Source organism: Odontesthes bonariensis, chromosome 21 (assembly GCF_027942865.1).
Source record: "Odontesthes bonariensis isolate fOdoBon6 chromosome 21, fOdoBon6.hap1, whole genome shotgun sequence".
Taxonomy (NCBI): Eukaryota; Metazoa; Chordata; class Actinopteri; order Atheriniformes; family Atherinopsidae; genus Odontesthes; species Odontesthes bonariensis.
In genome coordinates this window covers 8848944-8955283 of record NC_134526.1, presented here as the reverse complement: position 1 = coordinate 8955283, position 106340 = coordinate 8848944, and the positions used below count along the sequence as shown (strand labels likewise).

The 106340-nt window shown below is 40.5% G+C and overlaps 4 protein-coding genes and 1 pseudogene across 4 annotated transcripts; 1 reads left to right on the top strand and 4 right to left on the bottom strand.

The window, feature by feature from the left end:
- Positions 1–128: 128 nt before the first annotated feature.
- LOC142370912 (uncharacterized) lies at positions 129–3092 on the bottom strand. The gene is made up of 4 exons (XM_075453442.1): positions 3014–3092; positions 1697–2164; positions 1476–1595; positions 129–1328 (listed from the first exon to the last, which is right to left on the bottom strand). The coding sequence occupies exons 1-4, from the start codon at positions 3019–3021 to the stop codon at positions 389–391; spliced, it is 1536 nt and encodes a 511-aa protein (XP_075309557.1). The 5' UTR covers positions 3022–3092; the 3' UTR covers positions 129–388.
- An 826-nt stretch (positions 3093–3918) lies between these two features.
- LOC142371789 (uncharacterized) lies at positions 3919–9183 on the bottom strand. Its single transcript, XM_075454533.1, has 4 exons — positions 8925–9183; positions 6985–7575; positions 6782–6901; positions 3919–6060 (listed from the first exon to the last, which is right to left on the bottom strand). Exons 1-4 carry the CDS (start codon positions 8936–8938, stop codon positions 5112–5114), a joined length of 1674 nt encoding a protein of 557 aa, XP_075310648.1. The 5' UTR covers positions 8939–9183; the 3' UTR covers positions 3919–5111.
- An 8463-nt stretch (positions 9184–17646) lies between these two features.
- LOC142371170 (uncharacterized) lies at positions 17647–20605 on the bottom strand (annotated as a pseudogene).
- Positions 20606–26128: 5523 nt separating this feature from the next.
- Positions 26129–32688, bottom strand: apol (apolipoprotein L). Its single transcript, XM_075454438.1, has 4 exons — positions 32412–32688; positions 29606–30199; positions 29403–29522; positions 26129–27759 (listed from the first exon to the last, which is right to left on the bottom strand). The coding sequence occupies exons 1-4, from the start codon at positions 32423–32425 to the stop codon at positions 26811–26813; spliced, it is 1677 nt and encodes a 558-aa protein (XP_075310553.1). The 5' UTR covers positions 32426–32688; the 3' UTR covers positions 26129–26810.
- An 8290-nt stretch (positions 32689–40978) lies between these two features.
- Positions 40979–105975, top strand: cacng2a (calcium channel, voltage-dependent, gamma subunit 2a). The gene is made up of 4 exons (XM_075454587.1): positions 40979–42206; positions 80792–80869; positions 101690–101830; positions 103238–105975. Exons 1-4 carry the CDS (start codon positions 41981–41983, stop codon positions 103771–103773), a joined length of 981 nt encoding a protein of 326 aa, XP_075310702.1. The 5' UTR covers positions 40979–41980; the 3' UTR covers positions 103774–105975.
- Positions 105976–106340: the final 365 nt, after the last annotated feature.

The window sequence follows — 106340 nt, the reverse complement described above, 5'->3', positions numbered from 1 at the left end:
ACATAACAGTGTTACACCCCAATGAATGTCTCCATGTCGCTCCGCCATTTTAAAACTACGGGATTTGTAGAAGGACATGTCATCAGCTTCGCCCTTTCCGTATCGAAATGTAGAAACGGAAAGGGCGAAGCTGATGACATGTCCTTCTACAAATCCCATAGTTTTAAAATGATAGAACTGCATGTACTTGGTAATATGTTTAATCTTTATATGTGTATGTATGTATATATATATGTGTGTATAAAAATCAGGAGATTTACAGTCAATAGTTGAAAGCTACATTTTGATTCTCAAAGTTGAAGAGAAAGCACTAAACTGAGGCGAATTTGTATTTGTGGTTCAACCACTTAAAATGCATCTATTATCTGATTTCAGTGTGTTTTTCCATCTAACTATCCAGATAAAATGGTGTCTCCAGGACAGCTTCCCTTTTCTCTGATGTCTGCAGGCCTTTATTCAGAGAGTCACGGATCTTCCTCCACGAGTCGATCTCTGAGCTCCAGAGTGCAGCTCTGGCTCTGATGGACTGTGAGACCTCGGTCTCGCTTCCTTTGGCCAGACTGATGCTGTCTTTACAGATGGTGAAGATATCCATGCCGACGAAGAGAGCATTGAGGGCGATTAAACCAACTCTGGCTGACTTGGAGACAGACAGAGTCCCTTTAAATGCTGCTTGACCAACATCGGTCACATCTGTGGCCACCTCAGATACTGCGTGCAATGCTTTTCCTTCTTTTGCCACCACTTTTCCTGCACGTATGATCGTTTTCCCATTTTTGATCAACTTGACATCAGAAACATCTTTGGCAAGTGAACGGAAGTTCCATGCAACTGATAAAACATTTTTGACCCCCATGCACGTGGAAAAGAAATAACTCTCCTCTATCTGAGTAACTGGTTGACTGATCACCTGCTCCAGAGACTTTTGGAGATTCTGCATTTCATTCATTAAATTCTTGATGACTTTATTGACTTTGTTTTTGTATTTTCTATTAACCCCAATCTCTGTGAATGTGGTGACTGCACTGTTGACTCCGCTGGTGATTCCTGCCGCTGTACCACCTATTGTCAGACCCAAAGACAATCCTGCTGTGAATGGAATTAAGGCCAAACCAGCAATGGACAGAGCACCTCCAACTACTCCCACCGAGCTGCCTGTCACACTGGAAATCAGTGCCCCCTTTTTCATCTTGACTAGCTGAATGGCACACTCCTCCATCTCTTTCAGAAACTGAAGCATTTTGGGCTCTCGCTCCTTGAAGTCGTTGATAAAGCTTGAACAGGACACCTTTTGGAACAAGAACACCATCCGGAAGTGCTGGTTGTTCCTGATAATAAAGATGGCAGATTTAAAGATCAAATCTAAGCCAACTTCCATAGAACAGCCTCATATTTCAAAATATCTTTTAAAAAGAGCTTATCTGACAGCGTCCTGTTTGGGATGTTTTAATAATGACCCAAAAAGAGATTCCCACCTGATTTCATCAAGCTGCTGAAGGTGGCAAAGCATCTCTTGTACATCTCCTTCGGGTAAACTCATGTTTAGGTTTACCAGAACTTCTTTGTTCATCTTCTGGCATAAATCTCTGATTTTTCTGTTAATGACACGGATTGGACAATTTTTTTTACTGGAAATAAAAACAATAGTTTCTTTCGCATTTCAGTGAAAACAAAACATTTTGTTGGTCAGTTTTACCTTTTCTCAAACTTTTTAAAGATGTTCTTGGTGGTCTGTATATATCTGTCCAGCTGATGTGCCAGCACCTCCACATTCTGAGGTTTGGGAAGGAAGAAGGCTTTTGCATCTCTTTTAAACTCCAGGAGTAGAGGACAGAGTACTCGTGAAACAATTATGACAACCTGAACATGCTCAAGGTTGATTTCTTTGGACAGGTCTAACACCTGGTTCTCCTTGAATACGTGCAGTGAGGTGACCGCCAGTTTCTCCACTGCAGCCAGGAAGCAGTCGAGTTCCTCCAAACCTCCCAGAGTGCCCCTCAACACTTCAGCCAGCTTCTTCTCACACGGCCTTTTTTTGAGCTCTCCCAACTCCCTCTTCCTTTCCTTCTTCCACATAGGGAACATTTCACAGAATTCTCTCACCGTGTTGATGTGGCCAAAAGTCTCTGTAACGTATGTGCACATTGTCGTCCGAAACCTTTCTCTGTAACACAAATAAAATTGTCAAAATCTTTTTGTCCAGACAAATCAAGTTCTGCTCAATATCTTATCAGTTTCTGGGACTGGTGTCTTCTGGACAGAGACCTCAGATATTGTACTTGACATCGACTGAACTCACAGCCCCTTATTACCACTGGGACCACTTTGGATTTCAACTCCATGTCTGACTTGCTACATCTATCACAACTGCTGTTCTCTGTCTTTGTCTGTCACTACATCTGGTCAGCCGGCACCTGCTTGTTTACTGTTCAACTAATTAACTTTAGGATTTAGTTTTCGGTGCACATTAACATAAAGTTCTCTATGTGCTCCTCCTGAGCCAGTAAGCTTCTTAGACTGCTGTCTATCTAACAAGCAATTTAACAATTAGTACTTATTATATACCGATAACAAAATAAAGTCACAATGCAACATATTGAATTAATATAAAACTTATTTTTTTTTTTTTTTTAAAAAGCTACTTAGATCAGTACAAATTAAAGCTTCACGTTCGGTGCTCCTTTCTTCCTTCTGAAAAATAAAAAACATCTTACTTTCGTTTTCACATATTTGGGTACCCTCTACTTTCCAGCAACTTCCTCATACCGCTCAATTTCTCCCTTTCAAAATGCTTCAAATTGCCATGTAAATAGATTGTGTGAAGATGTGAGGCAGTAATTGGTGTTATGATAGTCAAGCCTTTCTCCTCTTGTGCTGTGTCGAGGTCTGTGTTCTGGTTATACATAATTGTGCCATTAAAACGCAAAATAAGTTCCATGTGTGCCAAAACTGATGTCCACGAGCAGTCTAGTTAGCCTTTAAAATTAATCTAAAACATAACAATTTCACTTACTTTGACATGCCTTTGCGGTTTCTGCCTCTAAGTAGTAGCAAGTTTAGAAATGTAAGTCTTTTGTCGAGACGCGTCCACGCGGCGGAAGATGCGCGCGCTCGCTGAAAAGTCGTTCCCGACGTACTGCGCCCGAACCACGGCCCGGGCTGCAAGCCAGGGCTGGTTTTCCCACAGCCTTTTCTTTTTAAGAACATGAAGCAGATCTAAAACGCTGTGATAACGTGACGTAGGTACACAACACTTTTAGAATAGATGAAGTAGTTTTCACTTTGAACGCAGACTTAATGGGGAAAAGTGTACTCTTCCAAATACATTTTGTCCTGGCTAAATATATCAGCCTTGTTCCTAATCATATGTCGTTTATTTCTTTTTCAGCTGATATGTTGTAAGAATTAGAATTTCAAGATAAAATCTTGAATTGTAGAGTGAGATCATTTTTACACAGGTTTTAAGGTATTATCTTGATTTTTGTCTTAAAACCACTTCTTCCCTCACAATAAATAAATTCTTCTTCTCGCCTGTTAATGCAGAGGGAACACATCCTGATGTAGGAAATGTGGTCAGTTTGAAAAGTTACAGTCTGACATCATTTATGTCCTTTCTCTATGATGTGCAATATTTTTTTCAAACATCACATGCTTTATTCTGCACATAATTCGGATAGATTCTTGTAAAAATGTTGAGGTTTTTGTCTTTCTTAACAAATTTTAAGCAGGGATACTAATTGAGTCTTTTTTGTTGGTATTCCATTACTTTAAAGCAGTGTTTTAAAAAAAAATCATGCATTATTTTACACATGTCAAATTATGCTTAATTACTCTTGTGAATATGGAGAGATTTGGTCTTACTGCCACAATCAAAGGCCTGAGGATTTAAAGAAATTGGACCCAAAAGTAGGACTAACATGAAGAAAACAGTGGATTTATTATAAATCAATCAAAAAGCAATGCCATGGCAGGAATAACAAAGCACTAAACTCAAAAGTAACAAGAAACAAACTCAGAAAGCAGAACACAAAGAGAGAACTCCCATATTGCAAAGGAACATGGAAACACCACACAGCAAGGCCCCAGCCAGGACTCAAACCAGCAACCTTCTTACCGCTGCGGCTGTATTTTCCCTTCGCCAGAGACAGAATTACCTCTCTATAAAGAGCTGTGTGTTAAAACATGATTTTGTTTTAGTTTACATGTCAGATCATATTTACTCTTGTAAATACGGGGAAGCTTCATATTTCTTTCGACATACTTTAGATCATCAAGTGTTTTCTTTCCTTAATAGAGTTGTAAGGGGGATCCAGATTCACCCATTTCTTACTCCTTTCTCGTAAGATAGGTTTATTTTATGTGGTTTGACATGTAATTATTTCGATATTTCAACTTTAAATGTAAATACTAAGCAGATAACAAAAGAATTTAAAGTTTGTTACTGAAGATGTCGTATAACCAAAAGTTTCCCGGTTCAGTGTGACGTTTGCTCCACAGATGCTTAAAACACCTACAGATCATTGCTGAAAAAAGAACTATTTTGTAAAAAGTTAAGTGTTGCCTCATCTTTAAAGTCTTTATTGATCCACATAGTACAAGAGCAGAGTACAGGTTTTTAGTGTTTGGCAAAAAAAGATCAAATGTATAAAACGTTACGACTAAAGTAAAAATTACGAATGTGCAGTACCTTGAAGATGTCAGTGATTTTGAATAGCAGCAAAATCAGAAGGAAAGCAATATGATACCAGCACATGATAGAACTGCATGTACTTGGTAATATGTTTAATCTTTGTACGATCATAGTGCAAAAGGGACAAATTCATATCAGATTCTGTAAAAAAAAAAAAAAAAACATGAAAGATTATGTTGCAGCATGATTTCTTTGTTATTTACATAAAGCAGTGATTCTATTTATCTTTCTTTTTCGTAAAGCATTATCAATTTTGAAATACTCAACATGTTAGTGATCAGTTACATTTTAAAATTGGCTTTGTTAAAAATATTTATTCATGAATATATACACACACACACACACATATATATATATATATATATATATATATATATATATAAATAAATGCATCTATTATCTGATTTCAGTGTGTTTCCATCTAACTATCCAGATAAAATGGTGTCTCCAGGACAGCTTCCCTTTTCTCTGATGTCTGCAGGCCTTCATTCAGAGAGTCACGGCTCTTCCTCCACGAGTCGATCTCTGAGCTCCAGAGTGCAGCTCTGGCTCTGATGAACTGTGAGACCTCAGTCTCGCTTCCTTTGGCCAGACTGATGCTGTCTTTGCAGATGAAGAAGATATCCATGCCGAGGAAGAGAGCATTGAGAGCGATAAAACCAGCTCTGGTTGACTTGGAGACGGACAGAGTCCCTTTAACTGCTGCTTGACCAACATCTGGGATATCCGAAGCCACCCTGGGTATGTTGCGTAAAGCTTTTCCTTCCTGAGCCATGACTTTGCCAGCACTTGCAACAACCTCTTTAGTTTTTAACAGCTTAGCAGCCGAAGGTAGACCAACAAGTGAATCAATGCGTTTTCCAACAGTGCCAACTTTACAAAGCGCCTTGCCTACTCCCACAGCCACACCTAGGTTATCATCTTCCATTCTGGCAACTGTTTGTCTGGTCACCTCCTCCAGACAATCCTGGAGTTTCGTCACGTCCTCCATGAAGCTTTGGAAGACTTCACTGGCTTTCTTTTGGTGTGTACGGTTGACCCCAACCTCTGTGGCAGTGGTGACGAGGCTGTTGACTCCGCTGGTAATTCCCAGCCCAACACCGGTCATCGTCAGAGCCAAAGACACTCCTGCTGTAAACGGAATTAGTGCCAAACCAACAATGGAGAGCACCCCTCCAACAGCCCCCACTGAGCTCCCAGCTACACTGGAGATCTTTGCCCCTTTATTCATCCTGTCCAGCTGAACTGCGTTCTCCTCCAGCTGGTTGAGAAACTCCAGCATCCTGGGTTGTCGCTCATCAAACTCTTTAATGAAATCAGAGCAGGATTCCTCCTGAAACAAGAACACCATCCGGAAGTGTGGGTCCGTCCTGAGAGGATAAAAGAGGACGTTTTTTTTCTATAGCTGCAATATTTCAATGATTATACGATGAGGCATTTCGCTTAAATCTCTAAATCCCATTGCCACAACTTGCCCCAATAGCTTTCCCCTCCATTTCCCATGGATATGTTGCCCCTTTTCTTTTAGGGATGAAGGAGCAGTGGTGAACTGCTCATTCAAACAGGGTGTTGGGCACCACATCCCTGCAAAACGGAGGGATACGGCCAAGGGGAAGGATTTGAATTGGGCCTAAATGTTGCTTCAAGAAAAGACAGGTGATCATCTGAGTCAGAAGTTTATCATCTGGTAACCACGCATATCTGTATCGAATGGAAATCCATCCAAGATTTGCTTTTTAAAACCAGCAGATGTCTGTAATTTGATGTGTCAGTCACTCAAAGACATATAGTCAAACACTTTCAGTACCACCACTCATTTCTTTAGATGTTGCCCGGAAAATACGGTTCTTTGCCGAGTAGTCTGTTGTGTGTAAACACATTGCTGGTTCATGCATTGAGTTCGGCGCCTTTTATATGCTTGAATGATTCATAAGTCAGTGTTAAGTGGGACTGAACTGAAAACCAGTGAGAAAGTAGCAAAGACCCTCAGGACTATTGCTCAAGACCACTTTTAAAGTCTGGCTCCATGGTAACAAAATCTAACAAAATGACTAAGACTTTCTCTCAGTCCCATACCTTGGTAAAACTCACCTGATTTCATCGAGCTGATTAATGTGATCAAACATTATTTGCATGTCATTTTCAGACAAATCCACACTGAGGTCTATCACAGCTTCACTGGTCATCTTCAGGCAAAAGTCACTGAAGCAGCTGTGAAAGACAGAATTCATTTTATAGGACATGCCATTTCTGCAACGACGCATGTTATTTCTTTAACCTAATATCAGTTTTACCTTTTCTCCATCTTTTCACAGATGTTCTTGGAGGTCTGAATGTATTTGTCCAGCTGATGTGCCAGCACCTCCACATTCTGAAGTTTGGAAAGGAAGAAGGCTTTCGCTTCCCTTTTAAACTCCAGGAGAAGTGGACAGATGTTTCGTGCAGCTGTGATGACAGCCTGAACGTAATCGTGGCTGATCTCTTCGGGCAGGGATAATACCTGGTTCTCAGTGAAGACATGCAGAGAGGTGACAGCCAGCTTCTCCACTGCATCCAGGAAGCAGTCAAGCTTCTCCAAACCTTCCAGAGTGCCATTTAACACCTCATCCAGCTCCTCCTCCAGCTCTGCTCGCCTGCTGTCTGCTTTTGGGTTGAATTTGTTCTTCACATATCTCCAAAAGGCTTTACCTTTGTTCTCTGACTTTGTAACCTTGCTGATGTTGAGGTTGAGTTGATCAATCCGGTCTTTGATGTCCCTCATCATGTTCAACTCGGTCTTCCTCCGGAGCATCCATTTAGAGAACATCTCACAGAAACCCCTCACAGTGTGGATGTAGGAGAGGGTATCTGAAGTGTAGCGGTGCAGGGTGTCCTGCAGTTCTGCTCTGTAAAACAAAGCATCACAAAGTGGTGAGACAAGAAAAAAAAAAAGGCAGAAAAACTTGTTCAGAACATACGATCTGGCATTCTTTGATGTCTCCTGTGAAGCTTTTGTATTGTGTTCTGTACTACTTGGCATAATGACTGTTAAGAGGAGAGATAGAGTAGTTCTGCTGTGGCAGGAAAACACTAAAAGCAATCACAAAGCCTCTCTTCATCTCCAGTGTGAGTTCAACACCAGTCACGACTAGAGGCAAACAAACGGAGAAAGACAACAGCTCACAACACACATACAATGACTTACTTACATAACAAAAACAACTTCTGACAAACAGCTAAAAAATGGAAACAAAAAGAACTAAACAAATGCCTTTCCAGTCGGAATGAACCATAAAGTCCAGAATCCACTGAGAGCAAAGGATTCAGCTACCTAGATAACCATGATGCTCTTCTTGATGCCGTCACACAAACAGATCCAGAGTGGACGCCACCTGCCTTTCTGACCATCCTTACCCACCTGACACAGGTAAACTGTGTCAGGTGTCAAGTTCCTGGATATTACAGACTGCCAACAGGAAGTTTGCTGGATAAAGTAAACCTCACCTGTTCAGCTATAAAACCAACTCAGTCCTGACACCATCCTTTCCAACAGATGGGGCCATGTAGTCATTGTTTCATATACAGAATCAACTTAAGATTTTTCATAGATATCTATATTGAATTCATTTTATGTAGCATGGTCCTGCACACTGACACATATGCATATATGTGTATATATGTGTGCATATGCAGATACAATAGCATTAAAGGCATTAGTCACACACCGCTTTGCTTTACAAATCATATCATCTCTTCAGAACAGATATCATAGAACTGCTTTTACCAGGTACACCCTGGACAGGTCGCCAGTCACAGAGACAACACGGAGACAAACACGCTCACACTCACCAGGGACAATTTAGAGACAACATGCATGAATTTGGATGAATTTGGACGGTGGGAGGAAGCTGGGGTACCCGGAGAGAACCCACGCGCACACGGAGAGAACACACAGAGAGGCACCGGCCGGGAATCGAACCCGAAACCCTGTGAGGCGACGGTGCTAACCACCCAACCACCAAATAAAAGTTCTGCCACACAAATCTGCATTCATTGCAATATACTCGACACATTTGGCCTTTTATGTTTCACGTCTGTTTGGCCTGGAATAACTACGAAGACAAAAGGATTAAAGACGGAAAAGCAGATGGAGAAAAGAGCTAAATCTGAAAGTCTGAAAGTATGTTATTTATTTAAGTTCAGGTCGTCAGGGCACCTTTCTTTCACTGAGCAGGTGAACGCGTTCAGGTTTTACCTTGTTGCAGGCATGTCTCTCCTCAGCTGCTGCGGACCACCTTTACCCGGAGAAGTTTCACAGAAAGGAGTAAAGAAGGAAACTTCGGTCTGAGTTTCCAGTGAGACAGTTTCTCAATCTATCCAAAGTATGTTCAGTTTCGTTTTTCCCTTTCCTTACGTCGAGCAGCTGCACCACACCCATTTTTCACAGTCATGCCTCCACAGTCAGTTAGGTTGTGTTTGTTTAGCAGTTTGGTGGCGCAGACCGGCTGCTGATAGATTCCATCAGCCAGCCCCGGCGCCACGGGGGGGCACTCGCGGGCATTGCCCCCCCATCCACGCCGGTGTGCCCCCCCTGGGTTCACTTTGACGTTTGACCGGAGATTGCCTCAAACACTGAGGGGACACGATCTAAAAGTCTTAAATAAAAAATACGTTTTTTAAGGTCTTAAAATGTCTTAAATTTCTCTGATTTTCGAAGAGTGGCGTTAAATTTCATCTGGGCGGAATGAAAGGAAGATATGTCTGGAGAGAGCTTTTGTGTGTGCGCCAGTACTTCCGGTGAAAACTTCCGGTGATTTGACAGCTAAGCTAACGCGTCAGGTTAGGGCCAGTGGCCGTAAACAAAGGTTATAGCCAAGAAGAAAGATAATAATATAACGTAGCTAAAAAGACTAGCTTTCTTCAGTAGCCTAATGCTTACCGATTTAGCAAGCCTAGCAGCCTCGTTGCTAATGCTAGCCGCAGTAACGTTACCAACCATACCCGACGTCAAGGAGTTGGCTGAGCAGGGGCAAGAGTATGGGGCTGGCAGAGTTAACTTCATAATGGATGGGTGCAGGTTTTATTCACTTATTTTCATTCTTTCACAGGATTGATTCACTTCATTGGTTTATCCGATTGCTGGCCGCCGAGCCATTATGTGTCTGGGTTTGTGTAGGTTACTGATCATGGCTGTTAGCCGATAGTCAGGTTGTGTGTTGGGTGTGTATTTTTTCTATGGGTACATGCCATTGACTGAGCGGTCTGTGCTCGTTTTTTATTTTTATTTAATTAGATTGGAGATACTAATTAATACTGAGGGGGGGGGGGGGGGAATTGCCAGGGCCGATTTTTTTTCCCAGTCCGACCCTGAACTACATGTTCAAATGCGTTTTGATGTCGGCTCAACGCCAGTCTGAATTCACTGTGGCCGTGCGTGGGCGTTGCTGTTGTTGTTGCGCTCCTGTTTGCTCGTTGTGTGTAGTAGTATTAATGGCGACTAGAAAGGGGCAAACGTGATCTGGCCTTTGCGTTCAATTTATGCACCGATGATTATACAGAGTGGATTAAACTGTGCAGGCTATTCGAGATGTCTCCGAATGCCTACTTTAAAGGAAGCGTGATGTGTCTGCCAGGGCTGCCTAAACGAGTTGCCAACCGTCCCTTGAAATAATGGAATCGTCACGTATTTAGTAACAAAAGGACAGTTCCTTATTGGGCTGAAACGGGGCCCACAATTCGGTTAAAATGCAGAAAATTGCATCTAAGAAATACCAAATTTTCTGGGGGAGGACCCCCAGACCCCCTGCTAGGGCCCCCCCCCCTACTCATTTAAATGCCCGTCCAATAGCTTGTCTCTGCCGCCGGGTCTGCCATCAGCTGTGCTGAACATCTCAACCAGAAGCCACAAACACCAATCAGCCGAGCTGCCACAGCTCAGACAGCCAATCACTGCACAGCTTCCTTCGTTCAACGGATCTATTATGACGTCAGCAGCAAAGCGCTGTCATTTTTTCAGTGCCCGTTTCCTGAAAATGCATTCAGGGGCTGTAGGAAATACTCACTTTGGTTATATTTCTGTAGGGATGCCTCCCCACTGAAATACAAGAAGCATATTTCCCCTTGTTGAATAGCGGAATAACAGCAAACACTGACCAACCAGATTTTTAACTGCTGACCTTCATACTAAATGATATGAAGTGTCTTGTTGCAACATGTTTTGAGATGGGTTTTTTTTGCATTTTTGCACTGAGGCGTCCCACTGCGTGCGAAAAGAAAAAACACCATCTGATGTCAGCACTGGTCGATCAGGGGGTCTAAACATCGTGGTCCCATGGAGGACAGGGGCCATATGTTCTGACCTGCCACTGCATGGGATTTATTGAATTAAACTGAGCGACTGTGATTAATTACTTCCGGTTCACTGTACATTTTACACTGTTTTATTTAAAAAAAATTCTTAACATAATTATGTACATTTTGTTTGAAAGCATTTCGTTTTATCTGTCAAACACTTCACACCTGTTTGATGTTGAAATAGCTGCAAAAATTAATTAGCCATGCCCAGCAAATGATATAAACTGATTATGCTAAATGATCAAAAAGCGATACAATAAGAGGAAGGTGTGAAGGGGTGTAAAATGACATCAGAAAGGATTAAAAGCTAAAAGCAAACATGAGAGGGAAAAGGACCTAAAAAAAGAAGAATATATACATAGCATGCAGCATGAGGACAGACTGACAGTCAGGGAAATAAAGCAAACAAAATAACAGTAAAGTACACAAAAGCAGTGTGACAGTGACATTAAAGTCAGCTGTGTGTGATGCTTTCAGTCACACGCACAGAAGGTACCTGTGAGGACAATGCAGCCGCCTCCTCAGCCTCTTCGTCATACTGCCTGTTCAGCACCTATAGCCTTCACTCTGGAACCCAAGCTAAGACTAAGACTAAGATTCCCCTCACAAACCAATTCCTTCTGTTGTCATCAAAAGTTTTTTTTTTTCAATGAGCTAATAGTCATGGAAGAAGAGTTCATGTTTTCTTCAGTGTGAACAAAACAGTGACCTACAATATGAGGCGGAAATGTAAATTCATTAAGACACCTGCTACCAGGGGCGTAGCACCAAATTTGGGGCCCCAGGAACAACCACTACCATGCATATTTGAACCAACATCAACCCTATGTTAGGCTTTTGGGACACTTGTATAGGCTAATAGTTATTATGAAAATAAATACATTTAAGACAAATATGGCTTCTATTTCACAATTATGTGGTAGCCAACAAAATGAGAGATTATTTTTTAATTATTTGACTTCGGCTGCTATCAGGGCCGTAGCCAGGATTTAGGAATAGGCGGGGTCCATGATGCGCGCACATAGCGCGCACTGAAATTTTTACTATATATATATATATATATATATATATATATATATATATATATTTTAATTATATAGTTTTTAATATATAGCAGTGTTGCACATTGAGGCTAGTAGCAAAATAAACCATTATAATGTAAGAAGAACCCATAGCTAAAAAGAACCTGATTATTTCCCAATGCAAGCCTATATTGTTTGGTACAAGCAAAGGCCATTTGGCCAGGCATAGAGTAAGGCTAACTAACCAATATAAAAAATAGAGTTAAATATAGATGGATAAATGCATATTGTAGGCTATAGCTGTTGCTAAACAACCTATAAAGATTTATGGGCTATATTGAATTCAGTACTAAATTAGATGTGAAAAATTGTCTCCAGCCTGCATAAATGTGCATTGCTATAACAAGGTGCTGTCTTCTTTATTCACGAACCATACATGACATCGATATAACAATCATATCATTATAAAAGAGCTCGAGCTGAGCTTTCCGTCAGTATATAGCAATCGCCGCTGCACTGCAGAGTGGCAGAGGAAATCGTTCGTCAAATTCTCTAATTTTTCTATTACTGATTACTGGTATGCAGCTACTATGTTGACGGTACTTCACCGACTACGGAGCGCACACACGTGTTATACACACCATTGGAAAGGGCAGAAACAGACCTTTCAAATGGTACCACGCAGTCACACATGCACGAAAGTGATGTAAACACAAACGTCAATTGAAACGTGTATGCGAAAACCGAGATTAAAAAAATAAATAAATAAAAAATCCCTGAAAACTACCGAGGTCCAGACCTCGCTTTCCTCATAGCTGGCTACGGCCATGGCTGGTATCACAGTGGTATGCAACGGAATGTGAATGGGATAATCAGTTACAGTAGGCTGTAATTTTGACATTTGGGCTCACCTTTCTTGGGAAAGAAATCAGTAAGCAGTTGCTTTCCTTCATTTTGTCTCTCTTGCCTTTCTTTTCTTTTCTGAGAGCCTGATTTTTTTTTTTTTTTTTGGATGACATCTTTCATGTGCCGGCTGCTGCGTTTAATGCCTAATAATGAAATGAGTGAAATTTATGGCGCTACATATATATACATATATATATATACATATATATATATATATGTATATATATGTATATGTATATGTATATATATATGTATATATATATGTATATATATATATACATATATATATATATATATATACATATATACATATATATATATATATACATATATATATAGTACTTCCTGTTATGCTTCATAGAAAAAGAATGTCAGCAATTTGGGGAACCTGGAAATCATTAAAACACTGCAGCACAACAACACAGCTGTCCTTGGAAATGGTCTGCTCTTAAATAAAGCTTTTCATTCTCAGGTGGCTCTACAAAGTGCTTAATTATATGCTTGTAGTTCACACACAAGTACGTCCACTACCTCTGTTGTGCTGTTGTAAATTCTGCAATAATTTTGTCAAAATCAATAAGGCATTGAGGGAATTTTATGATAATCCCTTTGCCAGATTAAATGTCAACTCTTCCTCGACATAAATATTCTGTACAACAACCAAAAAAAACTAAATAAAATAAAATTGGCTTTTCCCAAGCTGAACATTCATGCAAATAATTGCCCCCTCTTGTGGCCATATTAGGTCACTGCACTTCTAAACGCTAAAAGCTGAATGATGTGTTATCATTTTGATTTGATTTACTTGATAAAGTTTAACAAGTCAATATAATAAAAACAAAAACACATACCCAAGGTTAACATGTAGTTATAGTTATCTTTACATTCAAGTCACAACAAGAAACATACTGGGAAAATAAAGACTACAGTCCAAAGTGCTGCTGAGAGGCCACCACAGGAGGGCGCTGTTACCCTAACTCAGCACTGGAGGTACCTCAGAGCTCTCTGAGCGTGGAAGTTAAAGCTGCAGTCTGCAGGATTTGTTGTTGTCATACGTAAAGTCCTACGTTTTGGCAGTTTAAGAGTTTACATGATCTATCAGAACGCTTGAAGTTGAAAACGGTGACCTCCGTAGTCGCAAAATGCAAGAAATGCTTATTTTTTTAACCGAAAAATAAAAAGTTATTCAACTTCCTGTCCCGCCCCATCAAAACACATGAGAACTCGTGCACGTGGACGTGCACGCCAGATGCGCCTACACGACTCCTCTTTCATCAACTCACCTGTCATTTGCGATCATGGAAGACACAGTAAGTAGACAAGCCCGTAATGAAGTTCAATAGTCCAGATAAATAAGCGTGGGGACGAGCCTACCTTGTATCGCGCGTGCACAATCGGTGATTGACAGGCAGCAGAGCCCAGCTCGTAACCTGATTGGTTACCTTACACCGGTCCGGTCTGCAATTTTGTAAACAAACCTGCTGGCTTTGGAGGGACCTAGCGGGACATATAGGGGACCTAGAGAACTCTTTTTTTTTTTGTATTGGGGTATTTAATGTACTACTTTCAGAATCCCCGGACAGTTCCAGGCATTATGCTTGAAAAAGAGTTGCAGACTGCAGCTTTAACTTGGCTTGTGGTTTTCAGGCTGAACGTCTGGGGACTGAAGAGATCAGTTTATTTTGCTTAACTCAGCTAGATGCTTTGTTAACAGCATTCTACAAATCATGTAGAATGGGCTCATGTTTAAGCAAAATAGAACAAATATTTGAATTAAAACAGAACAATATATATATATATACACATACACAAAATCCAGGGGCAAAGAAAAAAAAACTTAACTTCTTAAATCAAGAGATTTAAAGCTTTTTAAAAAAACATTATGCTGCTTGTGACATTCGAGGACTACAAAACCCATAGTTGTATTCTTTATTTGTATTAACCAATTCGGTGCTCTTTTTTTCCTTCTGAAAAATAAAAAACATCTAACTTTTGTTTTCACATATTTGGTTGCCTTCTACTTTCCAACAACTTCCTCATACCACTCAATTTCTCCCTTTAAAAATGCTTCAAATTGCCATGTAAATAGATTGTGTGAAGGTGTGAGGCAGTAATTGGTGTTATGATAGTCAAGCCTTTCTCCTCTTGTTCTGGTTATACATAATTGTGCCATTAAAACACAAAATAAGTTCCATGACCCATGTGTGCCAAAACTGATGTCCACGAGCACGCTGTCCATGTTAGCCTTTAAAATTAATCTAAAACATAACAACTTTGACATGTCTTTGCGGTTTCTGCACTGTCACCTGTATTTTGATATGGCCTACATTACAAACATTATGTTTGTAGCCTACACTTAAAGACATGGTAGGTAATCCTGTTCAGAAACACATTTTGTAATACTGGGTGAAATGGTCCGTCTATCCTGAGAGAAATCTATACAACATGTATTTAGAAAAAGGGACGAAAATAATCAGACCTCTGTGGCAGCTGCAGGACTGAGAAAAAGCTGACCAATCCGAGATCAGCGTCCCGCTGATCTCGGATTGGACGCCTACAAAAAACCAATCAGATGCCTCTGCTTTCTGCCTACTCCCCCCTCTGCCGGCTCCCTGCTCCATGTGCGCATGCGGTTCCACCGGCTTTGGATGAAGCACTGACGGAATGGGGAGGGGGGGGGTGGAGCTTAGAGGAGTGGACACTTTCGAATCTTGCTAGCTCTCTTGCTAGCTCTCTAGGATTACCTACCATAGCTTTAAGCTCTGAATAAAGCAACTGTGATATTCTTTGCTATAGCTAAATACAATCCCATAGTGTAATGCAGTTGACAATTCATATTGTTTAGTTAAACCAACCTCTTTATTATAAAAAGACAGTCCAAAGTAAACAGAAAAAGTACTCCAGTTACTACTGGGGTGGTTGAGCTGCATTCCGGCCTGCGATTGCCTGTACAAGCTGGCCCAGCACTCCCAGAATGCCTTGGTTGAAGGCTGCGGCAGCAGCAGCAGCAGTAGCAGCAGCAGCATCAGCAGCTTCTTCCTGCCTTTCTTGCTTCCTTGCTTCCCGTTTTTGCCTCCTTGCTTCTCGTCTGTCCTCCAGAAACAACTGGAGGTGGCGTTCACGCTGGGCCAGCATCCTCTCCTGGTTCCTCTCGTCAGCTACCATCATGTCACGCAGGACATTTTCCTGAAACAGGCTCCTTTTTCTCTTGCCTAAACAAAATGAAGGAAAATATAAATGAGAGGTAGTTGACCAAAGTGGCGAAAATATAGTACAGAAAGACTTTTAGATAGAAGCCACATGGTGTGCCATATCTTTATTCTTACCAGAACGTGGAGTGGTAGCAGGAGATGCCTCAGCAACCGAACACTCATCGGTTGCACAATCCGAGTCTTGAGGGGGAAAAAACTAAAAAGTGTGAACATACGAAACGCATACACGTAAACCGCATAGGTGAGACACTGTGCTAGCCTCCCAAAACAGCGTTGTTTGCTAGCTCACTCAGAACAACTTACACAAGTTAAAGACTGAACATGTATTTGTTACGATATAAAACATGCATTTGTTAAGATATAAGCGTTGCACCAAGGGGATAAGAACAACACTTACCATTTTCCATCGCCTCCAACAAAGACGCCGCCGTATCCACGCCACTCCATCCACGGTTTGACCCACTTCGGCTGTTGTGGTCCTCCTGGAACGCCTTCTGATTTCGTGTCGCTCCGTCCAGTTTTCTTCTCTGGTCTTCCATCTTCGCAATTCTGTTTATTCTCTCAGGTAGTACTTATCTGTTGCTCTCGCAGGTGTGTTTTCATACATGGCGGGTGATTATTTAAAGCTCTCCGAGCTTCGTCGCGTGTATGACGTAATCTCACCTGACCAATCAGTGGACAGCACTGATCACGTGACGTTTTAGTGTCGGCTGGGCCCGACTAGACCCACCCAGAGAGACCCACCTCTGAAGCAGGTACTAGCAGGTACCCACACACCACAACTCCTGAACATTTCCATCTCCAAGTATCAAATTGGGGTGATAAGGTAACTGATTACAATATAAAGTGTTTGCACATTCAGCCTATTGTACTCTCTGATTATCATCCTTAAAGGTGTGTAGGTGAAGGTTGGGGGCTGCATGCATACCTTTAAGGATGGTAATCAGAGTACAATAGGGTGAATGTGCAAACACTATTTGAATCAATTTCCCTACCACCCCAACTTGCCCTGCAGGTGATCTACAACCAATTAAGAACATGAAGCAGATCTAAAACGCATTTTGTCCTGGCTAAATATATCAGCCTTGTTCCTAATCATATGTCGTTTATTTCTTTTTCAGCTGATATGTTGTAAGAATTAGAATTTCAAGATGAAATCTTGAATTGTAGAGTGAGATCATTTTTACACAGGTTTTAAAGCTATAATGTGTAATATTTCACGTTGTCTATTAACAAATTTGAGTCTTATCATTCACAAGTATTACCTCAATCGTTATTAATTACCTCCATCACAAAAGTGCAGTGTTCTTATATTCTTTATATTCAGCATGCGAATGTACATAACAGTGTTACACCCCAATGAATGTCTCCATGTCGCTCCGCCATTTTAAAACTACGGGATTTGTAGAAGGACATGTCATCAGCTTCGCCCTTTCCGTATCGAAATGTAGAAACGGAAAGGGCGAAGCTGATGACATGTCCTTCTACAAATCCCATAGTTTTAAAATGATAGAACTGCATGTACTTGGTAATATGTTTAATCTTTATATGTGTATGTATGTATATATATGTGTGTGTATAAAAATCAGGAGATTTACAGTCAATAGTTGAAAGCTACATTTTGATTCTCAAAGTTGAAGAGAAAGCACTAAACTGAGGCGAATTTGTATTTGTGGTTCAACCACTTAAAATGCATCTATTATCTGATTTCAGTGTGTTTTTCCATCTAACTATCCAGATAAAATGGTGTCTCCAGGACAGCTTCCCTTTTCTCTGATGTCTGCAGGCCTTCATTCAGAGTCACGGATCTTCCTCCACGAGTCGATCTCTGAGCTCCAGAGTGCAGCTCTGGCTCTGATGGACTGTGAGACCTCGGTCTCGCTTCCTTTGGCCAGACTGATGCTGTCTTTACAGATGGTGAAGATATCCATGCCGACGAAGAGAGCATTGAGGGCGATTAAACCAACTCTGGCTGACTTGGAGACGGACAGAGTCCCTTTAAATGCTGCTTGACCAACATCGGTCACATCTGTGGCCACCTCAGATACTGCGTGCAATGCTTTTCCTTCTTTTGCCACCACTTTTCCTGCACGTATGATCGTTTTCCCATTTTTGATCAACTTGACATCAGAAACATCTTTGGCAAGTGAACGGAAGTTCCATGCAACTGATAAAACATTTTTGACCCCCATGCACGTGGAAAAGAAATAACTCTCCTCTATCTGAGTAACTGGTTGACTGATCACCTGCTCCAGAGACTTTTGGAGATTCTGCATTTCATTCATTAAATTCTTGATGACTTTATTGACTTTGTTTTTTTATTTTCTATTAACCCCAATCTCTGTGAATGTGGTGACAGCACTGTTGACTCCGCTGGTGATTCCTGCCGCTGTACCACCTATTGTCAGACCCAAAGACAATCCTGCTGTGAATGGAATTAAGGCCAAACCAGCAATGGACAGAGCACCTCCAACTACTCCCACCGAGCTGCCTGTCACACTGGAAATCAGTGCCCCCTTTTTCATCTTGACTAGCTGAATGGCACACTCCTCCATCTCACTCAGAAACTGAAGCATTTTGGGCTCTCGCTCCTTGAAGTCGTTGATAAAGCTTGAACAGGACACCTTTTGGAACAAGAACACCATCCGGAAGTGCTGGTTGTTCCTGATAATAAAGATGGCAGATTTAAAGATCAAATCTAAGCCAACTTCCATAGAACAGCCTCATATTTCAAAATATCTTTTAAAAAGAGCTTATCTGACAGCGTCCTGTTTGGGATGTTTTAATAATGACCCAAAAAGAGATTCCCACCTGATTTCATCAAGCTGCTGAAGGTGGCAAAGCATCTTTTGTACATCTCCTTCGGGTAAACTCATGTTTAGGTTTACCAGAACTTCTTTGTTCATCTTCTGGCATAAATCTCGGATTTTTCTGTTAATGACACGGATTGGACAATTTTTTTTACTGGAAATAAAAACAATAGTTTCTTTCGCATTTCAGTGAAAACAAAACATTTTGTTGGTCAGTTTTACCTTTTCTCAAACTTTTTAAAGATGTTCTTGGTGGTCTGTATATATCTGTCCAGCTGATGTGCCAGCACCTCCACATTCTGAGGTTTGGGAAGGAAGAAGGCTTTTGCATCTCTTTTAAACTCCAGGAGGAGAGGACAGAGGACTTGTGAAACAATTATAACAACCTGAACATGCTCAAGGTTGATTTCTTTGGACAGGTCTAACACCTGGTTCTCCTTGAATACATGCAGTGAGGTGACCGCCAGTTTCTCCACTGCAGCCAGGAAGCAGTCGAGTTCCTCCAAACCTCCCAGAGTGCCCCTCAACACTTTAGCCAGCTTCTTCTCACGCGGCCTTTTTTTGAGCTCTCCCAACTCCCTCTTCCTTTCCTTCTTCCACGTAGGGAACATTTCACAGAATTCTCTCACCGTGTTGATGTGGCCAAAAGTCTCTGTAACGTATGTGCACATTGTCGTCCGAAACCTTTCTCTGTAACACAAATAAAATTGTCAAAATCTTTTTGTCCAGACAAATCAAGTTCTGCTCAATATCTTATCAGTTTCTGGGACTGGTGTCTTCTGGACAGAGACCTCAGATATTGTACTTGACATCGACTGAACTCACAGCCCCTTATTACCACTGGGACCACTTTGGATTTCAACTCCATGTCTGACTTGCTACATCTATCACAACTGCTGTTCTCTGTCTTTGCCTGTCACTACATCTGGTCAGTTGGCCGGCACCTGCTTGTTTACTGTTCAACTAATCAACTTTAGGATTTAGTTTTCGGTGCACATTAACATAATCTATGTGCTCCTCCTGAGCCAGCAAGCTTCTTAGACTGCCCTCTATCTAACAAGCAATTTAACAATTAGAACTTATTATATACCGATAACAAAATAAAGTCACAATGCAACATATTGAATTAATATAAAACTTAAAAAAAAAAAAAAAAAAACTAGTTAGATCAGTACAAATTAAAGCTTCACGTTCGGTGCTCCTTTCTTCCTTCTGAAAAATAAAAAAACATCTTACTTTCGTTTTCACATATTTGGTTGCCCTCTACTTTCCAACAACTTCCTCATACCGCTCAATTTCTCCCTTTCAAAATGCTTCAAAATGCCATGTAAATAGATTGTGTGAAGGTGTGGCAGTAATTGGTGTTATGATAGTCAAGCCTTTCTCCTCTTGTGCTGTGTCGAGGTCTGTGTTCTGGTTTTACATAATTGTGCCATTAAAACGCAAAATAAGTTCCATGTGTGCCAAAACTGATGTCCACGAGCAGTCTAGTTAGCCTTTAAAATTAATCTAAAACATAACAATTTCACTTACTTTGACATGTCTTTGCGGTTTCTGCCTCTAAGTAGTAGCAAGTTTAGAAATGTAAGTCTTTTGTCGAGACGCGTCAACGCGGCGGAAGATGCGCGCGCTCGCTGAAAAGTCGTTCCCGACATACTGCGCCCGAACCACGGCCCAACCTCGGGAAGTGTGCAAGCCAGGGCTGGTTTTCCACAGCGGCACAGCCTTTTCTTTTTAAGAACATGAAAGCAGATTTAAAACGCTGTGATAATGTGACGTAGGTACACAACACTTTTAGAATAGATGAAGTAGTTTTCACTTTGAACGCAGACTTAATGGGGAAAAGTGTTCTCATACAGATACATTTTGTCCTGGCTAAATATATCAGCCTTGTTCCTAATCATGTGTCGTTTATTTCTTTTTCAGCTGATATGTTGTAAGAATTAGAATTTCAAGATAAAATCTTGAATTGTAGAGTGAGATAATTTTTACACATGTTTTAAGGTATTATCTTGATTTTTGTCTTAAAACCACTTCTTCCCTCACAATAAATAAATTCTTCTTCTCGCCTGTTAATGCAGAGGGAACACATCCTGATGTAGGAAATGTGGTCAGTTTGAAAAGTTACAGTCTGACATCATTTATGTCCTTTCTCTATGATGTGCAATTTTATTTTTCAAACATCACATGCTTTATTCTGCACATAATTCGGATAGATTCTTGTAAAAATGTTGAGGTTTTTGTCTTTCTTAACAAATTTTAAGCAGGGATACTAATTGAGTCTGATTTTGTTGGTATTCCATTACTTTAAAGCAGTGTTTTAAAAAAAAAATCATGCTTTATTTTACACATATGTCAAATGATGCTTAATTACTCTTGTGAATATGGAGAGATTTGGTATTACTGCCACAATCAAAGGCCTGAGGATTTAAAGAAATTGGACCCAAAAGTAGGACTAACGTGAAGAAAACAGTGGATTTATTATAGTCAATCAAAAAGCAATGCCATGGCAGGAATAACAAAGCACTAAACTCAAAAGTAAACAAGAAACAAACTCAGAAAGCAGAACAAAGAGAGAACTCCCATATTGCAAAGGAACATGGAAACCCCACACAGGAAGGCCCCAGCCAGGACTCAAACCAGCAACCTTCTTACCGCTGCGGCTGTATTTTCCCTTCGCCAGAGACAGAATTACCTCTCTATAAAGAGCTGTGTGTTAAAACATGATTTTGTTTTAGTTTACACGTCAGATCATATTTACTCTTGTAAATACGCAACCCAGTCTCACAGAAAAACGTGTAATAGCTACGTTGGTCCACAAGGGAAAACGTGGTGTTGTCACAATTTGGCCCCCAAAATTGTGACAATACCATGTTTTATTTGGCCTATTCATTTACACTGCTTCGCAACCAGGTCACGTGACTATCAAATTTCCCTCAGCTAAAAAAGGAAAATGGCCGACTGTCAACCTTTTTTCTGTGAAAAACATAACATTTTAAGAAAGCATCTGCATTTGTATGCATTTCGATGGCATTTCTAGCGAGAACTATGCATCATATTTTCAGAATCTTCGTTCAGAGAATGTAGACGATCTTTCGTTTAGTAGTTTCGCCGAAGATTTTGGTATCTCCTTGAAAAAACGTAAGATAATCACGTTTTCTACCGTTGTTTTTTTATTACTTTGTTTATTGGTATAGTTGTACAACATATACAATTTCATCATCAACAAAATATATATATAATTATTTTTATTATTATTATTATTATTATTATTATTATTTTTTTTTTTTAATTATTTTATTTTATTTTTTTCTCCCCTTTCCTCTTTCTCCAGTTCACAGTGTATGTCCATACACGACTACAGTTATTTTCCCTTATATTTCAACATACCACCATATAAACTCTTTTTTTTTTTTTTTTTTTTTTTTTTCCACAAAGATACACAAATGACACTAGACAGTTGACGCATAGACAAACACATAAGCATACAAAAAATGGGGCAGAGAGAGAGAGAAAAAGTAAGAGATATATAGAGAGAAGGGGGGGGGGGGGGGGGGGGGGGGGACATGACATAAAAAAAAAAAAAAAAAAAAAAAAAAAGAAAAAAGAAAATATTTAGTGGCGTTCCCGTATGTGTGTATGTGTATAGTGTAGGTGTTGTATTGAATAATATGTATGTGCCAGTATAGTGAGTTGGTGTGGAAGGGTATACCTAAACTTTGTGGACATCTTCATAAAAGATTTGGTAGCTTATATTATTGTTCTGTTTTCAAAATATAAGCGCATTTTATTGCACATATTGTCTGGATACATTTCCTTCCATTTTTCTGAGCAATTTCTACAAATTAATATATTTTTTTCCATTTCCAGAACACTTTCTATTGTTTTATACCATAGCTGAACCTCTGGTTGTTTACTTTGTTTCCATAGTCTTGTAATTTGCTTTAGTGCAGTAAGTCTTAGGAGATGAAAAAATTTTCGGTATATTCTTTTTATCTTATTTGGTAAGTCGATGCCTAGTATGTTTACTGGTGTTAAAGGTTGTTTAAGATCAAAAATATATGTAATAGCTCGCCTTACCTCCTCCCAAAATGATTTTATTAAAGAGCATGTAAGGAGTATATGTGTATGCGTACCTTCTTCTCCACATCCTCGCCAACAATTTATGTCAGCTCCTGAGAAATGAGCACATTGTTTAGGCACCATAAAAAATCTTTGATTAATTTTCCAGCCAAACTCCTTCCAGCATTTTGACTGAGTTGTTTTGAAATTATCTTTCCATGACTCTCTCCAGGAACTATCTGTAATATTTATAAGTAATTCATTCTCCCATTTTTCTTTTGCATTGTACTTTATTTTTGTCATTCTTTGTATTATTTTGTAGGCCTTCGCTAGACCACCTCCCTTTCTGCTTTTGTTTCTATTTTCTAATAAAAAAATTAAAACATCATTTGTTTCCTTTTCAGCCTTTTGTTGAATATAGCTCCTAACCTGTAGATATTTGAAAAAGTGTTTTTGTGGTAAAGCATATTTCTCTGCAAGAGTTTGAAATGAAACTACTATGTTTTTATCAAAAACTTGTGCAAAAACGGTCAATCCTGTGTTTGCCCAAGCGTCTAAAATGCTATCATCTTTTTGTGCTTTAAAATCTGGGTCATATCTCATTTTTCTTAGCTTCACGCTTTCGCTATGAATTTTTAAATGATGGCATAATTGTCTCCAAGTCTTTATTGTGTTTCTAATACAAAATGTGAGTAGATATTGTTTTTGTGTCTCTTTTTTAAGGAAAGGTAAAGAGCCAAGTAACCCATTCGACAGTTCTTTCTCAATATTAATCCATTTTATTCCAGATTCTTCTCCCATCCAATTCATTATTACCTTAACAACGGTTTTCTACCGTTGTTAAGGTGGTTGCTAGGACGCTGCTATCTCAACGTCACCGACCTGCGCTGACATTCCCCGTAATTTCTGTTAAAAAAAAAATAAAAATGTGTATATATATATATATATATATATATATATATATATATAAAGATATAGCCACATAACAATAGTGACCTTATCATAGAAATGGTTGATAAAACATTATCAACCATTTCTATCAGTGGGCCATTATTTCAGTGAGCCAGTAGAGAGAAAAGGCCTGTTATCAGGCATGGGCTTTTTTTTTGTTTTTCAACTTTATTGACCAAACGTGTATCTCTCATAATATATTCATCATAAATATATTATACGCACATATAATCTGTCTTTATGCGACTATAAATAACCCTTGCAAACCGGAAGTACTACGAGTACCGTGTTGATTTTGTATGATGTTACATGGTGCGGCTCTAAAAGTATCTGAAGTAAATTTATTTAATTTTTCTTTGTATTGATCATCGAGATCAAGTGTAATTACTAATTCGGCTGTACTTGGTATTTGATATATTTAGTATATGTATGTTTTTCCAACCCTACTTTGCAAAACGGAAGAAGCTGCTAACCCAAAACCACATTTCGACAATAACAGTTAGAATATCTAACATATACCAACATCTTGACTTTTTTCAAACCTCAATCATATAGATGAAGTATAATTACTAATTCGGCTGCACTAGATATTTGATATATTCAATATATATATATGTTTTTAAAACCCTACTTTGCAAACTGGGAAGAACTACAAATATGGCGCTAATTTGGATCAGATACATAGCACGACACAAAGAATTGTAGTTTATTTTAAAAACGGGCGTATTTCTTATAATTTGGAGTGGTAAATACTAAATTGAGAGTACAAGGAGAGATTTAAAGGGGTGGAAAACACATTTATGTCATCAGATTTAAAATATGCAATTGTGAAATTGGTGAAAATGATTTTTTACCATATTTGATAGCGCCCCCACTTGGTGGTCATATTCATATGGGTATAGTCACATAGCTGAAGTTCAAGAGCTCTCTATAACAGTTGGTTCCATATCTGTAGCCTCTTCTGTTAATGATTAGCAAGCCTTCTAAATTGCACTGAGGTCAACGTTCAGAGGTCAATATTTCAAGGCAGGACTGATTTATAATCTTCACACTGACATATGTTACTCACCAGGTCAAGGTCTTTTCAAAAATGTCTTTCATTTTGTCCTACAACAAAGTGTAATTTTCACCTGTGTTTGGTGTTAGCCCCTTTCAGGTGTGGGTTCTGAGACCATTTGATTGTCCAGCCTGGATGAAATCAAGATGAAATGATTTTCCTAATCATGTTCATAATTTTTTACGCATTACGTGACCAGTCCGCCTCTATTGGGTCAACAACCACACTGCTACAATAGCTACCAGGCAAGCTAAACATAAAAGACGAGATCTGGCAACCTGATTTTAAAAAAAAAACGCAGCAGGACTGATGTGTGCTGATAACGTCTATTGAATAGACTGATAACAGTCAAATAGGGTGCATATACTTATATTATTATCTTTGATCAAAAAATTATCTTTTGCTTTTTGTGAATACATATTCCAAAAAATGTAAAATGAACAGAGTAAAGCATATTAGAATGCATACACAACATAAGTTCTGTTATGTCATTTGTAACTACACACAATAGAATCGTTGTTCCTTCACGTCAGCCTAAATTCCTCTGTATTGTCGTGGTCGGGTTGCCGTGCCTCAGACACTGGCGCATGCACCACGCAGATATAGTGTGGCTATATAAAAAAACAAAAAAAAACAAACAAACAAACAAATATATGTATATATATATATATTTCTTTCTTCTTTTTTTTAAACAGAAATTACGGGGAATGTCGGCGCTGGTCGGTGACGTTGAGATAGCAGCGTCCATAGCAACCACCTTAACAACGGTAGAAAACGTGATATGCTTACGTTTTTTCAAGGAGATACCAAAATCTTCGGCGAAATTACTAAACGAAAGATCATCTACATTCTCTGAACGAAGATTCTGAAAATATGATGCATAGTTCTCGCTAGAAATGCCATCGAAATGCATACAAATGCAGATGCTTTCTTAAAATGTTATGTTTTTCACAGAAAAAAGGTTGACAGATTCACCCATTTCTTACTCCTTTCTCGTAAGATAGGTTCATTTTATGTGGTTTGACATGAAATTATTTCGATATTTCACTTTTAAATGTAAATACTAAGCAGATAACAAAAGAATTTAAAGTTTGTTACTGAAGATGTCGTATAACCAAAAGTTTCCCGGTTCAGTGTGACGTTTGCTCCACAGATGCTTAAAACACCTACAGATCATTGCTGAAAAAAAGAACTATTTTGTAAAAAGTTAAGCGTTGTCTCATCTTTAAAGTCTTTATTGATCCACATAGTACAAGAATAGAGTACAGGTTTTTAGTGTTTGGCAAAAAAAGATCAAATGTATAAAACGTTACGACTAAAGTAAAAATTACGAATGTGCAGTACCTTGAAGATGTCAGTGATTTTGAATAGCAGCAAAATCAGAAGGAAAGTAATATGATACCAGCACATGATAGAACTGCATGTACTTGGTAATATGTTTAATCTTTGTACGATCATAGTGCAAAAGGGACAAATTCATATCAGATTCTGTAAAAAAAAAAAAACATGAAAGATTATGTTGCAGCATGATTTCTTTGTTATTTACATAAAGCAGTGATTCTATTTATCTTGCTTTTTCGTAAAGCATTATCAATTTTGAAATACTCAACATGTTAGTGATCAGTTACATTTTAAAATTGGCTTTGTTAAAAATATTTATTCATGAATATATACACACACACACACACACATACATACATATATATATATATATATATATATATATATAAAAATGCATCTATTATCTGATTTCAGTGTGTTTTCCATCTAACTATCCAGATAAAATGGTGTCTCCAGGACAGCTTCCCTTTTCTCTGATGTCTGCAGGCCTTTATCCAGAGAGTCACGGCTCTTTCTCCACGAGTCGATCTCTGAGCTCCAGAGTGCAGCTCTGGCTCTGATGAACTGTGAGACCTCGGTCTCGCTTCCTTTGGCCAGACTGATGCTGTCTTTGCAGATGAAGAAGATATCCATGCCGAGGAAGAGAGCATTGAGAGCGATTAAACCAGCTCTGGCTGACTTGGAGACGGACAGAGTCCCTTTAACTGCTGCTTGACCAACATCTGGGATATCCGAAGCCACCCTGGGTATGTTGCGTAAAGCTTTTCCTTCCTGAGCCATGACTTTGCCAGCACTTGCAACAACCTCTTCAGTTTTTAACAGCTTAGCAGCCGAAGTCAGATCAACAAGTGAATCAATGCCTTTTCCAACAGTGCCAACTTTACAAAGCGCCTTGCCTACTCCCACAGCCACACCTAGGTTATCGTCTTCCATTCTGGCAACTGTTTGTCTGGTCACCTCCTCCAGACAATCCTGGAGTTTCGTCACGTCCTCCATGAAGCTTTGGAAGACTTCACTGGCTTTCTTTTGGTGTGTACGGTTGACCCCAACCTCTGTGGCGGTGGTGACGAGGCTGTTGACTCCGCTGGTAACTCCCAGCCCAACACCGGTCATCGTCAGAGCCAAAGACACTCCTGCTGTAAACGGAATTAGTGCCAAACCAACAATGGAGAGCACCCCTCCAACAGCCCCCACTGAGCTCCCAGCTACACTGGAGATCTTTGCCCCTTTATTCATCCTGTCCAGCTGAACAGCGTTCTCCTCCAGCTGGTTGAGAAACTCCAGCATCCTGGGTTGTCGCTCATCAAACTCTTTAATGAAATCAGAGCAGGATTCCTCCTGAAACAAGAACACCATCCGGAAGTGTGGGTCCGTCCTGAGAGGATAAAAGAGGACGTTTTTTTTTCTATAGCTGCAATATTTCAATGATTATACGATGAGGCATTTCGCTTAAAGGGGAACTCCGGGGCATTTGAAGCGTGTTTCCATTGCTAGAGGTTGTCAAATACTGATACTAGGACACAGAGAGGTCCAGATCTGTGCTCCCTGTGTGGAGATCGCGCTGTCCGCACAGCATGTCATGCGAGGCTAATACGTGGTGGCTAGGGGCAAGCGCTAACCCTTCCACGTAAAACAACAACTTGCACACTGCAGAAACGTCACACCACTTTATAAACCATCCGACAATAAAGTCACAAGCCTTACCATCAAAACCATATGCATGGTTCTCACATTACTGGCATGGGGACGTTACAAAACAACTTTATAAACAGCATGTAACTCACCGGCTGGTTGTAGGCTCGCGCATGTGAAAGCCCAGAAGAGTCGATGGAGAATAATCCCATATACAAAACAATTATATTCTCTAGAAAAACTGCTTTCAAGTATTTAAAACATTACAAGAATATTACTGGGCATGTATTGTTGTAATGTTTTAAATACTTGAACGCAGTTTTTCTAGAGAAGATAATTGCTTTGTATATGGGAGTATCGTCCATTGACTCTTTTGGGCTTTCACATGCGGGCGCCTACAACCAGCCGGTGAGTTACATGCTGTTTATAAAGTTGTTTTGTAACGTCCCCATGCCAGTAATGTGAGAACCATGCATATGGTTTTGATGGTAAGGCTTGTGACTATTGTCGGATGGTTTATAAAGTGGTGTGACGTTTCTGCAGTGTGCAAGTTGTTGTTTTACGTGGAAGGGTTAGCTCTTGCCCCTTAGCCACCACGTATTAGCCTCGCATGACATGCTGTGCGGACAGAGCGATCTCCACACAGGGAGCACAGATCTGGACCTCTCTGTGTCCTAGTATCAGTATTTGACAACCTCTAGCAATGGAAACACGCTTCAAATGCCCCGGAGTTCCCCTTTAAATCTCTAAATCCCATTGCCACAACTTGCCCCAATAGCTTTCCCCTACATTTCCCATGGATATGTTGCCCCTTTTCTTTTAGGGATGAAGGAGCAGTGGTGAACTGCTCATTCAAACAGGGTGTTGGGCACCACATCCCTGCAAAACGGAGGGATACGGCCAAGGGGAAGGATTTGAATTGGGCCTAAATGTTGCTTCAAGAAAAGACAGGTGATCATCTGAGTCAGTAGTTTATCATCTGGTAACCACGCATATCTGTATCGAATGGAAATCCATCCAAGATTTGCTTTTTAAAACCAGCAGATGTCTGTAATTTGATGTGTCGGTCACTCAAAGACATATAGTCAAACACTTTCAGTACCACCACTCATTTCTTTAGATGTTGCCCGGAAAATACGGTTCTTTGCCGAGTAGTCTGTTGTGTGTAAACACATTGCTGGTTCATGCATTGAGTTCGGCGCCTTTTATATGCTTGAATGATTCATAAGTCAGTCTTAAGTGGGACTGAACTGAAAACCAGTGAGAAAGTAGCAAAGACCCTCAGGACTATTGCTCAAGACCACTTTTAAAGTCTGGCTCCATGGTAACAAAATCTAACAAAATGACTAAGACTTTCTCTCAGTCCCATACCTTGGTAAAACTCACCTGATTTCATCGAGCTGATTAATGTGATCAAACATTATTTGCATGTCATTTTCAGACAAATCCACACTGAGGTCTATCACAGCTTCACTGGTCATCTTCAGGCAAAAGTCACTGAAGCAGCTGTGAAAGACAGAATTCATTTTACAGGACATGCCATTTCTGCAACGACGCATGTTATTTCTTTAACCTAATATCAGTTTTACCTTTTCTCCATCTTTTCACAGATGTTCTTGGAGGTCTGAATGTATTTGTCCAGCTGATGTGCCAGCACCTCCACATTCTGAAGTTTGGAAAGGAAGAAGGCTTTCGCTTCCCTTTTAAACTCCAGGAGAAGTGGACAGATGTTTCGTGCAGCTGTGATGACAGCCTGAACGTAATCGTGGCTGATCTCTTCGGGCAGGGATAATACCTGGTTCTCAGTGAAGACATGCAGAGAGGTGACAGCCAGCTTCTCCACTGCATCCAGGAAGCAGTCAAGCTTCTCCAAACCTTCCAGAGTGCCATTTAACACCTTACCCAGCTCCTCCTCCAGCTCTGCTCGCCTGCTGTCTGCTGTTGGCTGGGTGAATATGTTCTTCACATATCCCCAAAAGGCTTTACCTTTGTTCTCTGACTTGGTAACCTCGCTGATGTTGATGTTGAGTTGATCAACCCTGTCTTTGATGTCCATCATCATCTCCAACTCGGTCTCCCTCCAGAGCATCCATTTAGAGAACATCTCACAGAAACCCCTCACAGTGTGGATGTAGGAGAGGGTATCTGAAGTGTAGCGGTGCAGGGTGTCCTGCAGTTCTGCTCTGTAAAACAAAGCATCACAAAGTGGTGAGACAAGAAAAAAAAAAAGGCAGAAAAACTTGTTCAGAACATACGATCTGGCATTCTTTGATGTCTCCTGTGAAGCTTTTGTATTGTGTTCTGTACTACTTGGCATAATGACTGTTAAGAGGAGAGAAATAGTATTTCTGCTGTGGCAGGAAAACACTAAAAGCAATCACAAAGCCTCTCTTCATCTCCAGTGTGAGTTCAACACCAGTCACGACTAGAGGCAAACAAACGGAGAAAGACAACAGCTCACAACACACATACAATGACTTACTTACATAACGAAAACAACTTCTGACAAACAGCTAAAAAACGGAAACAAAAAGAACTAAACAAATGCCTTTCCAGTCGGAATTAACAATAAAGTTCAGAATCCACTGAGAGCAAAGGATTCAGCTACCTAGATAACCATGATGCTCTTCTTGATGCCGTCACACAAACAGATCCAGAGTGGACGCCACCTGCCTTTCTGACCATCCTTACCCACCTGACACAGGTAAACTGTGTCAGGTGTCAAGTTCCTGGATATTACAGACTGCCAACAGGAAGTTTGCTGGATAAAGTAAACCTCACCTGTTCAGCTATAAAACCAACTCAGTCCTGACACCATCCTTTCCAACAGATGGGGCCATGTAGTCATTGTTTCATATACAGAATCAACTTAAGATTTTTCATAGATATCTATATTGAATTCATTTTATGTAGCATGGTCCTGCACACTGACACATATGCATATATGTGTATATATGTGTGCATATGCAGATACAATAGCATTAAAGGCACTTCTGAGACTTAAGACAATAGGACGCCCGTAAATACGGAGGACGGAAACTTCTATAATCTGAAGTAAATACAAAAACATATGAACAGCTAAATGAATAAATTTACATAATGATGAATGCCAATAAAATGAAGTAAGAAAATAATTTATGGCACAGAAATTCATTTTTCCGCCTTGATCTTCAAGCGTATTCATTCAGATTTGTGTTAATGCTGTTTATTTACTTACATTTATGAATAATGTAGTTACAAGCTTAAATGATGAATGCATTAAAGCAGAAAAAAATCATTCATTTCACACTCTATATAACTACTATTGCATAAATACATGTTTAACTTAATTTCAGTAGCATTCCTCATCCTATAAACATATTGATTAAGCCATTTATATATTTCCCCATCTATTCCAGATCATATCCATCTCAGTCCTCCATTGCAAGTTACTTTAAACTACAGCCTCAGACTGTTTCTCACCGCCCGGACACACAACTCTCCACTGCAGAGAGCTCAACTGGATCATGTTCATTATTTCATTTCAGCTTCATGGCAGAGCCTTAAAAGTTAAAAACAATCCTCCTTTTTTGTTTTTATAAAAACAGGTCGGTACATGAAGATGACAGCATTTTTCTGTTTCGCATCCTGCTGCAGATGGTATCTGTCTTACTGTATCTGATGTTGAAACACGCTGAAAGAGATTTCATTAACGCCATTTTGACTGACAACATTCAGTCTCAATGAACCAAGATTTACCTGCCAGCAGACTCGATCAGTATTTACAAGCCAAAAACTTATTTTGCTTTAGGTTCAAACTGTTGCAGGTGGAGAATCACACATGAAGACCACGCAGCCATCTTTAATTTTTGCATTAGTCACACACCGCTTTGCTTTACAAATCATATCATCTCTTCAGAACAGATATCATAGAACTGCTTTTACCAGGTACACCCTGGACAGGTCGCCAGTCACAGAGACAACACAGAGACAAACACGCTCACACTCACCAGGGACAATTTAGAGACAACATGCATGAATTTGGATGAATTTGGACGGTGAGAGGAAGCTGGGGTACCCGGAGAGAACCCACGCGCACACGGAGAGAACACACAGAGAGGCACCGGCCGGGAATCGAACCCGGAACCCTGTGAGGCGACGGTGCTAACCACCCAACCACCAAATAAAAGTTCTGCCACACAAATCTGCATTCATTGCAATATACTCGACACATTTGGCCTTTTATGTTTCACGTCTGTTTGGCCTGGAATAACTACGAAGACAAAAGGATTAAAGACGGAAAAGCAGATGGAGAAAAGAGCTAAATCTGAAAGTCTGAAAGTATGTTATTTATTTAAGTTCAGGTCGTCAGGGCACCTTTCTTTCACTGAGCAGGTGAACGCGTTCAGGTTTTACCTTGTTGCAGGCATGTCTCTCCTCAGCTGCTGCGGACCACCTTTACCCGGAGAAGTTTCACAGAAAGGAGTAAAGAAGGAAACTTCGGTCTGAGTTTCCAGTGAGACAGTTTCTCAATCTATCCAAAGTATGTTCAGTTTCGTTTTTCCCTTTCCTTACGTCGAGCAGCTGCACCACACCCATTTTTCACAGTCATGCCTCCACAGTCAGTTAGGTTGTGTTTGTTTAGCAGTTTGGTGGCGCAGACCGGCTGCTGATAGATTCCATCAGCTGTGCTGAACATCTCAACCAGAAGCCACAAACACCAATCAGCCGAGCTGCCACAGCTCAGACAGCCAATCACTGCACAGCTTCCTCCGTTCAACGGATCTATTATGACGTCAGCAGCAAAGCGCTGTCATTTTTTCAGTGCCTGTTTCCTGAAAATGCATTCAGGGGCTGTAGGAAATACTCACTTTGGTTATATTTCTGTAGGGATGCCTCCCCACTGAAATACAAGAAGCATATTTCCCCTTGTTGAATAGCGGAATAACAGCAAACACTGACCAACCAGATTTTTAACTGCTGACCTTCATACTAAATGATATGAAGTGTCTTGTTGCAACATGTTTTGAGATGTTTTTTTTTTTTGCATTTTTGCACTGAGGCGTCCCACTGCGTGCGAAAAGAAAAAACACCATCTGATGTCAGCACTGGTCGATCAGGGGGTCTAAACATCGTGGTCCCATGGAGGACAGGGGCCATATGTTCTGACCTGCCACTGCATGGGATTTATTGAATTAAACTGAGCGACTGTGATTAATTACTTCCGGTTCACTGTACATTTTACACTGTTTTATTTAAAAAAAATTCTTAACATAATTATGTCCATTTTGTTTGAAAGCATTTCGTTTTATCTGTCAAACACTTCACACCTGTTTGATGTTGAAATAGCTGCAAAAATTAATTAGCCATGCCCAGCAAATGATATAAACTGATTATGCTAAATGATCAAAAAGCGATACAATAAGAGGAAGGTGTGAAGGGGTGTAAAATGACATCAGAAAGGATTAAAAGCTAAAAGCAAACATGAGAGGGAAAAGGACCTAAAAAAAGAAGAATATATACATAGCACGCAGCATGAGGACAGACTGACAGTCAGGGAAATAAAGCAAACAAAATAACAGTAAAGTACACAAAAGCAGTGTGACAGTGACATTAAAGTCAGCTGTGTGTGATGCTTTCAGTCACACGCACAGAAGGTACCTGTGAGGACAATGCAGCCGCCTCCTCAGCCTCTTCGTCATACTGCCTGTTCAGCACCTATAGCCTTCACTCTGGAACCCAAGCTAAGACTAAGACTAAGATTCCCCTCACAAACCAATTCCTTCTGTTGTCATCAAAAGTTTTTTTTTTCAATGAGCTAATAGTCATGGAAGAAGAGTTCATGTTTTCTTCAGTGTGAAGAAAACAGTGACCTACAATATGAGGCGGAAATGTAAATTCATTAAGACACCTGCTACATGTTGCTGTTGAGCAGTAACATTATTATTCATCGGCACTCCTGTTTGTGTCCACAGGATGAAGATATTTAAGATTTAAGAGACTTTATCATTGCACAGTTGTACAGTGTACACAAGCACAACAAAATTGGGCCACAGTTCTCCTCCCTGTGCAAACATGTAATAAATAATAAGATAACTGAATAAGGAATGCACTTCATAAAAATACAAATTAAGGGATGACAGACAGGGCTATAAACAGAGACATGTGGCATATTATAAATGTGAGCACTGCACATATGTGAGAAATTAGAACAATATTGCACATATATAGCACCTGGCCTGTAGCATTTTCCCCCCGTAGAAAAAATGGGACCCCCCGAAAATCTCGGCATAGTTCGAACACTGGGGGAGAGGATGGCCAATGATCAATGGTTTTGTTAAAGACTCAGGAGCTCAGAGGGGCTGCTAGACGTTACCATAATGGTTAACAGTCCGGCGAAGAATGACTGGAAACCACCTGCTGGAAAGTACCTGGGGCTTGATGAAGCCAGCCCAGCACACCGGGGCCCTCTGGTGGAGAGACCTAGCCAAAACCCCAATCCCTGACACTAACCAGCAGGCTGAAATTCATCTTAAAGCTCCAAAGAGCTGAGAAGAACGACAAATTCTTCTTAAGCATTCTTCAGCTGCTGGTTTCTTTGCTATGATATGTGTTCTCATCGTGCCATGATCTTAAGAGCTCCCTAAGGCCTATAAGAATAGAAATGGAAACTTATAAGTCTAATAAGCGATTTGAAAACATGTGAAAAAAAATCATTCCATTGCAAGGGAAGTTGTCCAGAAATGTTTTCATTTTCAAAAACTGTCCGTTCATCGAGGATTCTCCACTTCAGCAAAATCAGAACCAAGAGCAGAAATTTTATGGAACAAAATTCCAAGTCTTCAAGGATCTGCCGACACTTCTCAGCTGCTAAAGTGCATAATTTTGACCTGCATGCAAGGCTTCGTCTTTGATGTGTCCAAATAGCATTTGAGCTGAACAGTAGAACATAGAGGCCAAGACGAAGCCTTTTGGAGGAAAGTGCTCTGGTTAGATTATTCACTGATAGAGCTGTTTGACTAATGTCATTTACAAAAAAAGATATTTTTTAGGGTAAGAACGTCATTCCAACTGTGATGCACAGTGCCAGTAATATTAATGTTTGGATTTTTTTTTAATTCAACTTTGAATTCTGCTTCAAAATAGAGAGTGACTGGAGATAACCTGGGACCATCCGTCTGAAGGTTGGAGTTGAACTGAAGACGGCAAACTAACAAATCCACCCAAGAGTGGTTCAAAAAGAAGAAATGGAGGGTGATTGAATGGCTCAGATTTAAAACACCATGGAACTGTTGTGGGGTTATCAAAAAGGGGCCAAACAGGAGAAAAAAAGTGCATGGAAGAGTGGCTGAATATGTCAAAATTATTACCTGTGCATTATCACACACGCAGAATTAAAAATGCATGTTAAAACACGAGTAATGCAGCTCTACCTGAAGCAAGGTGAGCTTCTCTCAGAGCTTTTTGCTGAGACTCTCAGAAAAGCACCCAGGGACTGAACCAGAACTGAACCCAGGGGCTGTCATCTTTGAGGAGCAGCTGCAGCATACATGTAGTGGAGCTGGATGAAGGACTGTGTGTGTGTGTGTGTGTGTGTGTGTGTGTGTGTGTGTGTGTGTGTGTGTGTGTGTGTGTGTGTGTGTGTGTGTTGGCAGCACAGGGACATTCATGTCAAAATGCTCACTCAGCTGCACTCAGCTCAGCGTAGACACCCGGGGATCAGGGCGGAAACGCTGCTGACACGGCAGTGTCCTCACACACGAGCCGCTGTGAAACACACAGCCGCAGCGGAGGAAAGTAACTTAGTGCATAACTAAGATGTCTTTTCATTTTCTGCTACTTCACAGCTCTTCCTGCAATAATTTTGTGACTGAAATTGAATTTTTCCTGCATCTGCTTCATACATTTTGTTTTACGAATTTTACTATCCTTCTGAGATGAATCCTGTGACTCCATGAATCTAGAGTTGTCTAATTGTGTTCATAAGCACGTTTTGCCACATCTCCATCAGTCATTTATTATTTGCCGAGTTATTTGCAGCTGATTCTCAGGATTTCCCACTTCAATTAGTAAAAACTTTCCTCATAAAGGCAGGAATCTCCAGAACAAAGTAGAAGGATCAGGCTCCACAAAAAGGTTCTTTCCCTAAAGAGGCAAAAAGGATTGTTGTGGAAGATAAGTGGTTGCAAATCGTATAAAATGGGATTATACTGGCATTATACACTCACTGGTCACTTTATTAACACAATTGACAGTGGCAATTGAAAGTTTCAGCTACTTTCGTTACCGGATTAATTTGGGTCTCTAAATTAAAGCAAGTTAACTGAAATTTAACCTTCTAACACAAAATTAGCTTTTTAGGCAAGATTAACGTGCGCACGTTCTATAAATATGTCAAATTTGAGTTAACCTGCACCTTAAATTGGCAAACGCTTGATGCATAAATGAGCCATCAACACATTTTTTATTCTAATCTTCGGGCAGTGTAGAGTGGGTGGCTGCTTTGACTATCACCTTTCAGGCTAGTTATAAACTACTTATCTAAGTAATAAACATGGAATCCTCTCTGTATCAGTCAGAACTACATTTGTAAATTTTATACACATTAGAGATCATGTTACACAGATTACAGCTGAAATTGTGCATATTTTAAAACTTTCTTTAGTTATACTTTGAAATATTTTCAGACATTTCTGAACTTCTACCCCTTCGAAGTGCAGTTGGATTTGCCTTCATGATGGAAAAAGATGTTTCAGCTCCAGAGACCAGAGGGCCCATGGGTGCTTCTTCTCCCAGAAATCCCTCTAATCAGGTTCAATTACTTTAAAACAGAAGAAAAATGTTCAAAGTCCGACCACCTTTAAGAGAGACTCTTTTTTTCCCCTTTCTTTTACTCCAGAGCATATAAAAACCTGCCTGAGCCAAAGCTCGAGGGGCGTGCTAACAAGCCCACAATTAGGGCTGGATTTACAGCCTGCTGGGCTCATGTCAGATTGGCATAAAGAGTTCATGTGGGACGATCGCAGCTACAGGCCTGGGACCTGATTTGAGCACCCTCTTCGCCTGTCAGCGATAATTGTTTAATGCAAGCGAACAATGTCCCAAATCCGGGCAGAGAAGAAGAATCAGAGAGGTCTTTAGTCAGAGCTCAAGGTCTCTCTTCAGGAAGGAGTGATGGAATCTGCAGGAGAAGCTCTGCTGCTCTCAGAGTTTACTGCTTTCTACTGTACGTTAAATAACTCAACTTAGAGGTTTCTGTTCTGAGACCAGGTCATATGTGATTTTATAACCCATTTATATTGATTTCCTTTAAGATTCTATATAATAACATATATTCACTCTTTCCAAAGAAAAGTTGGGACGTTGTGTAGAATGTGAATCACAACAGGATGCAATGATTTACAAATCTCATAAAACCAATCATTTATTCACAATAGGACATAGAAAATATACCAAATGTTGAAAAAAAAACATTTTACAGTTTCATGAAAAATAGTAGCTTATCTTGAATTTGATGGCAGCAACACGTCTTAAAAAATCGTTGGGAAACGTGCAAAAAAAGTCAGGAGAAACAAGTCACAACTTATTAGTTTAACTGAAAACTGGTCAATAACATGAATGGGTCATTCAGAAGTAAAGATGGCCAGATGTTCAGAAATGTTGTTGTGGAGCAATTTGAAGACTGGATATTCCCTCATCTACAGTACATTATATCATGATAAGATTCAGAGAATCCTGAAACGTCTCGGTGTGCGAGGGACAGCCAACAATCTTCACCGGACTCCTGCGATCTTCAGGCTCTCAGGCAGCTCTGCATTAAAAACAGAAATGATTCACATCTGGAAAGGCTCCATCAATGCAGAAAGGTTAGGGAAAAATCTAAATACAAAAATGATGAATCGTGAAAACCGTGGATCATGACCCCTCATGATGTTTTCCAATGAAATTGAGGAAAAGTGTATCAGAAAAAGGAGGGGATATATATTTTTTTTGTACCTTATTCCAAGTCTCTTCTCCTTATTCTTGGCAGTTGGTGACCAGTGTATGCGATGTTTCACGTCACCTTTCTGCTCCACCAGTTGGATGCTTTCCCATAATTTGCAGTCTGCTGTTTCAGTTAAAATGACCTGTAGCCCGTGTCTGTTGAAACTCTAAACCAGTCCAAACCCATGTGGGCCACATATTTTAGGGGGGATCTGCCAAGTGTCGTGTGGATTAATGTGTTGATTTGTGATTAGCTGACTCCTTCTGCATGCTTTGTAATGTTTCCCTACTGTTAGCTAATAAGATGAGCTAATGAATAAACCACTGTTGTAAGTCATTGATTAGCATATGGTTATTTCCTTTAGCTGGAGTAATTCATAAATCTTCAGTAATTTTTTGTGCTGGGGTAATGATTTTGCTCCAGTTTCATCATTTTTCATTTTTGCCTCCGCATTTGGACTCTTCTCCTCTTTTTAGATGTTTTGAATGGATACTCATTTGTAGTGCAGTACTTCTTTCAACCCTTTTTATCATTTGAGATTTTGTCCATGCTTCAACATGCAGCTACTTAGGGTCTCATTTGTATTAATCTGTTCATCCGATATTTGACACGTGGGCCTGAAGGCTGAGAGAAATGTGGTGATGGCTTTTTTTCACAGGGAGACCTGAACATGTGAGCAACTGAACGATACTTTTCATTGGAACTGAAATCAGGGTATCAAACCCAAAAAAAGCTCAAAAAAGAGCAGCTGAAAATGTTGATGTGAGAAAAGCTCAAATCACAATTACGGTATATGTAGTCTGTGCCTGAAAGTTGATTGGGTGATAGATTGTTCAGTGCTTTGTTTAAAGCTCAACGCGAGAGCCTCTGTTTTCTTGTTGAGGTGCCTTTTGAGAATGCATGAAGAGGAAATTTCTCTTTGGCACAATAAGACATGAGTAATGACAATTTTTTAAAACCTACTTTGACATTAACATTTTTCCATTTTTTTTCCATTTTTCCATTTTTACTGTAACAACACGGAAAGTGGCAGAACACAGAATTATCCAAAATTTACTACTATGGTTATAAGTTATCTGTCATAACAGAAACATGTCACATTATAAAATACATCTTTTAGGATTCTCTTCTAAACTTTTTACTAAAAAAAGATGCACTGGTTCGCTCTTGTGTGAGAAGCCAATTAATGCACCTAACAACAAACTGAACATTCAAAAATAAACACTCAATTGAACTTATTAATATTACATATAGATTTTTCCTTAAGATAAATAATTGGTGGCGTTTGTAAACTTTAGTTAATACAGCACACATTGTCCCAGCTGCTACAGCATCAGTTTCTTGAATCGACTTAGGTTTTTTTTAATCAAATTACAGGTTTAGTCTGTGTTTTTGCTCTCACTGGAGTAATGAGCGGTTGAGGTGTTTGCATTTTTGCTTAACTACTCTTAAAAAGTGCATCAAAAAGGTGCAGAGACGTTGGCTCTGTTCAGAAACGGAGTTTTTATGAGCTGCAATTAATAAGTTTGAACACTAGGGGGAGACAAACTCCACAGACGCCGAGCAGCGCTGGAGGGAGCTGTCTTTTCAGCACCACAGCCTCACTCCTCTCTGTGCTAATACAGCAGTCCCATTATTACACAGGAGTCTGTCATTTAAAGATGTATCATAATCTAATGCTGACATCAGATAGTCAAATCCCTCAACGTGATTAAAATCAACCTTGGCCTTGGACAACTGGAGTCTGTCCAGCCTCGTCCATCCTCCGACTGTCATTCATGGAGAATCGTGCATTCAGAGCAGGGATGTCTGCCTTTAAAGCTGTAAGCTGTAAACGTTTTTTAAAAAATCGCAGCTTTTCAAAGACGAGGGCGAGCTAAAAGAACGCAAGTGAAGTCGGATATTCAGTGGAACTATTTGAGGGAGGAGTGCAGGGGAGACTGGAGAGGCTGCAACAATTGGATCAGTCAATAATAATGAGCCATAAATGCGTAAATCTCACCCAGTGCGCGGAAGTGCAATTCAGTAATCCAACATTTAAGAAAAGAGAGCAAGACACAGTCCACCATCGATACACCCTCCTCGTTCCGCCCCCTCCATCACTCACAGAAACGGAATTAAAAAATCTTTAATATCTTTCCAGCAACGAACCTCCATTGCTGCAGCGCCGAGCACACACACACTCACACACACACATACACACACACATACACTGCGGGGCCTTTAAACGCCGCCAGAGACGAGGAGGAGGAAGAAGAAAACTAAGCAGCAGAACTAAGAGCAGCTTCTTTACACTCACATCATCACTCAGCATCCAAAGGCAGAGGACGGCTGGAGTGAACATATGAATGTACGGCTCCACTCACTCTGACATCGTGACAACACCAGCGCTGTCTGTGGATCTGTGCGACTCGCTCTCCTGATTGTGTAATAAAGATTTTTTTTTCTTCCTGCAAAGCTGCTAAACCTGCATCCGAGAGCACAGGGAGAGGAAGGAGCAGAGGAAGCGGAGGAGGAGGGGAAAACAGGGGCATCGCATCGTTCATCTGATTTCATTTTTCTTCTTATTACATGGCGCAAGGGCTACTATACAAACGGGACCGTCCTGGGTGTGATACTGCCTCGGTGAATTTGGATACTAGAGCAGCAGCGGCGGCGGCAGCATCAGCAGCACCATCCTCCTCCTCCAGCCCCCGAAGAAGAAACCTCGGCTCCGAAGGCGCCCACCCCGACTCCTCGTCCTGCTCCTGCCGGCTCTATGTCGAGTGATGGTCGGCTTGCCTTGCTGGATGCTCCCCGCTCTCTCCGGATCGTCGACGACCGAACCTCCTCTGACCGCAGACCCCCATTTTCGGCGGAAACCTTCCCAGAGCTATAGGGCTACATATGGAAACTGGGGATCAAAATTTTAGGAAAAAAGAAAATCTAAGCTGTTGATTTGATTTTTCTGAATTCTTTTAAGCGGGTTCTGTCTTTTTTGTTTTTTGAGAGAGAGAGAGAGAGAGAGAGATTTTTTTCACCTGCTAATTAATTAATTTAATCGTTGAGCCTTTATTTCCTCATTCCGCCAGGTTGATTTGTGAGAAACCAGCGTTAAGATCTTCTTTTAACCTCACAGTAGGCTTATAAAACACCCAGAGAATAGGCTTTACTTCCTCGCTGCAGGACTTGAATCGGTCCATTTGTTTACTCTCTTCTATTAAGATGATAGATTCCCCTGCTGTATTTCGTTTTCCTCTCCAATTTACATTCTCCAGGCTTTTTCCTCTCTTTTAACTAATGAAACCTTCTAAAATAATAACAGCCTAATAATAATAGCCGTTATAATATCCTTGGCTATAGCTCTACTCCTGGATTTTAGTCAAAAGTAAACGCAGTGTAACCTCTGATTAAAGTAACTAGACATATTGAACTGTTTTACTGTAAGCCTGCCATTACTCTAACATCGCTACCCCTCAGCCACCTCTTTGCTCTATTTGAGCTCATGTAAATTCAGCCCTAACCTTTAACAAACAGGTTGTTTTAGAGAGTGAATCCCACGTCCATTTTAAGGCTCAGCCCAGCCTCTTCGGGCTTCAACTGATCCTTGATAGCTCAGTGTTTTATTCACATTAGTAGATTTCCTTGCTGCAAGTGGCTGTAGTGTGGGCTACATCTGCAGCCGCAGGCCTGCTGAGTTGCTGCTATCCTCTGCATTCCTGATTCATTCTTTTTTTTTTTGTCTCCTTTTGGTGGAAAAGTAAAAGCAAACAAAGAGGAGAGACATTCCTGCCTCTTCCTCTTACCGCTCCAAAAAAACAAACAAACTGCCTTCCATCCTCAGTTTTTCTCTTGTTGTGGTCCTCACCCAAACGCAACCATAAGGTTCCTACCGCATCCTCCTTCTCCTTCTTCCCTCTCCTTCCGCTCGAGTATATCCCGTTTTTTCGGTTTGGTTTGGTCCCGCAAATTTTCAAATATTTACTTCCTGTACATCAAGAGGAAAGGGGGTCCCCCTTTCATGGAATGCGGAAACATGGGTCTGTTCGACCGCGGAGTCCAGATGCTGCTGACCACGGTGGGCGCCTTCGCGGCCTTCAGCCTCATGACCATCGCGGTCGGCACGGACTACTGGCTGTACTCCCGCGGCGTCTGCAGGTCCAAGTCCATGAGCGAGAACGAGACCAGCAAGAAGAACGAGGAGGTGATGACCCACTCGGGCCTGTGGAGGACGTGCTGCTTGGAAGGTAAGAGTGGCTCAAACTGCTCAAACTTTCCCACCATGGTTCCGTTTGGAGCTGACAGGCGTCAGAATGACTTCAACACACATGCTCAGTGCTGATGCTTCCATGTAAATGAAATACTGTAAACTAGCGTTTTAAGTAAAAAGAGCAAGTTTTGTATGAAGTGATTGATCATATCTTCTCTGACTGATACTTTTCAAGTTGTAGTTCGCTGGTGTTGTCCTTCAGGTGTCTGTTTTGGACTCAAAACGTTTGAGAGCTTTTCTTACTCTTCCTTTCATGAAAATGTCGAAATCTAAATATTTGAGATGTTCCCCAAGTTAAGTTTTACACTTACCAAACTCATCAGAAAAAATAACCTTTAATATCCGTTATATTTTACTGCTTTCTCGTCTAATCTTTTGTTTTATTCAATACTTATCTTACTCTTTTGAGCCTTTAATGAATTAATGAAGAATACAATCCTGCTCTGGTTGATATGATGCATGAAGACACTGCTTCATTTCAAGGAGTCACAATGCCAGCAAAAAATTAGACGTATAAACAAGTATCAACTTTGTACACAAAGCCTGACTAAAGTCAAATCTGAAGCTCATCGGAAAGAAGAAAAGTTCTACTTCTTCACACAATTCTTCGCAGTTTTGTCACATCTTCTATATTTTGTTTAGAAAACAGCACATGTACTTCTTCAAATTCTAATGACACAATTTGACAAAAAAATACCTTTTTTTCAAAATGACACATGCTGGTAGATATTAGGATCACAAGACAAACAAACAAACAAAACAGACAAAACAAAAAAGAAGACTCACTACACTAAAAACCAGATTAAGTTCATTTTAGATGTTTAGAAGGTGTGAAGGAGTCTGGTTGCATAAACGTCCTGCACACCAATCCGGAGGAGTTTAGTCAGACATTTGAATTTCAATAGTAAAACTTTAACAATTACAAAAGCTACAGTAGGGGGGGGGGGGGCTGTTCTAACTGTTATATCAGTTATATATAACGGATATATTGACTGACTGTAACCACGGGAAGCTGCAGGTGATCAGAGACTCCGAGCCAGCAGGTTGGACAGTGTGGGAAAATCCAAAATAAGACGAGGCAGAAGTGCGGTCGTCTGTCAGCCACCCCGACCCGCCTGACAACCCTGAAGGTGGCAACGCTGTTACCTCTGACCTGTCAGCGCTCTTTACTCTCTGACATGCCAAACAGCCTTACGTCCTGAGCCTCGCTTTCTACACGACCTCCGGTGTCGTCCCTGTCAGACGCTGGCAGTGTGTTTTCTGTCATGCCCCGGTGGAGGTATTGGGTGCTGAATTAGAAGGAGGCGCTGTAACCTTGCAAGTTCGCAGAGCGTTAAAAATCTGCTCGCCGTCTTAGCCACGATCCTGAAAGGCTGCAGTGTCTGACTATATGCTGCTCAGGCTCCTGTGACAAGCAGCATGGCTCTCTTTGTTCAAAGCTTGATAACTGACTTTAGATAAAAGATTGAACATAGCTTTTAACAAGATTAATAACTTTGATTTTTTTTAAAAAAAAAAGACTTTGGAAAGCTTTATTCTGTATATCGCCTCATTGTTTAGCTGTGAGGTCACATCACAGCCAGGCAGTTTTCAGACAATAAGCGTTTTAAAAAAAAACTGCTCTACACTATCAGCTTAGCAGCACAGGTAGGACAAGCTGGTGAATGTAGTGGAGCCTAAAACAGGGCAAAAAAGAGCTTCAAAGCGAGTGAAAATCTGCTTTATTTTCAGAAACTACTGTCATGAATGTGGAAATGCAGAATCAGTGGGGGGGTTTAGCTAAAATTACTGCTTTTTAGTTACATTTATAGCAATGAACATCATGAATAAACACTGACTGTTAACAACAACAAAAAAAAGAATAGAGAATGATGGGTGGTTTTATCTGTCAAAGTGTCTAATTTTGTTGGGATTTTTTTTTTAGATCTAAAAAGCTGGACATCAGTGGGGAAAAAAAAAACATTCATAGCAAAAACATCTTAATGAATAATGTCTTATGTGATTCTGTTTGTGTGCTATGGTGTAAATCTCTGCTGGTATTTCCTGTTTTTCTTCATCTTTCCCCCGATAGAAAAAATGAATACACAGCTTGTTTGAATGAGTAAGACTGAAGAGGTTTTTGGTTTTCCTTCACCGCAGGAAACAGCCTCAGAGTTGTAACCAACACATGACACATTTCTGATTTTGATGACTGGTTCTAAAAGATTTTCAAAGAATATCTGAAGATAATTTGAGGTCTGGCAGGAAAGGTTTTGCTTGTTTTGCCAAAGGTTTGAGCAAAAGAAGCTCCCCTTTGGCACTTTTTTGCTGGTAACCATCAATAAATCATGGGCTTAGTGCAGTCACCTTGCAAGGCATCTTGACTTTGACTAAATTTCACGAAGTGCACAAAAGTTCAGACCAAACAGAGTCCCAGACTGGACTGCGACAGCTGGGTTTTAGTCCGATGACTTTAGACAATCACAACTCCTATTCACTGACTGTTGATTTGATTGGTTTCTTTGTGTTGGTGATAGGCAGATGGCTCATCCAGTATATTTTTTGAAGTGCATACAACCGGTAATCATAAGGGTCTTTTAAAGTGGCTCTGTTGACCAAAGCATCTGCCGCTTTAGGATATTAGCATACCGCTCCCCGGAGGATTGGGATTATTTAAAAGAAATGCAACTGATTGCACCAAAATATTGAGGTCGTACATAATATCCACCTATGACAGGGTGCTATAGCGACGAGTCAGGATATGTGAAACTTCAGTGTCTTAGAGCTACAAAGTCATATCGGGAGGAGTCTTAAACTTAAAGACTGATGAATATTTTCTATTTCAAGCTGATTTTCAGCATGTTTTTTTCACCATGATTAGGTCTATTGTTGTAATCGTGGCGATGAAGGTCTTTTAACCTTAACACAATCCTTTGAACACAAATAATGATATTGTTTTTTTTTTAACAGTGTGTGGCATATTTCCTGCTTATAGGTCCTGTGACAGGATGGGGGAAAAAACAATCTACTGTAGGACATGCTGGTACAGTATCAAGAATTGGCTTTAAATGCTTTCACTCAGTTCCTATCCCCTATGGATAATCAATAGTTCCCTCAGTAGTGAGCAGCAAGCTGATGAATGAAGTCCTCGGCTGACATTATCACTGCCAGCTGTTGATGTAAAATGATTTACAAATGCCAAAATGATGCAATGATTAGGCTTGTTGGCAGAAAGTAGTACATATTTTTGAGGGCATGCTAAAGTGGATGCATACTGAAATGGTCGATGGTGTTTGCAACTAAAAAAATATTGTCTCTGTGAATGGGAAGCAACTTATAGGATGCTTTAAATTTCTATTAAATTCAGTCAAATGTATCACTTTATCAGATACAAATGTTCAAAGTTGGCAAAGAGAAAAAAAAAAGTCACATCAGCACCTGTAGCAGAACAGCTTTATTAGCAGTCTATGTCTGATCACAGCATTTACACCTCAGCTGTACCTGAGAAGCCGCTCAGGTGCCAACGACAGAAAAGTGTGGTTTCACCTGGCAGGCTTCAAATGAGTGTGTTTCTGGGAAAAGAGCTCAGTCACCCCTCCCTGATGGACAAAAGAATATAACACTGAATGCTGATCGAGTGCTGCAGCTATTACAAGGGGGGAGAAAAACCCCTCCCTGATGGATAAAAGAACAACACTAGATGCTGTAATAGCCGCAGCACTCGATCAGAATTCAGTGTTGTTCTCTTATCCATCAGGGAGGGGTGATTGAGCTCTTTTACATATGATTAATCACAGCTGGGGTGTAATTGTGACAGTGACTGGCTCTTATCCTTGCCAGGCCGTTATTTAATTGGCAAACAAAACAGGACAGAGTCAAGATGACATCAAAACACTTCACACTTTCAGCTTGGTGTGTTTATGTGCTGCTTTTGTATCAGCACAATGAACCTCTCCCTTTGAATCGAGGATCCAAATGGCAGGAAATAAACCCAGATTTGTCATTTGTGATTCATGAATGATCCTCAGCCCAGAGGAGGCAAGGGAGTGGAAAAACGGGGGCACTGCATTTACTTACCGGGGTCAGATTCATTTAAATTCTCATTCAAATGACTTCCTGCTCAGGAAATTGGGTCTTAAGAAGCGAGTACATTTAATTATAGGTAGTTTGAACATTTTAAACCACAAATTGAAAAAAGTACAGAGGAGCGGATGCAGCTGGAGTAAAGCAGTGATAAGCAGGCTGCTTTGCTGCAAACCCTGCCTTGTTTCAGCTCATAGAGAGTCATGTCAAGTTTAACATTTCAGATGTTAATTAGCCTCCAGTTTGCAGCTCAGTCCTATTAATTCCAAGTACTAGGATGACTAGTATTCATCTCTCCCCCGGCTCTTCTTAAATTAACTCTTTCCTGTCATCAGGCTGTAGACTAAGGCTGCAAACGGATGAAACGGTCGTTCAGCACCGAGCACAGACTGCGTGTTTGACAGTGCAGGCCCACACATGCTGCTCGCAGAGTGGACACAGGTGGGCGATGCTTTGTGTTTGTATAACCAGCTACCGGAGAGGAGAACCTGTGAAACAGAAAAATAGGAATACCCACACTGGATGCTTCAACACTGTGACCTTCGCTTCATTCACTGCGTTTCAGAGCAACAAACTAATCTCACTTCTGTGTAACTACACAGTTTTCATGTCATTCCTCGCTGTGTAAACCACACAGGTATACTGTAGGGTTAGTCATATAATATATTCATGGTTTGTCATATAATTAATACATGATATACATTCACTTCTGATCTCACCTCAGGAAATCTGTCATCTCTAAGTTCAGACAAAACATGATTTTGGAAATAATCTTCCTAACAAACAGACAGAAAATCCAGCAATCAGACCCCACCAGCCACATAACCTTTATGTAAGAGGTGTTAATAAAAGGGAGCTTTTCAGAAACACAACCAAACTTATTTTCACATCTCCCTGTTCAGAGACCTCATTTCAGTTTTCCCAACAGTCTAAAATTCAGTTCAATTTTGTCACTTACATGAGCATCAACATCAAATAAGTCGCTGCATTTGTTTCACAAGTTGCAACAGTTACAAAATACATTTAGTCTTTTAGTAATATTAACTTTATCAAACAGTCATACAGACACAAAGGAGATGGGGCACATTGGCATGAATCCCTCAGAAAAAAGCTCTCTGGAGAGGGACCACTTGGCCCAAGATTCCTGAGATCTGATTGGCTACAACAATATTAGATGATTTTTATTGGAGCCCATAAGGAGACCATTTAAACAGGAGCAATGTCATAACTATCCGCCACATTACTACTCAATTATCTATTATGTCCTCTTACAAGCTGCAATGATTTGTAACATTAGTTTAATTATTACTTTTTAACCAAGAGCGGGGGGAGGGGAGGGGCTCTTTATTTTGTGTCACTCAAGGCTGCTGATCAGAATTACACTCACATTTGAAGATGGCCTTAGACAATTAGAATTGGCTTATCTTTTCTTTTTTAAATGTGAGATATCCATAGACTGAGCAATGAAGAAAGTAAATGTGGGATTGAGTGACATTTTGAGATCAGCCACCCCTTTAAAAAGTCTGTTTTTGGGGTCTTTGGACAGATATTTGAAGATGGTTTCTTGGAAAATCGGACATTTTACACCATTTTGTGAACAATTCCTCCTGAAAAAAAAATCCAGTAAAATGATTAGCTATGAAAATAATCATTAATTATGGTCCTTGATCACATAATGTGGTCATGTTTTGAGGGGCTTTGCTGCACAAGCTTAGATTTTTTATTTGTTCTGTGGGGGTTTTCCTTTTGGTATCAGTTTTACAAACTTATCTGGAAGGTAGCTTTTTCTGTTTAAATACATACCGGTCCTCCGCTGCTCAGCCTCGGAGCCTTGAACCGGTATTAAAACTTCAGTGACTCTGTTCCTCAAGTACAGATGTGGCTGCACCCACAGTGTGCTGATGAGACATGAGCAGGGAACACAGTAAACATGTGTGCTGCGGATGAATCGGCCCACAGAGGCTGTCCCTCCTCCGTCCAATCTGAGATGCCCCCCCCGCAGGTGTGCTGCTCTGCTAAGCTGAGACATTCATCTTCATTACAGCCCCACCCTCAGGCTTCACCATTGAAGAGGATGTGCTGGAGAGAAATGGTGGACTACTTGATGTAGGACGGCCACCAAGGCATCTACTGTTTTTAGATTTTGTACATCTTTTATGAAACAATGTTTATACATGATATAATCATTAAAATAGTTATCATAATTTGGTTTTAGACTTCTCTTAAAAGTGAAATGCAACTCAGGTGGATATATCTGCCTTTCTTTCCCATTCTCTAGTTTCTTTCATCTGCTACTTTTGTAAAGAGGGCACAGCTCTGAGATATTTTAGTGATTCTGCACCTAAATATAATAATAAATGAAGAATCCTTGCCCGTTTGATGTGAGTAACCCACTTATTAGATATCCTCTAAGTTTTAAGGCAGGTCTTTTCCCATACGTTTCTTCTAAGAAAAAGAAATGCTGATTTAGAAACTGAACCCTCCTCGGCTAAATGAAATAGGCTATGACTTCATCATGGCCACGAACAGCTTCTGGTGATCACCACAAATCACAGTTCGTGCATCCTGCCTCATGATTTTATGTATAAGCATGTAGGAGCAACAATATAGTGTTCTCTCATGCATCAGAAAATCCACGTGGGAGTATGTTGTGCGCATGTTTGAAGGGTGAGAAAGCCGGGATGAGATAAAGGCAGATAGCAGAGCAAAGCGGCAGAAAAGAGCAGGATTAGTCTCATAGTCCAATCAGATAAGGATTACCCAGCTGGAGCTCGCCCACCCAGGCTAATGTCCCGGCCCTAAAGTGGCATTACACTGTATTATGACACGGATCCACTGTACATCCAGCTCCACAGGCCGGATTACAGTTACGAGTTTAAGGCAACATGGATGGAAAACAAAGTCAAGGCTACTTGTTGGAGAAGAAACGGAGACTTGTCTCCTGTGTCAGTATCAGTCCTCAGGGCTGCCTCTTCCTTCATCTGATAACAGCCTGAGTAAAGTGACTGAGCTCCATTACACTGCACTGTCACTTTGCCCTGCAGCCCGCGATGGATGGGATTCATTTTGCCCTCGCCTGCCTCCACTGGGGCTCAACTGAGACTGCACACAGTCGCTGCCGAACATGACTGCTTTATTGCTCTCCACTTTGCCCCCTATATTGCCCACTGAGGCCAAATTACAGAGCAGCCATTACAGAATTAAGCACAGGCCAGAGACACTGAGATCAGTGCAGGACTCTGGCCTTTGGTTGTGTTGCTGGTGAAGCTGCCATTTGTTCTCATTCTTTCAGCCGCAGCAAACAGACTCAGGTATCAGTTTAGAGTTCATTGATTTAATCTGAGAGTGGCTTCAAGTTTGTTTGTAACCATTAAACACATGCAGTATGTTGTGTTACATCTATATTAATTCTAAAGTATGTATCTTGTGTTTTAAATGTGTTTCAAATATTCCGTGTTGCTTCTGAACACTATAGCTACATGCCAATAATGGACTGTTAACTCAAAATGATCAAGATTTTTACAGTGTATTCGTGTCCACTTTCACTTTCTGACGCAACGTCCGTCTGCATTCTTCCATTGTCTCTTTTTATAATTGCACTGTGAATGCATTTCACTTTGAGTTCGGTCTAAATACACCATTACTGGTTGTTTTTCGCTCATGCATTAAGAGCACAGTGTTGGAGTGGGATTGAATTATTAGTTTCACTTTTACAATCTTAATAAAAAGTTTGATTTTCCATATTTCACTCTGATCTGCTGATGAGAAACCTTGTGTTTCTAAATTCATGTTGTCTTTCTCAAAAAACAAGATTGTTTAGGTTAATCTAACAGTTGAGCTGCTGCTACTGGCTGAATCTGAAGGTGTTTTGAAGGTTTCTTATTTGGAAAAAGGTAAAAGGATTTGGAAGGCATGAGCACTTAAACTGTTTTAAGATGAGACGTCAATTGTTTTACATCTCCCGTCATACTCAGACGCCAACATTGGCATAACAATGGAGGTTTAAAGTGCACAGTGGACATGAGTCCTCTCTTGTATATTAGTAGTCCTGCCCTATAGCTTTATGAAGTGGTGTCTGGCTCTCTTGACAGTCTGAGATTAGATGGACAGCAGAGGAGTGTGATGGCATGGTAATTGGTTTAGTGTATGATTTATGCTTCTGACGGCTTCGATCAATGGCAGAAGGGGGTTGTAAACTTTGGTGGTGCTTTCTCATAAATGTCACCCGCTTTCCATGGAGGACCCCCACCAAAGAATAAGGGACTTGGCTGGCTGTATATAAGAACCACAAAAAAAGAAAAGAAAAGCTTTAATGATGGGGCATGCGTCAAAGAAAAGATACTTACATTCTACAAAACTGCCCGCTCCGAACTTTGACACATTCTCATCATCACAGCCAGCAGAGCAGGACCGCATGTGTGTGTAGTTGAGCTGCTCCAGCCTTGATTTATTCATGTTATTTTTAGCTGTAGTTGGTCCTGTTGGGTGGGGTCTATCTTTATCCTACATGACCAGAGAACAAATCAATACGAAACATACCCTGGGCCAATATTTGTGTAAGCGTACAGTGTGGCACAACAACTCACCAGAGCATGATAGAAACTGCTGAATGCCTGCAGTACATGAACATGTTTTCACGTTTTCATGCTTCTAGCTCAACATTAAAGGGGAAGTTCAGTTTTTTTAAACCTGGACCTTATTTCTGGCATAAAATACGTTCATCTACTCACCGATAACAGTTTGGTGAAAGTCGGCGTCCTTCGGAAGATATTTAGATTTCTCGAGATCCGCGTATATCCATATAACGGGAGTGAACAGGGCATAGACAACACAGCCTCTAAATAAGGCATTATCTGTCTTTATTTCACCAATACTTTAAGATGAATGAATGAATGAACGCATACTATTGCACTGAAAGCTGCCGTGTTGTTGTTATCCGGGGCTATCGGGGGGCTTATAGGCAGCTTTCTACACACGCGTCTAGTGGGATGACGTCATCGACACGCACCGCTGCAGCACAGCTCATTCACTCCAGTAAGGACGTCCATCATACTCAAAGTCGTCGTCCACGTCGTCAAATTTTGATAAATATTCTGCCATGTTGCACAAAACTAGCAGTAGCAAACTCCGTGTGAAGTTGGCCGACTGTCACAGAGCACGGAGTAAATAAGTTAAGCTGCAGCGGCGCGCGTCGATGACGTCATCCCACTAGAAGCGTGTGTAGAAAGCTTCTCGTAAGCCCCCTGATAGCCCCCGATGAACGTATTTTATGCCAGAAATAAGGTCCAGCTTTAAAGAAACCGAACTTCTCCTTTAATTACATTAAAGAATGGAACAAAAATGCAGCTTGGATACATGCAGCTGCAAATAGATATCTATGTTTTTAATATCAAACACTTGACACCTGCAGGCACATAATATATGGCTCATAGCCTTGAAAATAATTTAAATGTTTTGATGCAGGCAATTATGTGGCTGTTTGTTAAACAAAATATTTCTTTATTAAATCTCAGGGTTAAAAAAGGGAAGTTTTGTGTCAGTGACAAGCTTAAGCTTTGTATATTACTGTGTGAAGTATATTCTAAGAGAAGTTAAACACTTATTAAAGCTTATGGAGGAGATGTAAATATGCTAATAAAAATCCCTGTGAAGATTTAAGTAGCAAGCAGACAGGGTTTCATACTTAAAATATCTGTTCTAGGCTTAATTCAAGGGTTATCTGCTTTCTTAAAGAGACATTGATGAATCAGTACAGTAAATACTGATTCAAGTCAGTGGCTCGCTGACAATGGTCTGCTGTTTAAGGGGAAAAAAAAGATTTTGATTTATATTCTGTGATGAAGAAAATTAGCAAAATTATTCAGAAGTAATTTTCAATTTCAATCCAAACAAATATCAAAGGCATTTTGGGATCAAGAGCATAATTAGTGAAAAAGCTCATCAGTTTCCAACACAGTCAAACCACAACACCTGTTCAGTATTTTCTCTCAGCAACTGTTTACACATACTGTCCCCTTGAAAATGTAAATTTTCCATGTTAAAGTGGCTTGAATAACCACTCGATTTTCAGTGCGTTTGCACTCTTGATTACATAGAATTGATCCCCTCACAATGAAAGTGTAATTATCAGCAGGCCAATCTCTGACTCCATCGCAGCAGAGCATCTCTCCGTTCCACCTCGCCGGGCGTATCCTTAAACTGTGGAAACATCCCAAAGAGACCCTGTGGTAAATGATAATTAACTGCAGATACAATCCATTCATTTTAAGGAGGTGCGATTCACTTTTTTTTTTTCTGCAATGGCACAGAGAAAGCTCGGCAATCTGCCTTTTGATTAATTGTTGGTGTCCCTGGCGCAGTTCATTTGCAATCTATTACAGTGTATTTGCTTTGTGTCAGAATGCAGCCCAAACACACTGCATCATCTCAGAGTTGGGGGAAGGTACGAGGCAGAGTTAGGGTCTGTTTGGTGGCCTCACCACAGAGAGCTGGATGTGCGACTGTCTGCTGATACTGATACTCATTATCATGATAACAGTAGTGACTATGAAATGAATCTACAATATGAGAGCAGTTAGGATTCTACTTTAAGGCTGATTTGTACTCTCACGAGTCACGTTTAAAGGGACAGCTCACTAAAATCTCAAAAACGGACATCTGGCTCCAGTTTTAATTTGGAGCCCCTCAATGGTTACATCTTTAGATCTGTGATGTAATCCTGTTGAACAATCATAGTCTGATTTGAATGGAATCAGACCCAAAAACGCATCATTATTAGGACACTGATGTGGATACCAGAACATAATAATGATATGATAATGAAATTGTCATATTTGCAACAGATGGATCACTTACCTATTACAACATTTATTAGCAATTAATTTGATAATTACTGGTTTTATTCTATTTTTAAGCCAAAGATGTCCTTATTTTTAGCCCCTCAGATATGAAGATGAGCTGTACTACTTTTGATATTTCTCCAAACTGTATCTTTAGGTTCTGGGATGTTGGTCTGACAAGATAAATATCACTTCTGTAATATTGTATTTTTCCACTAGTTTTTGCCTTTTTCTGAATAAGAATCATTGATAACCTGAAAGAAAATCATCTTTAAGGATTTGAAATTTTGTCTCGCCATGACATTTTGATATCACAATTCTTTTTTTCTCATTCTCATGTCATTGTTCTGTCAGATTACCTGCAGTAGATACGACTGGTGTCATGACCCATGACAGAGCAAGGTGGAAGGTTAAAGGCTGCAAATGAGAACGCAAACATTATCTATCATAATCTATCATGACTTATTGATATGAAGAAGAGAGAAAAACACTGCTGAGCAGGAACAACTGATTACACAGGAAAGCACTTAAATCCAACATGAGGAATAATGAGCAGGAACCGAAGGGGTGGCGACAACAATGAGTTAGCATTTGAAAAAAATATACCAAGGAGTATAATGAGGTGGTGAGGTGATGACAAACGCTGATGACAGATGACAAGGTGTGCAAGGTGCAGAACGATGGAGTCATCAGTCAAAGTCAGAACAGGAACAAGAAAAACTATCTGGAAAAGACAGAAAACTAAGACTTAACAGACATAAACTCAAGAAACAAAAGAACAAAATCCAAATCACAACTATTTTTAAATAATTCTCAAACTTATCTTTTTTTTGTTCCTTTTGGTAGTAAATTTAATGTTTTTGGATCAGAGGCAATCAGACAAGCGGTACACTGATCATTTCCTTCACCTCTAACTAACTGAATTCTAGGAATGTTGTAAATGTAATGTACTGTAATTCTAGACAGAGTTACTTTGATTTGTAGGGTCAACACATGAAGATTTTATTGATACCCTGGAATAAACAACTGCTGCGATGCTGTTCTCGATGAGCAAAAAAAAAAAAACCAGACCGGAGCTGAAAAGAGGGGACAGAGATGTTCCCACCTCTGCAAAGCCCTCTTAGCACCCAGTGGGAGAGCTGCTGACAGCTCTGTGACCATTGTGGAGGCCAAAAACAGCTCCAGACTAAGAGTCCCAGGCCTGGACTGAGGCGAGCGGGGGAGTGGAGGTTCCTGGGTCACCACTCAGAGCCGGGTGGAGGACAGAGGAGGGCGGCTGGAGGTAGTGCCAGCAGGGCAGAGCCAGAGTGTGACAGATGGAGAAGTGAACGAGGGGCAAATAAAGAGCAGGAAGGCCGCAGATAACATGATGTAGCACTACAGTGACGTTAGAGATGAGAGAGGATGGAGGTTATCCGATTCAAATGGACCACGATAGCATATGTGTCGCTGCATTTGAAATGAAAATACAAGGCTTGTTTGTGGGTTTCGATATCAAACATTAACAGCGTTTCGTACTTACAGACAGACTGAACTGATGCAGGTGGACAGATTTTTGGACAGAGCTGCACAACAGGACAGCGACAGTAACAGGTTGTGTCTTTGAACAAACTATGAACAAAAGAATAGTAATAATATATCGAAGACTGAAACTAATCATCCTAAAAAAAGATCCTGAAACCCAAAAACAACCTTTGACTATGGATCATAAACACGTAGGAGAATTCAGAAACACAAGAAAGGCTCCGTGTCTGTTTTTTTACCAGGCTAAAAAGGGATTTGAAAACCTGCATCAAAAAGCAGCTATAAGTGACATTTTTACTTATGTAAATTAGTGAGTGAATAACTGGCACATGTAACAATGACTCATTGAGCAGTGACGTAACTGAACTTGTTCTAAAAATTCTCGGGGACAACTGTAACAAATTTCATGGAGTAGAAATAGAGCACAACAATGCTGCGTCCATTAAAAATCAGATTTCTACCAGGAAGCCTCTACTTGCTCTTGTTTTAGCAACATACTGCCTCAGTTCAGGCAACTCAAAAGTTTCCATTAGGAAAATATAAACTGTAGATTAGAATAAAAAAGAAAATTGGAAACAGAAGCTCCCATTAAGCTGATTAAATACGCTAGTGGGCACAAAATGCAGTGAAACTTCGCCTCTTGAGAGCTTGGAACCACCAAAAGTCCTATTTTGATGTCAAATCATAGAATAAACTGCATTTTTTCTGATTTGCCAACATTGCTGAAGCTTTGTAGTTAGATAATCTTGCTAATATCTACATATTCTGCGAAGTAAAGGATGACATCGACGTGCAGCATTATAACAATGACAACTCTTTATTTGTTTGCTTTATTCATTTTTAGTTTCATTTAACGAAAGGAAATGGTACTGATTCTACATTTTTTGTTGCATCGATCAAAACGTATTATACTGTATGTACATCACCATAAAACATATTTCCATAAAGCCTTTGGCCCGCCTTAAACAGAGAATGAGTGGCTCCCTTGCATGTTCAGTTACCAAGCAGACTGAGCCTCAGGAGTCAGGTGCTAAAGTGGGCCATTTCAACAGCTTGCTAAAGTTTGTTAAAGCTTATAAATCTATTCTAGTAGAACCCCCCAGGTAAGATTTGTAAATCAGCATGATATGGGCGCTTTTAATAATAATTCAGCCGTGAACTGTAGAGTCATTGTCTTCACGTCCTTTGGTGTCCATGTTCAAGCGAAACCTCCTTGGCACCACTCTGGCCTTTGTGCTTCTGAGGACGTCAGAACGGCCTGTCAGTGTAACGCTGCTCAGATGGCCATGTGTACTGGGCTCCAGAGTGAGTATTTACTGCAGTCGACAGGCCTGGCAGACCCCACTGTCACAGCAAATGGTTCTGTTGGGAAAACAAACAGTTGTAATGAGACTGTATCTGTCAATGAGACTGCTGAAAACCGCTTCAGCCCAAAACACTAGAGGATGCAAAGGGGGGAAAAAAGGCGAAAGGTTGTTCAGTTAGGGAGATGCGCTCATTGATGAGGTTAATCCAAGAGCAGTTCACCTTTGACCTTTTGGTTTGATGTGTTTTGGTGCATTTTGAATGGATGTTGAATGTATCTAATTGATTTAAATACTGTTTGTTCTATCACTCACATGTCCAGCCGGAGCAGCGTGATGGAGTGACTTGGGTGCTCAACCTGAAGGATGATGATTTAATAGGCTTCCTACAGGAAATGATGTAAACCCAGTGTCGGGGAAAGGCTGGCACGCGATTATTCATGTCTGTGGCGGTGCGTACCCTGACTGTTAGACAAAGCCTCAGCCGAACTGCTGACGCCGCTGCTGATTTTTGCCGGGAAAGAATAAAATAAAAGACAACGCCTCGCTAATCTACTGATCTGAGCGAATCGGGGAATTTGTCAAAATGAAGTCGCTGCTATTACATCCTGATGTGGGCGAGGATAAGGTGTCGCTAAGTCCACTGAGGAGGATGATGTAATTTCCAGTGGAGCATGCTGCTTCCCTCCTCCCCCTTTCTGCCCTGTTTCTGAGTGTGTGTGTGTGTGTGTGTGTGTGTGTGTGTGTGTGTGTGTGTGGAGGCATGTATGTGAGCGCTCACCTTCATGTCTCTGGATCTTTGAGAGCAGTGAGGAACAGGATGAATTTTTAATGAATAGCAGCGTGGCTTCTCTTTGCTCTCTCAGATCGCTTTCCAGGACAGGGTGTCTCTCATGATCATAGCAGCATGCACACAGGCAGCGCGTGGCGAGAAAAAGTCACACACATTCACGCACAAACCCACTTTCACCTGGAAATGACTGCAGATGTCGTGCAGATGTTGACTGCACATACATGTTTTCCAACTTTCCTTTCAGCAGTGTTGGTCTGAGTGACTCTGATGCTCACAGTTGTGTGTCTGAAAGTGGCCTCGTATTGTGTGTGTGTGTGTGTGTCGCGCCATTACATCACCACCATGAGGGCCTACGCTGTGCTGGTCCTTTGGATGACTGCATGGACAAGTTGCGAAACTGAATCTTTTATTCACCCACAGTGTCCCTCATACCACTCACCCCAGGGCAGTTAGGCCACAAAGTCATCACAGAATGCTTTAGTGTTGAAGGCCACACATCTAAAAACTGAAATAATAGAGTCTGAAGGGGTCCGTTTCCAAACCACGAGTGAATTGATCACTGAATAAATTCTAGTTGTATTTGCCTTTTATTCAATTCATGTTGGTTTGAGTTTAATAAAGACATTAAAATGATGATAATTAGCTAATCGGCCTGGTTAAATTATGTTAAAAAAAAAGAGCACACGCAGTGAAATGAAGGTTGTGTGTTAGTCGTATGTGGTGAGAAAGAGAGATTACTAAGAAATTAAAAAAATTAAAGGAAGAAGTTGAACACTAGAGTGGATGTCATTTGAAATCTTTTAAAATTTAGACTAATATGACACTTTTGAGAGTCTTTTTTGTGAAAATGTTTGTTTTGTTTAGAGGTTGGCCCGATAATTTTTTGGATTCAACCACAAGGAATCTTTTGGATTCAGCTTTAAAATTTAAATTCAACTTGTAGACCCCTCCCCCTTTCTCTTGGCCATGCTTAAGCTCTGACTTAGAAACCCCTCTCAACAGCAAGGGCTATCGTGTTCTCAGAGGCGAGTAACCATGGCAGCCGTAAAAGTAGCAGAGATTAACACTGGATGGAGACTCATCCTGGCACCGACTGGCTGCTTTCACTGTGGATTCTTGCAAATTGCTTTAGAACAGCTGGGAGGAGCCAGAGAAAGCAGATTTTTATCAGCGATGGTCTCCTTCTTGATTCTTATCTTTTTTTATTCGGAGACAGTGACAGTTTCAGGAAATACGACAAAAGTTATTTTATTCAAGTCGTCACACTCTATCACAACACTGCTGCAGTTCGTTCAGGAAGTAAAGTGATTACCCACTAATCGGAAGGTCAGTGATTCGATCCCTGGTTTCCCCAGTACACATGTCAAAGTGCCTTCAGGCGAGATACTAAACCCAACATTGCCCCTGATGTGTTCAGCAGAGTGTGTGTGTGGTAAAGATAGTCAATCAATATACAGTGTAATATAACCAAAAAAGTCAAACACAGTGAACATGTGTATGTGAAAAGATGAATGTGGCTGGTTGTGTAAACACTCGAAAGCGCAATTTTAAACAGTTAACTTTTTATAAATGTCTTTAGGCTGTAAAATATCATTTTTGTCATCGACAGTGACATATACAGCAGGGCGTGATGGTCAAAGTTTGGTCCAAAGTGCAAATCCAACATAAATCCAAACTGTGGTGCAAGCAGAACAGAACAGGAACAAACTAATAGGATGACATAAGTTGATCTGGCAGTGAACGGGAAAACATTTTTTAAAGGCGGCCTATATACTGGCTGAGGTAATCAGCTGATGGAACGCAGGAGCGGGGCTATTAGGCATTTAACACAGGTGGAAAGGCACTAGTTAAAACTCAACCGAACACAAACAGCAAGTAAAGAACACTAAGACAGAGAAAATGGAACATATTAGGATAAAAAAAACATCTAAATAACAAAGAAAGACATAATAATACAGGACAAAACGGCAGCAAAACAGAAAATATGACTTTTGAAATGTTGTGTTTTGGGGCTTGCTCTTGGCTCACCTCTCGGCTGCTTCTATCTTTTTATGGGAGTAAATTGTTGGGAGTGTTGAAGGGTTAAAGAAAATAGATTTGATGTTTGGTTTGTCCTTACGGGCTGCTATAGGGACATGGAATAGATGAGAGACGAGGGTGGCAATCTGCGGCTTTGGATACAAAACATTCATTCGCAACATGACAGTTTTTGATGAAACATTTGAAACATGGCAACAAGATCTATCATTTTCATAATATGCTTGGACTAAAGTGACAAAATTGATAGATTGTGACATGAAAGAGATGAGAAAGTTTCAAAACTGTTTGACATTCACCAATCTGTGTCTTGAACTGAAAGCTACTGGCAGGTTTTAGATATTATGACAGTCAACTAAAGCAGCTCCTTTTCAATGACAGGCCCCATGGTTTGGCTCATGATATAAGACTTCCCAGACTGTTGCGAGAAATATACCATCTAGAGCGTCAAGTTAACAAGGAAAAATTCATTTCAAAATCCTCCCGAGCAGTTTGGCTTCTAATTTTAGGAGCTGTTACAATTTTCTTTGTCTCTAGTGGCCTATTTTGATAATGAACAGACCTCACTTATTGATTTGTTCTTCATCCTCCTATTTCATCCTTCAGTACGGCGCAGGTTTGCTGTCAAAAGTGCCTGTTTAAGGATCATTTCAGTGGATTTTTCAACTTGGTATTTTATATTAGAGTAATTTGTCCTTGTCGTTGTCATGATATAATTGGTGGTGCTTTTAAGGTTTGTAAACTGGAACAAAAAGCAAATATTTACAACGGTTTTAGCATCTCCATCAGAGCATTTTTGCTTCTTTGATTCGATTGTCCCGCTGCTGTTTCCATGTCCTTGAAATATCTCTTGCCGAAAACTGACATTTGCTGATTGTTGTACATATTTCATTGCTCTCATTTTGGAATCCGACGTGCTGTGTGTGTGATTCTCAAACAGGAAATGTAGGTCACACTCTTCTCCAAACGTCATCTGTCAGAAATGTGCTTGTAGTGAGCAGAGAGACAGGCTCGTCAGTGCAAACTCCAACCACCAACAGGCCACATACAGGCTTCATTAAAATGATTACCCAACAGAATTAACTACTGATCAGACAGCCTGTCATCCTCTCCAACCCGACCCCCTTCAACTGCTTTTCAGAGGCCGCAGTATTAAGTTTTGTTAGCAGCGGCTGCGTGGGATTTAACTGAAGAGGAAGACATGAGGAAGGATTGGAGGAGGCATCGAAAGAGGCAGTGAATAATCGGTGGTGGCGAAAATGGTGTGCAGGGCGATGTTTGTCTTATATCAGGCTGTGAGATGAAGAGAGGTGGAGGGAGGTGAGGTGTGGGAGTGGGTAGTAAACACACACACATACACACACATTTACCCAGCAGCATTTACATAGATGTAATGAAACAGGGAAATGGATGAACGCCTGCCTCCATCCATCTAGCCATCTTGCCTGGCCTCCCTTGCCGCCTTTCCCGCTTTTCCTCCCCAGCCTCCTCCCAGCATGCCGTGCTGCTCGCCGCTGCAGCAGGGCAAGAGATGACATGTGGACACTCAGTGAATTGCCAATCGCCACCGAGAGAGGGGTGGTTTGACGCATCCCGACTGCAACCATTGGCTTTTTTTTTTCTACATTAAAGATTAGAAAAAAAGAACTGCAGAGAGGCACTACACTGAATACGGGATGTGCCCCCCCCACCCCCACCCCCCTTTCCTCAACACACACACACACACCTCTCCTCCTCACCCTCTTGCGTCTCTGACCCTCTCTCACACCACCTCACCCTCTCCCTCCCTCTCGATCTCTGTCTCCCTCACAGGAGGAGAAATCAATAGCCACAAATTAATCATTCTGCTATGGGCAGACCAAGAGAGGAGGTTGTTGGATGGGGGGTTTAGAGAGCTATAGAAAGGTATTAAGGGAGATTTCTCAAGACTTTAAGAAAATTTTGATTTTGGTACTACATATACACACTGCATTAGCTGCAATGGAACTAAATCAACAAAGCTGTGAACTTGTGTTTGAAACAATTTAACTCTCAAGGGTGAGATTTGAATAAATCAAGGGTGATTTTTGCCAGGTTCCTAAAAGCAATATTTTTGATTTAATAGTAGGTACAGTGAAAGTTTAAGGGTTACAAATTTCAATAGGAAGACTGCATGTAAAAGATGGACATAGCTGATGATGGTAAAGTCGTTGAAGAAGTGCCTCATGGTGCAATACAGCTGACAGCCACTAGGGCTGAAAAGGCATAAAACTCACATAAACTCTTCATTAACCACTATCTTCTCTCCTGAAATAATAAATAAAGATTTCCTTACAATTCATTATGGAGTCTTTGGCTAACTTTACACTTTCTGATCAGTGGTTCTTCTGAAATAAAGTGCACATTGGACATTTTGTTCAATCAAGTTTCAAGCTCTGCCCAGTGTCACCCTATTATCCAATATATCTTTATTGCAGGCGAAAACTTTCAACTGTTATCTAGTTTATAGTGCACGACAAACTAGTCATGTGGTACACCAAATGTAGTGTACAGAAGCTGTGTACTAAAGGTTAGCTATGGGGTGATTACAGCCCGTTCATCCTCCCAATTCATCACATTTCGATGCTTGGTCATGAGTTCACTACATTGGTTCTGAACACAAACCTCGAAGCATCGCTTTTGAAATTAGCCGGTACTATGACGGTTACTGGCCATGTTATCATGGCAACATGGAAAAATAGATTGGCCAAGCTTTCCTCATTAAAACATAATTTGCTATGCATTTTAACTCCTAACCTTCTAACACACAAAAACATTTGAAGATAAGAATTACAGTGAGAATGCAACTTTTTTTGACAGGACTGAGAGTTTCTACTGTTCAATGTTGGGATGAAGCAGCTCAGTCCAATGCAACAGCAATGTCCTGAATATATGTAAATTCTCTCTCCATTTATTAGATAAAAAACAGCTTGTTGTCCCACAAACTTGAGGTCGGACTGGGTCTGGTCCAAAATCAAAGATGTTAGCATCAGGTTGTGTGTTGTTGGATGGTGATTTTATGTAGCGGTGTACTCCACAACTGATGCATCTGTTTCTTAACATAGTCGGCAAGTAACTGTACATTATGTGAATACTTGTTAGCAAGGATTGCACTAGCATTATCTTGGCTTGGTCAGCCATTGCCATGTAGACAAAGAAGAGGTTGGTTAATATTTCACATTAAACGTAACAGTGAGAGTCTATGAAAAACACACATTACATGTGTGATCCAGCAGCTTAGCATGTTGAGACAAAGCAGACTGGGCCCAGTATAGAGCACAGCGCCGGTGTCCTCCGCACAAACCAAATGAGGGACATTGGAGGTAATTTTGGAACAACAGTGACACATAAAACAAAAACCCCTCAAGCTCTCAAGGCTGGTAGATGCAGAGAAGTCACTTTTCATTTTTGTTTTTCCAAAGCACTTCTATTTTATGACACAGCATTTGATATATTTCAAAATGAGGGCTGAGACTTCATAAAACAAAAGTGAACAAGTCTGCATTTTAGTGTGCAGATATATTGTCAGACAATTCAATTTGTTATCCCAGGCAGAAAGCAGCTGTCTCGTAGTGCTGGAATTTGTCTCTCCTGCTGATGTGTGATGGCGGGCTGAGCTACCTCAGACAACTTATTGTAATTGGCAGAGATGGGAAAGGTGACTTTGACAGTGTGAGCATGCATTTTCTGATTCCTAACCGTTATCTCAGCCTTTAAATTGGAGCCTGGCTTCAGTGGAAAAGCTCAGATATCCTTTGGAAGAATCATCAAAGTCAGTGTGGCATTTGCTGCCGATGGAACAGCTCCAGCTTGGTGACATATCAGACTCCCTGGCTCACAGTGAGAGGGGCTCATGATCACAAATATTGATCAGCCTTTCCAAATCCATGGGAATCATGTGAATTTGTAAACTGAGTAATGTATCCACTTGAGAAATTTCCAGGACATCTCAAAATGTGTAAGAGGGGCATGCTATAGGTCTTTTGCCTTTACAGTAAATCAGAATTAGTCAACTCAATAGCTGCCTGAACTCCTGCCATCATATTCAGCCTACTTACACAGGACAGCATTCATCTCATTTCATTTTTTACTGGAAATTACTGCTGTGAGTTTAGCTTTTTTTTTGCCACTTATATTTTTGCAGAGACTTTGTTATCTTTCCTCAATAGCCTTATCTGCTTGGTACTGCTGATGACTGCAGTTTCAGGAACAAGAGGACGCTGATGGAATTATTCAAATTGAGTGAAAAATCTTTTGAAATCCTTTCCTGAGAGACAAGCGTGAGAAAAGATGAAGTTGCTGAATGCATCTCAGAAGAAATTATCTGATGAAAAGAAAATGCAAATATTGAGTTAGATGTCATTTTCAGCAGCACCAAAAGGTGTAACAGTGCATAAGAAGTAGTCACCAGGCAGCTTAAAACAATCTGCTGAAAGCAATGGATAAGTGGTTCTAGTAGTACTAAACAATTCAAATTGTTAGCTAAATCTTGAGCATGTGTCGATAAGGGAGCGTCATCTAACAGTTCTCATTCTGTTTAAAAAGGCAAGTACTTTGTATGCCTGAGGCAAATCCTTTACTTACACAGTCAGTGGTGGTTGGAAACGGTTTGAACCAGACCATTTTGAGAGGAGAGAAAACAGAAAAAGAGGTGAGGGCATTTTGTACTGGAGACGAGAGCGAGGGTGTTAAGATAAAAATCAAATGCTGTGCGGAGATCAGCGACCAGGCTAAAGCAAAGAGAGCAGAGACACAAATTCTTACGAGCCTATATGAAATCTGTAGCCTCTGGAAGGACTTGGTCCGTGCAAAGTTTCTCACTTCATCATTGAAAATCTTGAGCCAATTTCACAAATTTACAGCACATCTTCTCCGGCTTTGAAATCATAAAGAGGCCCAGAATTTGCCTAAGAAGTGCGGTTGCCATTTTGTTACGGTGCAGCTGTGCCTTCAGATGAATGTGTAAGGAGAGACGATCTATCCACAACTGGAAAAATATACAACTTGCTGATTTTCCAGCTTCCTCATTTGTCACAAATACCAGAAATCAATGAAAGTGAAGGGAATATCATTGACTTAACTGTTACAATGGCACCTGTTAAGATGAGGGATAATTTCACACCAAATGAAAAATCAGTTCATGAAATTAGAAGCAGTAAAATGCACAAGCATAAGGATCTGAGCAACTCTGACAAAGAGTCCACTCACTCCTACATGTATGCACTCAACTACGCTCAAATGGGCCGAGGTTCTGTTCAATTTTTCTGTAAAAACAATAAAGCGCATGTGTATAATAATACAAATGAATTCCCAAGAAAGCTACTCCCATTCAGTTTTATTTGTATATATTTGCCACACTTACACAATGATCCGCTGCTGAAGTTGTTGGAGGTCAGTATGTCCCTGACTGAAAGTATACTTTGAAAGTGTTGTCATTTTGCATAACTAATTACAACACAACAACGTTTTTTGGTCTGCCTTTCTGATCCTCCTTATTTGTAAACTCCAGCGGAAAGACAGACGCATAAGAGGTGACCTTACAAAGCTCTGACGCAAACCGAATATTGAAAGTCAAGAAAGGTTAGAGAGAAGGGAGAGCTTTGTTTTCTGCAAATATCCAAAATCGTCAAAATGCCAAAATGGTCAGTTGCCAAGAAAACAAGTCACACAAAGCTGGCAGTAAATATTCCATTAAAAGAGTTCAATATATTGAATTTGTCAAACACTAAGGAATCCGTTCTTGTGCCAGTGTTTGTTTGAGGCGCTGAAATCTTCCTCGCTGTATTCCAACAGATTTGTTTGCTTCTTCCGCCACTTAGCCCATAAACAGACAGAGAACTTTGAAAATCTTGCATGAGATCGCTGATCATACTGCTATCCCTCCGTGTTGCGAGTGTGTGGTGTAACTGCGCCTTTTCCTAATGATGATGATTGTGTTATTAGCAAGAAATGGAACACAAAACATCCTGTTTTCACTGCAAAGAAAGACTGACATATGAACACAAAGTGAGTCATACTCACTGTAAAAGCAGCCAACCGTAAAAAGTATCTCTCAATGAATAGGATCACGGTTCTGATATTCAGGCTGGAACGATGGATTGATGCTCGGACGGGCTGCAGAGCATTTACAGCTTGCCTGAACACATCCCACAGCGCCAGCAGAGAGGATGTTTCAGTGCTTTTCTCTTGTATATGATTTTTTTTATGTTTTTGAATAAGTGAAGAGATGCGTTATCCAACAAAAACAACAACAAACCATCATCTCAGTAACGCCACTATCAGGTGGCGTTACTGTGGCCGCTGTGGAGTTCTAACCTGATGCACTGCTGGTGCAACTGGTGCTTGTGTTCCCGAGCACAGCTGTGCATGTTTACAGTTTAGGGATGTAGCTGAAAATCACATCCAGCTGACGAGAGCATTGTTACTGAGGCAAAAGAATTGGACATCCTCTTTTTTTTAAAAATGTTTCTAAATAAAGACGTGTAATAGATAGAAATCTATTGAATATGGTGGCTTTCATGCAGGTTTGTTGTACCTGTCACTCTACGATGTGTGCAGAAGAATTATTTGATGTGTGTTCCCAAGAACATTTCTGAAAAAGCCTTTCACAGGCTGGGAGCGCCATCAGGGCCCCAAACGTCCTGCAAACACACAAGTGAGTCAGTCTGTGCTGTCGGCCTGCAGTCCTGATCATTTCAACACAGTACAAACAAGCCTGCAGCCTGATAATATACTGTAAACACGACACATACATGCACAGCCGTTCACATGTCAGAACATGCGTCTGGTTTTTGCAGCGTCCAAGTCTTTTGTGTGATTGAAATCTGTCCGAATTTGAAAGACGATCAATCTTATGGACATCAGTGATCCTCTGACGCTTTCTCTAGCGCCACCATCAGGATCACGTTTGATTTTACCGCCGTGCTTACGGTAACACACTATAGACTATGACCCTGTATATGTTTGGTTGAATTCTATTGTTTTTGTAAGTGTCGGTCACACAAAGCACATCAAGTTTTCTCTTTCACTTGAGGTGAAAATAATAAAATAACAGTTTTCTTTGTTCATATCTTGTGGTGCTATTTGAGGTTTCATTTGAAAGCCTTTATTTTGGAGCAGTGGCTTCCTTCTTGCATGACAGCCTTTATAGTTCCCTGTAGACCATGGTGGTTTCTCAGTTGTTCCCGACCATCGAACCAGCTTCCTCTCAGATGAGGGTGACATTTAAGGTCTCCCAGACCTTGGAAGGGTGGCTACTCCTCACAATAATTGTACCTACAGATGATTGCCGACTTGAGTAAATCTTTGACCCTCTTCTCTCCAGTGAGCTTGTTGGGTCTTTGATCTTTAATCTGTCAAACAAACCATTCGAGAAGCCACCAACAGCAGCTAATCTTGATCATCTGATCATCTTAATTGTCTACTTTTGATAAGAAATAGAAACAAATTAAAACTTGAGCACAAAACTCTTTTTCCTATTAAAAAAAGAACAGTTCAGAGTAACATTCCCATGACATGATGACTGGATGGGATGCTCTGATTAAATGCATGTGATAATAGTTTGCCTTCTTTACAGAGATGCACAGTTGGTTATTGCTTTGTATTAAAATAGGGACAACATGGAGGAAGCTAGTAACACTAACAGCAGCAGCTCCTTGTTATTCCTCCCCGGTCTCAGTGTGTGGCTCACTACTCATAAAGTAATCATTATAATCTACTGAAACAGCTGCATCGACTGCCTTTGATTTGCAATCTTTTATAGTCACCCGTAAAAGTAACCCCCACCCCTTAGATCCATCCCATAGAGTTCCTGCTGTTATTAATGGCGGTCGGGAATCCAGTTGATTTAAATAAAAGTGAGGCACGTTTGTAAGATCAATGGGCAGCTGTTTTAAGAGGGAATTTATAACAGCCAGCAAACATCCTGCTGTGCTCAGTGTGCAGATTTTGCGCTGATACCGTGAGCTCACTTCCAGGGAGTGCGGTGTAAATCACAGAAAAAGGGCAGCGGCGGGTCAAATCATTTAGGATTTCATTACAGCCAAAGAGCATCAGCTACGACATCATCATCAGTAGCACGGGAAGATGAACAATTCACTGTGTGGATACCTCAGCGCTGCTGCCAATGTATTAAACTGAGCTGAACTGATTGTGACGTTTTCCAGGCTGTGGGTATAAACCCGAGGTGAGAAGGTTTAAAGGACGCTTTGTTCTCCTGCATAGCTGTAAGCCTCACTGCTGACACAGTAAGAGAACTTCAAACGGACAAATGGCATTACATCACCTTTGTTTCAGTGCAACACTAACTTTGACAAAAACTCACAGGCTACCCGATAATCTTCAGCTGGAAATTTAAAATGCTCAAAGAATAATACTGATTCTCTTCTGACGGTTTGTGCAGAGCAGTCTTGTTAGCTTTAGCTTGTTTTTCTTTGTGTGCTGCATCTTGATCTGAGCATACATGTAAACATGTATTTATAATATCTTCCGTAGAGTGTCTCTACGACATTGTTGCAGCTGGAGCTGGTTTGTGCAAGAGTACAAGACGGAGGATGATACAAGGTTTTAGATATAACGATTTTTCTTCATTACACCTATACATATCTTTCTAAACCTAGATTAAAAGGCACAGTGTTCAGATTTAAGTGACATGACGACAAAATAAGTATAAAATGGAATTGAATTGAATAAAAGTCAGTTGACAAACATTCAGAAAGTTGAAGTAAAGCAGAGCGACGTGTGGTGGAAATCTTGAGAGATCACTATCAATAAGTTCTTGTGTTACCTGCTGAGTGCATGCACAGCATGGAGACATTAGACAACATGGAGAGGAACTCACAGCCAACAGTTCAACAACTGAGGCGCAGACACACTCCTTCTCAGTGACCCGTCCAAGGTTACATCTGTTGTTAACAAGCACTGTAATTCTTCCTCCTTCGCTGTTACCTCTCTGCCTGTCCATGTTGTCTTAAAGTTGAGTAGAGATGTGTTAGAGTTGTTATTGCAGCCATGTCTCAGAAAAGAAAAACATAACACCACCCTCCTGATATTCCTGTTAAATCCTGATCAGGAGTGTAGGTCCGTCCATTTTATCCACCAGTGATCTCACACCTCCCATGATCATCAAGGAAAATGATTATTTAAACTTCCTCCTTTTTGTCAGTGATGTTTCTGCTCTTCATCCTCAACATTTTTTCTGATGATGTAGTTATCAAAAAAGTAATTGATTAGTTATCTTTCATTCCCCGTCTTTCCCCCTTCATTCCACTGCTCGTAATCTAATTGAAGTATAAAAAAATCTAAACAAAGATTATTTTTTATCCAGCACCAGCAGTCACACAATTGTTAATTAATCAATTAATTAAGCATGCACAGTTCAGATATGATTTAGCATGTTGTTATGGACTCGACTGGACGAAATTTTAAGCTCATGCCAGTCCATTAATTCCGATCTGAGGGATTAGGCAACAGTTTGTTGTGCTGCAGCGCTGTGCTGCAGGCAGGACTCAGTGCTGTAGGCAGGTCCTCTCTGCGGGACTCAGCTCAGTCCTGCAGAGAGGACTCTTTAGGTCCTAAAGCGGCATGGCAAGTACACCTGATGGTGAGTTTAGCTCTTGTTTTATAGCGCTGCCTACTGCACAAACAAACCCTTCAGCCCTTTTTTGCTTAAGTTCAACAAGAGCTCTGAGAGATTTGCTACTGTGTGTGCCCTGCTTGTTTACACTGTGTGAGGAAAAAAACCTGGAACAATCTTCATCAGTCCATAAAGGATCACATTTCAAGCAGATTTGGCTTGGGACGTTGTTTTTGGTTGAGCTTTCTCATGATCTGATATGACAGTAAGTAATAACATTTCATGCACATGTATCATACAACTGATGTAGAAAAAATTCTGAGCTGAATTGTTTAACTGGCAGAATAAAGCACAAAATGTGCTCTGATTCCTCAAGATAGATGTTTCATGTACAGATCATGCTTCTTTTTAAAAAGTCAGAGGACTTTTAGACTTTACTAACATATTGTCTGGGGTTGATGTGCATCCAGAATTGTTGATGTGTGCTGTTTTACTGCCAGTATACTTTTTACTTACTTTTATTGCTGATTTTAATAAGACTAACGAAATATACATTGCTTTCTCATTGGGACTTCATGCTCGTTCTATGTCAGAATGAAATAGGCTCCTCTTTTTTGATGCTGAATTCATGTCAAACAACCTGTGCCTGTTGCCAAAGGATCACTGGATGCAAACCAGTGTGGAGCTGACTACATGACCGTTGTAGATTGATTCCGGCTCTTATTTTCTTTATAAGTTTACATTCTGGGAAAGCCTCTCCCTGTGGGTGCTGCTTAGGGTTTCTTGAGAGAACTGACCAGAAGGCCATGACGCACTCCACTGTGGCGCCAGTGACTCACTGGTGCTCCTGTTCCGGGATCTGTGAAATCTCATCCTCTCCTCTGTTGTGGTCCCTGCACTGCTTGGGGACCTCACATGTCCTTGTGTTTCCACACGTCTTAGCTGAGACGCACAGATGGACCACAGGCAGGAGAAATCCCTCCCACTCTCTGAGACATGTCCCCAGCTCAGGGTAGTGGTTCTTATCTCATTTTTGCTTTCAATACAGCAGAGGCAGGAAGTCTGATGGGAAATATTTTGACTTCATGGACATACCATATGACCCAGAGGACAAACTTGGAAAAATGCTCCAATTCAATTGCAGGATGACATCATTTGTTGGTACTAAATCATTTTGACTTGATAGTTTGCTTAATATTGTCAAGCTTTAGTAAGAAAAAAAAAAGTTAAATTTAAGGAATCTTTATTACCTTGTTTAGAATAATAAATGAATAAATAAAAAAAGAGACTGTTGGTTGTAACTGAGAAGCAAACATCGTTCTCTGGAGTCCAATGTGTTGTTAGCCCTTCCATACATCCTGATCTCCTACCAACCTGGGGCCAGAGTGAATGTTTGTCAGTTTAGACTTCTGGAAACCAAGGTTATATTTCATCTTTCAGTCTCTTAACAAACCCTCTGGTAATATGAACGTGCTTCAGCCTGCACCAGCAAACAAAGCAGTCAGCAAACAACCTCACATTTGGAGGTTGGAGGGGTGGCAGTGAAATAGATCATTGGACATATGTCCAGGAGTCTGGACTTTGACTGAAGTATGTGACGTTTGCTTAACTTAAGACGCATTTACACTTGACAGGTATAGTAAAACAAACTCTGGTACAATTACCTATATCAATTGAGGAAGAGGAACTGCTACTACATATAGGCAATTTTACGCGAAAAAACCCTGGGCGGCGCCATTACCCTCCACAAATGCACTTCATTTCCGCCGGAAGTAGTTTGCGCAGCATTTGCCAATGTAAACAGATGATGCTTGCTTTGACAGCCCACTCGCAGATCGTATAGCTAATAATGTCCTTACAATGGGAACAGAGTTTAAATACGTTAACTGGAGATGGAGTTACTATCCCCCACCCGAATTCGGTGCAGGACTGGGAGGATAACGTGACGACGTGGCCCAACATAACATACAAAACTGAGCACGTGGAAATAGAAGTACCCTACGACCAAGGCTTTGTTCAGGAGCATATAACAAGGCTGCGTACATTTTACTTATCCCACATGCTCCCGAAAATCGTTGATGATTTTGTTGGAAGGTTACAGTTCTGCAGTAAATATCTCAGCATTTTAAAACCAAAATAAACTGCCCTATGTAGGTGCCCAAGGGTGCCAACAGATGTCTGTTGTTTACATAATGTAATATAATGTTGAATATATTGTTGTACAAAATTGAAAATAAAGGTTGATGTAATTTCATTTCATTATTGCACTGAACTACGATCATGAGTGCCCTATCTTCCTTAGAGTGTTACAATTTCTTTTAACACAGTTCATTCATAGTAAACTCATACTTTCCATTAATAACACTGGATTAATTAATTGTTTTGAGGAAATGAAACAAATGGCTTCAACTAGAAAGATCATGTATTTAATCCTAACAGGTATTAAAAAGTGAAATACAAAACGACCCCACACAATTACATCACTATGATAATAATTTGCAAAATTAACTGTTAAACATATACTATGCACACATGGACACAAGGCAAGATTCTAAACCTCATGAGGCATTCTGATCAGTGGACTTCTCAGGTTAACTAGGCCAGCACAGATGGTCAAGATGTTGTCCAGTTTACGTGCCATGATGGGAACGGTCTGGGATAAAATCTTATAGATCTTCAGTCTCTGGATTGCTCTTTCCACTTGTATGCGGACATTTGTCAAAGCACTCTCTATCTAACCACTCGTTCAAGTGCTTTCTTGAGTTTGTACAGTCAACTACTGCACATGTCGTTCCCGAACCACTTTTCTTCTTAAGGTTTTCCATCCTTTTTCTCACTGCGTCGATATCGGAGCTAGCTAGCAAAACAAACCGGAGCCCGCCAGAACGGAAGTGGAAAGCATCGATGGGAGGAGTTTAGAAAGTAGAGCAGAAACGGGTCAAAAACTTGTCTATAGCCTTTACAAATCCATTGAGCACCTTTAGCCTGACACACAGTATAGCTTTAAAAATGTGTATTTTTTTAACAAAACATACCTCATAGAAGCCTTCAAATCAGGTTGTGACCTAAAGTAGCCTAAAAAAGAAAAGTGAACCAGGACTAAACCTCTGCACTGGTCAAGACCAGAAATCGAAACAACAAATGAAAACATCTTTTGTTTCACCTTTAAATTCAGGAAGCGTCAGACATATTTAGCATCCTTTAAAACTTGACCAAGGAGACGTACAGCATATATGCCAGGTAAGTTATGTCTTTAGACAAATCTCTTTTAATTTTATTGTACATACGCTAGTCCTTTATGTGGTCACACCCAGCTTTAAAAGTTCTGAACTCTTTAAACTGGCCTAAACATTTAGATGAAATGTTTTCCTTTCTGGATTTGAGTGACAATAAACAAAAAAAATGGTTTAACCTCTTGGGACTACCAGTAATGGCACATTTTCAGTTCAATTTCAGCACTTAAGCTAAAGCTGGTTGGCACCAAAACGTCTTAGTCAGTGTTAGGTAAAGATCATGGTTTGGTATAAGATACAGCCTTTCACAACTTTTTGACACATAAGCACTGAGCTTTTGTATTACACCACTTAATTGCCAAAAATTATTTGATGAGGGGCCTATTTGGAACTTATTATGATGAATAACTGATCAAAAAAAATCTGTTGTGTTTCATGTCCTGCATAACACAAAAGCAGAACCTAGGAGCACATGTTAAGTTATTTTAGTGCAAAAAGTCCACAGGATGAGGTGTTAAAAGAAAGCACTGTGGAAAAGCAAATATGATGGACAGAGTCTGCCCACCCCCCGTGGCTTTGTTGTTCCTGTGCTAGAGTCTCACATCTCCTTTTTTTCCGGTTAACACATCAGTTCATGAATAAACAGATCAACGCAGGGGTGCAGTCGCTCTCACAAAGACTCAGATGTGGCATTTGAGATCAGAAACAGCACACATCCCTCCGCTTAGAGCAGAGAGGAGCGTCTTTGTTTGGAAAGTGCTCAGAGCCGAGTCGTGGGAGGTCAAATGACTGTCTAACATCTGTCAGTCATCCTCCAACGAGCCAAAACCTGACAGCACCTCGCTGCCTCCATTTGTCTGCCTCCCACAATCGTCTGCAGCCAGTCGCTGTGTTACATACCTGCCAACTTCTTAGCCCGTAAGAAGCTATTTTATTTGCCAGGTGGATTATACTGCTTTGCTCCTGTTCCATAGTTTGCTCCTTGCAAGTAGAGTCCCGACTTAAATTCGTCTTGTAATACATGTTTTCTCTTTTTAATCAAATTCCTCTCCCATTTCTCCATATTTAATGGAGGATTCCACAGCCATTTGTTTTCTATTTGACTCAGAGATGCTGTCTTGATTTAAGTTGTAAAACCTACAAAGCTTTCAGTTTTGAATTTTTTAAACACACTTGCAAAAAATTCGCCAGTTAAATCCTTCCCAATTATCAGCAGTTGCACGCTTACCATCAGTGCTCTGGGAATAGAGTGTATACAGAATCGGTCCAGTAAACACAACGATCTTCCAGGGGGCAAGCCAGAAATTAATCAGAAACCACAGTTTCTTGGGGCTAGATTATTCATTTTTATTGGACCATGGATGTCAGCCCAACATTAGAAGACTGTAAGTGAGTCTCCAGCCGTCAGGTAAAACTGATCGACCTCTTCTCTTTTTATTTGTGAGTTTTTGCTGTCAGTTTCAGAGCCTCAATGGGAGAAGTTAGAGTTGGCAAATGGGTTTCTGTAAAGAAAAAGTGCAGCCCTGAGCACAGCACCCTCATTGAAATTTAGCGTGTACACCTGAGTATTGCATTTCCATCAATGCTAATTGGACCCGGAACCAATAAGTACCTTCTACTACTGCAGAGCCATCTGATGCTGTAATGGATGCATATTAAACACTTTCCCATTGCTCTCGAAAGCTAGCTGTTAGCTAATGTTTGTGGGTTTTTTAACCAATGGGAAAAGGGATATAAAATGTTAAAAGTAAACCCCATAAACTTCTTTATAGGAACATCTATAGAAACAGAAGCCATACAGGAAGTAATGTCAGTGTCTCTCCATAAAACCTCCTTCTATGTTTCAAGTTTCCACATTGGCTAAAGGTGTGGGTTTTATATCTCGGCCAACAAAAACCTTTTTAAACTTCTGTAATGGTTGTAGTTGAAGTGCAGCGTGGGTGGTGGTGGTGTGGGTGGATGTAAAAAGGCCTACACAGCTGAATAGAGGGTTGAATCCAGATCTGAAGTCCAGCCTACTTTCTAGTTCTCAAATTGCTTAACCACTTCTCCACGACTTCTTCAACTACCCATTTCACACGTTTTACCCACTTTAAACTGTGTCCCATTATTAAAACTCAAGATGCTCCAACTATTCTTCAGTGTGTCTTTACACAACAGTTCCACGTTGACCTCGATGATCAAAAGTTTGACAGCCAAAAAACAGGCTCCCCTGTATCTGTGTTATGTGTATGATAGGAGCAATGGTGCATAAGGGCCTCCCTGCCTTCACAGGGTCATTACTAAGATGAATATAGTGATTACAAGGATGAATAAGGTGTGATTATGAAGATGAATAAGGCGATTAGGCCTCTTGTCACTTCCTTTGGGGTGGCTGTTCATTAGGAGGGAGAAGTTGTCATCGTATAACATACATGAGCCCATTATCTTTCCATCCACAAGGGATTTATATGCAAACACCTGTGCACGTATGCATGCTGGGAAGCTGCAACAGTAAAGCTCCTGACCAGAGGTGACCATTTGTGTTCATTTCTGCAGTTAAATGACCCGTGTTGGCAATAAATCTCCTTCACCTGGGGGTGTATTGTGGCTATACTGCCTGACCCAGACGACTGCCAGCACACCTAACTTCCTTTGCAGGTTTCTGAGTGGAGTTAACACCAGCTTACAGACTACCGTGCTGTACGGTAGTTAACAGCTGCTGACTAACACTGCATGCTGTGTCACTGAAGCTGTTGTGTGTCCAGGGGTTAAAGACACATCACCAGCTCTGTCCATGTGATCGTCCCCCTTGTAGAGGCCCAGATAGCTATATCCATGGCAACCGAAGTGAACATCTCTGATGTCCACATGGCAACGGCGGCTGTCGGGACTGAGAATGAAGGTGGGAGTAGGACTTGGGGAGAGCAGGGAGGTGGGGGGTTTATGGATGCTGACGCACTGAGTGGCTGCCTGGAAAGTTTTCGAGAATGTCGCCCACAGACGAATCAAAAGTGGGCTTGAATCTCTCTGTCTCTAACTCTTTCTCTTTTAAACCGCACCTCCTACTCAGTCAAGTCCTCCTGACCCTCTCTAGCCTCCTATCGCTCAACCCTCCCCTTTCCACCATGGACCTCCTACATGTTTGTGTCTCTTCAAACCTTTGTCTCTGTCTGCAGAGCTGTGGCAGCTGCGAGCCCATTTGATCACTGTTAGAGGGTGTCATGTGTGGGCAAGCCTGACCCGGATGTCTCTCTCTTTTAGCATCCACAAAGAAATTGGCTGTTTTTGCTTGTTTCCTGCCTGCTGATATGGGCAGTCTGATGATAACCACTATGAATACAATGTTAGTGTTGGAGTTGTTTATGCACTATGCCCGAATAAGAAGCTCCCTGTGACAGTGGCACTGCAAATCAGTACAAAGGTGAAAAAGAAGCAGCATATTGCAAATAACTTTGAGAGGAATTCAAAAAGCCTTTGATTTTCTCAAGTTAAACAAGAAGTTTTTATAGCCGGAATCTATTCCTTACATCCTCCAGTCCGGTCTTTAATTATGTCTAATACAACCCCAAATCCAAATAAGTTTTGATACTGTGTAAAATATAGATGAAAACTTAATGAAACAATTTGCAAATCTTATAAACTAATCTCTTATTTCTCAAAAGTTTCAAGACCCAAAAGTTTGGAAGGAGGGCAACATAAAGCTGGAAATTTAAGTTGTACTAAAAAGAAGGAACATATTGCAACGAATTAAGTTAACTGGTCAGTAACATTATTTTGTATGAAAAGAGCACCGAAGACAGGCAGAGTCTCTCAGAAGTAAAGATGGTTCAGCAGTCTGAAAAAAATGTGTCTTCAAATTATGGAACATTTTAAGAATAATGCTCCTCAAATTGCGAAGACGTTGAATATTCCATCAGTGCCTCTTTAATATAACTGTCATCAAATTCCATGTTAACCAGTGGTTTTGGAGGCTTCATACATGATAACAATCCCAGCCTGCTGTGGTGGGATCTGCATGTGTGGAAACCCTCTGCTGTCTCAGTGAAATATGTTGGTTGTAATCTTCACTGTTCTTCTGAGGTCAGCTATCAAGTTTTAAGTCATCTCAGAAAAAGACAGTCTTTAGAAATCATTAAATTTAGGAAAAGAAGGCAAGAAAAATATTATGCAAATCTATTACTTTGATTATAATGGTAGTTAGGTGGAGATTCACTGGTATTCATGTCAGAGATGAGTAATTGGTGCCTTAAAGGTTGCAGAAATATGTCTGCATCAGGCCAGAAAACTGTCTTCCTGCCCAGAGAAAGATGGGATGAGACAAAATGAGCATTTTCTTTTCCTGCTCTGTCTAACCAGACAGGCAGCGTCACAGGCCTCTTTTAACCAGTCAACACCTAAACCTTGGAAAACTTCCACATTAAGCAGATTCCTGCCTCAGCTGAAGCTGATCTAAAAGCTGCACTTAACTTAACAGCTCGGCGAAAGCTTACTTTTCAAGAGCATGAATAAAGAGCAACACAGTGACATCACCAGGCCGGGAAAAGTTTATCCTTGTGGTTGTGTGTTTGTGCCAGAGGAGTTTGAAAATGGGCTGATCAAATAAACCCTGGCCCCTCAGGACCAGACCAAGAGCCTTGCTGTGTTGGGCCACTATAAATCTAACCTCCCCTTTCTTTGCCACAACAAGCTGTCCTCTCCACTGCACTCCACTCTTGAGTGATTCTCTCTCCAGGCCCTGTGGTAATGAAGTACTTTATGGCTGCAGAGGACAGGAGGGGACGCAGGGGGCATGGGGCTAGCCCATAGCTCATTCTTACAACATTGGGGCACATTGGCCTGTGGCAGCTGGGCTGACTGAGTAAGTCTGGATAAAACTACCCTATAACACATAACCAGACTCCAGATAAGGGTCTGAGAAGTTTGGAGATAGTTTGATCTCAGCATGGAAACCCCTTGATTTATACGATCCATTCAGGTAGAGCAGGATGTGGATACCATCCGGGTTTTTATATGAGACTGAACTCTGTTCTCTATTTGGTTTAAGATGAAGAAAGTTTTCATTTCCATTTGTTGTGTTAAATTGCGTGTGTTATGAAACTGTTTGAGATTAAAACAGTCATTAAAAGCTACAATAATAGGCCCAGGTTTCTTAAGAATTGCAAAACATTTTCTCATCTTAGAAGTTCATCCTTCCTGTCATAATGCTTCTCATTAGATAATCAAATGACACAATCTTTGTCCTATTGTACTCTAAGCTGTTAACTCATAAATACAAACATTCAAGTTCCACTTATTGGCCCTTATTAAACTGGACAATATATCAGTGAGTGCTGGTCTTCTGTACAAGTTTCTAACTAACACATGAATTGTTTGGACCCGTCATGGACAGAGCAAGCAAAGAGAACAGAGTCCACTAGAGTTTGTTTTTAGATTCTAATGCCAGCATTTAACATCTAAAGCTAATTATGTACATTAGCTCAAACCCTAACCACGTACTTTTAACTCCTAACCCCAACTGTTAGTGGATGAGAGTGAAGTAGAAAAGTGAAGGAAGTAAAGGATTTGAACCACCACCAACCCAACTTTGTCCCAGTCAAGAATGCCAATTCTGGAAGTCATTGCATTGTGACCATCAGCGTCGCCATATGATCAGTACAGGAACATTTTAATTATTGTACAATTTTTAAACCTTTGTTATGAAATTGCTACAAATTTTTGTATGTATCTTAAGATCGGACTTAAGATCATACCACTGCTCCTGTAGTGATACGCCCAGTGGTTTTTTGAGATTCTGTATTGCAACTTTATTTCACGGTGCACCAACACGACATTGGGTGTCAATCAATGCCATCTTTAAAAATCTATTGTAATTAACCTTCACAAAGACACGCTTCTCCTAAAATTTTGCATTGTTTTCTGAGCTATTGCGCTAGCACCATCTGTATCAACAGCAAACTCAAAAATCACTCTTATTTAGTATATATTTTAAATATTTCTATAATGCGAAGCTGAGAACCCTCCCATCATGTTGGGGAAACATTTGGGATCTTTTGAAAGCCTCTTTATCCTGTTTCAGAGAGAGAGGATACTACAAACTCAAAAACAGTGTACAAGTACAAAGTACTGCTCGGCACACACAGGTGTTTCTCTTTTAGTGACAAGTGCTTTAACCAACTGCACACCTGAGCCTTCAGGAACACCTCTCCAGTCAACATTTCCCTGCCTGCCAGAGCTCTTAATAGCCAAACAGATCTCTTCACTCCATGACCCTGCATTCATGCTCAAGTGGGGAGGTCTCTGAAATGAAAATTCTATTATAAAACATTTACTAGCCTACTAAACTTACATTTCATACAAGAAAAGAACCATTTGGAGCCATTGAGTGTCACATAAATCTTTCAGCACGCTAATTGAAGAGGTCCCCCCAATGGGCCCCTCTCCAAAGCTGGTATTACAAATTGCACAAGTGTGGATGGGTCGGCCAGCTGCAAACCAAATCTTACACCCGCTTGATAATGTTGTGAAGACACACACATGGTGCTCTGTGGATTGCTGCTGCTAGTTTGCCCAGACAGCTCCACTGGGAGCGTGTAATGTAGTTGTATGTAAACACAAGTCATCTTTCAGGAAATATGCTATGAGAGGAGACACTTGGGTGCGTTTCCCTCCATTCTCTCCTGGAGATGCAACTTATTTAAAGTTGACTTAAGCAGGCAAGTTGAAGAGGAGCAAATAGTTATTTCCAGCAGCAGTCTTGAAGGAGTCGTGGCAGGAGGCAGTGGGGTTACACCTACAGTATACACCAGCTCACTCCTGAAAAACTGCCAAGTAACAGTTAGCGAACAAAGCTTAGGAGGATTATATGCGCTGAGCTTTAGTTAGCTTTCGTGAACAGAAATCTCCTCTAAAAGAGGAACTTCTATCAGAGCATCAAGTTAAAAAAACTGTACAGCTCTGTTAAACTCTGGAGAGGTTTTTTCTCAGCTCCGCTATCATTCCATCTTCCTTCTCGCTGTCCTTCAAAACCTCTTTTACCAACCTTTGTACATTTACTTCTTGTTCCCATTACCTTGACTTTCTCAATGATTATCTCTTTTTATCTCTCCCTCACAATTGTTCTAATTGCCACAGAATCTGTTGATGGAAATCAATGTTTTTTTGATTATGTGCCAGAGCTGAGTCAGTAGCAAAAATGAGTGGGACATTGGATTGTGTCTAAGGAGGATTAGTGGGTATATTTGAGCAAAGGTTCCCACACTCATCCTAAAATGCTGTTTCCCATCCTGAACTCAGCAAGTGTGTTGAAAAAGAACTCAAAATTTCATAATTTGCAGGCCTACATTTGAAAAAGGTGGCAAATAAATCACAACACTATTTCCTAAATCAATTACATGCTGTTGTAGATTGTAAACAAAAGCAGAATACAACTATTTGGTAAACATTGCACTTGATATGAAACAGTTTAAAGAAAATATGTTGAAAATTAGAAAAAAGGCAGGAATATGTTTTTTTTAAAAAGTTGAAACTGGGTAACAAAAGACTGATAAATATGCATAATACCATAGTGGGGGTAACAGTCTAATACTTAGACTGTTACCCCCACGACCTGGACCCAGATAAGGATCAGAAAATGCATGGAAGGATGGATTTCATTATCTGCAGTGCCCTAAGTTTCATAGAATCTTTAAATCGGAAATCGTGGAGGATGAAGCTCCCATGCTAAAGAACAGTGAGACCACCACACAGTTCAAAAGCCAGGATGATGTACCACAGTAGTGTACATGGCACGAGTAACTTACATGTCCAAATTACATATTCTCAGGGAGAGTGCTTGCTTGTTTCAGGAAAACAAATACTCTGCTCGTAGCACAACTGTACAACCTTGTACTAAAAGAGTTGAACTGACCTGCCTGCAGCCCAGACCACATTATGAGATCAAAAATAAAAGAGACTTTGCACTGTTTGAACAGCTGAAATCCTATATTAACAATGTGAAAGGATTTCACTTTCAAAAGGAAAGCAGTTGGTCATTTCAGTTCATAAATGTGTCAGAAGCTGAGCTGAAACTTAATGCTGGGATCAAATCTGAGATTCATATTTTTTCAAAAAGCTATTATATTTCTCAGGGCAATTAGTAAAATATAGAAACATTTTATTTTATCCTCAGTAAAAGTTTGCACACCATTAAGATAGAAAATGGAAAATCGACTGTAAGAAAGTAGAACAAATACTCCCCAATCTATGTCTTGTAAGAGGTAATAGCAGTTACAAGCGCACAGATCGGTACATGAACTCTGAACATCGGTGGGGGAGCAGAGCCTGGACGCTTTGATGCCTTTTTTATTTCAGGTGTCACTCTTTCTAATGTCTGAGTGGTCTGCACCGCAGGGTCTCCCCCTCTAAGCTGCATGTGGATCGTTCGCAAAGTAATAACTGCACCCTGCTGTGCCCATCATGCCTCTGTGCCAAAACCTCCACTCCAACACCTGGCACCATGGTAACCAACACCTGTTCCCCTAATTAGAGGGATACTGGAGGGAGATAAGATGAAAAAGTTAATGAAACGCTAATCTGGTCCAATCAAACGCCCTGGCATCTGCCCGCTTGCCGCAGCAGCAGGTCACAGTAATGGCTGCCTTATGGGCACCTCCCCTGCCAACGCAACCTTGACTGACCTCATCAGATCCAGAAATCCTCACATGGGAGGGCAGATAGTGGGAGGAAGGGAGGAGAGAGGGTGCTGCCTCCTGAATGGACGGAGTATCTGGACGGCGAGGTGTCAGCCAAATGAACGAGCATTAAGAGATGAGGTTCCCTGTGCACAGCAGCTGGAGCGGCTCCAGGTCGCACCAGCTGCACCGTTCTTGTTTACAAGCCGCCAACTGCTGCAGGTCTTCTCTCTGAACAAAGAGACTCTCCTGTGAACGGCATTGATACTGTCTGTGCTGACTGTTAAAGAAACTGCTGTGTCCAGAATGATTTCTTGAAATGATTGAACCTGAAAATATTCAGACCACACCCACAAAAGAGCAAAAAGACCAATTAAAACAGAAAATATTCACTTTTATGAGTATGACTGAATTTCTGTGACCGATCACTTCATGTATGAAGTCATTTTCTGTCTTTTCACTGACTTATTAATCTTTCCAGCCAGTCATCTTACATGACCTCTCCTGAACTCTGTTTTTCCCTCCAGGAAACTTCAAAGGGATGTGTAAACAGATAGACCACTTTCCAGAGGAAACATCTGCAGACCCATCTGAGTACTTCTTACGTGAGTATACTCCCTTTTTACTTTCTAACTAAAAAAAATCACATCACAATTTTCTTTGGGATATTTGTCCCACTTTTTACTCAGACTGGAGTGCGTTGCCAGTAGCTGCTCTTGGCCCGCGTGTCAGCTGTTCCTGCCTGCTTTTAGCACGAGGCTGTCCAGGCTGAGCCTTGCCAAGCAGCTCGTCTGTTTTTACTGCTTGGCTGTGTGTAACATAACGTGCAGTGTTACAGTTGACTGTGTACCCTGTAAACACAGCCCATTGATTTCTGCTCCCTTTTCCTTTGTGCAAGCAAGACGGAGATGCTTGTCAAACCCCTTTGCTTACTAATCCTAAAAATCCCAACAATGACTCGGAGCTCATCATGTACTGTTACTATGGTTTGGTCAATATTTCAGTTCATGTGTCTGAGCTGTGAGATTTGTGAATAACACACAGTTGATGTTCTTTCTTTTTTTTTACTGAATGCCGCTCTCAATTGTTAACAGTCCCTTCAATGAATAAAGTTATCTTCATTCATGACACTATGATGGTGGAGACTTTCGTTTCTATGGCCATTGTCAGAGTGTATCAACTGATCCAAGTTGAATATGTTTCTATGGTTACAGCTCTGCTCTTGTGTTGTATATCTCACAGGGAAGCAGAAATATGATTCAGAAACTTGCAACCAATTATAAATACTTACAACTTTCTCTAAGTAGTCTTCAGGAATAGTTCTCCAGGCTTCTTGAAGGACATCCCAAAGCTCTTCTTTGGATGTGGGCTGCCTTTTGTTCCGTTTTCTGTCAAGATGATCCCACACTGCTTCAATAATGTTGAGGTCCAGGCTCTGGGGAGGATTCATCCCTCAGACCTGTTGCCACTGATTTTCAGCCCACTTCTTGTGTCATTTGGTATATCTCAGCCTTTTCTCCCTGTTTCCCTTCCTTAAGAACTGCTTCTTGACAGCCACCCTTTCATGGAGCCCATTTCTGATGAGGCTTGGGCCAACAGCAGATGGATCAACTGAAGGTCCAGATGCATCTGTAAGGTCTTGGGTCAGGTCTTGGGTCCTCTTCTTCTTTTGTCCTCCACATCTCAGTTTCTTTCTTTGTAAGGACACACTGCACACCATGCAGAGAAATATCAGCTAACAGCTCTTTGGGAATCACCTTTTGGTGCCAAAAAATACCAGTTACGGTCTGTCAAAATGTGTTATCTCCGGCATTTTTCATAGATGCAACTGAAGAGATGGGAACAAACTATGTGTCTTTGTGACAGGCTGCTGGTAACAAAGTGTCAAAGGATACAATTTAAAATAGGTCTAGCTAAGTTGTCTGTTATGTGTCGACACAACACGGATTCATCCTTTGAGTTAAGGGCCCTTTTAGGCTTGAATGTTTCATAGGTCAGTGTTAGGTTGTTTGACAAACAAAAACACAAACACATCCCTCTGTAAATGGTCAGGTACAAGGACTGGACTGAAAATGAGTTAAAAAAAAAAAGAAGCATCCAATGCCCAAAGGAAAACTTTAAAAAACATTCAGAAAGCCTATAGAGAACTAGTGTTAAGACCTTTGAAAGATTACAAGAGAGCATTAGAAAGCGTCTTCACGTGCCTTGCCAGTAGACCTCACTTCCCCTCTCATTCTGCAAGTAAGACAAAGAAACACACTCTTGCACATAACTATTTTTGGAAACCCTCATCATCACCAGAAGTGACCCAGTTAATAGTTCCTGTAACCCAACCTGTGATTAAACATATAGGCTGCACAGCTCTCATTTTAAAGTGCTTTTCCTATTTTTATCTACAAAGTTTGGCAACAGTGTTATCTAAAACAGATGGCTAATGATAGCCAAGGGCACCTGATTCCTGAAAAAGTGTAGCTTTTTGCTCAAAGGAGGCACATCAGTTGATAATGCTGATCATTGTTATGTCACAGGACACATTCCTGGTCACGCTGCTACAATAACGTAATCACACACAGCCCGGACCGCTTTAAACTGTATATCTATGTATTTCTTTTCCATTAACACCTTCACTTAGAGTCCACCTGGATTTTTTTTGTGAAAGCTTAGTGCCTACCCTTACACACAACGCTACTTGATGCAACTCTCAGAGATTTGGGTGTGTAATGCCGCTAGCAACCAGAGTAGCTTGAAGATTTAAGCAGCGATATGAAAAGATCACCTCTTTTTTTAACTCCACACGCGCAAATTATGTTCTTTATTTTCAAATTTGTACGCTTATAATCATTTCAAACTTGTGCATCTTCAGGACAGAGAGTTTAAGCTGCCTGCCATGGTGTGAACTGGTGAAATGGATCCAATTCATCTCTGTTTATCCAAGACTTTTGTCATTTGTAGAAGATCCTTCTTCAGCTGTCAAGTGGTTTTAGACCTTATCTTGCTTACTCATGCAGCCCCAAGTGCCATTCAGAAAACCATTGATCAGGGCAGAAACGTATAGGTATGTTTTATCAGTTACCACAGAAGACAAAATACTGGGTGTTAGTGACTTTTTTTCTTGTTCAGTGTGAAATGGATCTTCAGATTGTCTTTAAACATATTTTTCCTTTGTAAGACATTCGACAGTGCAGAGAAACAGGGAAACAATGGTTATAGAAGGGTATGTCATACAGTGGAGGTCCACAGGTATAGAACTGAACCAGGGACAACAAGATACCTGTGGTGCTGCTGTTGGAGTCACTTTGTTTGGAGGAGACCCTGTAATTTTAATTTGGTTAGGGTATTAGTGAACACTTAGCATGTCATTTATTCAGCCCCATATCAAATCAAAACACTGGCAGAAATCAGTCACATGGATTTTATTACGTTTCACTTGGCTAACAATTTAAATTTTTCATTGTTATATTAGATACTTATTAGATTATATTAGATACAGAGATACATTAGCTTCCAGTTTTAAACCATTGATGTCCTGAGTTCTAGTTGACCCATTTCTGCCCTGCCCTGCTACAGAGCAAAGTGATCAGAAATTGTCCATCTCCTCATCTCCGTCTACGGGGGACAACAATCGAGAGCTCTCAGAGAGCTGAGCGGTGCGTGCCAGTGCTGGAGATTAAGCCCAGCCAATTAGGCTGTGTTTGACTCAGCGCTCTGAGCGGTTGTTCCCGTCTGTCTGTGCCACAGAGAATGGTTATGATAACTGCTCTGCTAATGATTCTAACTATGTCGAAGCCAAGGTGAAGGCAGATCAGATTCATAATGAGGCATCTTTCAGGCTGGGGATGACAGTTGAGGGGTAGAGGTCACGCTTTGGCCCTCGCACCGTCGCCTCTCGTCTCCACATGTGTGTTTTTGGGTGTGTTTTAATCCCTTCTCAGGCTGTGATTGGAAGAGAAGGCCACAGTGCTCCCAGTGGCTTGCCAATTAGGACATTCACATCCATAAATATTTCAGCCTCCTTCTTATATAGGTCAGGCCTCTCTTGATGGCTGTCTTTCTCTGCATCTCTTCACCCTCACACCCGTAGTATTGCATGTCAGGAGTTGTACAGCACTGATTGTCATCTCAGCCATGACGATTCAGTGCATTACACTTCTTAAACATTTTTCCCTGGGTGCATGTTGAGGTCACAAAGAATGCAGCATGGGTGATTTTTTTTCTTAACATTTTCTTTATCACGGACACACCTGGTATTTCCATAATGAGGAGTTACACGGCGCCTCTGGGTGGACAGAGACCAGAGAAAATCTGCTCTAACATGCAGGCAGGGGAGAGTTACGCAACAGAAATGATGTCACTTCAGGTAAAGACCCAGCGGAAGTGACATCACTGGGGAGCTTGGCAGTTCAAATCTGAGGGGACACACTGGTGATGACATCAGAACGCGTACCAAGGAAGAAAAGGATATTTGGTGATGTGGTTGCCAAGCAGAAAAACACACAAATTCAACTGTATTCTACAAGGCATGCAACCCTGCTACACCACGCAAACACTGACAAGCTGTCCTCATGCCAACATCCACACAATCAGAAATACAAACACACCACATATCAGTAGCTGCTCTTTGTGTGTTTGTGTGATAGTGTGCGTGCTTTGTGTGTCCTCAGCTCTCCCAACAGCAAGGCAGTTTTCACATCTACACTGGGTTATATAAGCCAGCTGAGGCACACTAAAGCGCCAGTGGGTTTTTAGATCATGCCGTGCTGGAGCTCCCATCATCCACTGCTCTACTGGGCGCTAAGCAGCTGAGAGAGAAGAAACAGGAAGAAAACGCCCAGTTATGCAAGCTGCTAAGACTAAAAATGCAAGACATGGCTTCACTTTGGTATGGAGATGAGAAGGCCATGTCAGGCGATATGGATCTGATTTCCATAGATGAGCGCTGGTTAGTTACAGGCAGACATTTCATTCTTTTTATATGACTTTAGTGGTTTTTATCAATTTTTAAATACAGCATCATACTGCTGGAATTATTTATTTGTTAATCATCTGTCTGCAACTAACAGTTGTTTTATTTCTACTGGTTTTCTTTATCAACCTTAGAGGCAGTTTGGGGTCTTTATCCAGTTGTTTTTACATTCGACGCCTCTATTTAATACTAAATAACTCTTCTTGTAGAAATCTTAACAAATTGTCTAATAGTTTAATTGAAAGCTACATTTCAATTGTACAGTTACATGTGTAAATGTTTAAACTGTAATCTCCCCAAAAAATATGCGCATTTAATCTTTATTTATTTGTTTCTCACATTTCCGATTGACTGGTGAAAGTTGCTCTAACGTTATTCACGGGCTCATATGAAAAACTGTACGATGTGATATAGTTTTTAGTGAATGGACTGCTTGTCTCACATGTTAGAAATAGTGGAAGCTGGTGTCCTTGCACCATTTTGCACAAAGAGGTTAAACCTAACCTGTTTAAGATTATTTTAAACTGGAAGAAATGTAAAACGGAACAGAAAAACTGAAAAAAAGTTTCATTTTAACACAACGATTTAGATTTTAAAAAATCAATAACTGAATTTCTTAACTCCCAGTCAGTAACCTGACTGAAAACATAATTTAAAGCATCAGTTATAGGTTAATCAGTTGACTGCAGAAGAACTGTCAACCAACAGAAAGTAATCTTCATTTAAAACCGTTGCTGGCTTCTAAAACATGCAGTTTCTGCTGCTGCGTTTCTTTACTGTGGAAGTAAAAACATCTTCAGGTTTTTACTCTGGAAACATTCACACAAATGAACAGTGCAAATCCGCTACTTCTCCAAAGTATTTATATTGGATACAGACTAATTACTACAGCGTTGAAATTAAAACATGACAGCTGGATGATGTTGACGTATTTTCTTCTCTAACCCAGTCCATTCTTCATCCCTCCATTTTTGATTTGTTAAATGTATCTGAAATGTCAAAGAGCAAAATCTTCGGAAATTATGAGAAAAATGCTTTGAATTTTTAGCTTTTATCCAAATTGTGTATACAGTTTGGGTTAAAAACACTGAATTCACACTGATGATTAATAAGCCAATATGTGCTAACTTGAAAACAGTTTTAAATGGAACAAAATGTAGAAACAGTTGACTGGTGTAATTTAGAAATTGTGTCATAACATATCTTCCCTAACAAAGTAGGCTGGACTTCATTGTTTTCCCCAAAAAACAGCAGCGCCCTCACAACTATCAAACAGAAAATCCAAGTTCATCTCCCTTCCATTTAGTTAGATTATTAAGGTCAAAACTATGTGGTTATGTTTATGCATTTAAAAAGAAAACTGCTGGGTTGAATTAAAGTAAGGGAAAACATCCTGGCTTGTGTTAGAATAGAGTCTGTTACAACATACCACTAAAAAAATCCCCTTCCTTTGGATTACTGGGTGACAAGCTCCACCCCCTCTGCCAAAGATACAAAACACAGTTGACCCAAGAAAGAAAACTTCCCCTGAAATACTCCACTACACTTCGAAAAGTCTTGCTGGATGACATTAAAAAAAGAAAAGCACCATCGGCGCTATGAAATGATTTGATTGCATATTTTAACGCCTAACCAGGATGTTTCATGAACCTTAACCAAGTACTTTAAATGCATACTAAAGCAGTACAGGAGGAGAGAAAAGGGATTCAACAAAAATACAAATGAAACTAAATCAAAACAAACATGCAGATTCAGATTTTATGCTCTACGTTTGGACAAAGCAGTGGACAAGAAAACAGGACTATATTCTGAATCTGCTTTCCTTCTCTAGAGCTGCAGTACGACTAATAAGCGACTTCAGTGGATGGTAAATGGGTTTTAATCATGTGAATTTTACCAGAGACAGGCTTTTCATCTATTTATCATAATCTAATATTTGGCTACATACACTATAGACAGTAAAATACAAAACCAGCCTAAGCTCATCATCTATTTTAAAAAACAAGAAAAGGTTCTAAAATTTGCTTGACCTTTTAGAAATTCAGCCTTCTTTGTTCAGTTCCCACTCAGTTCTTGCTCATTTCCATGCTGCTTAGTGACTAAATATAAACGTTTGATGATGTAATCATTTTTGTCAGTGGGGTCAAAAAGTCGGATTCTGGTCTTAACCTTGTGTGGCAGATTCGCTGTCTTGTGTTTTTAGCAATAGTTTTTTGTGAGGTTTGCATTTTCTCGTACTCCTGGCAACATTGCACCAATATTTTCTACCGCTTCAGGCGGCATATTTGCTTGCTACACATCAAAAGCCACTTTGTTCTTCTCCCCCAGCAGCCTACTGTAATCCCCCTGTCCCCCCACTGTGTCCCAGTTCCATACCATAGGCCGACACAAGAATACACTGAATTCAAACGTTGGTGTAAACATGGGTTTGGCAGCTCATATAGTCATGAAATTGACATTTATTTATTATTATTTTTTCTTATTCAGGTCAGTTACTGTTTTTTTTACAGAAAATGCTTATGTTTAGATTACCTGTTAGTAAATTATATCAAATTATGGTTCCCATGACGATCTGGATCTACTAGCACTTATGAGTCTGCACAGAAATTTAAGGAAGCCAGACTCTAAAAGTCCAAAAGCAGTTAGAGTTAAATATAAAATTATATAAATCTGTATTATACTTAATGCCAAATGAATGATATTGTCACTTGAGGTGCAAATAAGCAGCTTTTTACTGAAATATGTGCCATATCTGTTTTACAGATTCTTTTCCTTGACAAAACATTAGCTTAAACAAGTTCAAATTTTCACTTCCTTGAGCAGCGCCTTTATTTTTTCCACATATCACTTTATTAGTGATGAACCTCACATTTAAGTGCTTCTGTGTGTGAAGGTAGCAGTCAGATATTCACAGTGGCTCACAGGCAAGAAGGTTCAGAATGTCAAGTCAGTGAAGAAAAAGTGAAATGCAAAAGTGAAAGGATTCTCATTCTTAGCTCCAATTATGTGTCTCTTGAAATTTTCTGCTGCGTCTGTGGTGTTTGCATGAGTTGATCTGAGAGTAGTCGCTGACACTGATGAGGCCGGCCTGCCACAGCCTGTGACACCCTGGGGCCTCGCGGCAGACTGGTCGCTGGCCTGAGCTGCTTTGGTGTCACCCGATAAAATCAATGGGTCTGGGGCAAGGGCTTGTAGGGCAGAGGCAGGGGGTGGCAACAAAACCAGCTACCCGACCAATGCATTGAGTTTCTAGTAGCATAGAGTGTGCGTCAGGAGGGTGAGGGGTGGGATCACATGAGTGGGAGGAGGTTTTCAGGAGTATATGATGTGTTAACACTTGGCATCAAAGTTAACTACCAGCTCAGCATTTGCTTCAGTAAATGACCTGTTTGCTCACCGCACGGTGACCTTGGTCGTCATGTAATTGAAGCATTATCCACAGCTACAAATAAGGAATCCATTGACTGATGAAATAAAACACACAGAGCACAGATGTGGGCCAGTGAATTAAAAGCTAATCATTTTTGTCCCGATTGACCGAGTGAACGCTAGTCGTCTAACTTTATATCGTATTAAGGGGGAAAAAGAGGCAGCACGGCTTGTGAAACACAGAGCTAAGGGAGTTTGTCCTCATATTAAAGTGAGATTTGAGTATACAGGACAAGCCGCAGTGTACGGCTGTCACTGGGGCACAATCTAAACTGTTTAACATGCACGCATTTATTCATAAGCTGTGAGCCTGAAAAATCCCAGCACTGAGAGAAAATGATGAACTTGTGTCCTTTTTATCTCCAAGCGTAAAGAGCCAGGTTTGACAGTTTGCTGGAGTTTTTTGTGCAAAAACATAATCAAAGTGAGAACAATTTGAGTGTCGCAAGCCAAAGGGAGAGTAGATCCACATTCAAACAAAGGAGGTCCCACTTTCAAGGAATAAATTCTGTTTGAGATTCGTTACAGAAACTTGCTTTCAAAGTCACAGACTTACTTATTTTAGGGATAAAAGATTTTTTGTGTTTTGATTCACTCCAATTTGTCCACATTGTAGAATACTTTCATGCAATTCAGTTTGAGCCACTGTTTGTTGTTCACCGAACGGCCTGCTGTGAGATAGTTGTCGGTGATACATCAGTTTGGTCTTACATGAGTGGAATACAAGTCATCTTTAAGGCTCCCTGTGGAGTTTTTGACCAATGGTATTGCTATGAGGCAGGCTAGGGTGGCAGGATGGTATGCTAGTGTATTTAGAAAGGAATGCTTTTCAATTCAGTTAAAAATGTATGTGCACTTCTTTATGTTTAGCTGATTCAGAGATGCTGCACCGGGCTAAGAAAGCACTAGAATCCATCCAAGTATCCAACCAAACAGAATACATGAAGAAATTTCCCAAATGCTTAAGCCCTGTAGGCTGATAGGTTACCATTACTCTGGGGAAAGTTTGCCTCAGGAAAGTTGTTGATAAAGTGTTTTAACGTCATTTAATTTCATTCACCTGCTGGAGTCTCGCCACAACTCACACAGTCTGTCCAGCTCACTGAAGTATGGGTAGCTATGGAGGATTGAAACGGCCGTAATCTAAAATGAATAGAAAATACATAAATAACTCAATGAATAAATTAATATGCCAATAAATTCTACGAAAATAAAGCAAAAGCAAACAGTATTCATTTATCTTTGTGCGAATATTTTGCCATTTAATCGTCAATTTCCTTTATTGATTTAGCCATTTTAATCATATTATTTACACACTTAGAATTTTGTCCGTTATTTGTTTCTCCGTTTATTTGCGTCTTGAACATATTTATGTGAAAATTTCATTGTCGTATTTGTCAACATTGTCATTAGAAGGATGAGGGAAGGTGTTTCACATACAGAGCGTAAAAACAGTGGTTAATATGTCTGTTAACATCTGTCATAAGAATCCAAGCAGATCATTCTCTCTTGACTGCCCTTGGATTATCAGTCTCATTCAGGTGTGATAATACGATGCACATATTCCATAAAACTGGATGCTAAATTGCTAACATTGGCCTTTCTCATTGCTACAGTGAAGTTTCCCTTCATCTTCCATTGAAAACTAGAAGGAATAGCCTGTATATTAGTCTGATTTATGGCCAAAGTCCATATTTATGCATGTTTTTCAAGGTTTTTCTACGTAAAGAAAAGCAACAATGCTATTTATCAATTAGCTGTTATCACCTGAGCATTATGTTCTTCCCTGCTGGTGTGTGCTGTTGGTCACGCTAACTCTGATGAGCTGCTGTCAGACACACATTCAGCATGATCTGTGGGGACAGCAGTGAACTGGAGGGTAATTACAGTAATTGAAATGTGTGCTGTGGAGGGAAGTTTAACTATGTAAGCAGACCTGTCATCTAAGGTGATTTTACACTTATGGTGTACCACTGACCCATCTCTGCGTGATGTGATGTTGATATGACAGCTCAGGATGACAGGCAGTTATTTGTATGTGTAAGATCATTGATGTATTGTAGTTTATTACAGATTTTGTTATCAGGTGCGTCCTTATTTTTATCTACATACCTGGAGAACTTGATGTGCCAATTTGGCCACTCTAAAAACTGGAAAACCGAATTGATCTATTTCACTGAATTTGAATGTTGAATCTGAAAAAAAAGAGTCCTTCAAACACACACACAAGCTTGACAGAAACTTTGCTTGCTTAGTTTATATTCTTATGGACGATCGAGATGATAATAATAATGCATTGTAAAATTATTTCAGTTCGTAATTACAACATCGGTGAACACGTTCAGAATGTGTTAACATCTTTTTTTAAATGTGCAACAAATGCATGTAACCAAAAAATATCTGTCTACTTCTACAGAGTCCAGACTTTTGTCCTCCTCTCTTTATGGGAGCTGGATTTATGGCCAAAGAATGTGGTTTATTACATGGAGGAAAACCTTGATGTTTGCCTGTCCCTGACTACATATGAGGGACCCATGTGGTCTGAAATGGACTGACTACCGCAACCTAGAAAAGGTTGTTCTATCCAGTTTTTGTTCATCATAATCTGTAACTTTAAATAGCAGCGAACAAACCCATTACATGCAGTAAAATCCCTTTAAGAAGGAGCCTTTTTACACATCCATTACAGACAAAATCAATATTCACGGTGAACAATAACTTGTTAAATATAAATATTGTCCGTTAGCCCTTTATATGAGCCTATTGTGACATTTATACTCTATTGATATATTCCAGTGAATGGTAATGCTTGCTAAATAAATCTATATTGTGGACTAGTTGCAAAATATGCAAATATTTACAAATGAGGGGTTGGTGGTTTTGTTGAGGAATCAAGTAGAAAAAACATCAGATGAACTAATTAAACATTGATAATCATTTTCACTTTAGTAAACATCAGAGGTTTACTAGAGGTGTCTTAAACTTCCAGTCTAAACATCTCAGCTCTTGATCCTGTGCTGCTTTAGAAATGCCAGTGAGTGAAAGCTTCATTTATTTTCCAATCAGCTTGAGTCACAGAGGATTCTGCTTGCAAGGTGTGTTGTCAAGACGCATAAGCTTTTTGATTTGTTCAAAAAGCAGCACGAGCATTCTTGCACATTTTAAATTTAGCCACCAAAGCTAATTTCCATTGTCTTTGCACATTGTTTCACACTGTGTGTTTTGACACTCCTGCACTTTTTTTCTTTTTTCTTTTAAATATGTGTTGTTTGATGCCAGGATGATGGGGAGGGGTGAGAGGGGCAACAATCCTCTTGGCCAGGATGAGGACAGTGCAAGGGCTCTGTCTTAAGGAAAGGGAGGAGGTGTGGAGGGGATTAATAAGCGTTTGTAGTATTAAATCAATGTGCCTGGGAGCTGAGGCACCTGATTAGCATGACCCCGTCCTGCACATCAGCACATTCAGGGCTGGGGGAGGCTGATTAAGAGCCAATGCTAATTTCCTCTCAGTGCTGTCAATGAAGGAAAGAGGGATGGCGTAAGGGATGCAGAAAGAGAGAAAGGATGGAAGGCCTTTATGAAGAGGATTTTCTACATGTTTACAGTACGCTCATGCACAGTTACGTGAAAAAGTAAATAAACCCTTGTCAAGGCTTTACGTATCAAAACACAATTTAAAAAAAGCATTATGTCCTAAAATGAGGTACATGCAACCTTGGATGAACAACAACACATGACACATTAAACTGTGTCATGACTTACTAGTGCGTTCCATGATTCAACAGCTTGTAGAACCACTTTCAGCAGCAATAACTTGAAGTTATCGTTTTGCTGCAATGTCTGCTCCTGGAATGATTGTCTTGAATATTTTCCACGTTTGAATAATCTTTCTCACAGTAGATTGATGGCCCTACAACCCTTCCCAGATTGATGGGCAGCATTACTGATGTATTTCCTCCTTGGCTTTGTGTTAACACACACCTGAATGCTCCACACCAGCAAACTGACAACACTTCTGCTTTTATAGAGGTTCTCACACTTACTGATGATCAATTAATCCGTGCATCTGATTAGCAGCACCTGACTGCTACTTATCCCCTAATTCCTATTGAATCGATAAGGGTGGACTGTTTTTCACACACTGCAGCTGCATTTTGTCTTACGTTTTGTAAATCTGATAATGACACAGTGTAATATGTGTTTTTGGTTATCTATGTAATTTCAGAGATGTGGTAAGGACCAGGTGAGTTTATTAGAAACTAACTTTTAACATTGCTGCTCATGAGCTTTAGATATTTATATTTCGTTACCATTTGGACAAAGTTGCATGTGTGAAGCCCACCGTTGCGTTGAAGCAGGTCCCGTTGACACCAAGCCAAGAGCCTGCATGGGTGTTGAGTCTCATTAAGTTGTTTGTCAGCCAGCGCAGAGGAGTGCCAGCACGCGGACACCAGCCTGAGCTGCAGCCGTGCCAATCAATACAGTACACACAGTATCCGCTCCCACCCTGTGTCTCGGTGAGCAGGTTGGCACGCATGCTTGCAGGACGGCGAGGACGGGTGGAGCTAACCAGCCTCCATCCCTCCCGTCCTGATGCAGCCGCCAACAGGCTGGGCAAAGCAAGAAAGGGAAAAGGCACACCGCAGCCAGTGTTACTCAATGCATGGGATAATTAATATGACTCATTACTGTAGTGTAATTTCACACTCCTCTTTAGCCTACTTTTGCATTGTCGCACTTGCAAATAAGAGGGATCAGGGGAACCAAATAGTAATTAAATTCAGCATTCTGGCTCTATAAACTCAAACTTTGTTGAGGTTTACGCCATCTGGGAAAAGTAAATTTACTGTATGTGCCAGGAAAACAACCAATGATGGTGATAGTAAACCGAAAAGCGCCATTCATTGCAAATGTAAACAGTCACCAGTCAGGGAAAAGAGAAACCAGAGTTTAAGAAAAATGCAAGTGTTTTCTCTTCATTGGCTAACAACAAAAAAAAGTTAGGTTGATAACTTCTGTTCCCTGAGGGAAAGGAACAAGATGTGCATATATAGTATGGAATATCATGCCCAGGACACTCATGGGTGGGATATCCCATATCATACGTGTTGTACAATAAACTCAGTGATGTTTTAGATAAATATTTATCGATACATGTAGATGTATATTTATTGTTGCACAGTCTAAGAAACTTGGAAACAACATTTTATACTTCTCTATACAGTCAAATTCATCTTAACAGGCTCCAAGTTTTCCATATGTGGCCTCAGTTTACTCGAGACTTTGGCAGATGATGATGATTCATCAAATCAAGAAGTAATTTTCTACTTCATAAACTGTTTCTAGAGAGGACTCTCCACATGAGTCTGTGAAACAAACCACTCATATTTTCCGTCATCTGGTTGCTAACGATAAAACAAGCAAAAGAAACATTGTGTAAAAAAAACAGACATAGCCACCAGGCATTAGAAGTAAAGCAATGTATGACGGTGCTATACAACTGACAGGCAAAAGCTCCAAAACTTTTCTGGCTGCCATAGACTCCCATTAAAACAGTGTCAACTTCTGCAATGAAAAAACTAAATCAATGCATTTTTAGGCCATCATTCTAACAATATTGACATGGTACGTCCAATGGCAAACAAGTGACAGTGCCCAGAATATTAGCTGTTGCATGTTCGGATCCAGAAACATTCCCCAACCCTGTCTCACATGAATGTGGCAGTTGTGGGGCGACAAAACTGAAGATTACTCAATGTGTGTTACTGTGAACTCAGCCCAAATCAAATCAGTGACCTCAGTGCTAATCACAGGCCTCCCAAGAGCATCCTTTCATGTGGGCTGAAGCGCTGCCTTTGAAAAACACAAGATGCTGTGAAGGTCGCTGCTGTCATTAGCTATTAAGACGGAGGTCAAAGCTTTCATTTTGTTTTGCAGTAGCTGGAGATTGACAGCATTTTACCATACATTATCACTGTGTCCCAGGACTGTAGCCATCCCAGCCACCTTCTGTCAAAATAATGTCACCCTGGTGGAGATAATAGCTGTTCAGCAGGACTCCTTCGAACACTGTGAAGTTATAACAGATGTACAGCTAATGAGCATCGCAGTTGTTCTGAGAGGTTGATGACGTGATGTTCATAGCAATTTAGTCCTCTGGTTAAAATGCACAAAAAACAATAAGCAGAAGTTGGCATTAACCTTCCTCTGTTTGAATAAGACTCACAGTACTTACAGTATATTCACCTTGCTTCTTTGCTGCAGTAAACTTCCACTGCATTGGTGCATCAGCATAGTTAGAAATGACATTATGCAGTGTCATAATGTCATTTATAGATGCCTGGCTTTTAGGGGTCTTACAAGTGAATTTATATTCTAAGTAGTTTTTACTGATATTAAGGATTTCCTTTTGGAATAGAGAATTTTAACATTTATTTTTTTTTTCTGTTTTTGCTTCAGGAAAGGATAGAAATTCTTCTACTAATAAGAAAAAGCAATTAATTTGACAAATGTGGCCAAACCAAGCAGGGAACAAAGGATAGTATTACCTATTGCAGGATGAAATGATGAATGAGAAATTTGTGAAATGACATGGGTGAATTTAACCTTTATCAAAGTTGCCTGGACAACCCAAAAAGTTTCTGAAAGCTTTTTCTTTTGCTTTTAATGGGATTTAATTCACTCTACAATTGAAGTTATCATGATATATAATTCGTTTTAAAAACTACATTTTTTGAGCATCTCTAATAATGTCCGACATAACTTGGCAACATTAAAAAAAAAGGGACCAAGAAAATGGTGCAATGTTGTCCTGCTTTTTTTCTGCACAGCAGGAACTAGTCCCAGACTTTCTGTCAGCTTGTCAGTGTCTCTACCTGCCTCCCCCCCAGGGATGCTGCGATGCTTAAACATCCCTCCAGGCAGGATCCAAAACTTTGACAGGGCCAGTTCTAAAAAGATACAACGGGAGGATGTGTAACCTTTGGAACGCGGTGAAGAGCAACTGATTGTAAATAGTTGGCCTCACTGCCTTAGGGGATAGTTATTGCTCTGTCCCACAACAGTTCCCAGCCTCTACCTTCGCTGCAGGCAGAGAGCTGCTCGGAGACACGGCTCTCTGAGCTTCATCAAACGTTAAGTGAGCACTGACACACTTGGTATTATGCAGGAGAACAGAGTGCATCTTGGCATGAAAAATCTGCAGGGACTTCAGCCTTTCCTTTTGAGGTAGAGCGTGGTCAGCCAAACCCAGGGGCATGTTGGCGCAGCAAAACGCAGCCCGATCCCAGTGAAGGCAAGCTGCATGCTGGGAGGTCACTGTGAAGGTCACTGCACTCTTCAGTGCGCTGCTACACATAGATGTTAATGCAGAGAAGGGTTTGGACTGAAGAAGCACTGCAGACCAGCGAAGGCTTTAAGCCATGCAAATCAGTTGGATCTTCTTGTCTTAGAAAGCTTCTGCATCAAATTCCTTTCATTGCTCTCAACGTTTACCAGAAATTTTAAGATAACTGTGCTATCAGACTGGCGCATAAATGTGACATATTTTCTATCAATTTTGACCTGAGTGAGTCTGTTGTTAACTCATGAACGGGAGGTGAGTGTTAGTCTCTCTTGCAACATTTGCAAGCATCCTTGTCTAGAATGATTTGTGTAATGTTGACTTAGACCTTGTGATGATTTCTGTACTAGACGCAGGCCGGCATGACAAGATCATCAATAAACTTGCCACAAGTTTTGACAGTGTCAAAGTGGATCTCCATGATAAAGTATGAGCTACCACACATTTATCTTGTTTCATCTCCGAAAGTAAACTCATTTCTGAGCCAAGCTTTCTGTGTCATGGTGCCTCATATTTGATTAAGTTAACTGGTTTAAATAATACAGATAAAACAGATAAAATGCCACACTTTTACACACACAAGCATGTCATTAATTAACTCATCTATATGTTGCAAATATAAGTTAAGTTTTAAACAGGATCAATGAATGATTTGAAGTTGAAAGGTTTCCCCTTAAACTGACAAGATTAGCTTAAAGCTGCAGATTCAGCAATTATCCAATAAGTGGCAGCCTAATTTCACAGTAAGGAATTTATTTGTCACAAGCACATTTTGTTTGACTAAGCAATGAAAAATCATTGAGCAGGTGATAGCTAAACAGGATAAAATGGCATTTGAAAATGTTTGAAAAGGATTTTTCTCATTCGAAAGGCTACAATAAAGGTTGGTTAATACATTTGTGTGAAAGGGCTGATATACTAACTGTTCCGTTATTTTTCATAATGTATATTTTATTGTCTCAATGATATTAAAGTAAGAAAAAAATGGCTAAAACAACCTTTATTGACTATATATTTTCTGCTATGAGCCAAATTATTATTTTCAACGTTGGTATCGGTGCATCGCTAAATATAAACATAACGACTTGCGACAAACACATACACATACAATTCTACACAAACTAGAGAATGGTAAGATAAATGAATACATTTTTAAAAAGTCTAAATCTATATCACATTTAAATCTGAAAGTTTCTACCTCTAAGTTACATAGAGTTGCTTTCAATTCTCACTATGAGATTAGCTTCTTTGAACTCAGTTTTGATGCTGATTCCAAACAAAGAAAGCAATAGATTTAAATGCCTTTCTCCTCAGTTCAATACACGCTTTGGGAGCAGATACCAAGAATAAATCCTGAGAGCAAAAAATATGGCCTTCTAAGCTTTTTTGAAACTTGTAGGATTGTAGGAAGCTTCTAACACTTATTGCCATTTGGTTCTAAATTAAAAACAGTCTTTAAGCCTACTCATTATGACGATATAGTTTAATGGAATTGAGCAGTGGAACAGAAAATCACCTTCCTTTTCTTTTATAAGTTTGTCTGCATCTAAGCCTCTTTCTTCAACTTTCATGTCACCTTGACATTCTGCACAATTAAAGAACCCCACTGTCAACAATCAATACATTTAGCTGCCCCGCTATCCTTCTTTTGTCTCAGCATATGAAGCTGATGGATTAAAACGAGTCCTCGTGCCCTCTCCCACATAATGGGCTGTGAATGGCCATGTCAATACTTTAGGAATTAACAGGATGCACGGAATGAGGCAGAAACATAGAATATCTGGAGGGTTTGTACCAGGACACAGGAGAAGGGTCAACTCTGAGGACAACTTAATATTTAATCAACCCCCCTCCTTGGTAACCCTAAACACCACAATCCCCGCTGGACAAACAAGGAGACAAGGGAGAAAGGAGGATGGGAGGGCAAGATGACACTTTATCTTTCAAACTGACTTTGATTGAGGGTGAATTAACTGAGAAATGGAAAAAAATTTAATTATGTCTTATGACATAATGCATATAGGTAGACGGGAAGAGAAATTCTTGATTTTGAGATTTTCTAGTCTGATCAGTACATTAATAGATGTGCCCATGATTGTTGCATTATTATCTTAAAAGAGGGTAGATGGAGAAGAAGGTTAGAAGCTTATGGAGAAGAAGGTTGGAAGTAGAAAGGTGCAATGAAGAAAGAACTTCCCAAGAAATATGACAAACTGTCCATACCTCGGACATTGGAAACTGTAAAACAAAGACTCACAACTCTGGCTACCCACCTGAGAACATACGCTAGAGAAGCACATGCCGGGAGAATAAATAGGATGTACTCCACCAAACCATCCAAAGTGTACTCTCAGTGGAAGGGTGATCAGATAAGAATAGACCCACCCAGGGCTGGAACTGAGCAATACTGGAAGAGCATATGGGAGATAAAAGCATCACATAACACCAATTTTGAATGCCTAGCAGAACCCACCCAGAATGTTTAATTCAAGGTCAGAAAGTCCTTATCATGAAGGGCGGTAATTTCATCCAACTACTGGCCACTAATCAGCTTGCCTTTGTAAAACATGGAGGCTCCTGTCAGGCATCATAGCAAATACAATGGCTCAATGCATGAGCTGGGCCCATAAGGAACAGGATGCAACACCAGAGGAGCTAAATAAAAGCTACTATTACACAGACCTGTCACCCCAAACATTGAGATCATACATACAAATCTGTGCACCGCCTTCACTGACTACAAGAAAGCCTACAACTGAGTGCCATTCACATGGTTACTGGAATAGTTGGAACTCAACAATATCAATAGGACACCAGGAACCTGATCAACAACTCAATGGGACTGGAGGATAAAACCCTAGAAGCCATTTCAAAGCCAATTGCACAAATTACCATCAAGTGGAGCATCTACCAAGAAGAGACTCCATACACACTCATGTTCAGGATCAGCTTGAACCCCCTCAGCCACATCATCATTTCAAGTGGTCATTGCTATTACCTATAAACGCTGCAAGCAGAAGCCTTCTCTACTATGTGAATGACATCAAGCTGTATGCTAGGCTTAAGCACAGATCCACCTAACCAGGATATACAGCAAGGATATCAGACTGTCATTCAGAGTAGATAAATGCAGCTGAATGGTATCAAAGAGAGATTTTTAATAACATTTTACACCCACCACAAAATCTGTTTTGACATTAAATACTGACAACAACATGAGATACACACTGATAGTTAGCACTGGAATGGGATTTTTGTGACTGGCCCTAAACCACAGTGTGATTTACTGAGGTTTGGGGTAAGCAGTTTACTTTTTATTTTTACAGCTGAATACAATACTTAAGGAGGAAGAGTAGGAGCTGTGGGAAGAAGAGAGCATGTGGTGGAAGGGAGAGAATCTTTCAAATAATTTAAACTTCTTTGGAACGCTAGAAGAAGATGTTATACAGACATATTAAGTGTCAAGATACTTCAGGATTTTGTGTGGCCACATTAAATTTCAATATGTTCTTCCATCCAAGTGAAAGCTTTTGGACTGATTATGGCACGAACCGTAAAGGTCATGAGGTCATGGGCTCACCAATATCAATATCTTCATCATCCATCCTCTGTGGACCATACATCACTAAATTCCAAGGCAATCTGGACACTAGTGGCTAAAATATCTGCTTGGAACAGGAAGTACCAGACGAACAATTTGACACTATTGTTCATATACTGTTCCTCCTCTTGTGTGCTGTCAGTGGGATGTGTTTCTATACTTCATGCGTTTTTACCTTTTCTACAAGCAACCTCCCTGCTTTAAGTCTTTCAAACATAGAATATGATGATGTGGAACCAGATGAAAAATATTTTTAGGGGGATAATGCAGACATATTTATATCCAACTTTTCTTCAACTGCCTATTGTTGAATTTTTTCATATTTCATATTGTCTAATTGTCATGCCAATATTATTTGTAGTGAGGTCAAGGTCTGAATTACCCCTGAATCTGTTGGCTATACACTTTCCCACAAACACATAGATCAGAAAAGGACCTCAATGAGCTCAACTCACTTCCTGCTGAAATGTTTGTATGGCTGGGGGTGTAAGTAACTGGTGCTCCTGCTGCCATGGGATTTGACCCCTTCCTCGTTATGAGGTTCATGCTTCAAGCTTTTTTTTTAATCAATCAAAAGGTCGCCAGGCCTTATTGATACTGTGAAGTTTTTTAAGTGCTTCCCTCAAGCCAGCAGGTTATTAACCTGAGCAACCGAGACATCCTGAACGTCCTATTCCAAAAGTTTAAAAGACAATATGCATTATGAAACATTTTAACTGTCCGTTTTCGCTGGCTTCATACAGCGTTTGATACTGTGTCAAAGCAGCACTTAGCAACCATAAAAAGGAGATGGAAAAATGTTGATCATTTGAATGAATATAACTTGCACATCCCTCCACTTCCCTCTCTGCTGTGCTTCAGTTCTGCCTCCAGAGACCCTTCTTGTAGCAGAGGATGCCACATTAACACAGACTAATAGCTACGGTAGCTGTTGTATAGCTGCTGTATGTAATATATCAGTGCATGAAGCACCAAGCAGCATCAAAGCCTCATCAATCACTAATTCTTCTTATGATGAGTGCCTGATAGAGTTGAGCATCCAGCCAGCTGGGGCTACCGGTTGTCATTGGAGCTGTTAACAGCTGCCTTTCAGTTCGCCTGTTGGCTCAGGGTGACTTTCCGAGCCGTCCAGCCGCCTTAAGGTGTTAGGGATAAACGAATGCAGGATAGAGAGCAAGGGGGTGAGGGCAGTGATGAATGGCAGCACGTAGGCAGGCAGATGGGCCGCTGGGACCCCCGGATGGTCCCTGTGGAGGTACAGGCAGCCAAGTTCAGCAGAGAGCCACCCAACCTGGCGTCAGCACTTTGGGGAGAAAGTGGGAAAAGTGCTGAGATGGCAACCACTTGGGGAGATGAGGTGAAGTGGTGAAAATTTAACCAGCCTGATGAAAGTTTAAGTGTGCATGTTAAATAGAAGAGAGGGGGAGGGATGGGTGGAGAAGAAGTCTGCAGGATGGCAGGGGCTGACTGAGTTTCTGCTACATGGCCCAAACAATGGTCTTTTTCGGAACTTTTACACCTGACACCTTGGTGGGCCAAGCAGCCTTTCTCTGACATTGACTTGACCTCAGAAGTAACATCATACCCCACTTAAAGTTTCTGATTATTGATAATTGGCTGTAAGAATGTTATTTTGTTTCACACTGACGGCTTCTCTCTGCACTGCAGCCAAGCTCATACACATTCCAGAGCATTATACCACTTTTGTTGACTGCTTGTCACATGAAGTAATGTAAAGCAACCAGTTACTTCTGGTTAGTGATCAGAGCAAGAGAGAGGTAGAGTCCACAGTGTGATTACATAAGGTGGGGTAGCAGGCTCGCTGTGGGGATACACACTCAACAGACAGTGTTGATGGAGTCTTTCACGGGCCTGATGGGGTGTTGATTAGGATATGCTCATCCACAAGGACCAGATGCTGAAATGGATCCTAATGTGCTTTTCTGTCTTTGTCACTCCCTCGCATTTCCCCTCTTTCTTTGTTGCCCCTTTGGCTGTCCTTTCTGTGTGTACACCCAATCACATCCCATTCTCCCATCACCTCCTTCCCTCCTTTTTATTCATGGTTCATGTCCTCCACTGACTTCCAGGTGCGGTGCGAGCCTCCAGCATCTTCCCCATCCTCAGTGTCATCCTTCTCTTCATGGGAGGCCTGTGTATAGCTGCCAGTGAGTTCTACAAGTCACGCCACAACATCATCCTCAGTGCAGGGATCTTCTTTGTGTCTGCAGGTGAGTCGAACACCAACCAAATGAGGCAGTCGGAAGGAGATTTATGAGGTATCGCCATTCTAAACATGGGTTCTTGTATTTGAACAGTTTTAAGTGAACAATTACTGACCGCTGCTTTCACAAAACTCTATGAATACTATATGAAGCTATTTCATAATGAAAGGCTCTCACTTATATGCAGGCAACAGCTTAATCAATCACCACCATTATGTTTTTAATTTTACCACCTCTTTCATAGTTTACATTTCCTTGTCAACATTTGCTACTTATCAGAGGCAATCATTTAAAATGTAATGGTTTTTGTCTTTGCTCTTATCTTCAGATACAATGTCATGGGTGCCTTTCTATTGGGGGTGGCCAATGGTGCCAGAATAAGGAAGGCAAAAGGGCCATTTAGGACCCTGTAGCGTATTATTTTAAGTCACAGTTCACTATATTCCCATTTCCTTTATTCCAATCTCATATTCAATTTAAGACAAAAAAAGTTAACGATGATTGATTTATCATTTCTGTTGGAGACATAGACTAGAAAATAAAAAATGTGCCACTCTCATTTCTGAAGCACAATAAGGTTACAGCCTCAAACTTTTTAACTCAGTAGAAGTCTCGAAACAGGAGATAGAACTAGCCTCAATCTGACTGAAAACAATCATCTTCATGTTTACTGCTCACTAAGTGCGTTAATAGTCTCAACCTCCTCTCACAATGTTGGAGTAATCCCCTAAGTAGTTATCATTCCCCACTGCTGTAAGACTAAAAATATAGCACAAGATAAATTAAAACGTTTAAAACAGTCTTAACTGGCTTTAAAGCCTGTGTTGTTTAATGTATTGTTCAAATTGAACGCTGCAGATATATCTCCCATAAGCCACTTCTTCTTTTGTCTTTTCTCTTGATCCTGTTGCTGGGCTAAAAGTCACCCATTGGGACTTATCTCTAAAAATATGGTGTCCCTGACACACTTTCCCTATGATCCATCTTTCAAGATATGCTATGACACAAAATGTCTCTGTGTGTGACTAAACTAACAAGTCAAAGCCTACAGTCTTTGCTGTATGTGTATGATGAGCTCTAACACAGAACACAGTTTTGGATTACTTTATGCCTTGTCCCAAATGATCTGCAACAAGACATGTCACTGCCCTGTTTTCTTGCTGCAAGGGCAAATATTAAGTCTACTGTCATGTTGGATGGAGAGCTGGACAGGATTAGTGCACTTGGTACAGTGCACCAATCAGATACTGTATATAAAGAAGAAGTATAGCCTACTGCTATGGGTTCATCTCAACTGATACTTGTGTCTTTTCTCTTTGTCCTTTTCCTCCATCTTCTTTTCCCCTGGATCCTTTATCCACCACTCTTCCATCTTCTCTTGTATGCCACCACGTGCATCTTCCAATGCATCAGGTTTAAGCAACATTATCGGGATCATCGTGTACATATCAGCCAATTCAGGGGACCCTTCAAAAAGCGACTCGAAGAAAAATAGCTACTCATACGGCTGGTCCTTCTACTTTGGTGCCCTCTCCTTCATAATGGCTGAGATGGTGGGCGTCTTGGCCGTGCACATGTTCATCGACCGCCATCGACAGCTGCGAATAGGGGCACGTGCAGCTGACTACCTCCAAGGCTCAGCCATAACGCGGATCCCTAGCTACCGCTACCGCTACAGGCGCCGCTCGCGCTCCTCTTCTCGCTCCACAGACCCATCACATTCCCGCGACAACTCGCCGGTGGGCCTAAAGGGCTTCAGTGCGCTGCCATCCACAGAAATCTCCATGTACACGCTCCCCCGGGACACCCTCAAGTCTTCTGGTACGCCCACCGCCACCTACAACTCTGAGAGGGACCACAACTTCCTTCAAGTCCACAACTGCATCCAGAAGGACCTGAAAGACTCAAGCCACACCAACACAGCGAACCGCCGCACCACGCCTGTATGAGGGAGTCGAAACAGGCCTGGCAAGCTCCGCGGAGATCAGGAGACACGGGAACCCCTGTGGGTGCAGTACGCCCCAGGAGAAGCTGGATTTCCATGTTTATAGACATTTGTTCTTTTTGTTTGACTGCATGACTTTTCCATTACCATTGTTGAGAGTTTCAACAAGTCTGCTGTGTTCCTGGACTGAATGGCAGAACAGTGAGAATGGGTCAGGTTGTCCTGAGAGAGGGAGATCTGTCTTTTTTTTGCGCAGGGGTTGTTTATGAGGTTCAGGGCACTGAAAGGGTGATAGAAGGGGTGGGCATTTACGAGATAAATCATCGACTCCATGATTTCATCGCCCTTTGGTTTGACAGTTTTGCCCCACAAATTTGGTTGGAGCAACAGGTCAAGCTCCCCTTCAGCCAGCCCACCACTCAGACATACACCTCTTTTATTTATTGACTCATTTGTTAATTTTTTTGCATTAAAACTGTGAATTGTTACAGTTTGGGATTTAGTAAGAATTACCCCAATCTGTAATCTCTAACAAAGGTACTAAATATATATATACATATATATATATATGTATATATATATATGTATATATATGTATATATATGTATACGTATGTATATGTATACATATATATTACTTTTATAAATAAATTATTACATTAATAATCAAGAGATAACAGACTTTACCTAAGCAAAAAAAAAAAAAAGAAAAAAGTTAACAAAACCAAGTGCTGTTTGGTAACATGAGAAAAGACTCTTTTAGCATCTGTTCATTTGAAGGTCAAGAACAAGAGAAGGTCCTTTAGGTAGCAGCAGTACAGTAACTGTTGCCACCAGAGGCCGACGCAGACAGTCAACAGTAGAATAATATCTATTCTTTTAACAGAACCTTCTCGTCTTTTTCTCAGTCTCTGTTCTCTTTCTTTTTTTTGGTGGGAGGGGTCGTAACAGGAGAATTGAACCCCTCAGCAGAAAGAGCCAAGCAAAGGGGTCAAAGCTCGCCAAGCAAAGACTCCAAACATGACTTCTGCGAAATAAAAAGGAAGGAGCAGAGGGGAAGGAAAAGAAGAGGACGCCAGACACAAAAACAAAAACATGTTAAAAATTAAATAGAACAAGAAAAGCTAAGTGACTCACAATTTCAGAAATTAAATGCATGCTATAAAATTACAGCAAATCTGCTCTTGAGAAACTTAAGTTTTAAAGGTTAATAATCATAAGGGGAAAAAAGCAAAAGCGCTAGAGTTTAAAGTATTAACGTTTTCATGTGTGTTTTTCTTATGTTTCTCTCTTTTTTATTTAGCTGATTTTATCTTATTACATTTGTGAGACAAAACCAAACAATCTACATTGAACAAAACTGCTTTTTTAAACAGTTTGGTTGATTTCTTTATAAATATATAAATATATGTCTGTATGTGATTTATTTTGTTTTTAAAACTCACACAGCCTTAGTCATTTCTTTGTTTCTTTTGATTTTTAATGTGTTGTTCAAATTGAAAATGAAAACTTTAAAGGTGCCAAAACCGAATGATCCTATACTTGGATGCATCAAGTCCTAATGAATAAAATACGAACCCTAGGGGGAACAAATCACCATGTTTCACTGCGTGTCTCTAACACACTTTACCCCACAACACCTTCCTGTTTGTCAGTGTTCGGTACTAACACTTGTCTGTCTGTCACATCCTCATATCTGCAAGGCTCCTTCCTATTCTGGACGGCTCAAATAACAAAAACAGGGAGGAAACTATTGTCCATTTGTTTCTCCCATCTCATAAGGTTTAGCCATGTTGTGAACAACTGAACATAAATCATTTTCCTTATCATGTTTTTATTGACGTAGTGATGCTCAGCACAGCATAGCTGGAGCACATGGATAGCCAGACTGCATATTATGGACATCAAACATAGCTGTATGTAAACAAAGCATATGTCATCCACACTGAAAAAGACATAAAAACAACCACAAACCATGTAAATTGGATTTGTGGTTGTTTTGTATTCACAACAGTGTATGTTGCAACCTTGTGGTCATTTTCTGTCTCTCCAAGGTTGTTTTTTGCTGCATTTTGATGGGCCGGATTTAGTTGTTTTACATCTCTGTTTGTTTTGCATTTGATTATCTCTTTTGGGTTGTAGTGTCAACCACTCTATGGTCTTATACATCGCTTTGAGTTTTCTGTTTTTCATGCTGGCAATTTTTTGATCTGTTTTCGGTTGTTGGCCACTCGGTCCCTTTTTAGAATCATTTTGGTAAGTTTCCTCATCTTTGAAGTGATTTTTTTGTTGCTGCTTTACTTTACGTTTTGATTGCTGTGTCTTATTTGTTGGCTTCTTGTCATGTTGTAAACATTTTACGTCTCTTTTGCATCAATTTTTTTTGTGCGTGTGTCTCTTTGTGGGATAAATGTATATGCTTCATGGATGAGAACAGTGGCCCCCATGGGGGTCCTGGATCTGGCAGGCCTATTCAGTAATCTCTCCATGGATAGATGTTAACAACAGCTTTTAACATTTTTAAGCCTGCAAAGTGCCAGTTAAGTATTTTTACACAGTTTTTAAGCATTTT

Excerpts from the sequence above, each read along its gene's own strand:
- LOC142370912 (XM_075453442.1), bottom strand. Across the intron at positions 1,596-1,696 it reads TTTAAAAAGTTTGAGAAAAG|AAAAATCAGAGATTTATGCC; the intron begins GTAAAACTGACC and ends TGTCATTAACAG. Across the intron at positions 1,329-1,475 it reads CAGCAGCTTGATGAAATCAG|GAACAACCAGCACTTCCGGA; the intron begins GTGGGAATCTCT and ends CTTTATTATCAG.
- LOC142371789 (XM_075454533.1), bottom strand. Across the intron at positions 6,902-6,984 it reads TGTGAAAAGATGGAGAAAAG|CTGCTTCAGTGACTTTTGCC; the intron begins GTAAAACTGATA and ends TGTCTTTCACAG. Across the intron at positions 6,061-6,781 it reads AATCAGCTCGATGAAATCAG|GACGGACCCACACTTCCGGA; the intron begins GTGAGTTTTACC and ends TTATCCTCTCAG.
- apol (XM_075454438.1), bottom strand. Across the intron at positions 29,523-29,605 it reads TGTGAAAAGATGGAGAAAAG|CTGCTTCAGTGACTTTTGCC; the intron begins GTAAAACTGATA and ends TGTCTTTCACAG. Across the intron at positions 27,760-29,402 it reads AATCAGCTCGATGAAATCAG|GACGGACCCACACTTCCGGA; the intron begins GTGAGTTTTACC and ends TTATCCTCTCAG.
- cacng2a (XM_075454587.1), top strand. The coding sequence starts at position 41,981 with ATGGAATGCGGAAACATGGGTCTGTTCGACCGCGGAGTCCAGATGCTG. Across the intron at positions 42,207-80,791 it reads GAGGACGTGCTGCTTGGAAG|GAAACTTCAAAGGGATGTGT; the intron begins GTAAGAGTGGCT and ends TTTTCCCTCCAG. Across the intron at positions 101,831-103,237 it reads GATCTTCTTTGTGTCTGCAG|GTTTAAGCAACATTATCGGG; the intron begins GTGAGTCGAACA and ends CCAATGCATCAG.